Raw genomic sequence first — 144,179 nt, 5'->3', positions numbered from 1 at the left:
TCCAGTTTCCACCTGGTGGTTGATTGGCAACAGGTCAATAACATGTTTGGGTATAAAAAGCATCTCAGAGAGGCGGAGTCTTTCAGAAGTAAAGATGAGGAGGGGTTCACCACCCTGTGAAAGACTGCACGATCAAATAGTGCAACAATTCAAGAAATACTCAAAGAGTACTTTCTGGCCGTGATCTTTGGGCCCTCAGGCGGCACTGCATTAAAAACAGACATGATTCTGTAGTGGAAATCACTGCATGAGCTCAGAAACACTTCTGAAAACCTCTGTCTGTGAAAACAGTTCATCACTACATCCACAAATGCTGATTTAAACTCTAAAACACAAAGAAGAAATCAAATATAAACAGGATCCAGAAATGCTGCCACCTTCTCTGGGCCCGAGCTCATTTAAAATGGATGAGAGGAAGTGAAAAAGCGTCCTGTGGTCCAATGAATCAACATTTGAAATTCTTTTTGGAAATCATGGACGCTGTGTCCTCCAGGCTAAAGACCACTCAGCTTGTTATCAGTGCACAGTTAAAAAGCCAGTATTCATGATGGTATAGGGGGGCATTAGTGCACATGGCATGGGTGACCTGCACATCTGTGAAGGCACCATTAATGCTGAACAATATATACATGTTTTGGCAACATATGCTGCCATCCAGACAACGTCTTTTTCAGGGAAGGCCTTGATTATTTCAGCAAGACAATGTCAAACCACATTCTGCCATATTACAACAGCATTGCTCCATATTAAAAGAGTCTGGTTGCTAAACTGGCCTGACTGCAGTCCAGACCTGTAACCGACTGAAAACATTTGGAGGGTTATAAAATGAAAAATATGACTAAGGAGCCCCAAAACTGTTGAGCAGCTGAAATACTGTAGCAAATAAGAACAGGAAAACATTTCACTTTCAAAACTACAGCAGTCGGTCTCCTCAGTTCCCTGTGATGAAACACAGTGGTAAACATGCCCCCGTCCCAACTTTTTTGGAACGTGTTTTTAGCATCAAATTCAAAATAGGCATATATTTTTCAAAAAAACAATAAAATTTCTCAGTTTCAACATTTGATTTGTTGTTTTTGTAGTATTTTCCTTTACAAATATGGTTTACATGATTTTCATATCATTGCATCCTATTTTTCTATACATTCTGTACAGCATCCCAACTTTTTGGGAAATGGGGTTGTATCTCGTGAACAATAAACAACTTGTACTAATGGCCATTTTGCCTGAAAATGCAATAAATGAATGGTGGTCTCTGACGTTTGCCCAGTACTGTAGCTCTTTTTCCCAACATTCATCCTGAAGAGACCTTTCATTTATACTCATAACAGAACCAAGGCTAGTTAGCAATGAAGGAGCAGTAGGCCCAAATTTAATTGTGCAGAAGCTCATTTAACACTGATTATACTGCATAGCTCCACTCACTGGACTCAGTGACCTGTGCCTAATTCTGAAGTACAAAGCTGAGATTCAAGGCCTCCAAATGAGACATCAGCCAGCGCAAAAAGTACCTGATCTGATGTGAGCTTTACTGTCTCAGTGACCTATAGGGCAGCGACATGCATGACTAAACCTGTCAAAGAGAACATTTAACATGATTTCCCTCATGCTGTAAGACTTTGCATGAAGGAAATCACATTACGACTGGCTCTCCAGCATGGCTGTGCACTCTGAATTGAGGAGACAAGCCTAAGCAGTTTACCATCAAGGGACTCAATATTGGTATTCAGTGCTGTGAATGTATTACGCAGGTACAACACATGAGTTTTCAAATCAGCTGAACATTTAGTTTTAGCACATAACACCACAATGTATGCGCATAAGTAGACCTTTTAACAAGAGCTGGCGTCATTTGACCACCTGACACATGCATCATTGGTTTTTCCATCATGTCCAGTTTGTCAAATAACAACTTGTAGCATATGGGCGAGTAATATGATAACACGTAATTGTTATTGTGATACATTTCATCACAGATCTGAGCATAACGTCATATTTTCTCAGTGTTTGCTAAATAATTCTAAGTTAAATTCTATTTAAATAAGATTAACCCCTAAAATGGCCAGGGCCCACCAGCGGGGAAACAGTTCACAATGAAGTCCCTTTAGTTCCTGAATAACAAGACTTAGTATGTAATAAGCCTGAGAATTTAAGGGGTTAATAATGTTTTTGTACAAACAACTCATACCTACCATTTGTGAACAATTCAGCCGAAAGCAGAGCGCAAACTTACCCCATAGACAGGGGTGATTGTAACAGACTGAAGGGTTAGTTGTAATAGCTGCTAAAAAAAGGCTGGAGTTTTTAAACACCTCGGTGTCACTGCTGGACTGAGAATAGTCCACCAACCAAAAACGTCCAGCCAACAGCGCCCTGTGGGCAGCGTCCTGTGACCACGGATGAAGGACTAGAGGATGACCAACACAAACTGCGCAGCAGCAGATGAGCTATCGTCTCTGACTTTACATCTACAAGGTGGACTGACAAGGTAGGAGTGTCCAATAGAGTGGACAGTGAGTGGACACAGTGTTTAAAAACTCCAGCAGCACTGCTGTGTCTGATTCACTCATACCAGCACAACACACACTAACACACCACCACCACGTCAGTGTTACTGCAGTGCTGAGAATGATCCACCACCCAAATAGTTCCTGCTCTGTGAGGGTCCATGGGGGTCCTGACCACTGAAGAACAGGGTAAAAGGGGGCTAACAAAGTATCAGAGAAACAGATGGACTACAGTCTGTAACTGTAGAACTACAAAGTGCACCTATATAGTAAGTGGAGCTGATAAAATGGACAATGAGCGTAGAAACAAGGAGGTGGTCATAATGTTATGCCTGATCGGCGTGAAAAGTGTCAAACATGCAAATTTATGTTTGACTACAAAGTAAAAGAGGAAACATCAGCAAAATAAAATTGAAATACATTTTATTTATACAACTGTACATCGTATGTTTTTTTATGAATCTTTGCAATTTGTGGTGTTCCGCCACTGGCTGTGCTGCCAAAGGACCGTGGGAGGCGTGGCCATGCAAAGAGGCTCCCGGGAGGTGTTGTGTTCTCAGGGTGAGTGATGTGCTGGCATTTTGCGTGTGCAAACAGAAGTCTGTGTTCGCAGCTTGTCCACATGATGACCTCAAAGAGGCAGAATTAAATCTGAGACAATTAATCTCCAGCAGGGCTTTCAAGGCCTATTGCGTCTCGTGTCTTTGACGCAGTGTTTGAAGCACCTCCAGGACTTAATTCACAAATTTGCTGCTATCCATGTTCATGCAATTAGCCTAGTAGAATTTGTTAAGAGCTCCTCTCTCCCAAAACAACTTCGATTCTCCACATTTTATTTTGGTGGTGTTCACAGAAGCCCCGGCTGCAGAACATCAGTGCGTTTAGTAGTGGTACAAACAAAGTTCTTCGAAGAATCTGTAGGCGCTTAAGGCCATTTTTCATGACAGTGTCTGTCATTAAAAGGCCTCCCAGAAGCTCAACTGAATTACGCTGTTTCAGTGATGGAGCCTTTATTCTGTTACAGGTAATCTAGTTTAATTACCTGACGAATGGGCTTGTGCGTGTAGACGCTTTTGACATTTGATCGTTTTTACGTCAACTTCAATGAATATCATTAACAGTTCCTCAGTGTAACAAGGGAATTCAGGTGTCATGGAACTTCTCCATCATGAGGTGCTACAAGGTGTTTATTTCCAATGTTCACAAATAGTCTTTTAATGAATTTGTAATGGCTGAATGTATTATTATAAAATAATAGCAATATTGGAATATGAAGAAATCTTTATTACAAGTGAGATTCCAAGAATGTTAGGACAGTAGGTAAAAGATAACTAAAAACGTAAAGCAATGATTTGTAAATCTACTTTGACCTGCATTTGAACAAAAAAAACAGTACAAAGACAAGATGGGTAATGTTTTATCAATTTCGTTATAAACATATGTTTATTCTGAAATTGATGCCTGAAACACTTTCCATAAACGTTGGAGCAGTTTAAGACTAGAAACATTGTGAAATGTTAAAAAAACTTAAACAGGTGATGTAATCATGCTTGTATATATAAGAACAGTCAGGTCAGTTTAGCAACCGGACTCTTTTAATACGGAGCAATGCTGTTGTAATACATGCAGAATGTGGTTTGACATTGTCTTGCTGAAATAATCAAGGCCTTCCCTGAAAAAGACGTTGTCTGGATGGCAGCATATGTTGCCAAAACACGTATATATCATTCTGTGTTAATGGTGCCTTCACAGATGTGCACGACACCCATGCCATGTGCACTAATGCACCCTTATACCATCATGAATACTGGCTTTTGAACTGCGCACTGATAACAAGCTGAGTGGTCTTCAGCCTGGAGGACACAGTGTCCATGATTTCCAAAAAAAAAGAATTTCAAATGTTGATTCGTCGGACCACAGGACACTTTTCCACTTCCTTTCAGTCCATTTTAAATGAGCACGGGCCCAGAGAAGGTGGCAGCATTTCTGGATCCTGTTTATATTTGGTTTCTTCTTTCCATTTTAGAGTTTTAACTTGCATTTGTGGATGCAGTGATGAACTGTGTTCACAGACAGTGGTTTTCAGAAGTGTTTCTGAGCTCATGCAGTGATTTCCACTATAGAATCATGTCTGTTTTTAATGCAGTGCTGCCTGAGGGCCCAAAGATCACAGCCAGCAAATACTGGTTTTTGGTCTTGTCCCTTGCATACAGAGATTTCTCCAGATTCTCTGATTCCTTTAATGATATTATGTACTATAGATTTTGAAAAGCAAAAGTTCTTTGCTGTTTTATGTTGAGAAACGTTTTTCTTGAATTGTTGCACTATTTGATCGTGCGGTCTTTCACAGAGTGGTGAACCTCTCCTCATCTTTACTTCTGAAAGACTCTCTGGGGTTCTCTTTTAATACCCAATCATGTTACTGACTTGTTGCCAATTAACCAACAGGTGTTTTTTAGCATTACACAACATTACCATCCTTTTTTGGAACTTCTTTGGAACAATGGGCATATATTTTTCAAAAAACAATATAATTTCTCAGTTTCAACGTTTGATTTGTACTTTTTTCAATAAAATATAGGGTTTAAATGATTTGCACATCATTGCATTTTGTTTTTATTTACATTTTGTGTAGCATCCCAACTTTTTTGGAAATGGGGTTGTACTATCTTTCTATCATACTGACAATTTCGCTCATCTTCTTACTGAAAGAAGTGGGATAATCAGTTCACTGATCTGAAATCACAGAATGCTGAACAGTTAATGAAGCAAAGTGCTTTATGTTTGGAACAGCAAAGAATATACAGTGTCATAGCTGACCATTTGAATGTCTTAAAGCACAGGGTTCAAATGGACAATCAAGAGCTGCTATCCAGTACAAGAAGGCTTGGGTTTTACTTTCTCAGAGAGGGTCAACAGACTTGTCTTTATTTGAATAGTGGTGCATACAACCCACAACTGTCTGCCTCGTTCCTCACAGCTCAGCGTTAATAAGAAAAAATGACTTCGGACCAGTATGGATAAAGCAGACTGGACAACGCCCATAAAACCTGGATAAGAACTTTGCTTCAAAACCAGGAAAGCAGCCTCTAGTTCCTAGAAAGAACTGATAAGATGTTCCCCTGATTCTTAGAACATGTTGTGTGAGCATATCTAGCATTGCTGGCTTTATTCGTTAAAGTTTTGTTTACATTTTGGAGACAGTGGGCAGTTCTTAGGGCATCAGAGATCCCTCAGTTATCTCACGGGGACAACCCCACTGACTTCAAACCACCCTCTGTCAGGTAATTGCAAAATTTGATTTAATTCCAAATTTAATTTCTCTATTTAATGTGTTAGCATTTCACAGAATTTGGAATAAACTTCGAGGTGAAAAGCCTCTATTATGTGAGCCAAGCTGCAAAAAAACTCTTGGGAGTAGTGATTACATCTTTTAAGGGGGACGGAAGAAATAAAGAGATTACAGAATTTAACGGGCAAATATCAAATTTAATCCACTCACCAAAAACTCACAAATAATAAAATGCATATTTTGGTGAAAATGGAAGAGAATCAGCTGTAGGTTTGTCTTCAAAAGATTTAAGAGCTACTCTATATAGCCAAAAGTATGTGGACACCCCTCCACCAAAGATATTTTGCTTCTTTAGTTTCACACTGGAGGTACAAGGTCCGTGAATGCCGTGTAAAACTTTCTTGGACAACAAAGAATTCAATTATATTATTATTGCAGCTACATGTCAAACTAAATAGCAAACTTTGGGCAGTAAACGTCTTGGCTGATCTGAGTAAATAGAAAATTGTGCAGATTTAGTTTTTTAGTCAACCATTTCTTAGCCTACAGACATAGTCTATCCTATAATACAGTGGTTCCCAAACTTTTAGAGCCCCCCATAGATTCCTGCTGCGTACCCCCCTCACTCCTTATATACACACACACGTATACTGCCAAGACGCAATATGTGAGACATTTTGTCTTGTAAAGATCCTCGTATCTCCAACATCGTAACTTTATAGGAGAAAACCTACTTTACTTTTAATGTAAGTCAATGGAACCAGATTTTTTCCAAGTCATTCTAGGCTGTTTCTTTTGGTTCATTCATCATGAAATTTACATACAATGTAAAGGACAACAGGTATTTTCAAATCATGCGAAAATCTGAAAAATGACAAAAATGGAGATGCGAAGTTTTGTTTCCGACAGCAGCGAAATATTTTATTTCTATGTTTATGATACGATGACACAACACAACAGATACACCGATCAGAAAAAAGATACTACAAGGTCACTGGGGTGGTGCCCTCAATGGCACATCATTTTAGATACACATTTGAGCCTTAAGGCCCTGTTCACATTCCAAGCCTCGTCCTGAAATGACCCTCATGAGCACGTCCTACTCAGTAATGTCACGTGAATGAATCACGAGCATCATCAGCACAAACTAACGAGCAGAACGAGCTTCGCTGAGAAGATCATTAACTCTGATCAGCTCTCAGCTTCATTATTAGAGCGAGACGAAGGAGAAAAAGGTGAGATGAGCTGCTTTTCCACCGTTTACAGGCTTTAACTTCTGTTCGGCGCTGCTGCCATGGTAACACTGAATGATGGCGCAGCACAGTGGGAAAAAAGCACATGAATTCCGATCTGAGCGTCACATTAAGGTCACACGGCTACGAATCGGATACGTATCCGATCTAGCACCACATATGAAAGTGGCTGAGGTCAGATATGAAAAGATCAGATTTGTGTCCACACAGCCCTAAAAACATCAGATCTGAGTCACATTAAGGCAAAAAATCAGATTTGTGCCTCTTCAACCTGGTAATGTGAACGTAAGATTGTTATTGTACACTCTTAAAAAAGATGGTTCTACTAGGTTCTTTAGTAAAGAAAATGGTCCTATATAGAACCATAAACACTCAAAGAACCATTTGCATGTTTCAGGGGTTCTCTTCATCATGAAAGCGTTCTTCAGATTGATGGAGAATATGCTGTAGACAGTTCTATATTTTGAAATGGGTTCTACATAGCACTATATAGGTTCAGTTACTGTTTAGATGTTAAGCTTGTAACAACAGAAGAATCCTTTTTGGTACTACGTGGAACCCTTTTCAAAAAGGATAGCAAGTTAATAACCCAACAAACTGGGTTTTTCTGGCCCTACACACAAAAAAGATGGTTCTTCAATGATTCTTCAGCAAAGAAAATGGTTCTATATAGAGGAAACAAAAATAGTTCTTCTATTGTAACAAGCTTGATTTCGTAATAATATAAGAACCCTTTTTGGTGCTGTATAGAACATTTTTCATTGAGGTTCTATATAGAACCATCCACAGCACATTTTCCATTAATCTGAAGAACCCATTTATCAATGCAAATAATCCTGTAATCATGCAAAGGTTCTTTGAGTGTTCATGGTTCTTTATAGAACCATTTTCCTTATTAAAGAACCCTTGAAGAACCATCATTTTTAGGTGTGTACCTTTGGGGTTTTTATTAACATTGTTTGCACCCTGATGAACGAAAGTGCACTTATACAGTACTACTATACAGGCTCTATTCTTAAAATATCATACCGTACGACTTTTTTTCTCGAAATATTACGACTTTTTTTCTCGAAATATTACGACTTTTTTTCTCGATATATTACGACTTTATTCTCGAAGTCCACTCTTTTATTTGTATTAACAGTGGCCCTAAAACGCCGTCGTAGTCTGTGTTCCTGCATTTCTGTGTGGAAATCGGTGGAAACAGCGGCATCTGGTGGCGAAAACTCGTCCATTTTCCTGGGTGGGTGAAAGACAACACTGCGTCAAATCCCCGCGACGGTCAGTCGTAACCCGCACGTGAAATCAGCCGGTAGAAGAGTTTAAAATGTCGGTTTTCCACGACGAGGTTGAAATCGAGGACTTTGAATACGACGAAGAAACGGAAACGTACTACTTTCCGTGTCCGTGCGGAGACAGATTCGCCATCGCGAAGGTAAGAGTTTATAAAAACAAAGCATTCGGCGATTTTGGCCGCTGCTAACCTAACCTAGCTTAGCTAACCGAGAAGCTAATTCACTGTTTATATATTAATATTCACCAAAACGTCTTTCAGTCACTAAAGTGAAAGCTAAATACACTTTTTAAACATATTAGGTGTTTAAAATGACAAAATTTGACATTTAGTGGCGTAACGTTAAGCTTTGCTCTGGTGGTTAGCTAACCTAAGCTAGTTATAACTAAGTTATATACTTTTATCATGTTAATAAAAAGTTAGTAAGTTATTTATATAACTAAGACGCTGTCATTTGACCTTCTGGCAGGAAACTTTTCCCTGTTGTTTTAGTTAACCTGTATGTTTCACGTGTCTGAAGACTCCACTTCTGTCCAGCTGCCCAATGTTTGTTTGTTTGTTTGTTTGTTTGTTTGTTTCAGGAGGATCTGGAGAATGGTGAGGAGGTGGCCACCTGTCCGAGCTGCTCACTTATAGTGAAAGTAATTTATGACAAGGCAAGTCCGTCTAGCATCATTATCAGACTAATGGCATCAAGACTTTGTCCAGGGTGCTTATAAACCTCCTCAGATGCAGTCTGTGAAGAAAGACACTGTCTCATGTTCAAGGCTGCAGCCGAGGTGGGAGAGACCTTACTAATGGGGTGTCAAATCTTATTCACAAAGGGCCGGTGTGGCTGCAGGTTCTCATTCCAGTTGTTTGGCTGTTCACAATATCTTTTAACCTCTTGTTGACCAGGGTATATTTTGGTTTGTCCATCTGAATTTACATGACCAAATCATAAGGCAAATTATTCAGTAACTGCATGAAATAATTGTAAATTTTTATTTTATTTATTTATTTTTTGTAAAAGCTCCACTCAAATTAACAGAACATGTGTTTTATGATCACACATATTGCTATATGCTTACAATTTACTGCTGAAAGCCAAAAATCTTTCGCTCTTTATATTTTTTTTTATAAAAATAATTTTTACAGAGCAGATCACTGAAGAGACGCCATCTGTTTATAGTTTATAGCTCAGATTTGTGAAAAATGGGTCGACTTTCAGTAGAAAAAAAAATTGTGAGTTCAGCTTCTTTTATTATAAGGGTTTAAAATGACATCACCCATCTATTTGACTGGAAAGAAGACAGTTACAGCTCTCATACGACCCCCACCTTTAGAATGTAGCTTATGAAATCTGAAAGTTATGAAGAATATGACAAAGTGCGTTTTGGGTCCACCGGTGGTCTCAAGGAGTTGGAAAGGTTCAATGTGATCTGTACGCAGCATCAGTCTGAACAGATCAGCTCCTACACTGGCCCGAATCTTTGGTTCGTGTCGTCGGATTCTTTAAACTTTGCTTTCAGGCTTTTATCTGTTCTTTGACGCTGCAGCCTCGTTCTCCTGCGGCCGCTTTCGGACATTTCTTTCTAAATCTCTTCAAACACGGAGGGTTTTGGATGAGTCTCTTCTAATTTTTGTACAGAAATATCAGCCCCAAATGTTTATTCGGTCTCAGCAGTGAAATTATGACGAATGTCGAGTTGGATTGATGTAAAAGCTGCGTGAAATCTGGCTGTTGAGACGATTTACATTAAGATATGCAGAGCAGATTTACAGTACAGACCTTTTCAGTGAGCTATGAGGGCAAAAAAACAAACAAAAAAAACCCAAAACAAAAATATGTTTATTAATCGTAATCGAGGTAAAATATTCAATTAATCGCGATATTGATCTGAGGTCATATCACCCAGCACTAGTCTGTATTTTCATCTTGTGAGCCTCTGTGCAACAACAAACTGCGTATTAGATTGTTTGCTGCACCAGACGTGTTCAATACGTTTCCTTCATTTCCGTAATGACGTACTAAGGCTTTGTTCAGACTGACAGCCCAAATCTGATTTTTAACATATCCATTTTGATTTTTGAGTCTGGACAGCAGAAAAACCCATGAAATCTGATTTTTGCAAATCAGATCCAAACCTCATTTGAAGGTGGTTAGAAATGTGGTTCTAATCTGATTGATCGCTTATTCTGAACGTTCTGGACGCACAAATTTCGGATTTCAAGGCATCTTTTTCATCACTTGCAACGAGACAAGCAACAGTGATGTCAAATCCAGAGTGACGGAAGTGCTGGGGTTTAAGAAGAGCAGAAGAGTTTAGATGGTGAGATGATGCACCTCCATCTCTCCTGCATCTCTATTTGAATCCATGTCTCCAGCGTAGCTACTGACGCCTGCGTTGTTACCACAGAACCCTCATGCAGAGCGGTTGGTTATTTCTGGACACACAAATCACTTGCAAATAACAGAGCAGACAGTCGTCTCATTGGATCTGATTTGCCTGCAGTCTGAACACAGCCTTAGACTCCTCGACGCCACTTTATTGTAAACAAGACAGCCATGAGCTGTTGATAAAGTGATAAACCATCACTTAAATTACCCAATTTTTTGCGTAGCTGTGGATTAAAGTGATCTGATGATAATTTACCGTATTTCACCTGATGAGGGGTGAAGGCAAACTCAGTGATGTACTGGGAAAATCAAATTCTGTAGTCCGAATTCCTTGAAAAGGAACCATTTTCAAATTATTTTTTTTATTATTTGAAAAAGGAACCAGCTGAATGCAGGTGGATATTATGTTGTTCCTCTCCACAACTGAAGTCGGCTTCATATCTTCTTATTGGGCTTTTCCGGTCCATCTTAAATGACGCAGTGGTTACCTTACTGATGCACAGGTGCCAGAACAAAACTGCAGCGCCATTTAGGGTGGAATGGAAGTTTGAATAAGAAGCTGGCAGATGAGGTGCAGCTTAGTCCTTGTATCGTTTCTAATCATTATTCATTGTAACCCTATTGACGAAGAAAATGAAGAGCTGTGGTGCAGGACATACTGAAAACATTTTTTATGAGCATAGTTTGTGCTAACAGTGGCTGATAATTAAACAATCCTATGCTACTCAAGACTTTCCTGCATTACACATGCCTTCATCAACACCTCCATCGAGCCAGTTGCAATGATACAAGGACACAAATTGTCAATAGCCACGTTTACATGCAGACTAATAATCCGTTTATAATCCAACTGATAGTTCAATCGGACTAGACTAGTCCGATTGAGGCCGTTTGGAATACAGTTTCTATCTGATTGAACGAGGTGGGTAATCCTGTAAATAATCCGTTAAATAGAAGAATAATATCCGTGTAAACGCCTGTATCTGATTACATTCCCTATCGGAAAGTTTAAGTCCGTTCTGATCATGTTCGTTACGTCATAGTGAAAGTTTATACCGTTCAACATGGCGGAGCAGAAACTGGTCTGCAGAGGAGACGAAGTTTATGCTCTGATCTTTAAAAGACGGCGGTGGGACGGACGTCCAGCTTATGTGTCTCAGAACACGACGTCTTCCTCTCGGCCTTCTTTAATAAGGACATGTGAAGGACGTTTTCCTGAGTCTGACATCATTTTAAAGCAATTAAAAACACAAGCACTGCTCACTGCTGCTCGTCTCACTCTGACTGGACTCACGTGATGCTGGTTGTCATGGTAACGTCTACACTAAGCGGCAGTCTTAAAAATGCTTGCACATTTTTGATCAATTTTGGAAATGTGGCGCATTAGTGTAAACTTATGGAAATTACAGGGTGTCCCAAAAAAATTGACATCATTTGAGATGTGAATATCTGAGTAACTGCATGTTGTAGGCAAACGACATTAAATAGGCTTCATGTTGAACAATACAAGATTTATTTATCAAAATTCAAACAAGAAATTCAGAGGGATGTAGATTTTATAACCAATTTCACAGCTTCATTAATGTAATATCTTCCGATGCTGGTGGTCGTCCAGACCCCTTTGTCCTGCACAGACAGCCTTACTCTTTGAGTTTTTTGTCCAAATCTGCTTTCCAGTTCGTGCATTTTAATGAATTTTCTCGAAAATGCAGGCTGCACACTCTCGTTTGACTGTGTTTGAGCATATTCTAACACACAAAATGCCTTTTCATTTCTAGTGAACGCCGTTCTTCAACCTGAAAAACATGAAAAATTAAACTTGATTAGTTTTTACACATTGTGTTAAAATTTGAGATCATTTGAGGGAGAATTGGCTGTTATTAGACTATGAAATGATGTCAGTTTTTTTGGGACACGCTGTATTATAGTTAACCAAAACTATTGCTAAAATGAAAATGATTAATAAAATAAAAACCAGCAGGGAAAAAACCTTCTTGTTAACTGTAGTAAAAATAAAAATGACACTTTTCAAAAAACACACGGTTTCAAAACTATAATGTCCACTGAAAATCTAATTAAAATGAAATGAAATAGAACTCCTTGGTCGGGGGGGGGGTTACTTGATATTAGCCATCAAATACTACTTTCGTGACATTCACATACGTCACAGCCTTGGTTGTTTCTGTAATGTTACTGTTCTCTATATTTACAGGAGCAGTTCATGTGTGGGGAAGTCATTGAAGCACCGGCTGCGTCTGAAGCTAAACTGGAGGTGGCCTAAAGATGACGGCTATCATCATCAGCTACATTTTGGCCCAAAGACTGTACGAGGAACATTTGGACATGATGTCTTCAGCTCCACTACTACTAAATAACTCCACTAACTGGATTTGTAGAACTACCGAGTGGGGGAAACTCCTCTGTTCTCATGCACTCAAGACATTTGCAACAGCAGTATTTTGCACTTGGACAGTCAATGTAGTTAATATTATAAAGTTATTTATATTTAATAGCATGTGTAGATAGACTCTGAATATATTTTATATTTGTTGTATTTTAAAATAAATTCTAGGGAATTTGAAGCATTTTAGTTGTAATTATGGCACTTGAACAGCAGGGGGTGCTGCTGAATCATCAAAAAAATCAGCTCGTATACTGGTAGGTCTCTCCATTAGCATACAGATATCAAACGGGTTTGGGGAGTAACGAACTACATGCTGTTACAGGGAATTCTCTGCCATATTAGAAGGTTAGAACTGACAAAACTAACATACTGACAGCATCGCTTCCAGTAGGACGATTTCACAGCTGATAACACAGATAACGGCCTTATTATGTGGCTTGTAAGTACAATGTAGGTAAGGGGTGTCAAACTCAACCACTAAAGGGGCCGTATTAAAAAATCTCAGCAATCTGTGGGTCAGAGAAAAAAATGTTTATTTTATTTTTAATTAATGTTGTGCTCTAACCCGAACACTGTAAAATACAGGCATGTGTAGTAAACCTTAAAATACAGGGTGTCCCAAAAAAATTGACATCATTTGAGATGTGAATATCTGAGTAACTGCATGTTGTAGGCAAACGACATTAAATAGGCTTCATGTTGAACAATACAAGATTTATTTATCAAAATTCAAACAAGAAATTCAGAGGGATGTAGATTTTATCACCGATTTCACAGCTTCACAAATGTACTATCCTCCGATACTGGTGGTCGTCCAGATCCCTTTGTCCTGCACAGACAGCCTTCCTCTTTGAGTTTTTTTGTGCCGTGTCCAAATCTGCTTTCCAGTTGGTGCATTTTTATTGAATTTTCTGGAAAATGCCGCTGCACTCTCTTGTCTGACTGTGTTCGAGCATATTCTAACACACAAAATGCCTTTTCATTTCTAGTGAACGCCGTTCTTCAACCTGAAAAAAAAACATTAAAACATTCTTAAATTATTAAAATTAAACTTGATTAGTTTTTACACATTTTGTTAAAATTTCATTTCATTTTTTTTTTATAAAAAATCATTTGAGGGAGAATTGGCTGTTATTAGACTACGAAATGATGTCAGTTTTTTTGGGAAACCCTGTATTACATGAATACTTGAAATATTAAATTTAAACATCCCCAGGAGCTCAGTCTTCAAAACCTACCTATTTGCTTGAACTAAACACCTGGCAAGTTCATTAAGACTTGGGCTCAGTTTCTGAGCTGCTGAGCTGACATTTGGTGTTTATACTGGCTGAACTGCAGCTGAAATGCAGTTAGTGTGTATAACTGGTGTGGAACTGTAACCACTGTCCCATAGACTGTTGTTGGGGCAGGAAAGTCAGAGCACACATTACGTTGCAGTGCATGCTGGGGACTGTAGTGCAACACACTGCTAAACAGGTTGATATTAATAGAAATTTTAAATACTTCCGCGGGCCGGATAGGATTGTGTTGTGGGCCTGATCTGACTCGCGGGCCTTGTGTTCGACAGATGGGGTGTAGATTAAAAGTAATGAAGACTCATTGCATTGTTGCTATTTCTGTGTAACCTTTAGGTAGTGGTTAGTGTGGTTAGTCAGACTGGTTTTGTCTGTGGACGGTGCCTGCGGGGAAGTACAGCTACGACTGAATCAATCTGACTGTCGTGGGAATCAAGTTATGTGTGGGGAAGTCATTGAAGCACCGGCTGCGTCTGAAGCTAAACTGGAGGTGGCCTAAAGATGACGGCTATCATCATCAGCTACATTTTGGCCCAAAGACTGTACGAGGAACATTTGGACATGATGTCTTCAGCTCCACTACTACTAAATAACTCCACTAACTGGATTTGTAGAACTACCGAGTGGGGGAAACTCCTCTGTTCTCATGCACTCAAGACATTTGCAACAGCAGTATTTTGCACTTGGACAGTCAATGTAGTTAATATTATAAAGTTATTTATATTTAATAGCATGTGTAGATAGACTCTGAATATATTTTATATTTGTTGTATTTTAAAATAAATTCTAGGGAATTTGAAGCATTTTAGTTGTAATTATGGCACTTGAACAGCAGGGGGTGCTGCTGAATCATCAAAAAAATCAGCTCGTATACTGGTAGGTCTCTCCATTAGCATACAGATATCAAACGGGTTTGGGGAGTAACGAACTACATGCTGTTACAGGGAATTCTCTGCCATATTAGAAGGTTAGAACTGACAAAACTAACATACTGACAGCATCGCTTCCAGTAGGACGATTTCACAGCTGATAACACAGATAACGGCCTTATTATGTGGCTTGTAAGTACAATGTAGGTAAGGGGTGTCAAACTCAACCACTAAAGGGGCCGTATTAAAAAATCTCAGCAATCTGTGGGTCAGAGAAAAAAATGTTTATTTTATTTTTAATTAATGTTGTGCTCTAACCCGAACACTGTAAAATACAGGCATGTGTAGTAAACCTTAAAATACAGGGTGTCCCAAAAAAATTGACATCATTTGAGATGTGAATATCTGAGTAACTACATGTCCGAGGCAAACAAAATTAAATAGGCTTCGTGTTGAACAATACAAGATTTATTTATCAAAATTCAAACAAGAAATTCAGAGGGATGTAGATTTTATCACCGATTTCACAGCTTCACAAATGTACTATCCTCCGATACTGGTGGTCGTCCAGATCCCTTTGTCCTGCACAGACAGCCTTCCTCTTTGAGTTTTTTTGTGCCGTGTCCAAATCTGCTTTCCAGTTGGTGCATTTTTATTGAATTTTCTGGAAAATGCCGCTGCACTCTCTTGTCTGACTGTGTTCGAGCATATTCTAACACACAAAATGCCTTTTCATTTCTAGTGAACGCCGTTCTTCAACCTGAAAAAAAAAAAACATTAAAACATTCTTAAATTATTAAAATTAAACTTGATTAGTTTTTACACGTTTTGTTAAAATTTAATTTCATTTTTTTTCATAAAAAAATCATTTGAGGGAGAATTGGCTGTTATTAGACTATGAAATGATGTCAGTTTTTTTGGGAAACCCTGTATTACATGAATACTTGAAATATTAAATTTAAACGTCCCCAGGAGCTCAGTCTTCAAAACCTACCTATTTGCTTGAACTAAACACCTGGCAAGTTCATTAAGACTTGGGCTCAGTTTCTGAGCTGCTGAGCTGACATTTGGTGTTTATACAGGCTGAACTGCAGCTGAAATGCAGTTAGTGTGTATAACTGGTGTGGAACTGTAACCACTGTCCCATAGACTGTTGTTGGGGCAGGAAAGTCAGAGCGCACATTACATTGCAGTGCATGCTGGGGACTGTAGTGCAACACACTGCTAAACAGGTTGATATTAATAGAAATTTTAAATACTTCCGCGGGCCGGATAGGATTGTGTTGTTGGCCTGATCTGACTCGCGGGCCTTGTGTTCGACAGATGGGGTGTAGATTAAAAGTAATGAAGACTCATTGCATTGTTGCTATTTCTGTGTAACCTTTAGGTAGTGGTTAGTGTGGTTAGTCAGACTGGTTTTGTCTGTGGACGGTGCCTGCAGGGGAAGTACAGCTACGACTGAATCAATCTGACTGTCGTGGGAATCAAGTTACTCATGAATCTGAGTCAAGAATTACCTGAAAGAAAGCATATGAATATTAAAACAATAGGTGTTTATATATAATTTATATTTTAGCATCAGAATTATTTATTAGTATGTTTTCACAACAAAGTAATTAAGTGATCACACAAAGACAGCAAACCGAAATGTAATAAAAGCTGAATATAAAATGTGCAGTAATGTACAGACTCAGGTGGATTAGACAGCAGGAGACGGTTTAAGTATCAACTCTGCAAAGTATAAAATATTTGCATAACAATGAATAGGAAAAGTGAGCGATTAGTAATGTCTGCACAGCACACAGCATTGTGTGCATTTATCTAGTGCGAGCGTGAGAGGATTACGAACGCTGGAGCTCGGCCTTCTGTTGATGTGCTGTTGGTACTTTACACATTCTGGTTCTGTCAGATTTTTGTCTGAGGCAGACTTGCCAAGTCTGAATTGTTCACAGTGGTGGTGATAGGAACCAGACGTCTGAGAGATTTAATGCCTCTAAAAGCTCCCTCACTGTAAATTATTAAACGAAATGGTTGTGAATACACTGCCTGATACCCGAGACACTGGGCGCCATCCGGCAACTGTTTTTAAGGAGAAACAACTGCTTAAAACTCGTCAGTTTTCACAAAGACTCTGATTCACCTGTGTTTTTTTATGTGGGATTTGTTCTTAGGTAAGAACAGAATCTACACACACTCGAGCACAAAGGTGAGAACAGTTCTGTGGTTTAAGAACGTGTCATGAATCTGACGTAGACTTTTTCTAAGGACCTTTCTCACAAACACTTTTAAGAAAAAACTTAGGAAGATGTTGGTGAATGAGGCCCAAAGTTTTATGGATTGTTTTCAGATTTTAAAATAATGGTGGAAATGTATGTTGGGTGCAAAAGAGATTTTTTTTTTTTTTCAGATTTCGGGAACAAAGTGGTACAATAATCCATTGCAATTATATTTTTTTAAGTTGTACTGACTCCACACACTCCGTCTCGACTGCAGTGCAAGTGGACTGGTTAGAAAAAGGTGTAAATATATACCTTTTCCCCATGGACAAACATCATTAAGGTGTGCAGCTGGACCTTGAAATCATTGAGTGTGTTTACATGCACTTAATAATCCTATAACTGCAGAAAATCAGATTTTGTCAGTAATCCGATCAACACGTTTATATGCATTTGAGTAGTCAGATAATGGGGAAACTCCAGGTCTACATGAGTCAGACAGTAATCAGATTTCTGCTTTGCAACCAGCCAATAAACTCGCTGAAGAAGACGTGTCGTAAAAGTAACGTTAAACTCAAACTTCGTGCCGCGGCTTTTTTAAAATATTGCGCCACTTTACCTGAAAATATGAACAAATATCATCTAGAACATGAAGAATATTTAAATCCTCTCACGACATCCACCGTCTGATCTCTCGCATGCGCAGGCTGAGAAATCTGAAAGAAATCAGAGTAAGAGTTCACATGCACTGAGAAATCTGATTACTGAGTTAAAATTCAGCCTCTTTATCGGATTTCTTAATCTAGTTGGGAGTGTGGTGTTTACATGAGCATTTGAATAATCGGATAACTGCAGAAATCTGATTATGATCGGATTATTGAGCGCATGTATACGCACTCGCTGTTGTACCTTGATGAACTGCTTCTGTTTTTTTCTGACAGTGTGGAATTCCCCTTTAAACTTCAGTGAGCAATGTGGACACCTTAAATTAAAGACACCACATGCAGTGGCAGTAAACATAAATTCAGCTTTGACGTTGCGAGGCATTCTGCTGTTGTCTGGCTCTGAAAATATGCAATCAATTTCATCTATTTGACAGTGTTTATATCAGAACCTGGTTATTCAACAGCCAGGGATGGCTGTGGAGCGACAAAGGCAGTAGACCTGATGTTAAAATGCATGACTGTGTTCAGCAGTGTTTCCCGACTAGGGCTGGGGTCCTGCTCATTTTAGTGCTTTTACACCTATTTCAGCTCAGTAAGGGGTTGTTAATATACTGATTATTTGGATCAAGAGTGTTGGCTGCAGGGAAGACGTAACATTGTGCAGGCCTCCAGGACCAGAGTTGGGCTGAAAGGGGAATTTCAACGCTTTTCCAAAATTCTGCATAATTTTTATGATGTAAACAAAGTGATTCAGAGTGGTTTGATGTGAAACGCTCCGTTCTTGAGAAACTGAAGTCAGAATTGTTCACAGCAGTGGTGATTGGAACTAGATGTCCAAAGCGTAGGAAAAATTGGTAGGAAAAATGGTAACTTTACAGGAGAAGGAAAAAACCTACTTTACTTTTCATGTAAGTCAATGGAACCAGACTTTTTTCCAATCATTTAGGGTCGTTTCTTTTGGTCCATTCATCATGAAATTTACACACAATGTAAAGGGCTATAAAAACTTTTCTATCACCACCACTGTAAAGAAATCTGAGACTGTAAGAGTCTCTACAGTGCACCATTTCTCATGAAACCACTTAATCATTTTGCTTGTCTTTCAGGGGCATTATAGTTCTGAAATTTTCATTTTTAATTTTTATTTAGTTGTTCATTTTGATTTTTCATTGTAGTTTAGTTTCAGTTCATCTTATTTTCTGAAATGTAGTTGTTTAGATTTCATTTAGTTTCAGCCTCACCTTTTGTTTTTAGTGTTATGATGAACAATGATATTCGGTATTTGATTTATTATGATATTAGGTCAAATTAACGCAGACTGGGCTCATCTTAGGTCCAGATTTCCTTAAAGACGGCCAAACACAGAAGGGATCCACCTTTAAACTCTCATTCACATGCCTAAAAATGAAAAGTCAAGGTGTTTTATCAGTAATTCCATTGCATTTTTGTTAGTTTTGCTGTGAACATTATAGTTTTGATGTAGTTTTTATGTTTTTAAAAACATTTTTATTTTTATTAATGACAATAACGATAATATTCAGCGAGAGAATTATGCAGAAATTTTGAAAATTATCTGGAATTCTCCTTTAACCATACTGAGGCTTGCTTCAGACCAGTGGTTCCCAGTGTCATCCCCTGGGACCCCCATGCCCTCCACATTTTCATGTTCCTCTACTCTAACACAGCTCACCCAGCACAGGAGGAGCTTGTTAATGAGCTAATTAGCTAAAGACTTGCTATTGAACCAGGTGTGCTAGATGAGGGGAAGCATAAAAAGGTGCATAGTGTGGGGTCCTCAGGGCTGAGACTGGGGCCCCCCGCATTAAACCTACTTCAGACAGTCAACACACTCAAACATACATATACACAAAGTCATTCTACGAGATTGGTGCCAAATAGATATACTAATATGAAATGTTTTCACGTCCTCTGTAGTTTCAGTTACATAAACTATATTGCCCAATGTTTTCACTCACCCATCCAAATCATTGAATTCAGGTGTTCCAATCACTTCCATGGCCACAGGTATATAAAACCAAGCACCTAGGCCTGCAGACTGCTTCTACAGACATTAGTGAAAGAATGGGTCGCTCTCAGGAGCTCAGTGGACTCCAGCGTGGTACCGTGAAGTCCAGTCGTGAAATTTCCTCGCGACTAAATATTCCACAGTCAACAGTCAGTGATATTATAACAAAGTGGAAGCGATTGGGAACAACAGCAACTCAGCCACGAAGTGGTCAGCCACGTAAAATGACAGAGCGGGGTCAGCGAATGCTGAGGCGCATAGTGCGCAGAGGTCGCCAACTTTCTGTAGAGCCAATCACTACAGACCTCCAAACTTCATGTGGCTTTCAGATCAGCTCAAGAACAGCATAGAGAGCTTCATGGAATGCAAAGCGTGGAATGCAGTGGTGTAAAGCGCCGCCACTGGACTCTAGAGCAGTGGAGACGCGTTCTCTGGAGTGACCAATCACGCTTCTCCGTCTGGCAATCCGATGGACGAGTCTGGGTTTGGCGGTTGCCAGGAGACGGTACTTGTCTGACTGCATTGTGCTGAGTGTAAAGTTTGGTGGAGGGGGGATTATGGTGTGGGGTTGTTTTTCAGAAGTTGGGCTCGGCCCCTTAGTTCCAGTGAAAGGAGCTCTTAATGCTTCAGCAGAAAAAGAGATTTTGGACAATTTCATGCTCCCAACTTTGTGGGAACAGTTTGGGGAGTTTGGCCCCTTCCTGTTCCAACATGACTGCGCACCAGTGCACAAAGCAAGGTCCATAAAGACACGGATGAACGAGTTTGGTGTGGAAGAACTTGACTGGCCTACACAGAGTCCTGACCTCAACTTGATAGAACACCTTTGGGATGAATTAGAGCGGAGACTGCGAGCCAGGCCTTCTCGTCCAACATCAGTGTCTGACCTCACAAATGTGTTTCTGGAAGAATGGTCATAAATTCCCATAAACACTCCTAACCCTTGTGGAAAGCCTTCCCAGAAGAGTTGAAGCTGTTATAGCTGCAAAGGGTGGGCCGACAGCATATTAAACCCTATGGATTAAGAATGGGATGTCACTCAAGTTCATGTGCTTGTGAAGGCAGACGAGTGAATACTTTTGGCAGTATAGTGTATTGCACTAAAAAAGATTTTCCCACTTCAGTAACTATTTCATTCTTTGTGTTAAACAGAAGGAATGGAATCTGACAGGGTGGAATATTTCATGCAAAGCAGGCTGCCACACTGTCTGTGATGAAGATTTCACCTTCTAATGTCAGTTTGTCAACATTAAGTGACAATCTTTCTGTGAATACTGTAAAAAAGTCATAAAAGTCATAAAAACTGTTTTCTCTGTTCTCAGTCTGACTCCACTAAAAGCTTGAATGATGTCGCTTAATGTGACAGCCCATTATTTTCATGACAAAATAAGTTGATAAGAGAGGAAGGACAGCAAAACTCAATGGGTTTGCGTATGTTGGGTTAATGTACCAAAAACAATAATTAATATTTACATTGTAGCTTAGAATTAAACAGGCTGTTTTGTTACTCTGCCTTTAAGACTGATATAATATGTAAATGACCTCTAATCTGATTGGCTGCCCTGTAATGTGGCTCTTTCAGAAAGCAATCCGGGCTGATACGCTTCTTATAACGTCAGCATGAATGGACAGGCTAAACTGCTGTAGAGCTAAAGAGCTGAATATATGTAAATGAATTGGTTTTTCATGACATCAAAACACTTTAAGCAGTTTCAAAGTTTCAAAACTAAAAAACACACACAAGTTTTCCATGATACGGGCCATTTAATGTAGAACCAGATACAGCATATCAAATGTTTGATGGTTAAATAACTTTTATTTAGTAATATTTAAGATGACTATCTATACTGACAGGTAAAAATGCCCATATTTACTTATATTAAAGTGTTGTGTGTGTACTGATGAACTTAAAGGGCTCTAGTAAGCATGTATGCAAACATTACATCTATGTAAACATAGTGTAACATAAGCTGTACATATATATATATATGTATATATTTAGCCCCACCCATTCAAACTGAAGTTATAAGGAGTGTTTCAGCCCGGACTGCTTTCTGAACAAGGCATAATACACTGTAATCTATCAGCATAATACAAGGCGATTTAAAAAGATTCGTCTGATTTCAAAATGATTTATTTCACTTGTAAATCATTACAGAACAATGTAGTAAACTGTAAATGGTTTAAATGAGCATAAAGTGTATTATGTAATTGTAGAAGGTCTCAATATGAACCTCCTCCAGCTGTACAGACAACATCAACACCATAGTCAAATTCATCCCATACTGGATTGAGCATGTCGGGTGTCGCTGCACTCACGGCTCTTTCAGTGCGATTTCGGAGATCATCCAGTGTTGTGGAACCAACGACGAACACTCTGAGCTGTTGGAGCTTCACTGACCACAAAAATGACATCGCACAGTTTTGACGGATTCACTCTTATTGAAGTGGAGAACGCAGAACGCTTTCTGCTCAGGGGTCGCATCTCCTCTCAGACTGAAGGGAGCTATCTTCCACTGACAGTCAGAAACTCTATGACCCCCTCTTTCAATTGGATTGTGATTGGTTCCTAGGCGCCTCACGGTTGTAAAAATATGGTGCTTTGAAATCAGATGAATCTTTTTGAATCACCATGTATATCAGTCTTAAATGCACAGTAACAAAAACAGCCTGTTTCATTATAAGGGATAAAGAGGGGTCGGAAGATGGTCATGTAAAAAAAACTAATTATGACCTTTTGCATCATAAACCCAGACAAACTGTAGGATGTATGATATGGGCCCTTTAAAATATTTAAGATTTTGTCCCTTATACATTGCATTGAATGTGGAGTCAAATGGCTCTGTTTTTATGGAGTGACTCACTCCTCAGTACTGAAAGGATTCATGACGAGTATACCCACACATACTGTAGCCAAAGTGTAGAGCTATTCATAGGGTTGGGATGTAATGGAATACATACTCAGAATACAGAAATTCAGTATCTGTATTCAGTCCAAGTTACATTTTGAAAAGGTAGTATTCAGAATATTCAAAAGAAACACCATCAATGCATGTTTAGCTGTTAACTATGGCAAGTAGCAAACATGCTTGTTAGATGAATTCTAAAGAGGACCTCAATTAATGGCTTCTTTACAAACACTGAGGTTTCTGCTAAGGCCTGAGTAGACTGATAAATCAATGTGATGATCAGTTATTAATCTCAGTGTTACTGAGCTCTGCTAAAGCCTGAGTGGACTGATAAATCAATGTGATGATCAGTTATTAATCTCAGTGTTTCTGAGCTCTGTTAAAGCCTGAGTAGACTGATAAATCAATGTGATCAGCTATTAATCTCAGTGTTACTGAGCTCTGTTAAAGCCTGAGTAGACTGATAAATCAATGTGATGATCAGTTATTAATCTCAGTGTTACTGAGCTCTGCTAAAGCCTGAGTAGACTGATAAATCAATGTGATCAGCTATTAATCTCAGTGTTACTGAGCTCTGCTAAAGCCTGAGTAGACTGATAAATCAATGTGATCAGCTATTAATCTCAGTGTTACTGAGCTCTGCTAAAGCCTGAGTAGACTGATAAATCAATGTGATGATCAGTTATTAATCTCAGTGTTACTGAGCTCTGCTAAAGCCTGAGTAGACTGATAAATCAATGTGATGATCAGTTATTAATCTCAGTGTTTCTGAGCTCTGTTAAAGCCTGAGTAGACTGATAAATCAATGTGATCAGCTATTAATCTCAGTGTTACTGAGCTCTGCTAAAGCCTGAGTAGACTGATAAATCAATGTGATCAGCTATTAATCTCAGTGTTACTGAGCTCTGCTAAAGCCTGAGTAGACTGATAAATCAATGTGATGATCAGTTATTAATCTCAGTGTTACTGAGCTCTGCTAAAGCCTGAGTAGACTGATAAATCAATGTGATGATCAGTTATTAATCTCAGTGTTACTGAGCTCTGCTAAAGCCTGAGTAGACTGATAAATCAATGTGATCAGTTATTAATCTCAGTGTTACTGAGCTCTGCTAAAGCCTGAGTAGACTGATAAATCAATGTGATCAGTTATCTCCTCAGTAGTGGATTAGAGAGAGACAAATTTAGTTTTACTGAACTGCTTGAGGGAGTATTGGAACAACACTGAACTAAAGCAAGTGGTGAGAGAAATAAAATGTTTGAATTGCTAAAAAAGGGATCTACGTAAAGGCCAATACTGTTTCATAGAGTATATATTAAGAGAAAATCACCTTATAGCACTGATAACATATAGAGACGGTAATAAAGGCACTAAACCCACACAAACTACCCCACAGCCCATCACTGAATAACATATGCAACACTTATACACATTGTTAAGCTATCAACAACAACTCATTTACAAGAAATATCACTCCTACGCCAACGCAGCGCTTCCCAAGAACCTCCACGCAGGGCCGCTTTGCATGGCCACGCCCTCCGTGCTCCCATGGCAGCGCGGGCCAGGAGCGGGACCATACAGAATTTTTGGAAGTGAATCTTCAACTTCATTTAAAGGATAAGTGAATTTTATCATGAAACATATTAACATAATAATTACATGAAGAAAGAACAGGTAACAGTGGGGAACAATGTGGATTAACCCTTGTGTGGTGTTACCCATGTGTTTGTTACTCAGTGGTCTGGTTGTTTTTTTAATCAATACAGCCATAACACACATCTTCTAAGCTGCTCATCCTTCTGGGTCGCAGGGGGGAGCTGGAGCCTATCAATTCATAACAATTTATGTAAAAATACCAGATGTTTAAAACATCACAAGCGTCCAGCGTAGGGTTCTCCTTTAGCAGCTGTAGCCAGTCAGCAGCCTGTCCATGTTGTCCACCCTCACACAAACACACACTACCAGCAGGCCATGTAGGAGGAGAACGGTGAAGGACACAGCACCTCCACACTTTTACTCCCCGCAGGTTCACCCAACACCACGTGTAATATAAATGTGTGGGGGTGAACAGAGTGAAGACACTGAAAATGGGTTATTTTATATGTTCTTCACAGAAGTAATCTGAGGTTGAAATAATAATAAATCATCATTTTTTTCTTTTGGTAAACGTTGGAAATGGGTCCCACAGACCTGAACACCACACAAGGGTTAAAAAAATAGTTTTTCCCATCTGCCTTGCCTCGATAAATTCCAAATATACTCCAAATACGTTCTGAATATGTCACTTTTTAACACATGGAATACTTTACTAAATACATTCAGGCCAGTGTATTCACTGTCAAAGTGTTTTGACCAGCTCTGGCTATTCATCACCTTTAAAAACAAAAGATATTATTTCGTCTTGTAAAACTTGTGATGCTGGGCATTCGTGGGGAGCAGTCGTGCCTCGCTGACGTCACCCCGCAGCCGTTCGGCGAGTGAGGGCTGAGCAGCAGCAGCAGCAGCAGAAGGTAAAGCGGAGGCAGCGGGCGCTGTGCTGAGTGGACTTCCAGGGCCTGGGAGAGAGGAGCTCAGGCGGATTTTCGAGCGTAAAACTTTCGCGCTGAGGCTCCGAAGCCGACCAGGACGATCTCGACCGTCACGCCGTTGTCCTGTCAGCTCGAAGGGACCCGCAAGGTGAGCGCCGCCGCTCCGAAATGGACGTTAGCTAGCTTTGTAAAGTTCGCGGCGCTTAGCTCCGGGTGGCAGCTTGATGGGAGGGAGGTGCAGTTGGGGCTTTTTTTCCCTTTACGCGGCTCGCTCAAAAACACGGTTTCGGGGAAGGGAAGGGTTTTCTTTTCCGGAAAACTCCTTCGAAATACGAATGACGGCTCTAGAAGTAAACTTAGAGGGGAGAGAGCGGGAGAACCGGTGTTTTGTAGCCCATGCGGTTCGCCGATATTGGGCATGTAACGTTAGCGAGGCTTTTGTGTGCCCACGCCACGGTAGCTAACGTTAGTACAATAGCTAGACGTGGGGGTCAGCGTCATGGTGGCGCTTCGTTGTGTGGTAAAAAACGACCGGTTCGAGTCCAGAACACCTTCTAACCTTCTTTTACACCCTCGGAATAAGTACTGAAGTGATATTTCTCTTCTCGGGATCTTTTTTTGTTATCAGTGTTTGTTGCTAGCGGTGTGTTCTCCTCACAACATCAGCCGTTAAGCGCGAGACCGCGGTTTAACACCCTGGTCTCTCAGGCTGGGTGTTTATAGCCAAATGTGAAAGTTTTGCTGTGATTTCTCACGTAGAAATGAAGCGGAGAAGGAGCTTTTTGCTCGCTTGTAGTCGTTGGAGGGGCAGCCGGTGACTTTTAGAGGATGGTTTTGTGCTGTATGGCCTCAACGCGGAGCCTCGTTTTGTTTCCCTGCGAAGATTTAGCTGATGCTGTCCGTCTGTGTGGCTTCACTGGTGATGCTTCCACGGAGAACAACGACATTTTGCTGGTTAAGTCGTATAGTTTTCAGTGGGGAATGACAGTTCTACGTCTGAGAAGTCTGACAGGACAGAAACTGACATCTCCCTCCAGTCTTTTTCGTTTAAAACAGGTGTTTTGTGGCTCCTGGTCGTTGACACCTCTATGGCAGACTGACATGCCTGACAGGCATTTAGCATAATAAGGAGAGACCCATTCAGACATACAGTGGCAGGTATACAGATATACAGTGGCAGGTATACAGATATACAGTGGCAGGTTAAAGTTTGTGGGAACTGACTTCTCTTTTATTTTCCCCAGAACCACTATTCATCCCCAAAGGAGATTATTTATGAGGATTAGCCCACAAAAAGTGGAAGTAATATGGGTCCAGATGTCATCCAGACAAGCATACATGCTGCTTTACACAGAACAGAACTGATTCTTGCTATTCTGTAAGGGGAACGCCACCGATTTTCCAAAATTGCTGTGTAATTAAATGGTTAGGATGTAAACAGAGTCATTCAGAGTGGTTTGGTGTGAAATGCTTCACTCTAGAGAAACATACAGGATCAGCATTGTTCACAGTGTTGGCGATAGGAACCAGATGTCTAGGAGTTTTAATGTCTCTAAAAGTGCCCTCACAGTAAGATTATACATTAAATAGTTATGAAAACGTTGCTTGATGACTGAGACATTGTTTTACAGTAGTTTTGTGATGAGAGTTTTGGTCTAAAACGTATTTTAATCAGTTTAGTTTAATCCATGAATGGTGGAAGGACACAAGAAGGGTGTTATAAGGCAAAATAGTTCCCAAAGAAAGTGTATTTTTGTTCATATCTATTACTATTTTACTATAATCAATCATCATTGCATATAAGAAAAATTCGGAAAGCATGCGTAGGATCACTGGTGGTTTTGCATAGTGAATAAAATGGTTGTATTTATGTTGTAAACATGGTGACCTCTGGTTCCCATCACCACCGCTGTAAAGAAATCTGGGGTGGTACGTTTCTTTACAGTTTCGCATCAAACCACTCAAAATGACTTTGTTTGCATCTCAGCCACTGAATTATGCAGAAACATTAAAAAAACAGTGGTATTCTCCTATAATTTGCCCACCTCAGGTCAAGCATGGTCCTCTCATAGATGGTTATTATCCTTGGGCTGCTGCCCACAGAATTGCAATGCTGTTATTTACATTACAACACTTTATTATACAGGTGCTGATACAGATATCCTCTTTTTTTGGAGAGCAACTTAAAGAATCAGTTGTCAAAGCAGTAGTTTACCAAAATATATATAATTTACACATTTTTCCCTACCCCAGCGTCAGTGTTTTATACAATGTTTATGCGTCGGCATTGACAGATATGTACATGGAAGATGCTGGATTTCGGCACAGTCCTAGAATTCCTATACTGGTGCATCCCTAGTAGAACCCTTTGTCATCCATAGACATCCATAACTTGTAAGCTGTGTCCCAATTCAGGGGCTGTGTCCTTCGGAGGCTGCGTTTGAAGGCTGATTGCGTCAAAGCGGCGCGACTAGGCTGTCCCATTCCAAAGGCTCCTTCATACACGGCCAAGAAATGTGTCGTCCTTTTCCATGGCAACGAAGGATCCAATAGGTTGATCGTGTGCCGGCGTGGCGAGAACATGGTGGTGTCAGCAGAGGAGCGAACAGCAGCTGAGGAGACACTTTAAATGTTAGGGTGCCTACACACTAGAGGCTGACACTGTCACAAACGCAGCCCTCCAGTGTATTGCAGTGAGGACGCTGCGTCAGCTCTGTCGGACTAGAAACACACCTGTATGCAGTGAAAAGACATCATCGTGCGTCAAAAAAGTTCAAGCCATTTCAACTTTTGCTGCAATGGACTCTGACATCGAGGCACGTCAACCAATAGAAACGTGCAGGCAGAAGACAGATGGAAATCCAAGATGTCGGACAGTAGCGGCGCTGTGCGCTCTTTTCCTGTTCTATATGAATTCTTTTGCCTTTGTGGCTGTTGTCTGCTTGGCTCTGTATCTGGCCGTCACCCAAATTTTCTTTTGATTGGCCCATATTTCTTTCTTTCTGGTCCAAATGTTTTGTTTCCTGCTGGATTTCGAACTGTACAAACTCCGCCCAGCTCCAGCTGTGTACACACCTTCTAGACGGACAAGATCTGCATGCGTATGCGTCTATCGCTCCGTCCTTGCGTTGTCCACTGTGTAGGCACCCTTAGTATTGGGTTTAAACTGGGTCGAATAGCTAACGATACAAATGTTTAAAAAAAGCCTGAAGCAAAACTTGCGCTAACGTTTTGTTTTGTTTTAGGGAGCAAAGAGCAGACAGAGAGAAGCATCTCCAGCTCTATTGAATGATAAAATGAAAAAATAAAATAACGGTGAGCAGTGGGCGGGAACAGCGGTGCTGTGACGCAAACAGGAAATCCGCCATAGAGACCTTGCTGCCTTCGCAGTCCGCATTCTTCGAAGGATGCAGCCCCTGAATTGCGACACATTAGCCTCATAGCTCCAGTGCAGAACTAAAGAAGCCAACTTTGATACCAGACCTGATGGATTAACCACATTTGGGCAACAAGGAAAATGTGTAAATTAGATTTTTGCGTGAAAAAATCTTTTAATAAAGTAAATGTTAAATCACAGTTTTACTTGGAGGAAATGCCTCGCTCATTTCCAGTATTGGTAAAAGATGTTATATATATATATTTCGTTTTAATAATATATTTGACGTGTCTTTTGTCAGACGTCAAGCTGGGGCTGTGCGTAAGTGCTGAGGCTCACGGTTCAGTGAGTGATGCCTGCTTTATGCGTGGTCGGTGTGAAAGGCATTAGGCTCAGCTTAAGCTCTGACCCCAACCTCTGCTGATGTGTTGGCTGCTGCTTTTGCCTCAGCTTGGGGGTCAGCTGAGCCAAAAATAACATCCTCTCTCCATGTTTGAGCTCCAGAATCCGTGGCGTTTTTAATTGTGTGCTATTTTTCCCCCCTTAATGATCAGCGAATGGTGCAGCTTTATTTGGCATCAGTTCACACTTTATTATGCGGTTCTCGTGCATATCTAAGCTTTATTATTGTAGGCAGTAGTTTGTGAGCGTGAGGTTCGTTTTACTGCTTCAGGGTGATTTTATTCTTGGTTTATTAGGAGTGTTTTTTTCCTCCTCTGAGTTTGATTAATTTGTGCTGGTGTGAGCACTTAGTGTAGAACAGATATTAGCAGGTTCTGCTAAAGAAAAGAGCAGTGGAGTCGGACTGTTATGTACAAACTACAGAGTAACCCAGACACACATTCTATGCCTTAGTACAGGGTGATTCAGAAAGATGTATCTGAATTCAAAATTATTTATTTCACTTGTAAATTATTACAGAACAGTGCAGTGAACTGTAAATGGTTTAAATGAGCATATAGTGTATTATGTAATTTTACAAGGTCTCAGTCTGAACCTCCTCCAGCTGTACGGACAACATCAACACCATAGTCAAATTCATCCCATACTGGATTGAGCATGTCGGGTGTCGCTGCACTCACGGCTCTTTCAGTGCAATTTCGGAGATCATCCAGTGTTGTGGAACCCACGACGAACACTCTGAGCTGTTGGAGAACGCAGAACGCTTTCTGCTCAGGGGTCTCATCTCCTCTCAGACTGAAGGGAGCCATCTTCCACTGACAGTCAGAAACTCTATGACCCCCTTTTTCAGTTGGATTGTGATTGGTTTCTAGGCGTCTCACGGTTGTAAAAATATGGCGCTTTGAAATCAGATGAATCTTTTTGAATCAGCCTGTATTTTACTGCTGGGACAAACAGCCAGACTGTAATGAAACTGGTCATTTTTGTAAGGGAGTCATATCCGTATTGGCCAGTAATTGTTTAAAAATTGATCAGCGTCAGACAGATGGTTAGATTGGACTGATATTTCAAAACAATTTTTGATGTATTTATTGTGCTCCGGAACAGCAGAGCGTTTAGGTGACGCTGCTCTACTCTGCATAAATATCTGTCTGCATGTTTTAAATTCTGCTGCTTCAGTGTCTCCATAGAAATGTGTATGTTTCTGTAATGATAATCCAAGTAGGTTTGGTCCCAATTTCTACATTCTATTCTGCAGTTGATGTATTGGCATCAGCAGACATGTCCATGAAAAGTATTGGACATCTACATCAGCCCACAGTGAAACAAATAACTAGATATGCATTGGGAGAACTTATTGATTTCTTCCTTTCGGCGCTCATGTGTGCAAGAGTTCTGGATTGTTTTTCAATTCCGGAAGTCAGCTGGTCTAAATCTAGACATTTGCCCTTCCACAAGTGGATGAACTGATCCTGCTGCAGTAGCTGTGTTTGTCCAGGCTCAGGTTGGAGATCTGTTACTTTAGCCGAGCCGGACGGGACCGACAGAACATCAGGTTTTGTATCAGGCTCAGGCTGGATTTTGACATTGAGCTCAAGTTTATTTTCTAATAAGTCATTTTTTTGTAAGTGTGGTTGGATTGTTTTTATTGTGCCTTCATACATTTTACACACTTATGCATCAGCAGTTTATCAGTCAGAGCTTATTGATGATAAGAGGGATGTGTTGGGTTGGTGAAGCGTCACAGATCTTTCCTCTCGTTTCGATAAGTCTGCCTAAAGTGTGTTGAGCATTTCTGCAGTAGCGAGAGGAACTTCGGAGCAGCGAAGCTGACAGTTTATCGGAGGAAGATGGGTGCTGTTCTTTGCCAGGTACCATCAGCAATTCCACTAAAATGTAATGATAGGAAATGCAGTTAGTGTATGAAAGATGGGTTTATCCCAGCAGCTCATTTCAGTCGATCAACCTAAGCACTTAGTAACACAAAGCTGTGTAAAACTGTGTGCGATAATCCCTCGCTGATGATGCGCATGTGGTGGTTTGAGTCGTGTTCGGGTTTCAGATTTGACTAATCGAAACTGACATTCAGAACCTCTAACCGATGTAATCTTGCCCATGTCGGATATTTCGGTTTTTAAAAATTCTGCTAATCCTTTCCCACTCTGTGTGTTCATTGACTGTGCCCTTGAAAACGTACTACCGCGTGTGTGGTCACGTGACTCCGCCACGTCCACTCTGCGACGTGGAAGCTAAGGCTAAGTTCACACAGCAGGTAAAAGTGGCCCAAATCTGATTTTCTCCTTTGGCTGTTCACAATATCTTTTAAATGTGATCTGTATGTGACATCACTCTGAACAGATCAGCTCCTAAACCGACCACATGCACAAAAGAACAGAGCGTCACGCTGCTTCATGGCTCATCCAGAGGTAAACAGTCACGACTGCCAACGAACGCCAGTCGCTCCTGGAGGATCAGCTTCATGTTCACCAGCATCACAGCAGCCATCATGAAGCTTCACTGACTGACAGCTGGGCTCATCGCCCAATATGTGTCCGAGCTGTAAAAAGGGGCGCGGTCATTTCTTTGGTTCGCGTCGTCGGATTCTTTAAACTTTGCTTTCAGACTTTTAACTGTTCTTTGATGCTGCAGCCTCGTTCTCCTGCGGCCGCGTTCAGACCTTTCTTTAGAAATCTCTTCAAACATGAAGGGTTTTGGATGAGTCTCTTCTAATTTAGTACATAAATATCACCACGGATGTTTATGAGTCTCAGCAGCGCAAAATGATGACAAATGTCGAGTTGGATTGATGGAAAAGCCGCATGAATTCCGATCTGGCTGTTGAGACGATGTACATTTAAGATATGCAGAACATATTTACAGTACAAACCTTGTCAGTGAACTATGAGGGCAAAAATAACAAACAACCAAAATAATATCACGCAGCACAAGTTGTCACTGTCATGTGGTTTAATGTTTTTGTACAAGCTGTGTGTCGACTAGATGTCAGTCTTTTGAGTCTTGCTGCTAATTTCACCCGTAGGAATCTGTGCAGCCGCCTGCTCTGCACCTTCCATTCATTTGCCTAACTTCAAATACAACCATCAGCCATAACATTATGACCACCTCCTTGTTTCTACGCTCACTGTCCGTTTTATCAGCTCCACTTACTATATAGGTGCACTTTGTAGTTCTACAGTTACAGACTGTAGTCCATCTGTTTCTCTGCATACTTTGTTAGCCCCCTTTTACCCTGTTCTTCAGTGGTCAGGACCCCCATGGACCCTCACAGAGCAGGGACTATTTGGGTGGTGGATCATTCTCAGCACTGCAGTGACACTGACGTGGTGGTGGTGTGTTAGTGAGTGTTGCGCTGGTACGAGTGGATCAGACACAGCAGTGCTGCTGGAGTTTTTAAACACTGTGTCCACTCACTGTCCACTCTATTAGACACTCCTACCTTGTCAGTCCACCTTGTAGATGTAAAGTCAGAGACGATAGCTCATCTGCTGCTGCACAGTTTGTGTTGGTCATCCTCTAGTCCTTCATCCGTGGTCACAGGACGCTGCCCACAGGACGCTGTTGGCTGGCTATTTTTGGTTGGTGGACTATTCTCAGTCCAGCAGCGACACTGAGGTGTTTAAAAACTCCAGCAGCACTGCTGTGTCTGATCCACTCAGACCAGCACAACACACACTAACACACCACCACCACGTCAGTGTTACTGCAGTGCTGAGAATGATCCACCACCCAAATAGTACCTGCTCTGTGAGGGTCCATGGGGGTCCTGACCACTGAAGAACAGGGTAAAAGGGGGCTAACAAAGTATGCAGAGAAACAGATGGACTACAGTCTGTAACTGTAGAACTACAAAGTGCACCTATACAGTAAGTGGAGCTGATAAAATGGACAATGAGCGTAGAAACAAGGAGGTGGTCATAATGTTATGCCTGATCGATGTGTGTCTGTGTGTTTAAACCTAAATGCGTACATTTGTGTTTGTAAAGTAAAATGTCAGACTTTATTCTCCGAGCTCTGTTGTCAGGGCTGTGGATCCATCATCGTGTTTAGATTTGTGAACGAGTCACATTATGCAGGAAGGCTGTAACTGTGTCCCAATACATTTACAGTCCCTTTAATACTCTGTAAAAAAATCTCTAGGCCATGTGAATCCATTAGCATCTCTCTGCTCGGAGAGCAGGGGGCAGAGTGGTTAGCGGCTCGGCGTGTGTGGATGATACATATTTTATTAACTGTCTGGGAAAATGTAGCGCCTCAATATTTCATTGGGTTTATGTGCCTCATCAGTGCCAGGAAAAAAGAATGGAACTCCCTAAAAATAGTCGCTGCTGAAAGTTTCTGTGAAAGGGGACAAATTGTTTTAGTCACTGAATCCCACATGAGGCTCCACAGCCGTTTTAAAAGAGAGATCTGTTGATCCGAATGGTCTCCTCTCAGGGTGGTTTGAGGGCTCGCTGGGTAATTTTTCAAATGGGCCATGACTTCCTCGCAAGTCTTGGATGCCCCGAACTTCAGAAGCCTGTTCCCTGTTGAGTTCCTTCCTTTATTTCTTTTCATTTTTTTCATTGGCAAGATTTGTTGAATGAAGGACTTTTTTGATGTTATTGCTGGTGTCAGCAAAGATGGCATCTCATCTGCGGGGCTGTGGGGCTGCGGGACGTATTCAGCTCTCTAAGCTAACGCTGACAATGTCATCTAGGATATCAGGAAGATGCCAGGAAGATCTGGCGTTGCTCTGAAGGTACTCAGTGTGTGTAAAGCTTGACAACAGTGCTGGTGCGCTAATAAAAGACCTAGAGGTTCCAGACTATGAGCTCATAGTAACACTTCCGCTGATTGCACTGCTCTTCAAGCTGAGCGTATTTAGGAGTTTTTCTTTCTTTTGTGTCATTTTTGTGAATTAGTTACTCATCATTTGTAGCAGATCAACATACTGAATGAATCATATCTCCTCAAAACTGGTATTTTACTGGTAGTTTAGCAGGATTTTTAAACAGCGAGGGGTATAATAAAGCAATAAGCCACGAGAGGCTGTGGGTTACTGCGATTTAAGGGTCTTCTTCTCTAAAACTCCCTTCTATGTGAAAAAATCACAATTGTTCAGAAAATAATTTGAGTTATTATCAATAATAATCGACCTAAACAAGTGTTCCTCCAAGAAATGTAGTTCCTTCAGCGTACGGTATCAATGCCAAGCAACCATGTCCCACTGAATGAAGAGAAGTCAGATGCCCATCACTGTATATTGCAGTATTTCACTGTTTAATGCAAAACCCTTCGCTTTTTAAGTACTTTTTTGGTCAGCAAGCAGTGCCCTCTTCTCATGCTAGGGCTGAATCTCAAACGCCTCCCTGCTCCCTACATAGTGCACTACATAGGAGTTTAAATACTGGATCCTGCAGCCCAACAGAGCAAAATACAGCTAAGAAGCAGTCATTTGGGAGTCAGACACATCCACACTCGATCAATGATGCACTGTTTGTCTGTAGAGGCTAGAATCTCTAAACTTTCATAGTTAGAACACTGTTTAGGGAGTACAGAGCCGTTTGGGATTCAGTCTGGGTTTGACGCGACTTCTGACTGAAACATGGACATTTAAAGCGTGTAAAACACTCAAGTGACATTTTTAGACTTTTATTCTGCCGTTTTGCAGTGAATCATATCGTGAGTGCTTTAATTCAAGCCTGTAATATTAATGTTGGAGTTGTTTAGGCTGTTTGCTATCTTTTAGCCTGTTAGCCAGCTGACCAGCCCAGTTCTAGTTAAGAATATAAGTTGCCAGCCCCTCAGTTTAAACAGAAAACGGGTTCTTACTTCATCAGTTCACTCGGTGGTCCATGCGAGCGGCGTTAGAGTCAAAGACTATTCCATTAACAGCACAAGGGTGTTTTTTGTGATGTGGTGCAGAAATAGAGAGTTTAGTTGCTGTAAGGGGGTCATAGGTGTGGTATATCGTGGATTTTACAACGGCTTCGAACGCGGCTCAGCCAATCAGATTTTAGGACTGGAACTTTGTTTTATAATAATGCAGTGTGACGGTGTGTAGAATGGACTCTATTAATTATAGCATCTAATTCAGTTTAAATGGTTCGAACACCAGCATTAGCAAACAAAATAGCACCTAATAACGTTTCTTAGGGCAAGATTTCAACCACTACCCCTTGTAACTCAGTTCCATGGGTTTAGGGTGACACTCGAACACAAGGGGTGGGGTAAAAAGAAGAAATGGGATTGGGCCCAAATTGTTTGAACACCAGCGTTTGCGAACAGTCATCACCAATTAACAGTGAACATGTTCAGAATATTGTGCAAACACTGAATCGTTAACTGATTGTCATGAATCGATTCGTGGGCTGAGTGCATCGTTATATACTTAGCATTTATAGGAACACTTATGTAGTTGTATTAGTATTGGTTTTCATTTCTGATGCTCATTTATGTTTATGAATTGATTAATGATGAATTCATGATAACTTCACTCGAAACCTCTTTTAATGACATAGAGGTACTAAAGAAAGGTTAAGTGATATTTTTGGCTTTTGTTTGTTCCTCTCTTGATTCTGTCACATGGAGTCAGCAAAGATGGCATCTCCTCTGCGGGGCTGCAGGAAGTATTCCTACTGTCAGTGTCAGGGTGTCGGGAAACATCAAGCATTTCTGACTACTTGGAACACTTTGACACTGGCAGGCTAATAAGCCATAAATCTGTACTGATTTTAGCACTAGTTGCGCTAGTTGTAGGATTAGTCTTGACTTCATTAAGCTTATAAACAACGTAAAAACACACATTTGTTTTTTTATGAAAAATGCTCGCTTTAGGAGCCCCCGTTTGAGAACAGATTTAGACTCAAATAGCCTCCCAGTTCATTATGCATGAATGCAAAAAAGCAGTTTTTTCAGTAATGCGTGCCACTGGCCTGTAATGCCATTATATATATGTTATATAGTATATATTCAATTCGATTCAATTCAGAATAGCTTTATTAGCATGACTGTGAAGTACAGTATTGCTAAAGCATCACAACAATAGCAGTGAACAATGAAAACAATAATGGAGACAGAATAACAAAAAGAACTAACATAAATAATAAGCAGATTAATTATAATCACAGTATTACAGTATTATTATTATTATTATTGTTATTATTGTAATTATAATCGTACTACTTAATAAACTAATGACATTTGCATTTTTAACAGAAATAAGTTGTGTGATGTTGGGGGAAGTCGAGTGGGGGTATGGGGGGGTTGTTAGTCACTTTCTCAGATGGTGACATGTTGTTATGTATTTAGCAGCGAGGGGGGCTGTGTGTGTGTATATATATTTATATATATATATTTGTGTGTGTATATATATATATATATATATATGTGTGTGTGTGTGTGTGTATAGCAACCAAAGAAACCCACAAATGTAAGTATTTTCTCCAAAAAAAAATAACGATAATCATTGTATTATCTTAGTCTAATGACGTTTTTAATGTATTATGGTTCTTCACAACAAGCATAACATGGCATTTACTTACACTGTTGTTAATGGTAGAAAAAAAGACCTGTATAAATATTATCTTACAATGAGTTTTACTAGGTTAATACAAAACAGTAACTGGCTTGAATGTACTGAAAAATGTAAAATAGCTTCTTTAAAATAAAAAGAGAGTCTAACTTGGAGATACGATGTGTTTAATACTGTGTAGCGTATCTTGTTTTGACGCTTATTTGGCTTTATGTCGCTAGTAGGGTTTGGAAGGAGAGCGATGTTTACAACCACAGGCTTCTATTTGGGCTCCTAGTGAGAAATGATGTAAAGGTTTAGGGTGAGAACGTTTAGCAGAGTGTGTGTGGGTGTCTGATTTGGCTTGCATAATTTTGAAAAGGCTTTACAGACAACATAATGTGGTTGTCAGTTCTAGTTTAATGGAAAATGCAGTCGGGAAAACTGTGCACGTCTGTGTTCCCTCCAAGCCGATTAGGGAATAGAGAAGGAGGGGAGATCCAGATCTGGCTGAGGAGTCTCATGGTTGGTGGAGAGATTTCTTTTTTTAGAAATAAAAGAATTTAAATGTGCGTTTCTGGTCAGAATGGCACAGACATGGTCTGTGGATACAGGAAACAGTGTTATTTATTTTTTTTCTCATATATTGAGTAGTGATGGGTAGGGCTGTCTAACGAAATTCGATAGCAAAAAGACAAGGGGTTAGTCGAGTAACCTTACATCTAATGCAAAATAAAAAAGAAGAGAAAAGGAAAAAAACCCGAGACTGACTCCCTGATGCACAGAAACGCAGAGAGCACACAGCTAAATATGCTGAAGAGGTCGAAAGTCCGGCTCTACTTCGAAAAGCTCACTAAGAACAGCTCCAGGTGCGACAAGCGCCTTAAGATAGTGGCTTCCAAAATAGGTAATACGTCAAATCTGTTGAAATGTTTGATTACACACAGAATTAATCTCCGTCAAGAAAACTGCACAATTTTCGACTGCATTAAGAACAGCACTGTGTCGCTGCCAGAGATGCAAGAAACTGGGCTAAATAGGTTGTAGTACAACCACACACAGACACCAGTGTTTCCAGTGATAAAGTATCAAGTAAGTTAACGGTTTACGGTGCCCCTTCCTCGCTTTGACAGAGAAAACTAGCGCTCGTTACTATGCCATCTGTCAGCACTGAAAGCCAGTTAGGATTCATAAATAATCCCTATTAACTTGCATGTCGTTTTCATATTGGAGGTGAGGGCTTTGACAGTGCTGGGGTCAGTTCTACTCGCTCTAATGCAGCTGCCCACGGAGAAACAACCCCTTTCACCGTAGCAGAAAAGCTAAGGATGTCAGTCGGGAGGAGGGAAGATGCCACAGAGCAGAAACCAGTTTTGTTGTTAAAGGATTGCAGTCCTTTCCGACTGTTGAGTCTCCCAGGTTTAGGCGGGATACACGGGATAGATCATTTGTTTTATCCCTCTATGGCGAACCTGTAACAGTGGTTACAGTAATGTTTGTAAATATGTTTTTCTCTGTGTTCTGATTTATTCAGAGAGATGACAAAAGCATTAAGTATCAGCCCCCATCCAGAGATATGCGCTCAAACGCACTCATATCTGCCTGGTATGCAGTAGAAAAAGACATCGACAATTAGAAAAAACATCGAAAAAGGAAAAGTTTTGGTATCGATATCGAATCGAAAGTATCGTATTGGTATCGGAATCGAATGTTTTCAAACGATACCCAGACCTAGTGATGGGCCGATCCACGTTTTTTCAGTTCTGCTCCGATTCCGATACACAGCTGCCGATACCAATACAGATTCCGATACAGAAGCTCGTTTTACTTTAATATTATCATTATTATTGTTGGTATTGTGTAAACAGTAAGCATGTCTGTAATGGAGGCTGCAGCTGAACTGCTGGTGTGTGACCCCCTTCACCTTTTCACCTGACTCTCCGCACTCTGTAGTGGATGTTTCTGAGTTCACCCAGTGTACAGTGAGTTCACCCAGTGTACAGTGAGTTCACCCAGTGTACTATGAGAGACACTGGACTCACATCTGAAGTCCAAATATCGGTTGTGAAGGTCATGGCTTTAACATCTGACTGCGCTGCTAACGGTGACACTCGGTTGTACAGTTTGGGTATCGCAGTCTCTGAATCTCTGAAGTGTATTTTCTGGATGGAGATTATTCCTGGGCTCCAAGTTCTCCAACAGGCGGCGAGATCTTCCACTACAGATAGCGGTTGGTCATCGAGTATAACGATGTTAAGCAGCTTCTCTGTGATCCGTTTAGCCTTTGGGTCGTCTGCTGAAAGTTTATCGCGTTTCTGGAGAGCATCAATGAGAGTCGCTGCCTGGTACCATTTTCCTGTCTGTTGGCATGAACTCCTGGTTCCCTTTCCTGTGAAACCTCTGCAGGTGATTAAACTGGTTGTATGTATGACGCAGCCGCACTTCCACCCCTCGTTACAAGTAACGGTTCTGCTTTTCGGCATTTCCAGACTAAAATATTTCCAAACAAATGACATTGTAGTCAAACCAACAGCTGATGTTATTCGCTCACTCAGGGTTCCCGGTCCAGCGCAAGCTGCGGACTGAAATATGGATCGGTAAGTGGATCAGCCCTGTCCTTCCGATATCCGATGAGTTAATTACGTCAATAACGGTCCCAATACCGAGATAAGATCGGATTCGTCCCATCTCTAATATTGAGCTGTGGTTTTGTAAATACTTTGTCTGATCGATACTTTTTAAGAAATCATAAAAAGCCTGTAGCTTTTGTAAACAAAGGCTGTATTAAGTCCGATCCAGTTCCGATGCATTGTTAATTCTTTGAACTGTTTGTCTTTGTCATAGTGGAGCCATTAACAGGCATGTTTCATAACCTCAGGCTTTCAGGAGTTAGAAGAATGTCTGTAGTATTTTTAGAGAGGAAATAAAGGGCAGTTGAAATTGAGGCATATTCACAACACAATAAAATGACTAACATGATTAGTCCACAAAGAAAGATCTCAGGTCAGAGCGGGTCTGTGCCCGGCGACAGTTGATCGATTTACTGTAGTAACAGCCCTCAGTGATGAACTCATTTACTCACTTAACTCTTTTAAAATGCTCAGACAGCATCATTGCTACATGTGAACATAAACCTTTAAACATTGCTTGATGTGACGTCGTACATGAAGACCAGATTTGTTGTACCTAACATGCATGAGATTCTTCTAGAAATGCACCTGTGCTGGTTAAACAGGCTCTGTGCTGCAGGCAAAATCACACCTGTAGAAAAAGCTGCCTCTGTAGTACAGAGTACCCTTTTAGGATTCACACACCACAGCGTCAGGTTTCAGGCTGAAAAACGGTCTTAGGGAAATGCAAGTAAAAACATCTCAGCTCTTGTTCATCACGCAAAACAGGATGTTTCAAACGGTTTACTCGGGCTGATGGTGAAGTTTGTGCCATTCAAAATTCTGTTCTTTCTTGCTAGATTAATTACAGTTTTGTGGCCAAATTAAAGATGACAGTTTAATGCAACTACAGCTTATTATGAATAGCACTTTGTTCTATTATTTGACAAATATTAAGACTAAGCGCACATGGTAGCAGTGTGTTTTCTTCTGCGTCCACATCATCGTAAGGAACTGTTGGTAAACAACGGCTATAGATATGTGTGTGTGTGTGTGTGTGTGTGTGTGTGTGTATGTGTATATATATATATATGTATATATATATATATAATTACCTCATACATCCAGGTTGTGTACATTGTGGTCACACTGCCACGAATCTGACACGTATCTGATCTAGGACCACATAATATGGCTCAGGTCGGATTTGAAAAGATCAGATTTACGTGTCCTAACAGCCCTGAAAACATCAGATCTGAGTTACATTAGGACAAAAAATAGGATTTGTGCCAATTCAACCTGGTAATGTGAACGTAGCCTAAAAGACCGACTGCCTTTCCCTGTATAAATGTCAAGCCATGTGTGTTGGCTTGTGGTGGCCTTGATATGGCTTTAATTTAATGTAGCAATGGCAAAATGCTATGTGGCGCACTTTGACACTCTGAGGAATTGAACAGTACTCAGCGCTGCTCTGCTTACCTCCATAAAAACAGTGGTTTAGAATTTTTGGATGCTGCGCAACGCAGCGCGTCCGGTGGCCTTTGCAGAAGGCGGTTTGCATGGCCAAGACGTAAAGATATGTACAGTCCTGCTCATCATTATTGGCACCCATGAAGTTTAAGTACATATTGTGGAATATCCCTTGAAAAAATTAATCAACTGAAACAGTTTTTTTGTATAGAGCACTCATATTTAAAACAAAAGAGCAAACTATAGACAACAATTTAAAACAAAAAACAATGTGTGGGAAAAACAGAAAAAACCTAAAGCTTGCTGTGACACTGGTATTGGCACCCTTTACATTAAATTAGTATGGAAACACATTTTCACTCACCTGTGGTAAATCGCAAATGATAATCACCTGTGACAAATTCAGTGCCCATGTGACATGAATTAGCCAATGAATGATGACTTCAGGGTTTTAAAAAGCCATTCATTGGGCCATGTTCATTTGTTACAATGGTGAAGACAAAGGAGCTGTCTGAGGACATCAGCAGTGCTATTATTAGCAAACACAAGACTTCCAAAGGGTATAAGGCCATCTCCAAAGACCTTGGTATCCCCGTTTCAACAGTGCGCAATGTTATTAAGAAGTTTGCCAAGCATGGAACTGTCAAGAACCTCCCTGGACGTGGGGGAAAGAGGAAAATTGGCAAGAGAAGTCTTCGAAGGTTGGTGCGAATGGTGGAAAAAACACCAAGGCAAACATCCAAAGAACTGAAGGCCAACCTGGAACAGTCTGGGGTCATGGTTTCAACAAGTACCATACGCCGCACTCTAAACCATGCAGAGCTTTATGGGCGAAGGCCAAGGAAGAAACCATTGCTAAAGAAAAGACATAAAAAGGAACGACTGATCTTTGCCAAAGAGTACCTTGACAAACCACAATCATTCTGGGACAATGTTTTGTGGACAGATGAAACAAAAATAGAGCTTTTTGGCAATGCAAAGCAACAGTTTGTTTACAGACGCCGCAATGAAGCTTATAAGGAAAAGAACCCCCTACCAACAGTTAAGCATGGTGGAGGATCCATAATGCTGTGGGGTTGCTTTGCTGCGTCTGGTACTGGAGGCCTTGACCGTATCACAGGAATCATGAAATCAGAGAATTATCAAGAGATTTTAGAGCGAAATGTCCTACCCAGTGTAAGAAAACTTGGTTTGGGCCAAAGATCATGGGTATTCCAGCAAGACAATGACCCAAAGCACACATCCAAAAGTACACGGGAATGGTTTAAAAGGAAAAAATGGACAGCAATGAGTCCTGACCTCAATCCCATTGAAAATCTTTGGGGTGAGTTGAAATCTGCCATTGGGAAAAAGAATCCTGCAAACATTCAAGAGCTTGAACAAACTGCAAAGGAAGAGTGGGAAAAAATACCAGCTGAGAAGTGCAAGAAGCTTATAGATGGCTACAAGAAACGTTTGGAGGCTGTCATCACAGCCAAAGGGTGTGCAACCAAATATTAACAAGGGGTGCCTTTATTGCTGCACATGCTGTTTATTCTGTTTCTTCTTCAAAATTGCAACATGCAAGTTGAAAAACAATGTTTTTTTTGTTGTATTACTTTGGACCTCCAATTAAAAAATCCTGAAGATATAACTTTGGTACATTTACATTTATTTCTGAAGATATTGTACAGGTTATGCAAAAAAGGAAAGGAAGGGGTGCCAATAATGGTGAGCAGGACTGTAGTTGTGAAATTTCGGATATTGGCATCAGCCCAGAATTCTCATATAAGTGCATCCCTAATATGAAATGTTTAGATTGAGAGCTTCAGCGAAATGCACGAGGACCTTCTGTGCTACCTTCTGTTGATTTAGGAACTGTTTCTGTTAAAAATAGCTAAATGACTCAGAGCTTTGTGTTTATGTGGGCAGTCTGTCCTTTAGATGAGCTCTAGCTACTCAATCAGTGGCACTCAGTCTAGATCTGGAAATATTTGAGATACTTGGAGTGAAATTTGATTGGATTCTAGCATTTACAGTCTGCACTGCAGTGAGTTATTCCTACTTCTAAGGGTGACAGGCTAATGCCTCCTAAAGCTTAAGTGTATAGCGTAATACCATAATAGCATTAATAAGTATAGTCACTGCTACATGCAGACAAAAGTTAAGTACACTTTCCTTTATTGTATGTCTGTCATAGGTTATATATGGCTTAGGAACCTTTCTTCCCCCATGTGTTTAGTCACTTGCCTTGAAAGGGATTTAGCCACCAGTTCAGCTTTATCTCCTTATAACAGCATCTGTGTAGAGCGCTGGGGGCATGTGGGACTACCAGCATGTGAAAATGTGGGTGTGTGTGTTGGGGATGGAGGGAGGGATGTGTTTGGTAGTGATGCACACTGTCAGGAGAAATTACTGCTTGTCCGGCTGGTGGCCTGCGCTTGGCTCTTTGTCTCACATCGGGAGCAAAGTGTTGCCAGACCTTTCGCTTTCCAAATGGCTTAATTAAGCACGATGACCTTCGCTACTCCAGATGCGCTCTTGGAGGCGGTCACTGGTCCTGTACTCTTCTTCTGATGAGTCCTACACTGTGACTGGTTTCGGAGTGTTGGTGCTTGACCACCTAATCCTGACCTTTGCATGTTGTTTGGCTTGTGAAGAAATAGTTTGGCAAAAAATCTCTTATCAATCGGAATAAGTCACAACTATTTGAAAACTTGGAAAGTATTAAAAATATAAAATTTTTCATAAATGCAAATTAGCCTCTCTCTATAGTTATGGTTATAAAAATAATGAGATGTCTGATTATGCTCCACTGAAGGGCAGTGGAGAGTCTGAAAGCAGGAAGCATAGAAAGACTACTGCAGACGGCTAAAGGCTACTGCAAACCATAGTAATTCATATTCAATTTACGGTCTACTTTCATCCCAGAGTTTCAGTCACGTAATGTTTCTGTTGTGGCTGCCATATTTGGGACTGAGTTTCTGGCTTTGCTGCTCTGCACAAGTGTAATTAGAGGTGAAAGATGGCTAAAATTACTCTCCTTACTTTGGAAGAGAAAAACGTGACCTCGACGAAGTTGATAAAATAGGCTGTGATCCTTATACAGCTTCCCCTGATCTTCTGGTCCCACTTAGGCTCACTCCCATTTCTTCTTTTTACTCCTACCCCTTGTTTTCGAGTGTCACCCTAACCCCTTGGAACTGAGTTACAAGGGGTAGTGGTTGAAATCATGCCCTACAAAATGAGACCCTCAAATAAAAAAAACAAAACAAAACTTGGCTTCATTAACAGCTGCTAGCACTGCTCTGTAGGCAGCCCAGCCCACCTTCAGTGATAGCAGAGAAGGGTAAAGTAATTTTTTTAACGGAGAAAATTCTCACATTTGTGGGTTTCTTTGGTCTCTTGTTCAGCCATTTTGCCGGTTTTTCTTATTTTCTCACATCACTCTGTTTGGAGTCTCTGAAAAACCTCTGTTTGGAGGGTCATGTAGCTCTAACACTTCGCCCTCCCCCTCTATCTCAACAAAAATTCGGGCACCCTACCCCTAAACGTGAACGCACAAAACAGAGGACTAAGGCTAAGGGGTGAGGGGTGAAATGGGATTGGGCCTTAGTCAGTAGTTACAGTGCCCACCACGAATAGACATCCCAGGTAAACATAAACAAAACATACTGTACTTTCTTTATTGAGATTAGTAAAAATAGGCAAGGTAAAGTTATTTATATAGCACCTTTCGAACACTACTGTCATTCAAAGTGCTTTACAAATGAGAAAATTCACAAAACAATACATTTAAAAGAGAAAATCATGAAATCAAAAATCAAATTAGAAATTAAATTAGGATAGTTAAATATAAAAAAATCACATTAAAAACTAAAAGTTAGATTAGGATTTAAAAAATATGATTAATCGTGGAACTCTTACCGTCACCTTTAAAAATAGGCAAAAATATGTTCAACACTCGAAAGATCAGAAACTATATAAATAAGTCCATTTGACATTCCTTAACAGCTCTAAAGCAGCTGTGATGGTTTATTTATGTGGTTTGCATAAAACTAATTGGTGATTTTTTCCATTTCTTACTAGGTAAATTAGGCTTGTAGCTTCAATGCAAAAAACTAAAGAAGCAAAATTCAGATGTCTTGCATGTCTTCACTGACAGTGTTTGGGGTTAAGGGGGGGAGAATTGTGTAACTTAAATATTTTTGCCTGTTAAGTTCTCAGTGGGCTGTTTCATAATCGAGCAGCTGTTTGTTACTCTGTTTATTGTGCTGAGCTCCAGGCGTGAGGGTTATGGTGCCTTTACTGTGTTGTGGAACAGTGTGCAGTAGTGATGGTAGCTTAAGCCCAGAGAACACTTACATCAGCTTCTCAGTGGAACATAATTCACTGATAATGAGGTGAGTGCGATATGCACCTCTGCCATTGTGACAAATAGCCGATTTCCAGCCTGTGATGCCGCAGATGTTCAGGTCCCTCCAGGGTTCAAATCTGCCACTAATATTTCATGAGCTTCACTTACCTGCTTTGTCCCACTTTCTCTGTGGAAGTAGTTTCTCTCTCTCTCTCTCTCTCTCTCTCTCTCTCTCTCTCTCATTTATTTGTATCTCTTGCACATCATTGCCATCTGAGGGTGTCTAATTGTGCGTCTTTTGAGGAGAAGGTCAGCAATTAGACTGTCTCGACTTGAAACGAGCTGTCATTCAAGGCATTGCTTTTCTCGCCATGCAGTGCAGCTTCTAATTTTGAGTGAGGCAATTTGCTCGAACGCTTGGTTCCCATGAGCCTCCATCACTCGCTTCTGTCTTCCTTCTAACTCATCTTCAGCGAGTCACAGCCGTCCGTCTACTTCGGGAGACTCTAGCCTACCATGTTTGTTTGTTCCACATTGTTGCTGTTAGCAACATATTACTCTCACACAAACACGTTTTTCCACTCATTTCGAGAATCTGTGTGATTGTGAGTATTGATTGCAATTAAAAGCCATGAATACACCGATCAGGCATAACATGATGACCACTTCCTTGTTTCTACGCTCATTGTCCATTTTATCAGCTCCACTTACTATATAGGTGCACTTTGTAGTTCTACAGTTACAGACTGTAGTCCATCTGTTTCTCTGCATACTTTGTTAGCCCCCTTTTACCCTGTTCTTCAGTGGTCAGGACCCCCATGGGCCCTCACAGAGCAGGGACTATTTGGGTGGTGGATCATTCTCAGCACTGCAGTAACACTGACGTGGTGGTGGTGTGTTAGTGTGTGCTGCGCTGGTCTGAGTGGATCAGCCACAGCAGTGCTGCTGGAGTTTTTAAACACCTCAGTGTCACTGCTGGACTTCAGAATGAGTGTGAACCATCTTGTCAGAGAGATCGGATTTGAGCAACGAAGCTTGTAATGTGAACATAGCCATAATACCACTTTTTCTTTTCTGATGCTGATACTTATATTGAAACTTTGAGTGCTGGGATGTTCCAACCCAGCCGTTGTTCTTAAGGCTACGTACGCATTATGAGCCTCGGCGCTCAAATCCGTTTTTTTGCTCAAATCCGATCTGTCTGACACGATGGTTCACACTCGTTTAGGTAAGTGATTCTAATCTGTCATTAATGTGACGAACCGGCGTCCTGAAATGACCCGCATGAGCTCATCCTACTCACTAACGTCACGTGAATGAATCACGTTCATCATCAGCACAAACTAACGAGCAGAACGAGCTTCGCTGAGAAGATAATTAACTCTGATCAGCTCTCAGCTTCATTATTAGAGCGAGACGAAGGAGAAAAAGGTGAGATGAGCTGCTTTTCCACCGTTTACAGGCTTTAACTTGCAGTGCACGTGCAGTGGCCCACAATGGTCACATGACCACGAATCGGACACGTATCCGATCTACGACCACATATGAAAGTGGCTCAGGCCGGATATGAAAAGATCAGATTTGTGTGTTCACACAGCCCTAAAAACATCAGATCTGAGTCAGATTAGGGCAAAAAAATCAGATTTGTGCCACTTCAGCCTGGTAATGTGAACATAGCCTTTAAAAGCTACGGTGCACTTTTTAGACGTGATAATTGAAGCACTTCATTTAAGTTGATCAGAAAATGGGCTCTAACTACTCTTCTACCCCTCAGGAAGGAATGCACAGCTAACATCACATCGCAGCATGCGGGAGTGCTATACCAGTACGCTGTCTCTAGTGTCTAGTAACATGATTCTCATGCAGAGGACGTGCCACCAAGAGAACTGCGTTAGTCACTGCCTTTGGCAAAATGGAACCTTTGCTTAAAATCTGATTTACTGTAAGGTAGCCTGAACCTCAGAGCGGAGTGCTCATCAGATCCGAGTGCTGAACAGCATCGCTGTTCCCTTTTCAGTTCCTTTAATGAGGCAGCTGATGTCTTCATTAGCATCCATTATGAATCACAATGACTAATGTCTAGTAAAAGAACTTGCTAATTCCAGAGCTCCCATTTCCTCTGTGTTATTTTTGATTTGCTGTCGTGCTGGAGTGTGTGCAGCCAGTGTGTGAATTGCACTGCACCAGTAAGTCTCTGAATGCTAAAGGAACAGGCAGGAACTTTCAGCTCTGCTGCATCTATAGCATATGGTGGATTACAGTGGACAACAAGTTCAACACATCCTGAAGCTCCAGCCTGTTGTTTTCTGTTGGAAGTGTTTTGAAGTAAAGGGTTCTCTATCTTTTGCTATCCTAGGGTTTCAGTCACGTAATGTTTCTGTTGTGGCCGCCGTATTTGGGACAGAATTTCTGGCTTTGCTGCTCCGCACGAACATAACTAGAGGTGAAATATTACTCACCTTACTTTGGAAGAGAAAAACGTTGCCTCGACAAAGTCGATAAAATAGGCTGAGATCCTTATACAGTTTCCCCCTGAACTCCTGGTCCCACTTAAACTGGCAGAAAAGCTACCAATTTTGTGTTTTCCTGATATATTTATCTCATACTCAGCCCCTCTCCCTATTCTGGAGTCTCTCACAGCATTTAAAAGCACAGAAGCCCACCGGCTCTTCACATCAGGGTGGGAAAAGGATCCCATGGTGTTGCATAAAGAGGAGAAAACACTCTGTCATCATAGGAGGTTAACGACATCAGCTAATTAACACAGATGAGATCAATGCTGGCCTTTAGAGAACTTTAGCTAACTTTAACTTTAGCCGAGAGATAAACAGTCGCCCCCTAGCGGAGCTGCAGACAGCCGGTATAACTTTACTCTCTGTTTCTGATTTAAATGATGTTTGAATGGAGAAACATAAATGTTAAATATCAGACTGAATGTCGTGGGTCGGAAAACGACGTCGTGTTTCGTCAGACGTGATTCTGTAAGTTTGCTAGTGCAGTTAGTTCAGAGTTCAGCTCCAGTCCTGAAACCCCTGCGCTGCATAACTGTGGTTTCCTGGTTAAAATACCTGATATTATTAGCTAATTAATCCCTTCTTGAGCTGAACGAGGTGAGAGCAGCAGAGAGAAACACTAAACTATACAGTGCAGGGGCTCCAAGCCTGGAGTGAAAACACTGAATTAAAGGTCTCGTCATTCTCGGCTTCTGTCTCGTCTTGCAGGTGAATCATTCACAAAGCACACCACGTTAGTGAAGTCAGTCCCTGATTCCGTCCTCAAAAAGGCGGTGACTGCAATTGTCTGTGGTAATCGGCCAAGTATTGCCGATGCGGCAGATGGAGATTATGTTGAGAAATGCCGGAGTATGCGTTTAAGACAAGAACATGCTTTTTCTGAGGTGTAAAACCGGCCAGTGGATCTTTTTGATCTGCTGTTCATGCAGCTTCCTTGAGTAGCTGAACACTCCGTTGCTGACTGGCCAATTTTACACAGGCTGGACGACGTTAGTGATTTGCCAGCACTGCAGTAGATCATCAGGAGTAGAAGTCCTGCCCAACAGAGAGAACGAGGACTCCTGAGCACAGATCGTTATGGCTTTGGGTGGACTCTAACTTTTCCTCACCCAGGGTCCTTAAAAACTAAAACTACTAAGGCTACGTTCACATTACCAGGCTGAAGTGGCACAAATCTGATTTTTTGCCCTAATGTGACTCAGATCTGATGTTTTCATGGCTGTGTGGACACGCAAATCTGATCTTTCTAAATCTGACCTCAGCCACTTTCATATGTGGTGCTAGATCGGATACGTGTCCGATTCGTGGCCATGATCGGAATTCATGTGCTTTTTTTCCACTGCGCGTGCGCCATCATTCAGCGTTACCATGGCAGCAGTGCCAAACAGAAGTTAAAGCCTGTAAACGGTGGAAAAGCAGCTCATCTCACCTTTTTCTCCTTCGTCTCGCTCTAATAATGAAGCTGAGAGCTGATCAGAGTTAATTATCTTCTCAGCGAAGCTCGTTCTGCTCGTTAGTTTGTGCTGATGATGAACGTGATTCATTCACGTGACGTTACTGAGTAGGATGTGCTCATGCGGGTCATTTCAGGACGCCGGTTCGTCACATTAATGACAGATTAGAATCACTTAGAAAGAGATTGGATTTGGGACACTTGTAGCCTTTTATTTATTTATTTATTTTTTTCCCGGACTGTTTTCCAATTTTACCCCTAATTTAGTCATATTCAGTTCCACCCACTGGTTAAGACTCCCCTAATCTCACAATACCACCAGCGTTAGGACGGCGAAGGCAAACACAGGCTTCCCCCGAGTCCTGAAACCAGCCACCTCACTGCTGTTAACGCAGTGTCATTGGACACCTGAACGTGCTTGGGAACGCTTGGAACTGAGTTACAGGGTAGTGGTTGAAATCCCTCTGAAATGGGACCCTCAAATAAAAAGGGCATCACTTTATTAACAGCTACCAGCGCTGCTCTGTAGGCGACCCTGCCAGTCTGCAGTGACAGCAGAGGAGGGTAAAGTTCAGCTCCTCACTGCTGGGCTTTAGTTACATTTAGGGAATCATATGACTTCAAAGAGGGGGACAATTATTTATTATCACCCACCCCAAATTCTTCAGTGAGACAAAGCTGAAGTCAGATATTCTCCAGCTTCGTTTTTGAATTTCTCCGTTTCACTGTAAATGGAGCAACATTTCTAAGGCCTGAGGTGCCAGAGTGTAACTGCTGCATCATTTAAGGTGGAACTAGCTAGCGAGACATCAGCAAACTACTAGCGATATTTTATGCTTGGTATGAAGAAAAGGACCATAGTACAGGGTGATTCAAAAAGATTCATCTGATTTCAAAATGATTTATTTCACTTGTAAATCATTACAGAACAATGCAGTAAACTGTAAATGGTTTAAATGAGCATAAAGTTTATTATGCAATTATACAAGTGTTCAGTATGAACCTCCTCCAGCTGTACGGACAACATCAACACCGTAGTCAAACTCATCCCATACTCGATTGAGCATGTCGGGTGTCGCTGCACTCACGGCTCTTTCAGTGCGATTTCGGAGATCATCCAGTGTTGTGGAACCAACGCCGAACGCTCTGAGCTGTTGGAGGTTCACAGCCCACGAAAATCACACTGCACAGTTATGACGGATTCACTCTTATTGAAGTGGAGAACGCAGAACGCTTTCTGCTCAGGGGTCTCATCTCCTCTCAGACTGAAGGAGCCATCTTCCACTGACAGTCAGAAACTCTATCACCCCCTCTTTCAATTGGATTGTGATTGGTTCCTAGGCGCCTCACAGTTCTAAAATATGGCACTTTGAAATCAGATGAATATTTTTGAATCATCCTGTATATGTAAACGACATTAAACTGTCACTGAAAAACCTCCATTTGGAAGATCTTGTAGCCCAAACACTTCTCCCTGCCCTTCTGTCTCAACAAAAATTGGGACACCAATTTTTGGCTACATGAACATGCAAAACAGAGGGGTAAAGGCTAAGTGGTAGGGGCGAGGGGTGAAATGGGATTGGGCCATACTGTGTGTTATGAGTTTTCAAGTATATCAGGTATTAACAGTTCAAATATACATATATATATTCACACATACGCCGCCTACCCATCTCCTGTTATCTAGCCTTATGGTGGAACTTGATAGTCAGTATAACGTGTGTGATTATTATGCAGTACTGGGTTGTTGCTCAGTGTGGGAGAGAAGCACCGGACCCCTGGAAAGCTCTGTCCAGCTGTTAGTATAACCTTTCCCCTGCTTCATTTCCTCTTCCTGTGCGAGGTCCTGCCTCAGGGGGCCCCATGTACCCTGCTGTGGGTGATCTCTTCACTCTTTCACTGAGTCACTCTGGCTTGGTGAACACTGTGTGTGGCCTGTACCGAGAGAGCGCCGGACTGCTGATGGATCACTCTGTGCTCGAGTGTGAAAGCTCGCCATCGGACAGCCTGTCAGGCCTTAAGTTAAATCATTTGTAAAATCCTGGTGTATTTAATGCTGGGAGACGAATGCAGAACATAAGCATGGCAAGTGTTTAAGCAAGTGAGGGAGTGGGGTTTGGTCTTACTGTGGCAGCACTAAGAGGGGCTCAGTTACTGACTTTCACGCTGATGAGACTGTTAGGCTGCATTCATACAGCAGGTAAAACTGATTTTCTTACCAAATCTGATTTTTTTTTTTTTTTTTATTTGGCTGTTCACAATATCTTTAAATCTGATCTGTATGCGATATCAGTCTGAACAGATCAGCTCCTAAACCGACCCGTATGCGCAAAAGAACAGAGCTTCACGTTGCTTCACGCGGCTCATCCGGAGGTAAACACTCACGACGCTAACAAACGCCAGTCGCTCCCGGAAGATCAGCTTCACCTTCACCAGCGTCACAGGAGCCATCATGAAGCTTCACTGACTGACAGCTGGGCTCATCACACAGGATGTGTTGGAGCTCACCGTAAAAAGATCACAGTCACTTCTTTGGTTCGCGTCCTCAGATTCTTTAAACTTTGCTTTCAGACTTTTTAAACTGTTCTTTGATGCTGCAGCTTTGTTCTCCTATGGCCGCTTTTGGTCATTTCTTTGAAAATCTCTTCGAACACAGCGGTTTGGATGAATCTCTTCTAATTTTATGGTACAGAAACATCATTCCAGATGTTTACGAGGTTTCAGCAGCACGAAATGATGACTAATGTCAAGCTGGTTTGACGTAAAAGCCGCATGAAATCCGATCTGGCTCTTCAGACTTGCATACGTGTCTGATTTTCAGTACCACATATGAAAGCGTCTCAAATCGGAACTGAAAATGTCAGATTCAGTGTGTTTATCTGTTCACACTGACACACAGCCACACTTCTGTGTCACATGTGAAGAAGAAGATCGGATTTGGGCCACTTTTACCTGCTGTGTGAACAAAGCCTTAGTTTACTCTCTTATGTAGCTTTGTTATGACAGCATATTTCAGGCTTTTTTCAAATTTAAAAATGAACGTTAAATTTACAATTGCATTTAGAATTGCACGCCCCATGCGACTGTGCATTATTTAAATCAGATTTAAGTGCAAAACATGTTTTTGCTTTTGCATTTCTGTGTATAATTACTAGAAAATATTAATATGGAAAAGTACAGTGCTTTATTTCATTTTCCTTGTCTTAATGGTTTGTCTGACAACAACAGAATAACAGTTGACCATTTACATTTGCATTTCCTCATTGTTGCACTTCAGTTCTGTCAATATTGTATTTGCTATGTATATATGTAATAGTTAGTTCCGGCCACACAGGCGGATTAGTTGAGAAGCGTGGTCAGACTCTGAAGATGAGACGACATCTAAATTCCCAAACTGTCATCACCACTGAGCAGCTTTTCAGTCGGCAGCTGAGACAGAAGAACAGCTAAACAACCTGGAATCAGCCAGAAATGAAGCCAATAGCATTTACCAAACAAAATGGGCTGTAAGATGCTTTACAGACTGGCTGGAACAAAACAACATTAATATTGATCTGGCAAAAATGGACAAAACTGAGCTGAACTTGATATTGCGGCAGTCCGATTTGGTCAGACTCTGAAGATGAGACTACATGTTTGGCGAATGGTTCCTTGTTCATGATCCCATCAATGAACACAAGCTCACTGACATGATTGTGAGAAAAGCAGCCCAAAAGTTTGACATTACTGTTTTTTTCTAATGGCCTTACTCCATAAAAGGCTTCCCCACCATTTCGTTAATCGTTTTATGAAGTAATCTAAAGAACATAAAGTGTACCAATAGTTAAAGTGCCCAAATACTTTTTGGGGTCACTGTATAGCTGCCATTGTCCTACATTCATAGCAGGACTGCTCGGTTTCTGTGTACATAGTTGGGGAATGAGAAGTTCTCCAGTGCGCAAATGGTGCCATTCCTTTGATGTTTCGTCAGACTTTCCTTGGCATCAGCGTTCACCAGAGATCTGTGTCCACACGTGGCAATGCTCTGACAATAGTAACGACACTCTTGGGTCACTGTTGTATGCAAGACTAGGAAGCCAACTTTAGCTTTGTCCTTCTTTCTGTGTTTTGGGGGCTTTATTTTATTTTTATGTGTATTAAGATTAGAAGCGATTCACACATTGATGGATTTGCTGGTGTGTCTGATTGTGTTTCTCACGCTAAACTCGGTTTTTAATGTCAGGTACAGACTGAATACTTTCCTGCTGGTCCAGACGGCTAATTATCACGATCAGTTATTAAAGTAATAAAAGCTACCGAGAGCAGATCCGTGCAGCCTGGATTAATCTGTGTCTGAGGATTATAACAAAACTAATGTGGTGAAAATCGGTTGAGTAATAAGGAAGTTGTGGCTGATTTAATCCTGAGACTCATCGTCTCTCAATACAAGTGAATTTGTTCACAAGCGGATCTTGACCTCTCCAACATGGCGGACGCGCAGACGTATCGCCTCAGATAGAGAACAACAGACAACGTGGCATCTAGGTATGGATATCTATGATCACACAGACTGTTCCGCATGCTTCATCAGATGGTCAGCACATACTAGGCCTGAACGATTTGGGGAAAATATCTAATTGCGATTTTTCCTGCTAACATTGCGACTACAATTTAAACTGCGATATTTTATAAATTGAGATTCAGGCCCGATTTAATTGGGCCAAAAAGACCACAATATCCACCTTTTCTGGCTTGAGGTCTTGACCCTGAATGCAGTGTCACAACACGTGGTGGTTTGGTTGCCTCTGATCGGTCTAACTCACCTACAGGCAGTTCACAAACTCTTCAATTTACAATCTTAAAACTTAACACATTTCTGCTAATGTACACATTTTACAAAAGATGGTACTTCAAGGGTTCTCTAGTAAAGATAATAGTTCTATATAGAACCATAAACACTCACTGACTCATTTCTATGCTTAAAAAGTTCTTTGCATGATGAAATAGTTCTTTAAATTCATGGACATTGAGTTGTATATTGTTCTATAGAGCACATTTGTGAAAAGGGTTCTATGTAGCACCAAATTGGTCTTCTGTTGTTACAAACTTGGCAGAACCTTTTTTGGGGCTGTGTAGAACCATATACAGCACATTTTCCTTCAATCTGAAGAACGATTTCACCATGCGAGGAACCCTTTAAGCATGCAAATGCATTCTATATAAAATTGTTGTCTTTTGAAGAACCATCTCTTTTAAGAACCTTGAAGAACCATTTTTTTAAGAGTGTAGGCTATAACTAAAAAAATTGCAGCCCTTACGATTTGAAAATAGCACTGTCTTATATCGCGATTTCAATATAAAAACGATTAATCTTTCAACCTCAGGATCTTATGGTTGTGAATGCTCTGACGCAGCCAGCAGCGTCTCTGACCCTCTAATGTGGATGTCCAAACCAGAGGCATCAAACTCTCCCCTGAGGCCGCGGCTCAGCCCACTTCTGCCACCGCTGCCCTCGTTTGGCCCATGCCCTCTGCCACCTGCCAGAGCTAACCCAGAGAGACTACACTGCAGAGAAGAGTACACACTCGACTCCCCCGTGCACGCACACATAAACGCTCCAGGGCCCCGTAGTCATTCTGATATGTCAGCTGTCATATTCCATCTGGAAAGATACAGGCTTTCTCACGAAAGAGCCTCATAACTAAAGTTTGACAGATTTATTTTTCGCCATTTAAACCCGACGTTCCTCTTTGTGTGTTTGGAGCGTTTATAGTGTCGGGTCGTTCAGGATGGTTAAGTTGAAACGGTGCCAAATCCCAGAGGGTTTCTCTGCTTTGAAAAATGTCTTTTAGGATAAAGACTCACTAAAATATGATGTTTTGTCTTCATAGGGAACCCCAAGCTACCAGTTCCTACTTTGACAGGGTGTTCTGGGTATCTTTTTCTATACTGATATCACTATTGATGCCTTGACTTTTGTACCAATTCTTAAACAAAACCTTTTTAACAATCCTTGCTTTTTAATTACAGGCTGAAAGTACCACCCCATTTCCAAAAAGTTGGGATGCTGTGCAGAATGTAAATAAAAACAGAATGCAATGATGTGCAAATCCTCTCTCTCTCTCTCTCTCTCTCTCTCTATATATATATATATATATATATATATATATATATATATATTTAAATATAGGATTTGCGCATTGCTCATTGTTGCATTTTATATATACTTAAAATGTATAAATTGAAAAAAAAAAATATATATAAAAAGCCTCTCAGAGAGGCTGAGTCTTTCAGAAGTAAAGATGAGGAGGTGTTCGCCACTCTGTGAAAGACTGCATGATCAAATAGTGCAACAATTCATGAATAACGTTTCTCAACATAAAATAACAAAGAACTTTAGCTTTTCATCATCTACGGTACAGAATAACATTAAAAGACACAGAGAATCTGGAGAAATCTCTGTATGTAGGGGACAAGGCTGAAAATCGGTATTGGCATTTACACCAAACTACTCTGGATGATTTTATTTACATCTAAACCATTAAACGATTGATTCATTTTGCAAAATCGATGGAGTTCCCCTTTAACCTCTTCATCTCCTTCAGACCACCGGTGGTTCCAAACCGCAATTCGTCATATTCTTCATAACTTTCATGTTTTATAAGCTACATTCAGAAGGTGGGAGTCATATAAGAGCTGTAACTGTCTTCTTTCCAGTCAAATAGATGGGTGAAGTAATTTTAAACCCTTATAATAAAAAGCTGAGCTCACATTTTTTTTTTTTCTACTGCAAGTCGACCTATTTTTCCACAAATCTGGGCTATAAACAGATGGCGTCTCTTCAGTGATCTGCTCTGTAAAAATTATTTTTATAAAATAATTCTAAGATTTTTGGCTTTCAGCAGTAAATTGTAAGCATATAGCAATATGTGTGATCATAAAACACATGTTCTGTTCATTTGCGGGGAACTTTTACAAAAATAAATAAATAAAATAAAAATTTACATTTATTTCATGCAGTTACTGAATAATTTGTCGTACGTTTTGGTCACGTAAATTCAGATGTAAAAAACAGAATATACCCTGGAGAATAAGAGGTTAAAGTTTCTCTGTAAAGTTAATCCAGGTTTGCGTCAGTATCGGCAATGACTGAGATGTACTTCAGCCCAGAATTCTCCTATTGGTGCATCTCTAATAGGCAGAAATGCATAACTGATGTGATTGAGTGATGTGATTTGGCAGGGAAGTTAATATTATACGTAAGCAAGCTAATAATCATGTTACACCTATACAATAGGTAAGAAAGGTGGTAGCACCTCGATTAGCTTAGCACTGCTACACACTACAGCCACCTGTACTAGTTGGAGACGTTCTCCTCTACAGTTCAGGGTGTAGCATTCCTCCACTTCCGCAGCCACTCCCTTCTGTCGTTTATAAAGACAAAATATTTGAGTGGGTGTTTTTAAGGTTACAGTATTTTTAAAAATAGAAGACTATGTACTCATACCAGCTGACAGCCCTAGTGTTCAAAAACCCTCCAGTGCTGGAACTTCTTGAGAATTTCTTTGCATATTTCAACAATGTTTAAAGCTTCATAAATGTAATTATATTAAATTTGATAAAAACTGAATATTTGCCCAAGCTTAGCAGCCATTATGAGAACACTGTGTGACATGTTTTGCAGCACGCTGGGCTGAAAGGCTCCAATTTATCTGTGGTAAAAGCATCAGTTCATAAGTCGCTTCAGCCCGGAGGCTAAGCAAATTTGTGCCACGGCCTGTGATTCAAGTAGATAATGCGTTTGTTTTTTTGCCAGCTTGTTTTTAAATGTCACTTCAGAATACAGTTTCCTTGTAATTGTTATGTAATGTCCCAGGAATAGTATATAATTTCATGCTAACGAGATTCATTTGCACTAAAGTTGCTCATTTTTGACAGCTTGTTTCTCACACATCTTGATGTTCCGTTTAAAGTGCATAGGCATTGTTTGTTCTGCACAGAACATGCTGTGAAGAATATGCTAACAATGCCCAGTTTCTGTTTAACAAGACGGCTGCTAGGATCCTTGTGTTCCTGCATAACACACAGCTCTTATGCAAATTGCTGCTGCTGGGTTTATTGTGCTGGGACACCAACGGCCCTGTCGCTGTGCCAACTCTCCTAACAGACATCAGACCTTTTGTTACTTGGGCTGTGTTCACACAGCAGGTAAAAGTAGCCCAAATCTGATGTACTCAGCAAATCTGATTTTTTATGGTTTGGCTGTTCACAATATCTTTTAAAGGTGATCTATATGTGACATCAGTCTGAACAGATCAGCTCCTAAACCGATGCGCAAAAGAACAGAGCTTTACGTGGCTCGTCCAGAGGTAAACAGTCATGACGGCCAGCGAACGCCTGTCGCTCCCGGAGCTTTCAGTTTCGTCTTCGCCAGCATTACGAGCGATTATGAAGTTCCAGTGATTGACAGCTGGGCTTGTCACCCAGAATGTGTTGGAGTTCGCCGTTAAAAGGCACGTTATTCAGCCACGGCTACTTCTTTGGTTCGTGTCCTTGGATTCTTTAAACCTTTTTTGGCGCTGCAGCCTCGGTCTCCTCCGGCTGCGTTTGGCCATTTCATTCGAAATCTCTTTAAACACGGAGCGGTTTGATGAGTCTCTTCTACATTTTTGGTACAGAAACATCAGGCTAAATGTTTGAGTCTCAGCAGCGCGGAATTATGACGAATGTCGAGTTAGACTGACGTAAAAGTCGCATGAATTCTGATCTGGCTGTTCAGACAGAGTCACATTGCCGCAGATCGGATACGTATCGGATTTCAGTACCACATATGAAAGCGGCTCAAATCGGAATTGAAAATGTCAGGTTCAGTGTGTGTTTTGCTGATGACACTGACACACAGACACACTGTGTCCCATATGAAGGAAAAGATGGGATTTGGGCCACTTTTACCTGCTGTGTAAACGTAGCCTTTTATTCTGGGCTCAGTTACTACTGTAACTGCGTGGACTGTTATTTTTATCTCTCTTTATCTAAGTCGATATATTAAATGATAGAAAGTCTCTCTGCAATACTGAGATACTTTGGGTTTGTCTTTGCTGGTTTTGAATGTGTTCCTCATCGCTAAGTGTAAGAGCCTCAGGGAACCCATGAGTGGTTCCTTTGATGTCTTTTTACAGCAGAATTAGCAGCCTGGACTATGATTTTCTGGGAGCCGATGGTTGGTCCGTGTGAAATTACCTAAGAGTATGTTGGGTCAATCTACGGTTGATGGGCTCTAACGGAGCATGGGTGACTGAAAGGTCAGTGTGAAGTGAGTGTATTTGTGCCGGGAGGGTGCTGGCCGGTGTGAGGTGTTTAATATTAAAGGTAGTGACCGTCTTGATGACTGAAACTCTGACACTTCTGAGGAGCTTCAGATCAAAGGTATGGAAATGAGCAGATAGGGCAAGCAGGGGACAGTGGCTTAACGGTTAATGGCTCCGTGCAGCTAACCGGAGGACGAATGTTCTGGATAAAGTACTGAAGCATTTTAAGGCCGTCACGATAACTCGATTAAACTTGATTTCTCAATTAAAAACAAAACCTGATTAGATTAATTGGAAAGCTGCAGTATAATTTGGTTAAATTTAATGTATTTTACAAAATTTACCTCCAGTTTTTTTTTTAAAAAGTAGTTAATTTATTAATTCATGTATTTCAAATCATAGCAAGATACTAAGATTCTCACACGTGAACATAACTGAACTTTTAAACATAACGGGCAATTTTATATCCTGCATTAATATCACATTTATTGTGCTGATCAGATTGATGTAGAAACCTGGCTGTTGAGCTGCACTGGTTGAACGTGATTTGGAGAGGAGGGGACACTGTATCGATGTAGGAGGCAGATTTCAGGCTCTTTTAAAGAACTTTTTTGGACATCTTACAGTCAGGCTACGCTAAGCGGCTACAGACATCAAAGCATTGAACGTTACACTATAGCTGTGTCCCAGTTCAGGTGCTGCGTCCTTCGGAGGCTGCATTTGGAGGCTGATTGCGTCAAAGCGGCGCGACTAGTCTGTCCCATTTCAAAGGCTCCTCCTTATGCGGCTGAGAAATGTGTCCTTCTTTTCCATGACAACGAAGGATCCAACGGGCGGATTGTGTTTAAACTCGAGTCAAAAAGCTAACAATACAATTGTTAAAAAAACATACAGTGTGGTCTGAAACAAAACTTACGCCAAAATTTCCGTTTTGGGAGCAAAGAGCAGACAGAGAGATCATCTCCAGCTCTAATAAATGAAATAATAAAAACTAAAATCAAAGTTTCTGGCTTCGTGTTTTAAGAACTTTAAAAATAACTTGACAGGAGCGGCGTGTCGTGATGCAGCGGTGCTGTGACAAACAGGAAATCCGCCATAGAGCAGACTGTCTCATTTCGGGTCTACACAGCCTTCGTAGGCCGCATCCTTTGAAGGATGCAGCCCCTGCATTGGGACACAGCTACTGTAGGTCATTCGGTCTTCCCTTCTTTATTACTAGATTAATTTGGCTTTTGTGGCCAAGATAAAGATGACGATATACTACAATCACAACTTTTACTGAACTGTTTTATTATGTTAAGCTTAATCTCACACCATTATAGTGTTTGCATCGGCGTCAAGGGAAAAGCGCTATTATTATTATTATTATTATTGTTATTGTTATTAATATTATTATATAGTAGTGTTAGTAGCGGCCATAGAAGCGGGAGTATTAGTGGCGCTGAAGTATCAGGGACGTTCCAGGAAGCCTTTAAACGATCTGTGGCTCAAACTTAACAACGGTAAAATGTACGGTGCGGCGCTTTTTACCAGCCGATGTTACAAAACGTCGACTTTCAGATGCCACTCGGGTGGCGACTCTCCTACCGCAGTCTTGAAAAGAAATCCTGAGGCAGATTCGGCAAAGAATATGATGGCTAATGCTATTGAAGTTGCACAGTTGCGGTGTGAGGAGGAAACGAAGGGGCTTCTCAAAACCGCCTACTTTATAGCAGAAAATGAATTGGCTAATTCTAAACTTGGTCATCGGGTTAAATTCATAAAAGAGGCGGAGTGTCTTTCTTTCAAAAAGAGCAGGACAAGGCAAGACCAATAGTTATCCCCCGTATGTGCAACATTTAAGGGGGGAATCCCCCCCCCCCCGTTTTAAAAAATGAATTTCAGGCTCTGATTTGTGATATACTTTGCAGTATATTAACAGGTTATGAACCTCTAATACGATAAGACTGACCTGTATTGATATATTGACATAGTACTCTGCGGGAGCAGTAGTGGCGCTGAAGTGTCAGGGACGTTCCAGGATGCTTCAGCAGATTTGCTTACAGAGGTAATAATAGCAAAAATAGTAGCAGGCGCTTTTTTGTTAATTTTGAAGCAGTTCTTTACTCTGAAACAAACGTGGAAGCAAACACAGTAATAGTGCGCAAATTGAAGCTTAATTTGTCAAAATAAAAAGTGTTTTTAAAGGCATCCTAGTTTATATTTTTTCAGTTTTGTATTTTAATTCTTTTTAAGACTATGGATGGTTTGTTACTGTCCATTTTTGTTTTTTTTCAGAAACGTTTGGCTGCCCTTTCACTCCACTTGCCCTTTCACACTGCTGTGGCATTGAACTCCTAAGCTGCTGTCGCACTGCAGGCAGCAGTGGATCACTTGTATTTTTGGGAAAGGCTTCGTATAAACACATCTACTAAAATGGCACTAATTTGATGGTACAAGCAGTTACTGCCGTATGTGTCGCCTGTGGCTTTTGTCACTCGTCACTTTTGGCAGTTTTGTCATCTTTTTAATGAAGTCATCATATGAGTCTGATTTGAGGCTTCAGGCCGGCGGGAAGCTCCACTGTGGAGACTCTGATTTGTAAAGAATGTGTTCAGGACATGCTTTTGCGCCAAGTTGTTTTTTGGCTCTGCGACTTTCTTCAAACCCAAACCACTTGCTCTCGTCAAACCACTTGATCTCTACATCGAGTATCCTTACATGACATTTCCTAAATGATCTTGTGGCCTGGTGGGGAGGCTTTGTTCTGTTGCCGTGTGTGTTTTGTGAACAGGGGGAACTCCCTGTAAACATGGCCCTGCCCTGGTGGGAGATTGAGGATTAGGGTTTAGTTGAACATTACTGGGTTGATCTGGGTCTGTTTGAGAATAATCAGGTCACTTCTGTTCTGACAGCAGGATATTATGTTTACATTCATATCAGGGCTAAATGATATTTGGGGCTGGGGGGTCACATTTAAATTTATTTTCAGATAAACTGATCCTAAATCGAGCTTATAATCACTTTTACAGTGCAGCGGGTGCATTATAGGAGGAATTAAGGCAATAGTTGAATATTGTGGATGATTTGTATCCTATTAAGGACAGAAACACTCAGAGTACCTCCACCCCAGTACCTTTTTTTATCATTAACAGCTGAAATGCTCTGCTCTGTAATAATAAAATACACCAGCCTTGCTGAAAATATGAACACATCTTTCTAAACTGTAAAAATATAATTATTGTGGTCAGTTCTGCCTCTGCAGCGCCCCCTCTGGTTCAACTTTGCTATAGGCACGTGTCTTTGTACCAAAGTAGCATGACGCGTCACAGTATGTAAATCTGTCAACCAACGTTACCGCCCCCTGATGACGCTCTACTCGTGCCGCACTCATAAATATGAAAGCGTAGGAGTCTAGACTGACCACCCTCACGCGCTGAGCTAAATACCCCCAGCACCACCTCACAAGGCCACGATGTGCCAACTGTCTGTACCAACTGTAAATAACCCAGTTAATCCGAGCTTAGTTTGTAATAAAGATGTAATGATTAGCACATTTATTGATAATGTTAAACGTATGATTAGGTAACCTGAAGGAGTCTCTATGAAGCTGCTGGTGTTGCATCTGAGTCAATAATAAAAATAGTCCTAAGTAGGGCTGGGCGATAAAACGATAACGATAAGTATCGCGATATAACTTTTCCTCGATAGAGCGATAAGACAGGTTCGATAAATGTTCGATATAATACACCAATCTCACACTTGCACGTTTTAGCGAAAGCCCTGGTGGCGCTTTCTACTGCAAGGAAAGCGACACTACTCTGCTGTCGCCAGGAGAGGGCGCACTTCCGAATTTTTCGACTTGATTAGAGAGGGAGGAGGCCACGAGTAAAAAAAGGGTCGCCAAATATACTTTAGCAACGGCTGAAACGCGGAGTTATACAGTCCCTGTTTGAGTGGAGCAACCGGCGATCTGTTCTCCTGTGACCGAGTCTGAGTGACGAGGTCAGTGGTGTAACTGTACTGTCCTACGGTGAACTCACCTCTTTCTGTACATCCTAACAACTTCAGCGGTGTTAAATCACGTCTGCAGCGCCGTGTTACAGCGCCAAACCGTCATATTTTAGTATTAGTGCATTCTTGAGCAACGAAAGTGAAAGAAAGAAGTGGTTCATGTTCGAAGGTAAACTGAGGAAGCTGTGAGGCATTGGAGAGCGGGAGAGCGCTGTCTCTCCAGGCTAGCTGTTTTTAGCTGCTGGCTAACTTGAAGCAGCGCTCCGGCAAAACACAGTGAATTGATGATACTGTAGATCAAACAAGACACAAAATCACCGCTTTCAGTTTAAACATACCTGAAAGGAGGACTCTGTGACTGGTCTGAGAGATTCACACTGCAGATAATGCTTTTACACAGCGAACGTCAGATATACTGCGGTTCACCCCAAACTACTACGATAGCATAGAGAAACCCAGCCGTCTAGCTGGTGTCTGAATACTGTGATCTGCTCTGACATGGATGTGGTAGGAGTGACAGCAGTGACCTACCGAACCGAGTCGACGTTGTTGAGAAACTAAAGAGTTTGGCTCTGTTGTTGGCCACTTGTTTAGCGTTTGTAGCGGGGTAGCCGAGCGCTCGACACCAGACAGCTAAAAATAATCTGTTTTCTTTCTTAAATCATGACTATTCCAAAAATTGCAGCTGTGCTTTTCAAGCTGATAAAAACAGCTCAGAAACCTTCTCCCACTGTCCCAAGACAGATTAGTGAAATGTTCCACTGTTTGCTGAGTGTTTGTCATGATCCGACCATAAGTGATAGTTTAAAACCACAATTAACCACCCAGGAGCAAAATCAGCCTTCAAACGTGAAAGAAATCATGATTTGACATTTATCGCGATATGTATCGATATCGAACGATATTAATTTTGTTTATCGTGATAACGTTTTTGGCCATATCGCCCAGCTCTAGTCCTAAGTAGTGTTTACATGATATTTTTCTCTACTGCCATTCCCATCTTCGATGAGGGAAGGTGTTTCTGATCCGGCAGTGCGTCTTGAGCCTCAACAGTATGAGCCGCTGACTCAAACCGCCGAAGAGTTCCTTTCATAAATTCATAAATCGACGGCAAGCAACGCTGGAACTACGGAAAGCGAAACGGTTCAGGAAAAATGGACACAGTTGGTGACGTTGGCCATTTAACGTTAACCTTTCCTGAACCGTTTCGTGGGTGGCTCATACTGTTAAGGCTTTCGTGAGGGTGGCTCATACTGTTAAGGCTTTCGTGAGGGTGGCTCATACTGTTAAGGCTTTCGTGAGGGTGGCTCATACTGTTAAGGCTCAAGACGCACTGCCTGATCAGAAGCACCCTCCCTCGTCGAAGATGGGAACGGTAGTAGAGAAAAATCGTCAACCTTGTAAGACTCTCGGCAAAAGTGCTGATTGATTCTGTCACTCTACATATTTTCGGGCATCACTGCAGGGCCCCTCCCAGCATGCACCTCCCATTTTTGAGCATTTTTTAAAGTTTAGCCAGAGGCGGAGTTACTCTTTAAAGGCACAGGAACAAAAACAGCCCGTTTAGGCGATAAAGAGCGTTTAAAAATGTCACGTAAACATTACTTAGGACTGTTTTTGAAACAGGTAAAATACAAGAAAAATGTAGGGAATGGGCCCTTTAAAAACATGCATTGGTTAGAGGGTCATTTGCATATTGCTGCCTTCCTTCATATCAGTGTGTAGATACTGATGAGCTGAGTTGATGTTCACACTGTTGTTCATTTCTTTGCTGTTAGTTTAGATTGTGAAGCCTCAGTCACACTCTTTAATGTCAGCTTGGACAGTGTGGGCTGCAGTAAACGACTCTGTTTGACATTACAGTGCAACCAAATGTGGTTCGACTGTCTGGGTGGGACGGGGGGGCAGAGCGGTGGCTGTAGTTTACTTTGGACACAGCATGCTCTCCGTGAATGCTTTCTCTGTGTGCAGTAATGCTGTGTCCAGCTTGTCTGAATCCTCAATTATACCTAAAATACAGTCCTCCCTCATGCAGTAGACTAATTTTAACATATTAAGACAGGGTTATTAAGGGGGCTGATGATGTTATAAGGTTGTAATGGTGAATAAATTAAGCATCCACAGAGGCTCAATTGACCCGTGTTTGTCAGCAGTGAGAGCTGTGCCCAAATGGAAGCAGTTAAAGAGGTGGGTGTAGATGCAGAAAGACAAAATGACTGACTGACTGACGTATTTATGTCTGTGGTGAACAACAGGAAAAGAGGAGTTTGCTGCTGAAGGCAAACAGAAATTGATTCTCCTGACAGCTGCATGTGACCAGAATACCAAGCGCTGAAGTGTTGTCTTCACTTCTGAGCTCTATGTCAGCTCTCTTCGTCTGCATGCCAGTGCTAGCCTGTGTAGATTAAGGCGCAAGCTGTCATGAAAAAAGCAACTTTTAGTTCAAAAGATCACCTTTTTTAGCGTGACGTGATGCACTATTCTTGAGAAGTTGTATAAAACAACACATTTATAAAGAAGCAAAGTCTGGAATGAAGTCTTTTAGGATTTGATGAGTAGCACAGTGCAGTAACTGGATCAGTTGAGCTTTGTTACTCACTCTCCTGCTTTGCTCCTGTCTCTCTGTGCAACTTCACATTTTCTCATTTTTTTTTAATTAGGGCTGTTAAAACTATTAAAATAATCAATTGTGATCTAGATATATTTAAGCAATAGAACACTCGAGGTTGTGTGTTATCGCGAAATAACATCACGGCTGTGTTTTGGTCGCCGTAGATCATCACAGCCGTGATGTTATTGGCGATAACGCACTCCTCGAGCTCCTTATTGCTTTTGTACAACAGTTAAATAAATAAAGTAATAAATTAATAAACTGGGCCGTGAACGCGGCGTTTAATATGTTTTAATGTTCGCAGTTCCTTCACCAAATTATAGTTCCTTAACAAGCAGCTTGTTGATACGTCAGAGTAACGAGCTCCGCCCACTCGCTGCACAGCCGGCAGTTCGTTCTCCAGCTCCTCACACTAAATTCCCAAACTGTCATCACCACTGAGCAGCTTTTCAGTCGGCAGCTGTGACAGAAGAACAGCTAAACAACCTGGAATCAGCCAGAAATGAACCGAATTGGGTTCATTTCTGGCTAATGGAACCAGAACTTCTTTCCAAGTCATTTTGGGTCATTTCTGTTGGTCTGTTCTTTATGAAATGAATAATGTGAAGGGCAGCAGTCATTTTCAAATAATGTCAAAACCTGAAGAACGACAAAATTGGAGATGCGAGATTTTGTTCCGACTGCAGGGATATGCTAATAAATACTCACATCAGAATTGCAGTGAATTCAATTCCTTAGTGTTATACAGGTTTGTTGTGACAGTAGCCACTGGGTCTGTGTTTTGTAATTGGCCATTTAGATGAATGGCTAAGTTACTGAAGGGCTCGACCCCAGTGCAGAGAAGTGCTTGTGAATTTAATTACCCACCTGTCTCTCTAATTACGTCACCGTGCTGAGAGTGTGTGAGGTAATTTAATCAGTCTTCACAGCCCTTAATGAAACTTCTCATTATAAGAATATCATTATTGGTGCAATATGGTGTGTGTGTGTGTGTGTGTGTGTGTGTGATCCACTCAGACCAGCACAACACACACTAACACACCACCACCACGTCAGTGTTACTGCAGTGCTGAGAATGATCCACCACCCAAATAGTACCTGCTCTGTGAGGGTCCATGGGGGTCCTGACCACTGAAGAACAGGGTAAAAGGGGGCTAACAAAGTATCAGAGAAACAGATGGACTACAGTCTGTAACTAGAACTACAAAGTGCACCTATATAGTAAGTGGAGCTGATAAAATGGACAATGAGCGTAGAAACAATGGTCATAATGTTACGCCTGATAGGTGTGTGTATATATATATATATATATATATATATATATATATATATATATATCACTTGGAGTAAAATCTCTTTACATTAACTTACATTGAAAGGTAAGAGTGTTTTTGCCCAATGCAGAAACTTTTAACTTTGCCGGCCCTGATCAAGTCTTTTATGGACCAGAGATGTTTTTGGGCTTTTAGTGTTGGGAAGGGATGATACTCCAGCTTGGACTTTTGGGATTTGCAGTCCAAACCAGCACTGAGAGAGAGATTAAAATGGCCTGGCCAGTCAAACGGGAAAGAGAATGTTTACTCCGTGGTGTATCGGAAGCAGAGAGAGAGAGAGAGAGAGAGAGAGAGAGAGAGGTCTGTTAAAGCGATGTGAAATCCCTCAAGGTCACCGGGCTCCGTCCCAAGAGCCTCAGTGCAGGAATTTTACTGTTTTCTACCATGCAGACATTCCATTCCACGAATATGCCAGTGTGATGGGCATTTATCACTGCTCTGAGTGGCGGCATTGACCACTCTGTGGTAACCGGACAATGACATTGTCGGCTCAGGGGTCGGGGAATGAACCTTAATCATGCGTTGAGGCCCAAATAAGTTCAGTGGTCTTTTGTAATTTTTAAATACCGGTATCCCCCCTCACAGAGTTTGATCCTGCTGACCTGCTGCACTCTGGGAATTCTGTGTATGCTTGTTGTGGCTGGACAGAAGCGTACAGACACACACACACAGCGAGCAGTCACCAGCGAAGGTGTTGGCCGTTGTTTCCAGGCTACAGATGGCACTTGAGGATTTGAAGCCGAATGAAATGTAGTGTGAAATTCAGTGAGCTGGCAAACTCGAGTCTCAGCAGGGAGAAAAACATTTCCTGCCTCGCTGCCTTGCTATTACTGCACCACCTGGCAGGGAGACCGCTAACATTTTGACTAGCGTCTCATTAAAGGTGCAATCACGAAGGGTTTTCTCATTTCTCATGGCAGATTAGCTAAATAGCCAGCAGAGGTGATGGCAGTTTTCATTTGATTTGCTTCACGCTCGTTTTTATGTGTTCATTTATTTATCTGGTTGATGTTGGGTGTCACTGTTTGTGTCACGGTGGGTTGTTTTATTATCCATTACGCTAAATTTTCTTACCTCTGAGGGTCCCACTGATTGACCTTCTGGGCTGTGGAAATGCTGGACTGGTTTGGCTGGTTTGTCAGCTCTCTGCCGCTGAGGCCTTGATGGGGAAGGGGCTCATACCACACTGGCTGTTTGCATACAGAAGCTAAGCTACGAATGATGAAGCTGAATTTAAAGACGAGTGACAACCTGCCTTACGTTCCGCTAAGGAAGTGGGAGGATGTCTAGAAACATCTTTTTAGGGAACAATTAAGTAGGTCACCCTTTATTAATCCCACAACAGGGAAATTCTCCTCCGCATTTAACCCATCTGTGCAGTGAAACACCCACATACACACAAGTGAATACACACACTAGGGGGCAGTGAGCACACATGCCCAGAGCAGTGGGCAGCCCTATCCACAGCCCAGGGAGCGGTTGGGGGTTGGTTGTCTTGCACAAGGGCACTTCAGTCATGTCCTGTCAGCTCTGGGGATCAAACCGGCGACCTTCCGGCCGCAAGTCTGGTTCCTTAACCTCCAGCCCACGACTGCCCCTAAAGCCAGTGCTCTCCAAATCGTTGGTCTTCCGTGTGACAGGCGGAGATGCTGGAGTTCACTCACGACTCACTGGGAGGTTCCAACATGATCTCAAACGTAATGTATAGTGAAAACAGCTTCAGGTATCTTGATGTGTTTTTGCCTAATTTTACTGTCACAGAAAAAATTTCCAGTGTCTGAATAAAATCATGAGCTGTGTAGCGCTCATGTCATCTTGATCGTTTAGGGTAAGGTGGTCAGGATGGCCGTCTTAAGTCAGTCTTTTTCTCGTCTTGGCGCTGCAACAAAATCAACCATGTTTAATATTATCGCAAGTGTTAAGTCTTGGCTCATGTAAATAGTGACGTGCGGCATGATAGAAAGAGAGAGCGCAAAGGAGAAAATGCATGCGCTTAAAAAAGGAAAATCTGCTTTAATGCAATAATCTTATTAACTTACAATGTAAACTGGCTGTTTTAATACAGGTGTCCCTACATGAGTAACTACATGTCCGAGGCAAACAAAATTAAATAGGCTTCATGCTGAACAATACAAGATTTATTTATCAAAATTCGAGCAAGAAATTCAGAGGGATGTAGATTTTATAACCGATTTCACAGCTTCACAAATGTAATATCCTCCGATACTGGTGGTCGTCCAGACCCCTTTGTCCTGCACAGACAGCCTTCCTCTTTGAGTTTTTGTGCCGTGTCCAAATCTGCTTTCCAGTTGGTGCATTTTTATTGAATTTTCTTGAAAATGCCGCTGCACTCTCTTGTTTGACTGTGTTCGAGCTTATTCTAACACACAAAATGCCTTTTCGTTTCTAGTGAACGCCGTTCTTCAACCTGAAAAACATTAAAAATTAAACTTGATTAGTTTTTTACACATTGTGTTAAAATTTGCGATCATTTGAGGGAGAATTGGCTGTTATTAGACTACAAAATGATGTCAGTTTTTTTGGGACACGCTGTATTTCAGGTTCACTGAGTGTAACAGGAATGAGGTGAATGACATAATTGAAGAAACATCGTTTTTTTTTTTTTCCCTTTCCCTTTTTTTTTGCTTTCTGTCAAATTAAAAAAGTAACTGCACATTTTACAGCTTATTTAAAAAACACTTGGTGATGATCTGCCAGAATACACTGTTCTACAGTGAACTGGGAGGAGCCCTGGATCTTTACATGCTCAGCCAATGTATCTTCCCATCTGTACCACTATAGAGCGAAAGGAAAAGTGTTTATCTGCTTGTAAATTTCCACCAGGTGCATGATGGGAAATTATTTAGTTGCAGTCTTGCAAATAGTGACACTGCAAGATCCCCAGTCTTTGCAAAATCATAGTCTGTGACTAAAAACTCTGTGATTGTCTTTAGATTTGAGAGGGCGTCAGACTTCAGTCTTTCAAAAGTCATTTCAAAGTCTTTTTGAAGTCTTTTAGTGTCTGGTTAGCATAACTGTGATCTCTTGGAATGCATCTTCCACAGTGCATTGGTCTGTAAAGATATAGATCTTGCTGCCATTAATTGCAGGTCTTATCTCTTGTGTTTGGGTGGTTTGGTTGTGCTTTGTGTTTTAAAGTGATGTCAGTGGAGGAGCTGGCTGAAGGGTGGGGAACTGTTAATAGCACCTTTTATCCTTTTCAGTGTTACTTTGTTACGGCTTTCTGTTCGTACTTGATTTGTGCCAATAGGTCGACGCCGACAGAACATGAAAGTGAATTATTTTATTTTATTTTTTGCCTTTTTGATGGTTGGGAGCAGCAGAAATAAAGTATTTATTTACTGAAAAAGGTTAAGATGTTCACAGTGTGAGACACTCTCGTCCCTTCCCTCGTCCTCCTTCTCTGTCCCTCCCTCAGGATCACCCAGGTCACGTCTCTGACTTCCTGTGTGTCGCATCCATCTCTCTTTGCTCCCCAAGACTCTCCGCTGCTCTTTCTCTCTCGCTCTCTTTCTCACTCCCTCGTTCCTGCCCTCTTCTCTTCTTCCCCTCTGGGTCAAGCCTTTCCCAGCAACTGGGTCACAAGAGGCTCCAGTCACATGGCTCAGCCTGGCCAACGGTGCACTGAAAACTGACACCGCTTGTATCCAGAGACCAACACACACACACACACACACACACACACACACACACACACACGGTCTTAACCCAACACCCAAAATAATCAGGACCTCTTCAGCTGTGGCAGAAAAACACAACATATTCTCTCCCTTACTTGAATTTAGACTTGGAGTAGCTTCCAATTAGTGGATGTTATAGATAATTTCTGTGGCCGATTAGCTTAGTGATTAAAATTCAGTCGATGGACATGAAATGTGATGTTCAATGAAGTTGCGATGAATTTATAAAAAGCAACACATTATAATAGTGTGTGTCTGTGTATGTAACCTCTCTTATGCAAAAAAAAACTAGATTATAGTGCTGCTGTGCTCAGTGCAGAATAAATATGAAATATTAACAGCTAACATGACAGTTGATTTTTTTTTGTTTGTTTTGTTTGTTTGGTTGGTTGTTTTTTTTTTTCTTGTTTTTTTTCTACGACCTTGTCACGTTTCGGTAATAAAAATCATAAAACTATAATAATCACTGTAAGAAGAAATTGCTCTAAAATAGGAAAGAACTGCAGTTATTTAAAGTGAAACACATCTTAAGCATTTCTTATTCTTATAGAATATTCAAATGCTCAAAATGATGTTCAAAAGAATATTACAAAATAAAAATATTAGATAGTTGAAGCCCTGTTTTTAACCCTTGTGTGGTGTTCAGGTCTGTGGGATCCATTTTCAATGTTTACCAAAAACAAAATGATGTGATTTTATTAATATTTCAACCCCAGATTTCTTGGCCTTTGCTAATTTGAACTTATTTGTGCACTATAAGGCTGTTAGGAAACGTTCGTTGAATCTATTGAACCTCTGTTTTTCCCTTAAAATTAAATAGGCTGTTTTGTTACTGTGTCTTTAGGATGATCTATGCAAATTAGCTCTGGTCTGATTATCCGTCCTGTATTGCACCTCATTCAGAAAGCAGTTCGGGTTGAATGGGCGGAGCTAAGCTGCTATAGGCTGAATATTTCTGTGATGTCACCACGAAAACTAGTGCATATGTAGTTTTTGAAGCTTGAGCTGTGTTTACATTTGGGCCCGACCAATGTATCAGTTGGACGATAACATCGGACCAATATTAGCAACGTGTGGTTTTGTGTCCGATTATCAGAGTTTGCTTCACTGTGTTTGTTCATTAGCGCAGCAGCTACACTCAGCTTGTGTCACAGCCGGTATCGGGATGTTGGTATCGATGCATTTTTATGAGTATAAGTACAAACAAGTAAATGAGCATGGTAGTGGCCCATACCTGATACTAGTATCAGTATCGATGCATCTCTAGTAATAGTTGACAATTACCAATCATATCTGTCCGTAAAGCATTGTTGAACTAAATCTCTTGAATCATAAAATTAAAATCTAAAACATAAATATAAAATATCTGTCCATATTTTTTGTTATCAGACTATTTTTTAGCTCCCTAAAATCAGTATCAGTATCGGGCATTGCACTGGTCAGGCCCTACTTTACATACTACTGCAAACCTTAAAAAAAAAAAGAGGAAAAATTGAGTTTTCCATGATGTGGCCCTGTAATCTTGCGGTGAAAACAGCAGCCATACTTTACATTGTTTGAGGATTTTTTGACGACTGGAGCAACAGTCCTCCAAACATACTTAAAACCTTTTATATTTACTTGCACTACATTTTTTTTTTGTAAAGTTACAATTTTGAAGATGTTTTTCTTTGGACAGTAACAATGTAAACATTTTTAGACATTATAGAGCTGTTTTGCTTTTAACAAGGGCAGCAATGGATATTTGATAAAATTGTGAAAGATGTAATAATTACATTTTTCATAAATGATAAAGCAAATTAAATAACTAAGAATTCGAACGTTTTCATCAGGCTGACGGGAAACAAAGTTTTGTTTACGACGCTAAATGCCAGCAAGTCACCGGTAGTGAGAAGTAGCAGTGCATCTAAAGAAAACAAGAGAAACCGATGCAGAAAGAAACTGATTCAAATTGAAATTGTAGTGGGCACAGCTGACTCACTGATGTGTTGATCGGAATGATTGTTTTCTGTTTTTAAGACAGTGTGGTTGAAATGAAAAGATGTGGTTTCTTTTGCGCTACTGAACAATGACGTGTTCAAACAGTCTCAACACCTCAGCCAGGGTTGCCAGATTGGGCATGTGATTGTTTTTTGTTTGTTTTGTTTGGTGGGTGGGTTGTTTTTTTTTGTTTTTTCCCCCTACGACCTCAAGTTTTGTTAATAAAAAATCTTAGATATAATAATAACTAAGAAGAAATTGCTCTAAAATAAAAAAAAAACGTGTGATTATTTAAAGTGAAAAATCTTGAGCATTCCTTATTCTTACAGAATATTCAAATGCTCAAGATGATGTTCAACAGAATATTACAAAATAAAAATATTAAATAGTTGAAGCCCTGTTTTTAACCCTTGTGCGGTGTTCAGGTCTGTGGGACCCATTTTCGATGTTTACCAAAAACAAAATGATGTGATTTTATTAATATTTCAACCCCAGATTTCTTGGTCTTTACTCATTTTCTGTGAAGAACATATAAAATAACCCATTTTCAGTGTCTTCACTCTGTTCACCCCCCACACATTTATATTACACATGTGGTGTTGGGTGAACCTGCGGGAGTAAAAGTGTGGAGGTGATGTGTCCTTCACTCTGTTCTCCTCCTACATGGCCTGCCGTTAGTGTGTGTGTGTGTGTGTGTGTGTATATATATGTATGTGTGTGTGTGAGGGTGGACAACATGGACAGGCTGCTGACTGGCTACAGCTGCTAATGGAGAACACTACGCTGGACACTTAAGTGATATCTTAAACATCTGGTATTTTTACTCAAATTGTTATGGCTTTATTGATTTAATAAAGCAATAATGAGAAAACCAGACCACTGAGTAACAAACACATCAACACCACACAAGGGTTTAGCAAAACGCATCAACTTTTTCTCTGTAATCGATTGACTTTGATTCAGTTACTTGTTGCTTTTTTGTGTTTCGTTTGTGGGCATATTTAAATCTTTGATCAGAGCAGGAGCGCGAGAGGTTCGAGCGCACACCTGAGCTGTCTGTTGGGTTTTGTTAAATAGAGCACGACTAATTCTTTTCTCATCCTTCACACACACACACACACACACACACACACAGACACACACACACACACACACACACACACAGACACACACACACAGACACACAGCTGAGACTGAGGAGCCCCAGGAGTTCCCTCAGCGCACACACAGGTAGTTTCTGCTCTTCTTTCCTAAATTACAACCGATTACTCTGAGATTTAGAAGTGCTGCTTTGTTTATTTTAGTTTTGCCGCACTTTGTTTCGAACTGCAAAGCCACTATCACAGCTCTTGTCATGCCATTAGGCAGACGTAGTGAAGGCATTATGGTATTCAGATGGGGACGACGACGATGACGACGAAGACGAGGATTAGTGAGTCTGGGTATTATCATTCTGTATGTGTGCTGCAGATCTAGCAGGCGTACAGACATTTTATCTGGGAGTGTCTGCGTGTAACAGACGCTTGATTATCCCCCTCGTTCTGTCTCGCGAGTGAGATTTGCCTGCTGTTCACACACACAGCAGCACACATGGCATTTCTCAGAATGGAGTAATTAAAACAGTAAAGCTCGCTTTCTCTCATCTATTTTAAACTTTTTTCCATCTCATTTTGTCCATTTTGGCTCTCCTTTTCAGAAGGTGTGGGCTCTTAGAGTGGAGTGGGGTTGGTTAGTTCAGGTGACGCTGAGTTACTGAGCTAAATGCCTTTGTTTTAATTATTTTACTCCTTTTGTAAATCTACACCGATCAGGCATAACATGACCACCATTATGTCCATTTTATCAGCTCCACTTACTGTATAGGTGCACTTTGTAGTTCTACAGTTACAGACTGTAGTCCATCTGTTTCTCTGCATACTTTGTTAGCCTCCTTTTACCCTGTTCTTCAGTGGTCAGGACCCCCATGGACCCTCACAGAGCAGGTACTATTTGGGTGGTGGATCATTCTCAGCACTGCAGTAACACTGACGTGGTGGTGGTCTGTTAGTGTGTGTTGTGCTGGTGCGAGTGGATCAGACACAGCAGTACTGCTGGCGTTTTAAACACTATTAGACACGCCTACCTTGCCAGTCCACCTTGTAGATGTGAAGTCAGAGACCATACCTCATCTGCTGCTGCACAGTTTGTGTTGGCCATCCTCTAGTCCTTCATCAGTGGTCACAGGACGCTGCCCACAGGACGCTGTTGGCTGGATGTTTTTGGTTGGTGGACTATTCTCAGTCCAGCAGTGACACTGAGGTGTTTAAAAACTCCAGCAGCACTGCTGTGTCTGATCCACTCAGACCAGCGCAACACGCACTAACACACCACCACCACGTCAGTGTTCCTGCAGTGCTGAGAATGATCCACCACCCAAATAGTACCTGCTCTGTGAGGGTCCATGGGGGTCCTGACCACTGAAGAACAGGGTAAAAGGGGGCTAACAAAGTATGCAGAGAAACAGATGGACTACAGTCTGTAACTGTAGAACTACAAAGTGCACCTATATAGTAAGTGGAGCTGATAAAATGGACAATGAGCGTAGAAACAAGGAGGTGGTTATATGTTATGTCTGATCGATGTATACAATACATTTTGTTTCAATCAGATGGATAGATAGCATAATACCTCATAAAGTGGCAAAGGTGCACAACATTGTCAGGAATTAACTTTTTTTTTTAACTTTTTAATTATTTAGCACACAGTGTCTGTCTGTTTTAGCACTTATTCTCTGTTAGTTGAGCTACACAGAGGGAAATGTAACAGAGAACCCGACCCCAGTCTGTCCTACATCTGGCTGGTAGAGCCATTTTCACCACAGCTGAAAGCAAATGAGTGTGAGCTGGTATCTGGCGAAAGGGATCCCCGAGGGCTCAGTGTTGTCAGCTCCTGGCACATGCTGATGGGATAGCGTGGGACCCCTGTTTGTGGAAACTAAAGTGCTCTCTTGTGCTCTCGATCGTGTTTTCCAGCTGTCAGGGTGATTCGGGTGACTGCGGTCTGAACCGGGACATGTGCCTGTATTAAGGAACAAGGCAAAAGATGCTTCCCATATGCTTTTTTGTACAATGCAGGCTACAGATACACAATGTATTGTCTGCTAATCATTATCACAGTATCATCCTTTACAATGTGCAAATTAGCCTCAAGCTAGTAATGGTTTGTTTGCTGTGAGCCTGATCAGTCATGGATGGTTTACAGTTCTTGGATGAATTGAAGCATTTATGTGATTAAAAAAAAAAACAATTCTGTTAAAATAATGCCAATATTTACCCATCAAACGTTTAACAGTGTGTCTTTAGTATTATTGCAATACATATCGCATGTTCAATACCCCAATATGGTATCTTGTCCATAGTGTGCAGTTCTACAGTACATTTTGGAGGAGAAAGGAAGGAACCAAGTGGCTCAAGGGTGTAACTTGATGCCCCGTACAAGCAATTTGCAGCCATGCGTATCAGCCAGCCTTCGCTGCATGACTGATCATGTGTACATCTTTGTAGTTTTTTCATATTTGTTTTTCTTTCATTCTATCTTTCTCTTAGTTAAAGCACAGTTAGGTACAGTGTCGCATGAAATGCATTTAGAAACAGTGTTCAAAGTTTTGTGATTATTGCAGCTCGAAGGAAATGCTTTCGGGTGAACGTCAAGTCCAGTCACGTTGCATTACTGAATGGCATTAGAGCACAGCTTGGAGCTGTGATTGCTGTGATGGCCACGTTACCCTCATTATAGGAACTTTGCAAGCTTTAAGGCCAATTTATAGTCCAGGCGACAAATGTCGCTCAGCAAAAAAAACTGTGGTCAACAGATGTCGCAGCGCGACAGAATCAAGGTTTATTGGCCGGGTGTGCTGACACATACAAGGAATTTGGTTTTGGGGACAGAAGCTCACAGTGCACAGTATCAGACAGACATTTATGTGTAGTGAATAAAATAAAATAAAAATAAAATAACAAAATAAAAGAAAACAAGCATTCCTACCACACACACACACACACACGCACACAATCATACCTGTAAACCTTACAGTGTGCAAAGTATGAGTCTTAAGTTAAAGTGCTGAGTGCAGCAACAGTTAAAGGGTCTATAGTGGCAAAGAAATGGATCAGTGAGATAAGATAATAAGGCAGGTGAGTGAGGTGCTGGAAGAAACACTGGTCTGTGATGGTGGTTTCAGAGGATGGACTGTATTGAGTGTGATAATGTATACCGATACATTTAGAAGGGCATTTTAGAAGCTGGAATATTTTTATGTGTACTGTTTTAACTGTTCAAGAGAGTGATGGCTTGTGGGACGAAGCTCCTCTGTAGTTTCTATGAAAACCTGTATGACTGCACAGCTACTGAAACAGCAGTAAAACTGCGCAGAACAGTCTGAAAACAGCTGCTACAGTGAAGCTGCAACCAGAAATACTACTTGTTTTTACACGCATTTCACTCAGGAGTTCTTTCTCTTGCCAAATGTGGTCAGTCTGAAAGTGCAGTGCGGGGGTAAATTACACTGTCGCAGGTGCGTTTTTCCTGCCTGGGTTTGAAAAATGAAGGTTTGAAGAAAAGAAAAAAAAGATTTGAAATGAAATGAAAACAAATCGTCTTATATATGTGTATTGATTCTAATTCTGAAGAGCTGGCAACCCGTTCTGTTTCTGAAAGCAGCAAAGCAGCAAGCGTCGCTTGTCGCCTGAACTATAAATTGCCTTAAGTCAACTGTTTAGAAAGATTTTGAGTTCTTACTGCAACAAGGTGGCCTTTTTCGTTCAGCACTGCTCACTCTCTGAGCTGACTAAATAATTCTGTCCCTATCAATTAATTTTGATACACAAGAGTTGACGGACATCCGGAACAGGAAGGTAGCTCTCCAGGAACAAGATTTGTTACCAGTGTTTAAAATGATAGCACCAGTGTAAGGAGGCTAAAATTAATATTAATTATTCTATATTAATAATTCAATTAATATTGAATATTGAATATTGTTGAGATTATTTGCTGGTTGCAAAGCAGAAATCTGATTACTGTCTGACTCATGTAGACCCAGAGTTTCCCCATTATCTGATTATTCAAGAGCATGTAAACGTGTTACTGACAAAATCTGATTTTCTGCAGTTATCGGATTATTAAGTGCATGTAAACACACTCGTTGTCTGTGGATGTTGTGATTACTGCTGTAATAAATTGTAACAGTCCTGGTGAGCACAGGTGTTATTTCCGGTAGGGGAAGCCGTCCCCTACTGGAAATAACACCCGGACACATTCTCCTGCATCCTCTCCTGTGAGCCTCAGGTGAAGTGTAGGGCAGTTTCACTTTCAGCGATGCTCTGAAGAATTCAGCAGTGGACGGAATCAGTGCTGTCTGAAACTCTGTTCCTCAGACAGCTATTATAAACCTGTCACTCGGGACTTGACAGATCAGACAGGTTTATCTAGAATGCATTCAGGTTGTTTAGTCCAGAAGGGAAGCTGTGGGGAGTTTGAAGCCGAGAGTGTGGCGTCACTCATCACCATCGTTCTCTGGGAGGTTTCTAATAGTATTGGCACCGATACTGATGAAGGGGTACCGATAACTATGACCGATACCAAGAAACAACTTCAGGCGTATACATGCGCATCAGTAGACAGAAATTAAGAACACATCAGCGATGTGGGACGACCAGCAGCAGTAAAATGCTCACGGCAGAATCTGTATTGGCAGTTTTTTGGTGTAAAAAATGGCAGATTCTTCCTGTAATCGCTCGTCAGTGTTATTCAGAGAGCGGAAGGAACCACCGGACTCTCGTCATAATGATAGCCTTAGCCTGGATTTAACCTTTAGCACAGCAGCCTGCTACCCAGGCCTGTGCATCCACGAGCACCTCCGTTAGTGAGCTGTATCACTCGCGGCCCGTCGCTTCCTCCAAGCCAGAAAAACACTGCAAGTCACTGATACTGACAACGTAAACGACGGTGATATTTACTGAACTGACGCTCAGAGATGCAGCGCAAGTGAACAAGATGCACGTATGAGACAAACTACTCAAGAAATGAATGTGAAACAACATTCAGCTCCGTTTTTGAGACAGAGAAGCTGCTGTGTGTTAAAATATAAACACCACAGGTTTATTTGTGTATAGTTTAGTTCTGTTTTTAACTGTTTCGCACAATAAAGACAATTTACATTTACTTAAGTTGTTAAAGGTGGTTCTTATAGTAAATAGCTGGAAGAAAACCTTATATTTCCAAAATGGTAACTTTACAGGAGAAGGAAAAAACATACTTTACTTTTAATGTAAGTCAATGGAACTAGACTTTTTTCCAAGACATTTTGGGTGATTTATTTTAGTCCAGTCATCATGAAATGTACACACAATGTAAAGGGTAACAGGTATTTTCATATTATGTCAAAAACTGAAAAATGTCAAAAATGGAGATACGAGGTTTTGTTCCGACAGCAGCAAAGTACTAATTATATGCAGTAAATAAACAAAAGTTTTCTTAAGCATCTAATTAATATAATCGAACAAGTAAATGCCATCTAGTCAAGCTGAGTGTGTTATTTGTGATGCAGAATGTAGATTTGACCAAAATAATAAAAAAAAAAATAAATAATTGTACAAATGTCAGGAGTTATAGGTGAGTTAGATTAGATTGAGTCAGTATCAGTATCGGTACTCTGTATCGGCCAATGCTAAAGGATCAGGTATCGAGATCGGAAGGGGAAAGGTGGTATCGGTGCATCTCTAGTTTCTAATTGAATGGTTTTAGATATTATATATTGCCTGTAGTCATACTGTGTCAGAAACCACCTAAGCAAGTGTGAGATTTGACACTAGGGCTGCAGCAGCTTTAAGATTAGGATTAATGATAAAGTAATTAATACAAATTGTTGGCAACCGATCTTGTTTTCAATTAGCTGTATTAATGTTTGTGCTCCCCATTTACAAAATTCAGATGGCAGAGGCCACAATACAGGATTATGGTTAAAGAAAAAGCAAAAAATATGAGTATAACTTGATCTAAAAGGATGATTTTCTGTAATGTGTAAAACTGAGCTCAGTTTTGATGGCAGCATAACTGTCATTCACTGCAGAAGCTCAGCTTTGTAAGTAAACTGTGCTGATACTGTAGTCAAGTTAAAAACAGCATGTCATTGTCTGCTCCGGTTTAATTTAGCTAAATTAACACCTTTGGCTGAAGAGATAAGCTGCATTTTTGGCTAAACAGCACAGCTAAACTATATTTATTTCTTGCTAGCGCACTAATGCACACAGACCTGCGTTTTACTCTGCATTTTGGGTTCCCGCACACAAGAAAACAGTGTTTTAGGGCACTGAAAACAGACCTTTTGAAAAATGCTTGCCAGGGTGCAGATTTTAAAAACTTCAAATTTGTGTTTTCGTGTGTATGAAGGCTTTTGAAAACGCTGACGTCCTGTGCGCATGTTTACTGCTGTTTGACGAGTGATGAACATGCTTTATGGTCCTGCATGTCTGACGTGTCTGATAACTGGGCTGCTTCTGTTTGCTCAGTAATATCAGGTTTGATTACTAATTAACCCAAACTAATTAACATATCTTTCATCATTAGAAGAGAAGAAATTTGAACAGCCATGCAAAGTTCTTGTTGGATCAGTCTGCCGCTATAATTGTACTTGGACTACCATGTTGAAGTTGTTTATGCGTTGCTTTGTTTGTTGTTTCTGCAGAAAACATCTTGTGGCCCTGCTGAGCTTTGTAACAGTATGATTTAGAAGACAGGGTAGGTGTTTTATGGCTACCAGGTTGAAGTGGCACAAATCTGATTTTTTGCCCTAACGTGACCCAGATCTGATGTTTTCAGGGCTATGTGGACATGCAAATCTGATCTTTTCAAATCTGACCTGAGCCACTTTCATATGTGGTCCTAGATCGGATACGTATCCAATTCGTGGCCGTGCGACCTTAATGTGACGCTCAGATCGGAATTCATGTGCTTTTTTTCCACTGCGCTGCGCCATCATTCAGCGTTACCATGGCAGCAGCGCCGAACGGAAGTTAAAGCCTGTAAAGGTGGAAAAGCAGCTCATCTCACCTTTTTCTCCTTCGTCTCGCTCTAATAATGAAGCTGAGAGCTGATCAGAGTTAATGATCTTCTCAGCGAAGCTCGTTCTGCTCGTTAGTTTGTGCTGATGATGAACGTGATTCATTCACGTGACGTTACTGAGTAGGATGTGCTCATGCGGGTCATTTCAGGACGCCGGTTCGTCACATTAATGACCGATTTGAATCACTTACCTAAACGATTGTGAGCCATCGTGTCAGAAAGATCGGATTTGAGCAATGAGGCTTGTAGTGTGCATGTAGCCTGTGTTTGAAAGAGCATTACTCAACACCAACCTATGAGAGGCAGTGAGAATAAGACATTTGGTTTATTTGACGCTACCTGTTGGGTATAATCTTCCATTGCAATCTTCCGAAAAACTAAGAATCAAGCTTCAGACACCATCTTAGCAGATCGACTACATTTAGGGTACGGGGAAAACTATCAGCACTTCACAATGACTGCGAAGTCCATAGCTGTGTCCCAGTTCAGGGGCTGCGCCTTTCGGGGGCTGCATTTTAAGGCCGATTGCGTCACAGCGGCGCAACTAGGCTGTCCCATTTCAAAGACTCCTTCATATGCGGGTGGATCCTTCGGCAGCCAGCATATCCCGAGGTTCATTGTGTGCCGGCGAGGATTCGAGAACATGGCGGCGTCAGTAGAGGAGCGAACGGCCGCTGAGGAGACACTTTTATTAGAAGTATTGGGTTTAAACTGTTGGGAGTAGCTAACAATGCAAATGTTTCTGGCTCCATCTTTAAAGAACTTTAAAAGAACTTGACAGGAGCGGCGTTTCGTGATGCAACAGTAGGACGGGAACATCGGTGCTGTGACGCAAACAGAGAATCCGTCGTAGAGCAGACTGTCTCATTTCGGTTCAGCCTTCATGGGTCTACACAGCCTTCAAAAACCTCGTCCTTCAAAGGATGCAGCCCCTGAATTGGGACACACTGCATGTGTAAGCAAAGCTACCATTATTTGACACAGCCAGCAGTGTTTTATGAGGGTGCCAGTTCCTCAAGAATCTTCAAGAATTACGTCATGTTATTACCACCATTACATTTGTCACACGCTGACCTTCTTCCCAGTGATGGACACTTTATCCACTATGCCGACACCGTTGATGTAGCTGGCTGGTGTGAATGGAACGAGAAAGGAGGCGTGCTGCAGGAAAGAGCGAAGGGGCAGTTGGGCTGTGAAGTGGCCAGCATTTGTGTGCAGTATCATGACTGGCGTGATGTTCGTCCCCTGGGAGACCCTGTGGTGGCCACCGTAGTCACTACAGCTCGGTGTCTGGTACGCACGCAGCACAGATGCTGCCTGTCAGTGCAATTGGGCAGTGACTTGGTTGAGAGTCCCTGAGGCAGGAAGTGGGCTGTCACTGCTCCATCACGCATTGATGCCTCTTCTCCAGCAACCAGCCTTTTGCACATTAGCCTATTCTTCTCAAGGGCAAAGCCTTCTTTTTTGGTCTTTCTGCAGTTTTCTCTCTGATCTGTTCATTCTCCTTGTTCTGTTTGTATTCTGCGGCTTTGTCTTTCCCCAGGCCTCTGTGTCTGCTGTTTTCCATATGACCCTCTGTGGTTTGATTCCTTGCTTTAGTTTTAGTCCAGCTTTTTCATACTCATGCTAGTGCTGTTGCTTTCTCTCTCACTCTCACTCTCTTTCACTCTCTCTCGCTCTCTGTGTGCAAACAGCACGACTGTTAAATAATTCACGGTATTTAAGATGAGTGGAAAAGGCAAAAGCCTTACAAGCTGATGGTGGCTGAGGGAATCCGTTGGGTCGCTGTGTGGAGTTGCAGCCACGGCGCAGTGCAACTGGGAGACGTTACTTCTTCGTCACAAAGAGGTCACTTTCAGGACTGGATCATGTATTGCCAGAACCCGTGGCCTTTGCCCACTGACAGGGGATTACCCAGGCTTGCGTCGCTGCCAGATGCTAAGTCAAGTCAAAGTTTATTTATATAGCGCTTTTTACAACAGGTGCTGTCACAAAGCAGCTTTACAGAAAAATCCGGGTCCGAGCCCCGATGAGCGTCGGCAATGGCAAGAGGAAGAAACCTTGAGAGGAACCAAGACTCAAAAGGGGAACCCATCCTCCTCTGGTCGACACCGGATAGCAAACAGCATTAGTATAAAATATTAGAATACAAAACGGGGAAAAACAGGTGGAGCAACGGTTAATTAGATGGTTTGAGTTTATGCAGCAGCATCAGGAGGGTCAGTTCGTGCAGGTGAGGTTTGCACAGCGTTGTACAGCATGAAGTTCAGTGGTGGTCAAAACGGTCTAGGAGGCTGAAACGGTCTAGAAGGCTGGCAAGCAGTGGGCACCCGACCCAACATCTGTGTACCTTTTGAACATCCGCCTGCATGGGATCTAGCTCAAAAGCTCAGGTGGTCAGCAGGTGGTTTGCTGGTGCTCCTCTGTGCTTAATTTAAAGCCTAGAATGGAGGTACATGGTAGCAGAGCATGACTGCTTTGGTCCGCAGTTTTGTACTGTTAACTTTCTAGATAAAACGTTTTTTATTTAGTGAGAATGTTGTCAAATTTGCGAAATTGCTCAGGCCATTTGGGCCACCAAGCCAGTGAATCTTGTGGCCGCAATTAAAAATGTGTGGTCAGACCTCTAGAAACACGTTGTTTATTGCGAATGTACATTGTATTTACAATTAACAAGCATGCTGTGAGCCCCCCATGCCCACTCCATGAGGTCAGATCCATGTTTTTCATGATGGTCAGCCAGGGTGAAGGTTTTTATCATTTGATCCCGCTGACCCACATACGTCTACATCAGGGTTTGATTAAATTGTTATTCCGTTGTTGTTGGGATCGCTGGACATCATTATGCTGTAAACAGTGCTCCTTTGAAAGCTGCAGCCATTTTCAATATTATGTTTTAGTAAAACGGGTTGTTCCTGGTAACGAAACTGACATGCTGGACAGAACATCACATCCTTCTTCTAAAACTAGCCATACAAGTTTCTTTTTCTCCAAACTTTTTTTTTTTAACTTATTGTTAGCATGGGCCATAAAGCCATATTTTGATAACTCGGCAGTTGCGGCAGGCTTCGAAGAAACACTTGGAGACCTAGAAAGAAGTTGTTGGATTTGATGCACTTAGTTCTGTGTCCAAACAGGCTCTGGCTCTTTTGTGGGTGAAAAGTGGTTGTTTTGCTGTTAATAGTGAATATTTCTGTACTTTTGCAAAGAAAAATCCACAGGCTCTGCATTTTTAGTGTCTAAAATGTTTAACCTCTTCAACTCCTTGAGACCACCGGTTCCAAAACGCACTTCGTCATATTCTTCATAACTTTAATATTTCATAAGCTACATTCAGAAGGTGGGAGTCATATGAGAGCTGTAACTGTCTTCTTTCCAGTCAAATAGATGGGTGATGTAATTTTAAACCCTTATAATAGAAGAAGCTGAACCCTCAATGTTTTTTTCTACTGAAAGTCGACCCATTTTTCCACAAATCTGGGCTATAAACTATAAACAGATGGCGTCTCTTCAGTGATCTGCTCTGTAAACATTATTTTTTATAAAAAAAATACAAAGAGCGTCTAAGATTTTTGGCTTTCAGCAGTAAATGGTAAGCATATAGCAATATGTGTGATCATAAAACACATGTTTATTTGAGCGGAGCTTTTAAAAAAAATAATAAATAAATAAAGTAAAAAAAATTTATTTAATGCAGTTACTGAATAATTTGCCTTACGATTTGGTCGTGTAAATTCAGACAAACCAAAATATACCCTGGAGAATAAGAGGTTAATGTTGTGTCCAGAAGCACTGGGCAGTTGGTAGTGTCGTCCCTTGATAAGAGGTCTCACATCCTCGCCCAAGCTAACCACGTTTCTCGCTGCCATTTCAGAGTGACTCCATGAAAGATGTCAGAAGAGGTGATTGTTATCGCCAAGTGGGACTACACTGCGCAGCAGGACCAAGAACTTGACATCAGGAAGAATGAGCGGCTGTGGCTCCTGGATGACTCCAAAACATGGTGGAGGGTCCGGAATGCATCCAACAGGACTGGCTACGTACCTTCCAACTATGTGGAGCGCAAGAACAGCCTGAAGAAAGGCTCTCTGGTGAAAAACCTCAAGGACACTCTCGGTAAGGGCCTCCTTATCTTCCATGAGTCCATGCATTCATGTTCACAGAGGTGAGAAATTTCTTGGAAAGTAATTATTAGTCTTGTTTATTAGAAAGAAATATCTGGTATTGTCGTTAATTAGCTGAGCTATCCATCTCCTCTCATGTGGGGAAGACTACTTGCAAGGTCTTTCAGATAACACTTTTCTCTTGGTTTGAAGAGCAGGGAAACCATTAGCCTTGGATGAACCTTGAAGATCAAGGGTATGTAGGAGAGTGGCCTAATTTAGAGGGTTTTGTTGTAAAGCCAAATTAGTTTCGCAGCTCTTTTAATCATGCAGCTTAGCGGAGGGCAGATCGATCAGCCATGTCATCGGCCATAATGAAGAACATTTCCAGGGAGGAATAATAGCATTCCAGCGCCAGCTGGAAACTAGGGATTAACTACCTACTGTCCTTGAATTCACTCCAGATTCAAAACGGTGGCATCCCACATCCTCTTTGACCTGTATGCTTCAGTAGGTTCAGATATAGGTCATATATGACTCTCTGACTTGGTTGATAGGATTTTAATAACATAGGAGAAGTTTAATCATGAAAAATGCTGTGATTTAGTTAAATAAAAGTAAAAAAAAAATTATAAAAGTGTAACATTATAGAAAATTTAAAAATAATCATAAAATTATAGTGTAAATGTTGTCTAGTAAATCTGGTGCAAAAGGGACAAAAAAGTAAACAATTCACAAAGTTATAGTCGCTAGTTGTTATTAAGCTGATGCCAAATTCAGCAGCAGTTGTTTTGCTACAAAGCATAACAGTAGATTACACTGTGTTCTGATGCACTTGCCTGCTTTACCTATCGATGTCAGTGCAAACAAGGATATCTATACCGTGTGTGTGTGTGTGTATCCACTTACTATATAGGTGCACTTTGTAGTTCTACAGTTACAGACTGTAGTCCATCTGTTTCTCTGATACTTTGTTAGCCCCCTTTTACCCTGTTCTTCAGTGGTCAGGACCCCCATGGACCCTCACAGAGCAGGTACTATTTGGGTGGTGGATTATTCTCAGCACTGCAGTAACACGGACGTGGTGGTGGTGTGTTAGTGTGTGTTGTGCTGGTCTGAGTGAATCAGACACAGCAGTGCTGCTGGAGTTTTTAAATACCTCAGTGTCACAGCTGGACTGAGAATAGTCCACCAACCAAAAATATCCAGCCAACAGCGTCCTGTGGGCAGCGTCCTGTGGGCAGCGTCCTGTGGGCAGCGTCCTGTGACCACTGATGAAGGACTAGAGGATGACAAACACAAACTGTGCAGCAGCAGATGAGCTATCGTCTCTGACTTTACATCTACAAGGTGGACCGACAAGGTAGGAGTGTCTAATAGAGTGGACAGTGAGTGGACACAGTGTTTAAAAACTCCAGCAGCACTGCTGTGTCTGATCCACTCGTGTGTATAAATATATCTATATATCTATATCTATATCTATATATATATATATATATATATGTATGTATGTGTGTGTGTATTTCCATATGTATATGTATATGTAAGTACTGCATCCCTACAGAAATAAACAAAAGTCCTGTCTGCAATTATAATACTTTACAAATTACAAATAACTAACAGACTAACTCTAACTGACTGGTGTCAATCCACCATACTGTGATTTTAAGCAGCAATTTGCATTAAAATTTTATTGAAATAAATAAGGCCCTGCGTATATCTACATATCTCTGGAATTGAGATGATAAAATAAAAATACATATTTTAATAACAATTCAACCCCTGTGCTAAATCTCTCAATGAAGAACATAAATAAATTAGCCTCTGTTCTAACTCAATGAGATCAGTTCATTCACAATTACATCATAGTGACAAATTGATTGAGAGGAATTTCACTTTAGACAGCATTGTCATCAGTTTGTATCATTCTTCTCTCTGCTTACATCTCACACACAATACCTGCAGTGCCAGCTAGACTCAAACAAAGCTCTGACTTGCCTTTCTTGTTATGTTGAGTAAGGCTTTGGCCTCTGAACTGCTCTAAAACATTCATTACTTCCCTCCCGAACGCCCCCTCTGAAGCACGTTTAATTACTGACACTTGAGCTTCTGTTTGCAAGGAGAACATTTTGCTACCAAGAGGAAATAGAGGCGACATCCCTTCCACAGTTTGGGTATGGACGATTATACAGTCAGTTTGCACCACTTCTTCCAGAACATAACTGAAATTAAAAGGCTTTGTTATTCACGTGTATTTTACGACAGTGTTTTAGGGCCACTGTTAATGAAAAAAAAATAGTAGATTTCGAGAATAAAGTCGTAATATTTTGAGAAAAAAGTCATACTAATTCGAGAAAAAGTTGTACTATTTCGAGAAAAAGTCGTAGAATTACGATATTAAAGTGACATTACTACCGGGAAAGGTCGCAATATTGTGGCCAAAGGATTTGTGAAGGGAAGGCAGCACTGAGTTATACTGTCATATCGATTTCACCCATAAAGAAACACTCAGTCTCCCTGTCTCTCCTGCACATCAGCACCAGCCTGTTATTAGTATAAGAAACGGCTGAAACGACTGAGCAGGAAACTGTGTTTATCTAGAATAAAGAGCCAGACGGACTCGGAGGAAACTTTCTCAAAATAATCCACAGAGAGACAGGAGTGAGTGCAACTCCAGTGCCAGTACAGTAACTGAGACCCCAACACGTTATGGCAGCCCCCCACAGTTAGCCCACTTTATCCTCCAAATATTACAACTTTTTTCTTGAAATATTACTACTTTATTCTCAAAGTCTACTGTTTTTATTTTTATTAACAGTGGCCCTAAAACGCCGTCGTGGTATTTCCTTTGTTTGCATTGGAACAACACAAAAGCTTAGAAAAAGGCAGAATCTGATCTTATTCCACACAGAACTCTGAAAATGTTCTGGACAGTATTGCTGGCACTATTTAGAAGTTGTAAGAGATAATTGGATTTCAAGCAGGTAAACTTTCCTTTATTTGTAACCAACATAATTTGGACAAGTTACCGATGTTGGTGATACAGAAATCATTCATTTAAACAGTGTAGAGTTGAGTCAGCCTTTGTTCTGTGTATTTCTACAACACTGGTGAAACAACAAAACAAGAGGAAAGACTTGTCCGAGGATTTGAGAAAACTGTAGAACAGCATGAGCAATTCCGAGTCTACAAGTTCGTCCCCCGAGATCTTAATCTGCTTGCGTCCGCTGTACACAACATCATCATCAGTAAGTTTGCAGCCCGTGGCACTGTAGCTAAGTTTATGAAAGATTGCAGTGGAGGAGTGTTTGAATGGTGCTGAAAGAGTCTTGATCATCTTCCAAAAAAATTCAAGCTGAGCTGCAGAAACAAGGTACAACAGTGTTCACTCGCACCATCCATCGTCAACTGAATGAAAGGGGACTCTGCTGATGCAGAATGAAAATGCAGGCAGGGATTTGCAAAAACGATTTTGCCAAATGGAGGCAGGGATTTTGCCAAAATCCTTCTGGGAGAACGTCCCTACAGTCCCTACGGTCCCTACAATCAAACATGGATGAGGTTCACAGATGTGTTGGGTTACTTCGCTGCTTTTAGCACCGGGTGTCTTAAACCATTTCTGAGCTGACCCATGACCTACAAAGGGCACTGAGCTTACTATGAGTGGGTTTACGTGCACTCAATAATCCGCTCAGAATCAGATTTCTGCAGTTATCCGATTATTCAAATGGTCATGTCAACGCCATACTCCAATCTAGAAATCCGTTTAAGAAATCTGATAAAGAGAGCCAGACTTTAGCTCAATAATGGGATTTCTCAGTACATGTGAACTCTTACTCTGATTTCTTTCGGATTTCTCAGTCTGCGCATGCGCAGGAACAGACAGCGGTACCAGCAGCGTCGCCGCGAGATGCAGCAAAGCACCTTTGGAGCGGAGCTGAACCCAAACACGAAATGAAGGATTTAAATATTCGTCATCTTCCAGATGATGTATGTTCATATTTTCAGGTAAAGTGGCGCGAAGCATGAAGTTGAAGTTTTATTTTACATTTCCGTCACGTCGTCTTCTGTGAGTTTATTGGCTGGTAGTAAAGCAGAAATCTGATTACTGTCTGACTCATGTAGACCTGGAGTTTCCACATTATCTGATCACTCAAGTGCATGTGAATGTGTTGATTGGATCACTGACAAAATCTGATTTTCTGCAGTTATCGGATCATTAAGTGCATGTAAACACACTCAATGTTGCACTCCAGAATTCTTTGGTAGCAATTGGATTTCATGATGCCCTGCACACGTTCATGAATTTTGGAGTACAGTGTAGGGCCGAGTTTTGGACTGTTCTGAAGTGGCCATCAGTGAATCCAGATCTCAGTCCAATCTAATACCTGTGGAGAGATCTCAAAGCAGCAGTAGGGAGAGGGCACCCGTCAAATCTTGGAGACCTCAGACTGCAAAAGAAGTGTGCAAGAAGCTCATTTATAGCTATAGGAAGTGCTTGACTTCAGCTATTCTTTCCAGAGGGTGTTCTAACAATAACAACAAAATCATTTTGTTGTTACTTTTTTTTTGGATATACCATGTTCTGGAAAAAAATACTGTAATATTATTAGTGAAGTGAAGAATTGTGGAAACCTACTTTTGACAATTAAAAAAAAAAAAATTTGAGTGAATCAAATTATTTTAAAGTAATTTGAAAGTAATTTGGAAGAAAAACTGCAAAGGTGCCAGCATTTCTGGTCACGACTGTATGTGTAAGCATACAGGAAGTACTGCAAAACAGTCTTGTGGTGGTGGTGTTATTGTTGTTGTTGTTTTTAAACATTTTGTGACAGTTTTCCATTCTAGCACACAAATACTGCTGAACAATTGCTCTCTCAGTACTGTCTATCTCAGGATAAGGTGTAAAAAAAAAAAAAAAGTATATACATATTATATTTCATAGTTATGCTAGTTATTCTATTAAAAATATATTGATATACAAAGGCCTCATCCAGTCTCCCGATGTTATGGTATGGTTGATAATGCTCCCTTCGCGAATTCCATTCATTCTTCCATTATTCAGTGGAGGCTCCTGTGACGGGGCTGTTATGCTCAATTTAATTCATTATATTATGACGCACAGCATAGCCAGCTTAGTACTAGGTGCACATATTTGACCCAGCTTTTTTAAATTAGTAGATTAAATAAAATGTTTGGCATTGTAATGTGTTCTTACTACTGGGTTGTGTTTGTTGTATTAATTAAAATGTTTTTGGCCTTTGCAGTTTGTTAAAAGGCCTAGTGCATGATAAAGCATCCAGTTATAAATAACTCAACTCATTAAATGTGCACCACTAAAACACAGAAAATGTATTGCTGAGAGTGTTAATGAACCACATTTTCCACCCAGCCTGGCAAATCTGGTGTTTTCTCAGAGCTCCCTGTGACTAGCCTTTGAACTAACCATTAGTGATCACATTCACAGTACAGCTCAAAATTTGTTTTTCATCGGCATCAGCTACTGCTGAGCAATGCCTTAGGTAGCAAAAACTAGGTAGCAATCTTCTTTTAAGACTATCATAATTTAAATAATTTAACCTCTTATTCTCCAGGGTATATTTTTGTTTTTCCATCTGAATTTATATGCCCAAATCATAAGGCAAATTATTCAGTAACTGCATGAAAAATGTACATTTTTATTTTATTTATTTATATATTTTTTGTAACAGCTCCCCGCAAATTAACAGAAAATCTGTTTTATGATCACACATATTGCTGTATGCTTACAATTTACTGCTGAAAGCCAAAAATCTTAGACGCTCTTTGTATTATTTTATTAAAATAATTTTTACAGAGCAGATCACTGAAGAGACGCCATCTGAGATCCAGTTTATAGCTCAGATTTGTGGAAAAATGGGTCGACTTTCAGTAGAAAAAAAATTGTGAGTTCAGCTTCTTTTATTATAAGGGTTTAAAATTACATCACCCATCTATTTGACTGGAAAGAAGACAGTTACAGCTCTCATACGACCCCCACCTTTAGAATGTAGCTTATGAAATATGAAAGTTATGAAGAATATGACGAAGTGCATTTTGAAAAGGTGGTCTCAAGGAGTTGAAAAGGTTAAATAATTAATTGTTAAAAATTGTGCGCTCGTTGGATGTTTGCTAATTAGTTTGCCATTTGAATGTTATCTCCAGCTTATGAAGCCGTGTTTGGCATTATGAAGATTCTCCACAGAGAGGATCTCCAGGTGCACAAATCACTTTTTTGTACATTACTGAAAGAGTGGAAACCCACACCAGCAGAATCTCGCTAATGTGCATATGTTTTTAGTAGAGGTCTGCACTCCCGTGGACTCCCGACACAGTATCTTGCCGCGCGGGACTAATTTTCAGTGTTGCTTGCGGGAGCGGATGGAAATCGGACCCCTTCAGGCGGGAGCGGGGAGGAGCACGCATATAGAGGAATTAATGAACAGCCTAAATAGTAGGTGATTTTTATGTAATTCATGATGAAATGCTAGTTCTGCTGCAGACAGATTTCCTTGGCTCATCTGCCAGGCTTGAAACTTTTGCCTAATCAGAAGTCAGAATGGTGTCCAGGATAAACAAACATACCGTGTACTTTTATAAATGATATTTCTATTGAGCAGAATGACTGCAACCATTTATCTGTCTGGAAAAAGGAATGTCTGTATAAGTTTCTCACTGCTCCACTGCACAAACGCTGTATGTATGAAAGGCCAGCGCGTCCGAGCTGTAGCGCTCGCATGGCTGTATGAATCAGGTATCAGAGAGATTGCGGAGCCTTCAGTCCGACGGCCACAGCTACCCAGCAAACACCAAAAATAACCGCTCTGTGGTTTAAATCCTGCTCTGTGTTTAAATGGTGAATAAATGGCGTTTGGTGAAGTCACTCACAGTGAGTCTGATGACCATGTCTGCTGTGGTTTTTCAGCAGAGAATAATGTATTCGTGAATAGACTGTGTCAGATATTGGATGTGCGCAGGCGGGAGCGGGAGAAATGATACCGATTTTCTGCGGGAGCAGGCGGGAGCGGGACTGAAAACAGTCCCACACAGACCTCTAGTTTGTAGTTGCTGAGTTTGTATGAAATAAAACAGCTCTGCACTTAGTTAACAAACTAGTAATATTCAGCTGAGCTTTGCTGAAGCGTTTACTGTAGAACAATACGCCACTTGGACTGTTTAAATGCTGTAAATGTCAGTGTTTAAGCAGAGCTGGCCTATTTAGTATTGAACCCTGTGTGGTAAGTGAACACTGCTATTGTGGTGCTAAATCGTAATTCCCATGGAAGCACTAGGGGAAATTGACATTATTGTAGAGTGAAGGAAAGTGTAGATTTCTGTAGTAAACACTGCTGTATAATATATCTGGTTTTGAGTTCATGAAATGACTGGCTGAATCAGCTCACTGAACGTGATTTTTATTTTTTGGCCTTAAAAAATGGAAGAAGAAGGAAAAAAAGCATATTAGATTGTCCACACATTAGATTACTCATATAATCGATAGAGAAACTGCCAGTAGAGAATGAAGCACTTGTACCAGCACGCCACCCACTAACATGTCACTGCCATTTTGGTATCCCTGCTGTACGGAGAACGATCCACCACCCAAATAATATCTGGTCAGTGGTGGTCCTGTGGTGGTCCTTTTCCGTTGATGGATGGGTTGAGGAGGTGGCTGGCAAATTATGCAGCAACAGATGGGCTACAGTCAGTAATTATAAAGCTACCAAGTGCATCTGATGGCAAAGTGTATATGATAAAGTGGCAAGTGAGTGTAAGTACACAGGAAATTGGTAACTGTGTACTTCACTATGCTTTAAAAACCCAGAATAAACAGTAAAGGCTATAAGTCATATACTGCTTGCACGAAATGGCTGGTCAGTAATTGGTCCTCGCCTATGACGAGCATCTGTCATATCTCTGGGGTCTAAGACTGACAGTGATTTCGCAGAAGGTTAAATGAGCCCCAGATTGAGCAGATGATGCTTGGCGGATGTGTTAACCACAGAATCTGTTTTGCAGGGTGCAGCCCTGCCATTTCTAAACATAATTGACTGCTACTGGGTTGGTGCCTTTGAGTAAACCTGTGATGCCTAGTTATAAACCATGTAGACCCAAAGATTTTGCTTTAATTTGCTCTAAGAACAAAGGTTTGCACTGGATATGTTATACTTTACTTTCTTACCAGTAGGGTTGGGCAGTATAACAGTAATAAGGTATTCCACGGTGCTTTAAAATTTGCCACACTCGCCAAACAGTGGAACATTTCACTAATCTGTCATGGAAGAGTGGGAGAAGGTTTCTGAGCTGTTTTTATCAGCTTGAAAAGCACAGCTGCAATTTTTGTAATAGTCATGATTTAAGAAAGAAAACAGATTATTTTTAGCTGTCTGGTGACGAGCGCTCGGCTACCCCGCTACAAACGCTAAACAAGTGGCCAACAACAGTGCTAAACTCTTTAGTTTCTCAACAACGTCGACTCGGTTCGGTAGGTCACTGCGGTCACTCCTACCACATCCATGTCAGAGCATATCACAGTATTCAGACACCAGCTAGACGACTGGGTTTCTCTATGCTATCGCAGTAGTTTAAGGGGTGAACCGCAGTATATCTGACGCTCGCTGTGTAAAAGGATTATCTGCAGTGTGAATCTCTCACACCAGTCACAGAGTCCTCCTTTTAGGCATGTTTAAACTGAAAGCGGTGATTTCGTGTCTTGTTTGATCTACCGTATCATCAATTCACTGTGTTTTGCCGGAGCGCTGCTTCAAGTTAGCCAGCAGCTAAAAACAGCTAGCCTGGAGAGACAGCGCTCTCCCGCTCTCCAACGCCTCACAGCTTCCTCAGTTTACTTTCGAACATGAACCACTTCTTTCTTTCACTTTCGTTGCTCGAGAATGCACTAATACTAAAATATGACGGTTTGGCGCTGTAACACGGCGCTGCAGACGTGATTTAACACCGCTGAAGTTGTTAGGATGTACAGAAAGAGGTGAGTTCACCGTAGGACAGTACAGTTACACCACTGACCTCGTCACTCACACTCGGTCACAGGAGAACAGATCGCCGGTCGCTCCACTCAAACAGGGACTGTATAACTCCGCGTTTCAGCCGTTGCTAAAGTATATTTGGTGACCCTTTTTTTACTCGTGGCCCCCTCCCTCTCTAATCAAGTCGAAAAATTCGGAAGTGCGCCCTCTCCTGGTGACAGCAGAGTAGTGTCGCTTTCCTTGCAGTAGAAAGCGCCACCAGGGCTTTCGCTAAAACGTGGAAGTGTGAGATTGGTGTATTATATCGAACATTTATCAAGCCTGTCTTATCGCTCTATCGAGGAAAAGTTATATCGCGATACTTATCGTTAACGTTTTATCGCCCAACCCTACACACAACCTTGAGTGTTCTACTGCTTTAGTACAACAGTTAAATAAATAAAGTAATAAATTAATAAACTGGGCCGTGAACGCGGCGTTTAATATGTTGTAATGTTCGCAGTTCCTTCACCAAATTATAGTTCCTTAATGAGCAGCTTGTTGCTACGTCAGAGTAACAAACTCCGCCCACTCGCTGCACAGCCGGCAGTTCGTTCTCCAGCTCCTCACAGACCAACTGACAGTTTGGGAATTTAGTGTCGTCTCATCTTCAGAGTCTGACCAAATCGACTGTCGGTCAAATGTGATCTTAAAAGTGTCCATTTTCTGTTTGTGGCAAACTAAGAAGTAAAAACGTTCAGATGGCTTGAGCGTCTCCTACAGCTGTCAAAGTCAGTGCGTCTCAGCGGAGTGATACGGTATTTGTGATATTACCTGTGATGTTTTGGCGAAATATCGGCACGGTTAGAGACGCTTCTCAACCAATCAGCTTGCGTAGCCGGAAGTAACTGTTGTATAAATTCCAAATAAACACATTCTGCTCATTTATGTTCTAAGGGGGCTCACTGATTGGTGATGTGGCAGCTCACCGCGAGATGGCACTGTTAGAAAGAGGGGAAAAATGAGAGCCAAGAAAAACCTTCGAAAAACTTAACATGATAGTGGCTCAGCGAAGGCTAAGAGCTATGCGCACCACGGAGCGCGTTCGATTTCAGCTTTTGCTTTAACACCACACGCTAGGCTTTGCATTCCAAGCCTGTGCTGTGGCATCTTTGGCCTGCTGTCAAAGCTATTGTTAGCACTACAGTCCCAAAGAACACAGAACCAGTTTGATTTCAGCTTTCTGTCATTCAAACACCAGTTAGTTCATTGTTGCTCTCAGATGTTAGTTTTTATCATCTACGCTTGTATCAGCAGAGGACAAGTTCCTCAGAATCAAACTTGCGCCGTGTGTGTGTGGCACTGTTTGGGTATGTAGCCTGCTTACTAGTTATCAGGCTACAGATCCAACACTACAACTTTGCAATTATGTCCCTTTAACGGCAGTTGTTTGACTTCACTCCCCCCCGATTGGAATCATTATCATTAAACTTTTGTCGGAGCTTTAATTAGCCAGAATCAAACATGTTCTGTGATGAGCAGAGCTGTCGATATGGTAGCTAAGCTAATGCCACCTGGATCATCTTTAACATTTAGTAGTTGTTTGATAGATGGCTTGACATTCATTGAATGGCAGCTTGAAAATTGTGCACTGCATTTGGTTATTTGGTGACCATGTGAGATTATTTTATTTTGATTATTTTCAATTTTGAAACAACGCAGGACAAGACAAGTCAAAGTTTATTTATATAGCGCTTTTTACAACAGGTGTTGTCACAAAGCAGCTTTACAGAAAAATCCGGGTTCGAGCCCCCGTGAGCGTCACCAGTGGCGACAGTGGCAAGGAAAAACTCCCTAATAGCAAGAGGAAGAAACCTTGAGAGGAACCAAGACTCAAAAGGGGAACCCATCCTCCTCTGGTTGACACCGGATAGCAAACAGCTTTAGTATAAAATATTAGAATACAAAACAGGGAAAAACAGGTGGAGCAACGGTTAATTAGATGGTTTGAGTTTATGCAGCAGCATCAGGAGGGTCAGTTCATGCGGGTGAGGTTTGCACAGCTTTGTACGGCGTGGGACTCCATGGTGGTCAAAACGGTGCAGATCAAGACAAGACAACGTTTTTTTACATCACTCATGACGATCTTTCTAGTATAGAGGCGTCTTCTGTAACTCCAAATTCCAAAACGTAGCAAGAGTGTAACACTGAAACAAAGTACTCCTTTTAATAGAGGCACTCTGCCAGGCCTCTGCAGGATCCCGTAATGCTTAGCCTTGGGTGGCAGCCTATTCCCCATCGATCGCTCAATCGATCCACAGCAGATATGGTAAAATGCAGAGCTGCTGTCGATCCGTGTGAGAGGAGACCAGATTCTTTCAGAGATGCTTCATCGTCTTCCAGAACGTAACTAAAAAACCCTGTAAACTGTCTGGTTTTCAGACAAGAAGGGGCCTTTCTGCATAGTGAACCTTGACATGGCGCCCTTCATCCTACAATTTGAAGCTTGTTATCAGTGCACAGCTCAAAAGCCAGTATTCATGATGGTTTAGGGGGGCATTAGTGCACATGGCATGGGTGACGTGCTCATCTGTGAAGGCACCATTAATGCTGAACGATATATACATGGTTTGGCAACATATGCTGCCATTCAGACGACGTCTTTTTCAGGGAAGGCCTTGATTCTTTCAGTAAGATGATGTCAAACCACATTCTGCATGTATTACAACAGCATTGCTCCATATTGCTAAACTGACCTGCCTGCAGTCCAGATCTGTCACCACTGATAACATTTGGCACATTATGACATGAAAAATAAGACAAATGAGACCCCGAACTGTTGAGCAGCTGAAATGCTATATCAAACAAGAATGTGAAAATATTTCACTTTCAAATCAACAGCAGTGTCTCCTCAGTTCCCAAACGCTTACAGAGCGCTGTTAAAAGAAGAGGTAGTGGTGAACACGCCCCCGTCCCAACTTTTTTTGGAACGTGTTGTTGGTATCAAATTCAAAATGGGCAAATTTTTTTCAAAAAAACAATAAAATTTCTCAGTTTCAACATTTGATATGTTGTCTTTGTAGTATTTTCATTTAAAAATATGGTTTGTGTGATTTGCCCATCATTGCATTTTATTTTTATTTACATTCTGCACAGCGATCCAACTTTTTTGGAAATAGGGGTTGTAAATTTTAATGTTTCTTTTTGCTGAGTAGTTGTGACAGCCCTGATCTCAATGTCTGTGCAGATGCTATACTTTGCACTGCCTCTGGTCGTTTGGATTCACAGAACCAGTTATGATAGTGACTTGTATTTTTGTTCTCTGCCAGCTTCCGCACTCTAAAGCATTTTGTGGTCTCTGCACACTTCTGATAGAGGGAAACCAGCTGAGTGTGTCTGTGGCTTTAACCTGCTTCTGAGGTCATGCATGTTGTTCGAACTACTGTGTAGCCTCAGCTTTCTCCCACGCGCCTTATTGGCTGTCGGCAAGGTTAACTACCCTCTTTGTTCGTCCGCTGTGACAGGTTTATCCTCTCTTTCCCCATCTTCATCTTTTCCAACCATTTCTCCCACACCACACTTCGCCTTCTTTCAGCCCCCCCCAATACAGTGCCCTCCCCTTGCCAGCCAAACCGATGCACATGAATGAGTTTGTTAGTGAAGCTTTTGAACATTGTTCTAAAGCTCAACCTTGAGGAAGCAGCTCTTTGAAGTGTGCCAGCATGCTTTCTGTAGCTGCTTGCATAAATTTGAATCATTTCATATCCATTGAGTTGTAAACAAACCGTAAACAAATGGTGCGACATAGCGCCATGTTTGCAGACTCCATCGGGCTAATTAGAATAAGCTCACACCTCTGTGGCAGCAACAGTGGTACTTACAGCTTAGACTCTACATTGTGTGGGAAAAAAAGACAGAAGAGGGCTTCTGGCTTCACAGTGTACTGCTTAGTTAGTGTGTTAGCATAAGAATTGAATCCTGCCTGGGCTCAGATCAGAGAGATCAGAAGATGACTGGTAGTGTTTGAGAGATGCCTAATGAGATATGGATCAGCATTGCATCCCAGACTATTTTACATGTCTCTTGTCATGTGGGAGAGTGGGGCACAAACTAACGCGGGGGAAAATGTAACATAGACTTTTTACGTAGTTCAACAAGTAGAATGTGCTTTTGATTATCGTCTCGAATTCCCATAGCATCGTCATCTTTGAATTATCAGAATAATTGGGTGGATTTCTCAAGATTCGCCCTGAAGGCTGTGGTAATACAATTGATTATTATTATTATTTAGTAATAATAATGATCTGACTGTTGTCAGAAGAAAACCTTGTATCTCCAAAATGGTAACTTTACAGGAGAAGGAAAAAACATACTTTACTTTTAATGTAAGTCAATGGAACCACAATATTTTCCAATTCATTTTGGGACATTTCTTTTAGTCAGTCCTTCATGAAATGTAAACACAATGTGAAGGACAATATGTATTTTCAAATTGTATCAAAAACTGTAAAACGACAAATATGGAGATACGAGGTTTTCTTCCGACAGCAGCGATATATCTGTCTATATATATGTGTGTGTGTGTGTGTGTGTGTACATGTATAGGTGTATGTGTATATATATGTGTGTATATATATATATATAATATATAATTAGCACATAGGTGTTTCGATAGTAAGCGAATAAAACAAAAGTATTCAGCAACTCATAATTTTTGTCCAATTTTTGTCCTCTTACTTCGAGTTTGGGGTTGAGCAGGATATGCACTGCTGCCCCTACAGGCCGGAGCTTAAATGGCATTATAGGATTAAAATTTCAGTGATTGAAATAATAAAATGTTAAGAGAACTAAATACCAAAGCTTTTTTCCATCAGGAGTATAAAGTAACAGTGTTTAAATCAAATTGGATCATTTGTTTATCGTGGTACGTGTGCAACCTCCACTTCAGTACAAGAACTGCAGTATGCAAAGTTATTAGTATTTTGTTATTAGTTATTATCTATTTATGGTGATATATTAAAATAACTGTTAAAATATTATGCTTAGATTTATGTGCATGAGTTTGATCGTACAGATGCATCAAAGATTAAATTGATGAGTAACAGAACTTTGATTAAATCTGCATGCACTTATTTTACAATCAGATTTGACCTTAGACAGTTTGGTAAATGAGTGAAGAGCCAATAGGCCAGGCTAGTTTAGGGTTAACACTGCTACAGTTAGTCATTCCAAAGTAAACAAAAAGTAAATAAATCCAAAAGTTTTTCTTTGTTTTGTTTTGTTTTTGTTTGTAATTCACAGATTCATCAAAAACACATTACAGATTTATAGATGTGATGTAAATACAGTTCATTTGCATTTTTGTCATGTAATATTTGCTCTTCAGTTTTTTGTTTAGGTTGAAAAGTTAATCTGGTTTAAACTACATTGAACTGTATTGAACAAAGTCTGCTTGCCTTGATTTACCAGACTTCTTAGCAACTGTTACAACTAACAACTCTGTACGTTAATCAAACCCACAGATGGGGTAAGTTGTGACATTTGCTCTCCTGCTGCTTTCAGTGAACTCGTGATGTTCTGGAGTCGCTGTACAACACACATGCTTCATCATGAGTCATCTTCAGCTGCACTTTCATGAGAACCGTTTCTATGGAAAATAGTGACCCACTTCCTGACACAGGGCTGTCTAAGCTCAATCTTCTGTTCTTTGTTGTCCTTTTAAAGCTAGTTGTTGTCTTGATTCTACATGCAGTCATATGTGCACCACTGAGCTGCTTTTGTTCAAATGTTGTTCAGAGACTTCCGGCTTTCAGAGGCAAAAATATTTTTTTTGATAAAAGCATCCTCTTGAGGCATTGTTGGCAAACTATTTTGACTGCGAATTATGGACTAGCTGATTGATCTAATAAAGTTTTGCCTTCTTCAGTTCTCCTTAATCATATTTATTATGTGTGTGTGTGTGTGTGTGTGTGTGTGTATATATATATATATATATATATATATATATATATATATATATATATATATATATATATGTTTTAATAGTAATAAAGCCAATAAAACCAAAGTGTTCGGCAGCTCGCGAGCCAATTTTTGTCCTCTAACGTCGAGTTTGGGTTTCAGCAGCAGGAGGTGCACTGCTGCTCCTACAGGCCAGAGCTTAAATGGCATTATAGGGTTAAAATTTCAACGATAAAAAGAAAAAAAATATGCAGAGAACTAAATGTCAAAGCGTTTTTCCATCAGTAGTGTAAAGTAAAAGTCTTTAAAACGGATTGCATCATTTGTTTATCACTGTGCATATAAAAAAAAAATACATCCACTTTAGTAGAACTGCAGTGTGCAAAGTTATTAGTATTGCCAGTTATTTTCTGTTTTTGCTATTATTTCTGATATTATTGATGTTGATATGTTGACAGTTGATGTTAAGTTTTAATTATTTAATGGCAAATCAGGGTGTTTTGGGGGGGCTGTTAAAATATTGTGCTCAGAATTATATCTTATTGTAGACAAAGCAACATTTCATAAAACACAGTGATGAGAAAATGTAGTATTAGACAGGAATCTTATTAGTATAGCACTTAGTCATCTGTGTGGGGCAGGTGTGTTGTTCTCGGTGCCCTCTTGTGGTCTGCACAAACATTTTGTTACCAATATACATACATTTAAAATGAAAGTTAAATTGTGAAACATTTGCTCCTTTTTTAACGAAACTAGGCCATTACATAAACACGTGGTCTTTCACATGCAGCACATACTCTCTCTCTCGCCTTTTTTTTCTTGACGTGCTGAAAGGCGTTGTCCCTGAGTCAGGGCTTGTCAGCCTTGCCGAAAGAGCAAGATAATGTGCTGGTGTGGTGAGGGTTGTGTTGTTGCGGTTAGCCGGCTGAGAGGTGTGTGCAGGAGGCTGCAGATGTGTGCACATAAAAGGCATGGATCGTCTGCCGCTGTTTCCTCAGGAAGCCTTCGCTATGCATGTGTGCTTTGCCCTGGCAATCTGCTACATGTGTGCAACTGAGGAAAACATGCTACTCGCGTGTCCTACATTTTATGGGACGGTCTGAAGTCACCAAGGCTGTCAAACATCGCTTTTGTTTCTGCAGGAGGCTAAAAATGGCTCTCCACCCATCACATTTTGCGTTCATTTATGCGAGACTGGTGAAGCAAGATACTGGAAATGCTTGCTTTGCGCTGCTGAAACCTGCGCTACATACTTAGGACTCATTTCTTAAACGTCAAGCACAGAAATATTAGCACTGCACACTGGTTGTATGTCCAGGTTTAGCAAGGGAAAGTGCTAATTAATGTTTATTCATTTGTTTAACATACTTAAAAACACAAGACATCCATTGTTTTTGTTTTTTGTTTTTTGTTTTGGAGATTTGGACCAGATATCACAGTAAAATAATGAAAAAATATTGTCATTACCTCTGTTTACATGCAGCCTAATCATCTGTTAATAATCAGACGAATAGCTCAATCAGAACAGAACGTAAAAGTAAATTTGTAAACATCTTAATCGGAACAGTCTAGTCTGATTGAGGCCATTTTTGGAATACAGTTTCTATCCGACTGATCGAGGTGGGTAATCTGGTAGATAATCCGTTAAATAGAAGAATAATATCCGTGTAAATGTCTGTATCTGATTACATTCCCTATCGGAAAGTTTAAGTCCGTTCTGATCTTGTTCGTCGCGTCATAGTGAAAGTTTATACCGTTCAACATGGCGGAGCAGAAACTGGTCTGCAGAGGAGACAAAGTTTATGCTCTGATCTTTAAAAGACGGCGGTGGGACGGACGTCCAGCTTATGTGTCTCAGAACACGACGTCTTCCTCTCGGCCTCCTTTAATAAGGACATGTGAAGGACGTTTTCCTGAGTCTGACATCATTTTAAAGCAGTTAAAAACACAAGCACTGCTCACTGCTGCTCATCTCACTCTGACTGGACTCACGTGATGCTGGTTGTCACGGTAACGTCTACACTAAGCGGTTCTCTATGCATGTGCGTAATTTTGGATCTGATTACTTATAGTGAGCATGTAAACAGAGATTTTCCATCAGATTGTTGAGTAGAGTGAGAATAAACACCTCAGTCTTAATCTATAAGAATGTATTCAATCAGAAATCTTTGCATGTAAACACAGCCATATTGCCCACCTGTCATAGGTACGTCATAATAACAATAGCAGCACTTTCTCTTACAGTAATAATGAGACAGTTAATAACTGTGAGGCGGATGCAAGAGCAAAGAAATTGATGTGGAAGTTGAAGCTTAATCTTTGTCCCCCCAGCACAGGCCTCACTGATCTGTACTGTTGATAAATACAGAAAGCACATGCACATCATATGCTTCTGCGCCACCTTCAGGAGGTTTCAAAGAATTACCATTCTTAATAAGGGTATAACGATCCAGTCACTAAATTGATCTGCCAATTCCTACCACATTGATCTGCTGATGGTAAGCACATGTTGAGCTGCTCTTGTATTCGCCCTGAATTGAATTTGAAATACAGCTAAAGGAATTTCATTTCCCTCATAATGTAACACCCAGCACGAGATCTGCTTCACCGACCTAAATATGCTTGCACTGTTTCAGGCCTGGGCAAGACGAAACGAAAGACGAGCGCGAGGGACACGTCTCCAACGCCGAGCACGGACGCAGAGTACCCCTCGAACGGCAGCGGAGGGGGCGGAGCCGAGCGAATCTACGACCTGAACACGCCGGCTGTGGTGAAGTTCGCCTATGTGGCGGAGCGGGACGACGAGCTGACCCTTGTGAAGGGCGCGCGCTTGCTGGTGATGGAGAAGTGCAGTGATGGCTGGTGGCGCGGTAGCTTCGACGGACAGATGGGCTGGTTCCCCTCTAACTACGTCCAGGAGGAGGAGGCCGGGGAGGACGGCGGCGATCCGCCCACCTCACTGGCCTCCCGGGCGGCCCTCGTAAACGGCCAAGGCCCCCGTGTACTACACACAGTGCAGACCCTCTACCGTTTCAGCTCAGCCGCAGAAGAGGAGCTGAACTTTGAGAAGGGCGAGCTCATGGAGGTGGTGGAGAAACCTGAGAATGACCCCGAATGGTGGAGATGTAAAAACTGCCGCGGGCAGGTGGGCCTAGTGCCAAAGAACTATGTGGTGGTGCTCAGCGATGGGCCAGAAGCAGGTGGCACGGGGCCCCGTGCCCAGCAGTACACCGGGCCGGCCCACACGGGGAGGTTTGCGGGTAAAGACTGGTATTACGGCGACGTGACGCGGCACCAGGCGGAGTGCGCATTAAACGAGAGGGGCATGGAGGGAGATTTCCTGGTGCGAGACAGCGAGTCTTCTGTGAGTATGGGGGGGTTGTACCTCATCACCATCTACCGCTGCACTGGTTGGTTCTCATGTTAGTGTTGGATCTCTAGTTTATCTGAATGGGCAGCTTCTGTTACTCAACACAAACACTTACCTGTTTAACCTGCAGCAACCAAAAGAGCCACTTAACTATTTTTGAATAATAAATAAAACATGTTTTCAGTTGTAGTACTGTTTTTTTGGCCTGCTGGGACCAGCACACCAGTTTATCACCAGTGTATTATTAGTAAACACAACAAAATGGTAACAATACCCTTTTTTCACTACTTTTTACTCACAAATAAAAGTGGAATTCCATCAGTTTCAGTGGAAACAAACTCATTCAGAAACTTGGCCGTTTCTTTGCAATAGTGGTGATGGGAACCAGAGGTTGTGAAGTGTACAATACAAATAAAGCCATTTTGTTCATTATCCAAAATAACCAGTGAGGCTACACTGCTTCAGTTTTAAGTGTAATGTTAACAATGTAGTAATAATGTTAGTAATGTAATCTGTATGTAGTGTTAATAGTGCTAAATCCATAAAAATAAGTTTCTTTGGGAACTGTTTTGTCCTACATGTACCTCTCTGCCATGAATGGATTTAAAAAAATACATTTTAGGCCAAAACACAATCTCCAGATTGTTGTGAAACAGTGTCTCAGGCACCAGGACGTTTATTTGTTACCATTTTGGATAATGTTTTCTGTGACGTAGCTTTGGTCGTCTGTTTCCCATCACCACCACTGTGGACTCTAAGGCCCAATCCTTTTAACCCCTACCCCTTGTTTTCGAGTTTCACTCTAACCCCTTGGAACTCAGTTATAAGGGGTAGTGGTTGAAATCTTGCTCTATGAAATCGGACCCTCAAATAAAAAACAAATAAATAAATAAATAAAATAAAAACATTACTTCATTAACAGCTACTAGCGCTGCTCTGTAGGCGACCCGGCCCGTCTTCAGTGATAACAGAGAAGGGAAAAGTTCAGCTTCTCACTGCTGGGCTTTAGTTACATTTAGGGCATCATATGCTTTTAAAGAGGGGGGACAATTATTATACATCATACCATAATACATTAAAACATTGCTCTGACTTTGTTTACATCTTAACAATTTAATTATGCAGAAAATTTATAAAACATTTGTGGAATTCTGCTTTAACCAAACATCCGTTCATTGACTCTTATGAATTCTTGAATATCAACCTCAGTCGCATCTCTAGGAGACAGAACACCAAATATGCAGGACCAGATTTGGGAATTGGTGTATAGGTTACTGTTATAACCGGCCTTGGTCCAACCTTGTCAGGTTGCTGATGCTCACCTGCAGATCGTGTTCTGCTGGAATGATTAAACACAACAGTTTTGTTGTCTCACACAGTATAATCTCGGACACAGTTTAGTTTTAGCAACTAAAATTTATATTACGTGCTGCGTTTGGCATAATTGGAATTTGATCCCAGATTCAGCGTTTTAAGTGTTTGATATTCAGGAAAAGTGACGCTCAGACTCTGATCATCGTTTCTCTGTCTCTCTCGGCAGCCGAGTGATTTCTCCATCTCTCTGAAGGCGGCGGGGAAGAACAAGCACTTCAAGGTGCAGTGCTGCGAGGGCATCTACTGCATCGGCCAGCGGCGTTTCAACACCATGGACGAGCTGGTAGAGCACTACAAGAAAGCGCCCATCTTCACCAGCGAGCACGGAGAGAAGCTCTACCTGGTCAAACCCCTCCAGTGACCTTCCAGCCACAAATGAGCCTTAGGACCCAAGCAGACCTCACGCTGAGCCAAGCCGTTCCTGCGCCTCCTTCCTCCTTTTCTCCTTGGTGGTTGTTTCTCACCAGCAGGTGGGCCGAAGCAAAGAGTGCCAATACAAGCAGCCGGACATTTAAAGACTATAAGTGACCCATGCTGACTGAGAATGGCGGTGCAGTTTTGTCCTTCATTTTTATCTGTTGTCCTCTTATTATTCACTTGTTCATGTCTTTTTTTTATGTTTTGTCTTCTCAGAGATGGTAGAAGGATGTTTATAATAAATCTTGCCTTCATCTAAGTGTTACAGAATCACATGCTCGTTGCCTTGGCTAGCTCGTTCTCTACTCAGAGGCACAGGAAACCCCTCGTTCAAGTTCACACGAATAGTGTTTCAACCATGCGTCTATTTTCAAAGGTACTTTGTTCTGGTACAGTTCGATGGTACAGTTCAGTGGTAGTGAAGCCCCCAAGCCTTCGCTTAGCATGCAGAGCTACTGGTGGGAGCGCAAGCCAGAGGGATAACACGGATGCTGTATCTACACGTGTTGCCAAAGAGAGACTATCGGTGACCAACAGGTACTGGCTGCCCCCTGCTGGAGACGCACGGACATGCCGACAGGAGGCCTGAGATGAATGTCAGTAGATGCTCAACCAAATGTGCCACATACACTCGTTATGTGTAAGTATATTTCTCCACGTTATTCAGACCCACTATCTACGTCAACCTGAGTTGTGCTATACCCATATTATTGTGGACACTGTCAAAAAGGGTACGATTATAAGAGAGCTTATTCTGTTGGATACGTCATTGTGCATTTACTTTCTCTGCTTTTTAAGAAGTATATGTCTGAATGTTATAGAGCATTGTTATTTAAATTCATGTTACAGCATTATGTCTATTTAAACAAGAGAATAAGGTGCATATACAGAAATTATAGCACTGTACCGACAGCAGTTGTGTTGAGAGTTGAAATACCTTTTGTTTAATTAAAGGTTTTGCAAAATAATGACAAAATGTCTCAGGCTTTTATCATTCAATGGCTTTGTATCCCAGTTGAAGCAGAAACAAAAATGTGTATCTCTTTCAAACAGGCCTGTTCACTGCTATGTCGAGGCGCCTGCACTTTCAGACAACCTACACTAGAGGGTAGCCATCTTGCTGTAAGACCCCCAGAAAGAGTCATTTCTGAAGTAGGACCAATAATGGATCCATATATACTGGAGGATCTCCTCTCCATCATTGTAGTTCACTTAAGCCACACTTAAGACTATATCACTGCTGTTGTGGAAGAAAACCTTGTATCTCCATTTTTGTTGTATCTCTGTTTTAGTTTTTGACATAATTTGAAAATAACTGTTGCTTTTTACATTGTGTGTACGTTTCGTGATGAATGGACCAAAAGAAACGTCCCAAAATGACTTGTAAAAAAGTCTGGTTCCATTGATTTACATTAAAAGTAGAGTATGTTTTTTCCTTCTCCTGTAAAGTTACCTTTTTGGAGATTTGAGGTTTTCTTCTGACAACAGCGATATGCAATAGTGACCTGTAGTCAAAGCCAAGAACACTTTTAGGCTTGAGGTAGTTAGATTTAAGCAAAACGTTCTTGCATGCAAACTGCAGTTGGCTTGTAAGTGCAGAATTAAGAAAAATATTGAAACATACAAATTTTTCAAATAAAAAATGGAAGATCTGTTGACCACTGAAAATGTTTTTCTGAAGAGCTTTTTTTGCCCACTGTGTCCAAAATTAACCATGAGGAGCACTTTTCACGGCTGGAATGGAAGATTAAAGTTTACAAAGCCAAAAAAAAAATCTTCTTTGGCTTCGATACTAGACTTTTTTATTCATTTTTTTAATTCATTTTATTCATTTTCTAATTCATTTCACCATGTGTGTAAAAATGCTTCTATTTTGCATGTCTTTTCTAATTTAATGTAAACGACAAATAAAAGGTAGTATCTTTGGAAGTTCACATGAATTTTAAAATTTCGTAGTATTTGATGTTTTTTTTGTAAGAAACCTTTTTGTAGAAAAGGCATTAACATGGTCAGTTTCACAAATTTGCTTCAATTTGAATAATATTCTAGAAACCTTTTTTTCAAGGTGCTAAATTTTTTTCTGTTTATTTCCAGGTTTGAATGAAAAAATATCAGATTTTCAATGTGGTCTCAGACTTTTAGACTTTTTATATGCACTCTTAGAAAAGATGGTTCTTCAAGGGTTCTTTAGTAAAGAAATGGTTCTGATTAAATGATTCTTTGCATTGTGAAAGGTTTCTTTAGATTGATGGGGACTGTGCTGGATAACTGCCAGTTTCCACTGTACTCCATGTAGTTATTGAATAACCTTAATATGTAATAAGCCTTGGATTTTAAGAGAATGAGTTTTGTCAAAGATCTCGTTAGAGCTCTAAATCGATCCTCCCCCAAAAAAAAGATTAGACTCAAATGAGAGTCGAAGCTTTCCACACAGAAACGTGGACGTTTCCCTGAATCCACATCCACAGGGAGTGGGAACTGTTCTGCTGTCACTGTATAGACAGCCTGTCTGAAAAAATACATCCTAACACATCTATAGCCCAGCAGTGCTTTTAGACTGAGTGGAAAAAGTAAAATGTTTTTGTAATGGAAAAAAATGGCAAAACATTTGTCCACCTGAAGGAGCTGAAAGAGGAGTAAGTAAGTAATGTTTATTTATATGCCGCTTTTTACAACAGGTATTGTCACAAAGCAGCTTTACAAGGAAATCAGCATTACAGAAAGAAATCTGGGTCCAAGCCCCCATGAGCGTCGCCAGTGGCGACAGTGGCAAGGAAAAACTCCCTAAGAGAAACAGGAAGAAACCTTGAGAGGAACCAAGACTCAGAAGGGGAACCCATCCTCCTCTGGTCGACACCGGATAGTAAACATTGTTAGTACAAAAACAGGGAAAACAGGTGGAGCAATGATTCATTTGATTAGTTTAGTTCATGTAGCAGCATCAGCATCAGTGGGGTCAGGTTGTGAGGGTGAGGTTTGCACGGTGTTGTACAGCAAGAAGCTCAATGGTGGTCAAGCCGCTCCAGAGGGCTGGCGAGCAGTGGCACCCGATCAAGGCAGAGAGGCAGCAGCATCAGAATGAACAGGATGGGCAGCTGTTCAACTCGGCAAAGGAAAGAAAGAAAGGAAAAGAAAAACACACAGAGAGTCAGTTCTGTAATGAGTGACTGACAGAACTGCGAGTCAGTTCTGTAATGGGTGTCAGTTCCGTAATGAGTGACTGACAGAACTGTGAGTCAGTTCTGTAATGGGTGTCAGTTCTGTAATGAGTGACTGACAGAACTGCGAGTCAGTTCTGTAATGGGTGTCAGTTCTGTAATGGGTGACTGATCACAGATTACAGTGTTAGCAGAGACTCTGGCAGGTATAGAACTAACAGGGAAAGCCAATCACCAAAGGCTGGAATATACCAGTAAGTTTTTAGCCTAGACTTAAAGACTGAGGCTGTGTCTGAGTCCCGAACACTGACTGGAAGATTATTCCAAAGCTGGGGGGCTTTGTATGAGAAAGCTCTCCCCCCGATGTAGCTTTATTACTTCTAGGTACTAATAGTAATCCCTCACCTTGTGATCTAAGTAAGCGTGATGGTTCATAGTGAGAGAGAAGTTCACTCAGGTACTGAGGGGCGAGTCCGTTTACAGCTTTATAGGTCAGTAAGAGAATTTTATAATCAATGCGAAATTTAACTGGTAACCAGTGTAAAGTTGATAAAACTGGGCTGATATGGTCAAACTTTCTGGTTCTTGTCAGACTCTGGCTGCAGCGTTCTGGACTGACTGAAGCTTGTTAAGGCTTTTGCTGGGACATCCAGCCAGCAGGGCATTACAGTAATCTAGCCTTGAGGTAATAAATGCATGAACTAACTTTTCTGCATCCCGTAGAGATAATGCATTTCTCAATTTAGCAATATTGTGGAGATGCAGGAAGGCTGTTCTAGTAATATTAGTTATATGTGCGTCGAAGGAAAGATCAGGGTCTATAATGACACCAAGGCTTTTTACAGATGAGCTTGATGCAACTGAGAAATTGTTAAGTTTAAGTGTTAAATTAGACAGTTTGTTTCTAGCCTCTTTTGGACCAAAAAGTAGAACCTCTGTTTTATCGGAGTTAAGAAGGAGAAAGTTGCTCAACATCCAGTCTTTTATGTCTTTTATACAGTCTTCAATCTTGCTAAGTTTAATTTTATCATCCGGTTTGCTTGCTAAGTATAACTGAGTGTCATCAGCATAGCAGTGGAAATTTATGCAGTGTTTACTGATAATGGTGCCTAGTGGTAGCATATATATTGTGAATAATATAGGTCCTAAAACAGAGCCTTGTGGAACACCATACTTTACTTTTGCAAGGGCAGATGATTCACCGTTTACATTAATGAACTGATAGAGATCATTGTGGTAGGACCTGAACCAGGAAAGAGCTGTTCCTGTTACCCCTACAAGGTTTTCTAGCCTTTCTAGTAAGATAGACAGTGTGGTCTATTGTGTCAAATGCCGCACTAAGATCGAGGAGGACTAACAAGGACACATTTTCTTGGTCGGAGAATAGTAATAGATTGTTTACAATTTTTACTAGTGCTCTGTACTATGATGTGGCCTGAAACCAGATTGGAATTTTTCGTGTATTTGATTCCTATGCAAATAGGAACTTAATTGTTTTACAACAACCTTTTCCAAGATCTTAGATATAAAAGTGAAAATGAGTGCTGTCACTGTATTATAGCCAGTAAAATCATTACGTTCTCTGGCAAACTCTGCCTAATTTCCTCAGCCTGGCAGTCACTGCACAGCAACCGTTGCTATCCGTCATTGCCTCAAACCTTCAGTTTGTAATCAGCTTGTCAGTGTTTGAATTTGAAGCTCCAGTTGGGGATAGAAGATGCAAGTGGGGACGTTTAAAAGTGATATTCCAATATAAATTCATATAATTTAGACAGCTTGTGGTGGTCATTGTTATTAGTCAGCATCGAATTTCATAATATTACAGTACATCTGTTAGAAACATGGTGGGGCTCATTCTCTGTCTGCTAAACACAACAGCTCACTGGTACAAATACTGAATTTTGATTATTCTCTGATGCTGCGTATTGAATGTACTTCTCTAAGACTGTGATATTTCCAACCCACTTGAAAAATAAATGCCACCATGTCCAGATTTACATGATCAGTCATTTTGTACAGTTATGATACTCTGACTATACAATAAAACAGCTTTCTCTGGTATTTTGTTATTGGTACAAGCCCTCTTACATGCTCGGTCAACAGCTGGTGTAATAAAGCTGGCATTATGTCTTTAGGAAAAGCCTTTAGTGGATAAACTCAGGAGAACTCTGGAAGATGGGCTTTTTCTTCGGTGTGTGTTTTGTAGCCCGAGAGTAGGATAAACAGTGGGAGGCTGATGCTGCACTGTAGTCAAAGCCATCACCATCCCCATACAGAACTGTGGAGAGATAAAAAAAAAAACAGAAATGTTACTTATTTTGCTTTTATTTTTTCTTTAAGCAAACATTATGGGACAGACAGTAATGAAATCACCTAATAAATTAGTTATTAAGTAATTACATGATAAAACTAATGGCACATATGATAAAAATATATAATTTATAAATTGGTAAATGTAGCAAGAGAACACACGACTGTCATGTCAGTGCCTGGCAGTTCCCCTCAAGGCCTCTAGAGGTCTCTGTTGCTTCAATATTCGTTGTTTTCTATGTTCCAGTTCTACCTTTACTTTGATTACTAGACTATTTAAATCCTGACCTCATGGCGCTCTGCTGGTGTAAACCTCCTCGCTGATGGATTATAGTGGAAGTGTTTGTTTTGTTGTTCTTGCTTGGGTCACTTGCTGTTCGGACGTAGTGTTGGTTCATTTTTACTGCTGTGCCACTAATAATGTTCCGACTGTGAGTTTAGATTTTCTCATAATTGCTCTCAGAGCCCCCCACCTGCCAGTGGCTCGGGCCCCTGGGCATGCACCCTTAAAACCTATTGGGTGGTCCGGGCCTGACAAAGGGTCTGTGTGAGGTTAGGAAGACAGTGTATTAAAAATGGAGAAAAGAACAGCAGATGTTTTTTCAATCTTTTAAAAATAAGAGGCGAACTTAATATGATTAGCAAACTCAGGATTAATGGTAATTTTATGAGTTTTTCATGTTCCTAACCGAAAAGAAAAAGGTTGCAAATGACTTTAATAACATGTGCTCCCGAGAATTACACATAGATGAAACTAAAGAAGCGATTAAAAACCTGATAAATCATAAATCACCAGGATGTGATAGTCCGACTTCGGAATTTATAAGGAATTTATAGACCCCATATCTCATTTCATGCTTGCAATATATGGATATGAGGCTCTTGAAAAAAATCAGCTGCCCACTTCATTAAAACAATGTGCCATTACTGTGATTCCTAAGCCAAACTAGGACCTTCTGCTTCTTCATTACGGACGTCCAATAATGCTGTCAAACAGTGACTACAAACTTCTGGCTATTGTTTTGGCAAAAAGGCTAAAGCACAGAATTAATGAGCTCATTGATTAATCCACTGAGGTTTTCTGAAAGATCGTCATGTTTCCAGTTACATCAGACTCGTGTTGGACCATGTTAGATATAAAGACCTTCTTAACGGCATCGTATTGATTCTTTTTTTAGATTTTAAAATGTATTTGACTGCATTAGGCATTCATTCATACAGGAAATTTTCAATTTGACTCCTTTTTATTAGAGCTGTAAAAACGCCACGCAGATAAGGTAACAGCTCAGTTAAACTCCTTCACCAAGATTTGATGTAAAGCGAGGTATTCGTCGAGGTTGCCCGCTAGCACCTCTATTATTCCCGTTAACATCTCAGATTCTAAGCGATCTGATAAACCAAAGTCAGTTCAGAGGAATAAAAACAATAAACACAGAACAGATCACAGGCTTTACACGGTACTGAGAGTATGTGGAGCTGTGCAAAGGAGGATGGAACAGACTATGACATATTAGCAGATAGCCTAGCATATATGAGCATAGCAGTCACTGAGGTAGCAACCAGAGCAGCGATATACAGTATCCAGTATTTGGTTCATACAGTAATTCTAGCAGCTAACAGTGTTACAGTGAAGTAAAATGTGCAAAAATGCAAGTATTCAGATCTACAGTCATATCAAATGAAGTACTTCAGTGAAGTGCAGTGATTATATTTAAATACAGTTTTCCAGACATAATGTGGAACTGCAGGAAGTGGGGAGTGAGTTGGTCCTGTATTGTTATGTATGTGTGTGTGTGTGTGTGTGTGTGGGTGTTATGTGTGTGTGGCAGTGATGCAGCTGCTCAGGATGCTCTCTATAAGATTAAGATTAAGACCCTTATTAGTCCCACAAACGGGGAAATTTCACCTCTGCTTTTGACCCATCCGTGCAGTGAAACACCACATACACACTAGGGGGCAGTGAGCACACTTGTCCGGAGCGGTGGGCAGCCCCATCCACGGCACCCGGGGAGCAGTTGGGGGTTCGGTGCCTTGCTCAAGGGCACCTCAGTCACGTACTGTCAGCTCTACGGGATCAAACCAGCGACCTTCCCCTATTATGCGTCTGTAGAAGCTGGTGATTATGGTGGGTGGGAGATGAGCTTTATAATTAAGGGAAATGTTGGCTTTAAAGTTCTGTGATCAAATCAAAATTATGAAACTCCTGTAAAAGGTACAAATATAGTGGCATTAAGATTCCTGAGTAACATAATCTTAAAACTGAGGCTGATTCCATCAGGGAGAAATTTAACTCAAGGTTGGCAAAACTTCTCAGTCTCCAAGGGAGATGTTTATTAACTAAAGCGGAGGGTCTTTCTCGTGCCTCTTACCTACATTGCTCCTCTGTAGATGTCCCACATGCCTTCTGTGGTCCTCTTGATAGAAAATTGTAATATAATAATAATAATAATAATAATAATTATTATTATTATTATTGATAGAATTTAATTTAGAAGAAAAAGCCTCGCAAAATCAAAGGATGTTATCAAAAATAGAGGATGGTGGACAACATATTTATTTATATATATAAAATACCATAGCAACAGCCTAACAACACCTAGGCAACCATCTGGGATAACAACTACGTCTGTTCTGACATTCTGTTTTGTGCTTTTTTAAGCTGCGTGTCTTGGTTGTCAGACATGTCAGTCAGTCAGTCATGACATTTTTAAATATTATGTTTAACCACAGACGCCTGCTTTTACACTCAGAGTGGCAGAAACTGTATCAGCACTCGTGAATTGCTTTCATGCTGAAAAGACAATTATATATATATATATATAAATCATTCCCTTTACCAAAGAACCATCTCTTTCAAGTCTGTAGTTAAAAGCAAAAAAAAAAAACTTGCAGCATGAACATCATACACTAAGCAGGTATGGCTGTGACTTAGATATAACTAACTTAGCTTTTCTTCCAATCTAGACCAAGGTGCGAAATACAGGGAGGCCTGGGGGGTCCGGGACCTCCTAATTAATCTCTTGGACCCCTTAAATGCCTCAAAATCAAAATGAGGTTTATGAACAATAGACACTCAAATACAAATTCAGGGAATTTCTTTATTTATCCTACTTCACAATCAGTGAGCCTCTGTCTTTGATATTCTTAACTAACTAGAGATTCAGCACTGCTCTGCCTCAGGGTGGCGCTAAAGCAGATGAGTTCACCCAGTTGGTCTTTCATGCCAAGCAACTGTCGCAATGCTCAGAATAGCACTTAAATACTTTACAGTATGCCACAGCATATTTGTAAATCTGAAAACTGGCCCAATTTTGCAAGAGATTAGTGAAAAGAGAGAATTATTGCTCATTTATATTATATGTATAAGCGGAGAACTTGTATAGAGGAGAGTTGCCACTATCTAATGTCTTCTGGGTTTCTCAAACGCTAGAGGGCGCTCCCGAGCGAGTCCAAAGTGAATGGGTTGATATGGAGCATTTGAGCAAAATCATAGTTTATAAACGCTTAAACATGTTTAATATAAAAGAATACATTTATTTCCTGAGCACAGAGCAGCATAAAACATTTTAACACTGCTGTTATATTTGAAGAGCTTTTAAACTCGAGTTGTAGGAGTTTAAAACAGCGTTGTTTTTATCCGTTTAGCTTCATTTACTCCCATTCATTTAGGACTCACTCGTGGGCGCCCTCTGCTGTTTAGCAGTCCTGTTTTTGATATAATAGGGGAAATAGGAAGTGGCCAGGCTCCTCATAAACCGGCTCTGGTATAAGACCTCAGTTCATGTGAGGAAGACAGCCATACCAAACTGGAAAAGAGCATTTCCAGAAGAAGGGCTGTTAAACTAAACAGTTTGTTGCCACTGCAGCTAGCATTAGCACCACTATGGTGAGTAAGTTAGCAGTTAGCCAGCGCTGGAGTAGTCAGCCAAAATAGGACCCCCTGAATACCAAGACGTATTTCACACACTGATATAGACCATAGCTAAATTTGCCATTATAGATTCTTTCATGGTTCAGTGATAGATACAGCATGTCAGAATTTGAAAATAAATTAAATTGTTGCAAGAACCCCAGTGCTATCACAATAAAAGTCCCAGATAAATCTATAGGAACTGTAAATTTACTTCATTTAATTGAACACTATAATAGTTATGAAACACTATGTTTTTGTCCTATTATTACTAGTAGTAGTTGATGTTTGTGGTGACAGAAGAATTGCTAATAAACTAACTAAAATGTGCTTAAATGAGTGTATATGTTATGTAATTCAAATTAAAATTAATAAAAATACAATTCAAAATAAAAGTCAGACTTGAAAAAAGTATAAAACACTTTTTTAACTGCATTTTTTCAACCCCCCATTGAGGAAGACCTCCTGGATAATGACCCTTAGGCAATTTGAGTTTGAGACTCCTGCTTTCGATGCGGATTAGATTTGAGTGTCTTCAGTCTCTGACAGAATACAGATAAGGACCAAGACGATACTCTGCGTATGTCCAGGCCCTCCTGCTTTGGATTTCGGAGTGGAGAGCCTTGGGCATCACAAAGACAGCTTTCAGCTGGACGACACAGTGGAGAGAGAGCAAACAGTAAGAAGGCAGTATAGCCCACAGCTATGGAGGTACGACATATAGAGGGGTCATGTGAAATGCCTACAGAGCATTCCAGCCTTTAGCCTGTTCTCCTTCAGGTTCTTGTGTGGACTAGAAGACCCTCAGAGCGAAGCAGACGCAACACGACCAGGACAAGGTGCTGCAGGTAATCTCAGCCACGGAATCAGGTATAACCACAGTAAAGGGCTAAGTGGCTTATTGATTATTATCAGTTTTTGTTGTGTATTAATTTATTAATTCTTTTTGTTTACCAAAGATACATACAAATATAAAAACCAGTCACCAGCAACCTTTTCTCATCAGCTTCAGCCAGAGTGACCATGCCTCGGCTGTGTGTCCCGCTGCTTCTCTGTGTCTTTGTGCTCGGACTCCTCTGCTTCGCAGGTATGAGACCTTGTGTATGAAAAAATGATGACATATTGGTTGTACCTCAAAAGCAGTTAGCTTTAATGTAGCCTAATTTAAACCTTTAATTTAAAGGGGAATTCCACCAATTTCTCAAAATTGGTCTTTTTTTATTTGTCTGTATAGTTAAGTTGTGGAGATGTAAACAAAATCATACAGAGTGGATTGATATGAAATGGTGCATTGTAGAGAAAATTTCTTTACAGTGGTGGGGGTCACAATGTTTATTACACAAATATGGCCATTTTATTTACTTCCCAAATTGACCACATCTACACATTTTAATATGTTACACACTGTTATATGTGGGGACTTTGGGGACCGAAAACACCCTGCATTCATATTTTTAGGCTAAAAGCTTATCTCAAAATTATCATAAAACACAGTCTCAGGCATCAGGCAGCATATTTGTGTAATTTCATGTAAGGGTTTTCTGTGAGGTAGACAAGCTTATTAAGACTTCAGCTAATTTGGACGTCTGGTTCCCATCACCACTGTTCACCACAATTCTGACGCAGTAAGTTTCTCTAGAAGCGTATCACATCAAACCATTCAGAATAAATTTGTTTGGATATTAACCAATTAATTACACATTTAATGAATTTTGAAAAAGTGCTGGAGTTCCACTTTAAGGTAATATAGTTTTGGACCGTTTCTAGTGGTTCATTTGTCAAGCAATATTCACATGTTGTAAGTGTGCAAGTTTGGTATCACCATGGCGATGTGATGTTTACATATGCGGAAATTACTCCCATCTAAACTTATAGAACTTGAAATTTTAAATGTTTTTAGAACTGTTTAGATTACATGTTTTTTTGCCCCATAAGGCTTGTAAATATATATATATATATATATATATATATATATATATATATATATATATATATATAGCCTATCCCAGCAGTCATTGGGTGGAAGGCAGGATACACCCTGGACAGGTCACAAGTCCATCGCAGGGCTATATATCATGGATAAATGACTTTGGCACAGGCCACAAATTATATTATATTTTTTCCAATATGTTAAATTTAGCAAATAAGCAGTATTTGTGAATTAAAGTGTGCAGAAGGGTGATCTCTGTAGAGACAATCAACAATGTGTCATTACAATGGGGCATCCAAACTTTTGCACACAGCTGTATACTCAGGCATGTATTTAGAAAATGTTAATGTCATTAAGGTTACAGCATTTACCCTTATTTACATCATGAATGTTTATGTTCATGATCATTTAGGCATATAAGTAAGTCATTCCATATATATATATAGCTTTATAGCTTTATCAGATTTTCATATGGGTCAGGCGTTTTACTAAATAAGGTCCACAGTGTATGTGTTTTAATCCAGGACATTCAAGGTTGTTATTTAATTTGCAGACAGGGCCTGATTTAAACACAGCTCTGTCTGTTGTGCAGCTCCAGCTCACCTCATGCGTATGTGCTGCTTTTTAGAGCGTGTAACCCATCCTGATTTGACAAGGGATCAAAACCATCGGTTCAGTTTCTCCTGCTGGATTAATTACCTGGAGGACCTCACTGACCATCAGAAACCTAAAAGGACAAACACAAATTAACAAAAAACTTTGACCTTCGAGTCATTTCATCACAAAAATCCATTTTGATCAGACTTGATGGGAATCGATACCGTGATCATGACTTTACCTGGAAGTCTGTGGTATTTAATTACAGCGGAAACCTTCAGGAAGGAATAGCCTGAGTGCTGCGTGAGAAGGTGCTGCAGAGTGGAAACACTTCACACTGTGTACCGAGTTAAAGATTCCTTTACATTTCTTCAGTAGAACTGAGGTTCCAGCCTTTTGCAAATCTCAGCCCTCAAAGCCAAACACAAAAGCTTCTGCAGCCCAAAAGAAGATTTAACTGACCTACATGTTTCAAATGCAAGCAAGTATAACACAGTAAATAACGCAGCCTAGTGAATTTCACTGGACTGTATAATGACACAATTAAAAAATATCTTTATCCACACTGATTGAATTCCATATGATCCAAAACAGGAAGTATTTACATTGACTTGCACTGAAAATAAACATAACATAAACATAACTAGCTGTGTCAGTCAGATCAGCAACACATTTTGCCAGACCAATCAATGAGCTCAACCTATATATGACATTTTATTTTTGCAAATAATTATCACAATAATAATATTAGTCATAAAATAAAATTGTTTAGTTAAAGGTCAAAGTGTTATGATTAAAAAAAATAAAATAAATATTTGGTAGTTTAGTAGTTTCCCTACTCAAACACGTCTGCTACACCCAGCAATTAATGAGCTGACTCAGGTGTGTTTGAGCAGGTAAATCAATAAACTGTGCTGGACACCAGTCCTCCAGGACCAGTGTGCGCACCCCTGTTCTAGAGACTGATTATTAAAGGTGTTGCCTACACATCTTCAAATCTCTGCCTGTTTCTTTCATTTGGACTCACCCTTTGCCCTCTTTCAGCCGAGCCGGGTTCATCTGTCCTAATCTTGTCTAGCACACAAACCTCAGACTGTAACTGCAGCTTTAGTCATGTTAAATCCCACTCTGTTTGTCTTCTTTTCAGAGGCAGAAGGAAACCAAGGTGAGCAGTAACTCCTAACTGCACATATCAATACAGTCATTTTCTAAATACTGATTGTGTTTGTGTGACTCACTGAATGCATGTTTTTTATAATCTTAAAGACTTTTTGATTCCTTTTATGTAGTTTGCAGCAGCCAATAAGTGTTTACCATTTGGCCAGGCCTCAAGAACACTATAATTATATTATATAAATAAGAGCAAATCCACCAGTCTTTCAAAATTGTTGCATAATTCAGTCATTGAGATGTAAACAGAGTCATTCAGAGTGGTTTGATGTGAAACAGTTCATCGTAGAGAAACTTACTGACTCTGATTCCTTTACAGTGGTGGTGATGGGAACCAGGGGTCACAATGTCTACATCACAAATATAGACACCTCACTTACCATTCTACAGAGCCCTGCTGGTGACATCCTGTATAAATAAAAATAATGCGTGGCCACGCCTTATTAACACATGGGAACGAGATCCTAATGTGTGGCCATGACTTAGTAAGGCATGGGAATGAGATGATTAAGTTGTAGCCACAACTTAATAAAGCATGGGAACGAGATCCTAATGGGTGGCCACAACTTAGTAAGCCGTGATCTTGTTCCCATGCCTTACTAAGTCATGGCCACGACTTAACCATCTCCTTCCTAAGCCTTACTAAGTCATGGCCACGCATTAGGATCTCATTCCCACGTGTTAATAAGGCATGGCCACGCATTATTTTTATTTATACAGGATGTCACCAGTGGGGCTCCGAACTATCCAACAAGTGAACCTACACAAGTTTTTGTCAGGATAGATTTTTAAGTTCTGCTAGTAGTTTTTAAGGCTTTAAATGACCTTAGAGATCCACTCCCCTCACAGAGTGTCTGTCTGTTTATGTTCCAATACTGGCCTTCTGCAAACACCTTCCCTAAAACACAGAAAATGTGGGGAGGCCTCTTTCAGTTATTGTGGTTTTAAACTGGAGCTCTTCTATTGGACAGTCAAGGTTAGCATACACTTTTAAGAAACATTTGAAAAAAGTATCTCTTTAATGCTTTCAATTAAATTCTACACCTCTTTGGTATTTATCTTCGATTTGATATGTTTCATGAATGAAGGACAAAATGTTTCAGGCCAAAATCTCAAATCTCTTAAAACTATTCGAAAACGAAGCCTCAGTCGTCAGGCAATGCATTTGTCACCATTTCATAGAAAAACTTTCTTTAGAGACATTAAACTTTTCAGATGTCTGGTTACCATCAACCACCACTAAGCACAACTCTACACTGCAGAAAATGGAATCTAGAGTGAAATTATCTTAAATCTGGGCGACATATCGAACATTTCTCACATTGAGATTGTTCTAAATTTATCAGATTATTGAAATTATTTCTAGGTTTTTTTTACGTAAGTGATTTTATCTCAATATATTGGTAGTTGATTGTGCTTGTTTTAAGAGCATTGAGTCTCATTCACCAATTTATTTTATTCTTATTCAGAAATTTCTTCTTAAAAACCCACTCATGCAGTTTTTATGAAGATTCTGGTTCACCAGTGTTTTCTTAGGTGGGATTTGTTCTTAGGTAAGAACAGAATCTACACACTCAAGAGCACAAAGGTGAGAACAGTTCTGCGATTTAAGAACACGTCATGAATCTGACATAGACTTTTTCTTAGGATCTTTCTCAAGAACACATTTAAGAAAAAAAACGTAGGAAGATGTTGGAGAATGAGGCCAAATATCAAAAAACACAAGATTATCTGGCAATATAGTGAGATAAAGTGCTTTACTAAAATCACTTAAAACTCTAGAAGTAAATTCAATATTCAGTCCCACTTTATATTGTATCTCTAATAACTGTGTAGTTACATGTGAACAACATATGCAACAACAATGTAACTACTAATGATTTAGTCACTATTACAGGTGGATTACAGAAGATGTTATTATACATGTGTATCAACTTCAGTTTTGCCTCATGTAATTACACAAGTGTATCTTAATAGTTGTAACGGCCTATTCTCTGTCATGTAATTACACAAGGGTAATAACATAAATGTGATTACATTTGTAATCAGACTGGAACAGCAGTTTTTCAGAAAGTTTTTTTTTTTTTCCTGCAGTAAAAGGAAGTTTGTAGCCAGTTTCAGCTTTAAACCATTCTTTATTTATTTCGCTGCTGTCGGAGGAAAACCTTGTATCTCCATTTTTTTACATTTTTCATTTGAAAATACCTGTTGCTCTTTACATTGTGTGTAAATTTCATGATGAATGAACTAAACGAAACGACCCAAAATGACTTGGAAAAACATCTGGTTCCATTGACTTACATTAAAAGTACACTAGGTTTTTTCCTTCTCCTGTAAAGTTACCATTTTGGAGATACAAGGTTTTTTCCAACAACAGTGACTTGTGACAGTACAGCAGACATCCACTTCTCTTAAAATGTACCTCTTATGATAGGTACCTACATAACAACTACACAGGAACTGTCCACTTATTTTAAAGTGTAACTTTAATACTACACTTAAGGAGAGTTCCTGTGTAGAAGATACACATGTATAATTACATAGGCTGTACTGCTGTAATCCATCTGTAACAGTGACTAAATCACCAGTAGTTACAGTGTTGTTGCATATGGTATTCATGTGTAACTACACAGTTATTAGAGACGTAATATAAAGTGGGATCCAATATTCTTACAATAAGCTTACAACAATCTCAGCGTGAGAAATATAGAATATATGGACTAGATTTAAGATAATTTCACTTGCCAAGATACCATTTTTTGTGGTGTAAGCATTTCTACAGCGGTAAATTCCACTTCAGAGCACTCTGAATGACTTTGTTTACATCTTAATTATTCAATTATGCAGAAATTTTGAAAAATCAGTGAAGTTCCCCTTCAAGGCTGCCTTGGATGGAAAAAAATGAATAAAATTGTAAAAATAATGAAAACCTTTTGACTGGGCCACTGGACATTATTGAAATCTCTTTCTTGTTTATTGGCTGAACTTCTTCTTTCTCTCTGATTGGCTGTTAGCTGAGCCTCGTGAGAAAAGGGGTGTGCCTAACTGGGCGCTGACGTCCTCTGACTTCTTCGGCTGGGTTGAGGAGCTGCGCTCTCATGCTGGTTATGACAAGATTGAGGAGCTGGCCAAAACCTTCTGGGCGCACTTCCCCTCGGCCAGCCGTCTGGGCTACGACCCCCCTGCTCCCGAAGAATGAAGCCATAAAAGGTTTTTTCCCTGCATGTCTCGACTGGCTCTTCCCCAAATTCTATCAACTGTCAGAAATCCATCGATTAGAAGCAAATTGTGAAACCCCAAAAGTGAGGTTCTGCCTGGATTTTGGGAAAACTTCATTGTTCATAAAACAATAAACATTTCCGTTTAAAAAAATGTGCTGTATGTGTTTCTCAGTCAAAACAATCCTTACACTGTAATTATGGCATTTCATGGGTGTTTCCAGCTGAACTGTTGAAGTTAATTTCCCTAAATTATTCACAGCTGCTTGACTAGAGACTGTTGATTGTATGTGACCCAAGAAGAAAAGGTGAGCTTCATTTGCACTGGCGTAAAGGGTGAATGGAGGTGTTCAAACACTAAAGAACGTAACCTGAGGAGCTCTGTAGAGATTCCTCCTTTTCAGAATATGTCATAGCTTTTACATACAAGGCTGTGCACATGCAAGAAAGCTTTGCCCATGTGCTTCCATTAGTCAGTGTTGAAAGCTGCTCTGCAAGATGGTTTAGTGATCGGCAACATAAGCCACTTGCAGTACATTTTAACCCCTTAAAATCTCAGGCTTATACTAAGTAAGACTTATTATTCAGTAACTACAGGGACTTCAATGTAAACTGCCTGAGCTATTCTTAGGTTATACAGGTGAGTGATGAAACCTTGGGCCTGCCAGTGCAGCCTGGCCAATTAAATCTAACATTTCAGAGAATTTTTGGAATTTGAATGTCTCAAATGCAGCTGCACGGCTCCTGACTGGTACCAAGAAAAGGGAAAGTATAACCCCTGTACTGGCTTCACTGCATTGGCTTCCAGTAAAATACTGAGTTTTATTGTTTGTTTTTAAAGCTCTTCATAACCTGGCTCCAAGTTACATTTCTGACCTCCTTCACCTTCGCTCGACCCCTCGTGTTTTACGCTCCTCTAACCAGTTGTGTTTAGATGTTCCTCGCTCTCGGCTGAAATTCAAAGGTGATCGGGCCTTTTCTGTAGCTGCTCCAAGACTTTGGAATAATCTTCCACTTTTTGTAAGGGAATCAGCCACAGTGGACACTTTTAAGTCCAACTTAAAAATCTTTTCTCTCAGGCATTTGAGTCCTGAGCGGATTATACTATTAGTTGTCTGTTTTGTCTTGGTCGACTCTGTCTTGTCATCAGGTTCTTTTACATGATTGTATTATTTTAAAATAGGTTTGTGTTATATGATCTTATTGTACAGCACTTTGGCCGGCACTCGTTGTCTTTTAAATCATCATCATCATCATCATCATCGTTCCCAGGTGACACTGTCCCCCGCAACTTCCTCCAGCTCATTCCCGGGGACCCCAAGCCGCTCCCAGGCCAACTTGGAGATATAATCCCTCCAGCGGGTCCTAGGACGACCCCGGGGTCTTATTCCGGTAGGCCGTGCCTGGTACCCCCCCACCAGGAGGCGTCCCGGGGGCATCCGGATCAGATGCCCGAACCACCTCAGCTGGCTCCTCTCAATGCGGAGGAGTAGCGGCTCTACTCTGAGCTCCTCCCGGATGGCCGAGCTCCTCACCCTATCAAATAGAGTGTAGCCCGCCACCCTGCGAAGAAAGCTCATTTCTGCCGCTTGTATTCGCGATCTCATTCTTTCGGTCATTACCCACAGCTCATGACCATAGATGTCGTTGTCTTTTAAATGTGCTATATAAATAAAGATGACTTGACTTGACTTGACTCTGTGTTAAACACGTTCTGACCTAAAAACATAAAAACTGGTGGAATCCAGTAAATGAAGGGGTTCATGATTTAATAATAATAAAGTAATAATAATAAAATAAATAATAAAGGTTCTGTTCAGGTACATTTTTCGTTCATCAAGGTACAAACAGTGTAAATGTTCCCTCAAAGGTACAACAGTGGTTTTAAGGTCTGATTGTGAACCTTAAATATGTTTTTCCGGGTGAAAAGTTCGTATTTGTACCTTTTCATAACCGAATGTTTTAAAACAGAACAGTAAAATAAAGTCCTGGAGACGAGACGGGGTGTGTGGAGTCAGTACAGCTTAGAACATATCATTTCAGTGGATTATGGTTCAGTTATGATCCCTGACTAAAGGTACTGAGAGCCACCTCAGTAACAAGAGGGGCACTGACCGAGTGACACTTTACTACCTTTATTTCTGAGAGTGTACAGAAATAAAATGCCTTTTCCAATATACTTCAGCTACTGTTTTCAAAAATCTGTTATGTCCAAAATTGTTACTAACAGAAAACACCATCACCACTGGGGCTTTGTTACAAATACATTTAGTGATTAAGCAGTTTAATACGAAAGGCAGTGCTCTATTGTTTTCAACTACAGTTTGCAAAATAAAGAAAGGAAAGCCTGAACATTGTTTCAGACCTATGTTTTTTGATGTTGGCAGTTTCTTCTGTCAAACAAAGTAGCGACTTCCTGCCATACATTGAAGTAATGTTGCATTGTAATAGTACAATGCTTGTAGTATATAAGCGTACACTAATTTGTATTAGTGTACAGATTAAGGTCCCGGAGATCTGCTTTCCTGCATGTTTCACCTCCAACACCAAACCAACACAACTCATTCAGCTCATTAAGGACTTCTGAAGACAATAGTTAGATCAGGTCAGGTGGGGTCAATTAGGGTTGGAGCTAAAATCTTCAGGAAGGTAGGGCTCCAGGAGCAGAGTTGGCAAATGCTGGTTTAGGGGAAGATCAAAGCGTATTATATTTCTATTTTTTTGTATTTGTTACAAAATACAAGTAAGCTAGAGTCCATCGTTGTTACTCAGCAACTAGTGTTGGGTGGAATGACACATTTATGAAGAAAGTGAATGTCACTCGGCCAGAACTATCCAAAAATGTGCCTCTGTAACATTTTAGCTAATGTTAAAATATTGAAATATGATTTTTAAAAAGTTCTGCATAATTTAATCACTAAGTAATTCAGGCTGGTTTGATGTGAAATGCTTTGCTCTAGAGAAACTTGCAGAGTCAGAATTGTTCACAGTGAAATCTGTCAACCAGACATCTGAAGCTCTTAATGCCTTTAAAAAGTTCCCTCACAGAAAATGATCAAATGAAATTATTACAAACATGTTGCCAGATGGATTGTTTTACAATAGTTTTGAGTCCTGCTTTTGGCTTAAAATTCATTTTTCATCCGTTTCTGAACATATTTTTCCGGATTAATCACTATTTTACATCATCAACATACATATAAAAACTCAGAAGACAAATGCAAGTTCACTTGTCACTTTCTTTGTGTTATAGACATTGTGACCCCTGGTTCCTATCACCACCACTGTAAAGAGTCTGTAAGTTTCTCCACAAATGAACTATGTAACATCAAACCACTCCGAATGACTTTGTTTACATCTTAACAAATAAATTATGCAATCATTTTGTGATGGAATTTTCCCTTTAAGAAGAGCTAACAGCCTTGTTGAGGAAGGTAAGTATGTTATTGACTTACATAATCTTCAAAAAATAAATAAATAAATAAAACAAACAACAGTACACAATGGCACATATGTGATAGGAGCTGTGGCGAACAGAGGGGTGTGTAGCAGAGCCCCTGAGTGCTGAGCTCATATTACAGGGCATGCTGTCACTTCAAAGCCAACACAGGAAATTGAGTTAAATGGGAAAAACATTAACATATACTGAAACACATGACTCCCCTCAAGATGTTTTGCTCCTTCTGCATGGATTTATGCCTTCAGAACTAAAAGTGACTAAAACGGAATAAAACAGCCACTTATCACTTTCTGTATTTAAAGCAACAGACATCTCTTTAGATTAGATCACATCCGATACCTGTTTGATTTGATTGCATCTGTTCATTTAACTTCTATTTGTAGAATCTATAATCTATAAGTTTGTGTAGTTTTATGTACCAAAAGCAATCATAAGTAGTTTTTCCATGACCATTTACGTGGCCAATTACGTGGCTCGATGCTCCTTTTATACCCAAGCATGACTGCATTACCTATTTAAGATGTTTTTCACAATGGACCTCATTCACCAATATCCTCTAAGTTTTTTCTCAAATTTCTTCTTGAAAAAGGTTTTAAGAAAAAGTCTATGTCAGATTCATGACGTGTTCGTAAACCGCAGAATTGTTCAGACTTTTGCACTCTTGCATCTTAATGAAAACTGCTTAAGTGGGTTTTAAGAAGAAATTTCTTCCGAAGAACGGTTGGTGAATGAGACCTAACTGTCTGACATGGTGTCCAGTAGCACAGGAGCCCTGCAGGGAACAGTCCTGGCACTGTTCCTTTTCACTCTGTACACTGCAGACTTCATGTGCAGCTCACCAAACTGTCTTCTAGAGAAGTTCTCTGATGACTCAGCGATCGTCGGACTCATTACAGGTGAAGACAACAGAGAGTACAGAGAACTGACCCAGGACTATATGAACTGGTGTCTGAGGAACCACCTCCTGATCACTTTCTGCCGCAGCGGATGTGGAAATGTTTCTTTTCTTATTCATTTATATCTTACCTCTGATGACAGTTCACATTTCACTACTGACAACTTTTTTCTTTAATTCGGGTGGCGTTTTATGTTTGGCTTTGGAAATGGTCGTCCTCCACTCCACCAAAGTTTCAGGTCTCACTTTCTCAAATCCCCCAGGCACAAATTTTGAATATCTGGAACTTCATGTTCAAAGTACCTTCACAGGTACACTAGCTCAGCTAGCTCAGTGCTAACCCTGACATGGAGAGTGAAAAGACATAGAAGGCATCAGGATTTCAAGCAGGGGTGGGGGGGGGGTGGTAGATGATTAAAGTCATATTTTATAGGCCTTCTGCATCACTTTGCCTACTGCTCTTGTGAATCTATTCACCACTCATTTTGTCTCTGAGATACATGGTCAGATGAAGGTCAGTGTGAGACAGTGGGTAATATTTCTGCTCTGACCACCCGCATGGACATTTGACTGAGCTCTTTCAGCTTTATTGATCTGTTAAACAGCTTGATATTTCCAGTTCCTTCTTTCTCCTTAAGGAACAGTGGCTCTGTGAGATTAGCATGCACTGTACAGTGCACTGTCCATTTGTGAGGAACTCTCCAGCTGCCAGAATAAAAACCTACTTCTGCTGCAAAGAGCCATCCATCGATCAATGGAGATTAAACGAATATTCTTGTCTGTACCTGTGCGTAGGAATGTTCTACAACCAAGTCTCTCAAATATCTGCCACATCTGTATTCTATAATTATGCAAAATCATCCCAGCCATGTAGAGGGATTTTTAAAATCTTTTTCTGTATTTCTTTCTGGCAGTAGTTTCTCAAAATGTTCACTTATCCAAAATTTTGACTTACTGTGTTGAATTAATTACTTATTTTCTTAAAATATTCCCCCACTATGTCAAAAATGACTTTTTGTCTCAAAATATTGTTGAAATAATGATTTATTTGCCAGAAATATTCAAATTCTTTTAAAAAACAATGTTATTTTGTCGCCCTGCGATGGTCTGGCGACTTGTCCAGGGTGTATCCGGCCTTCCACCCAGTGACCGCTGGGATAGGCTCCAGCACTACCCGCAACCCAGAAGGATAAGTGGTTTAGAAAATGTGTGTGTGTGTGTTATTTTTTGTCAACATGCTGTTTTTTTTTTTTTTACTTTGACTTACTAGGCTAAAATAATACGTTTCCTCAACATTTTGACTTGCAATGCTGGCATTTTAACTTATTATCTGAAAATAGTAACTTTTTTGAAACTTAATGTCATTATTTCAATATAATGCTGTGTTATAGACTCCAAATCTGAAGATATTAAGTCTAAATTTTGAGAAAATGATTAATTATGAGATACTAAATCAATATATACAGGATAGAAATCTATATTTTGAGATATTAGGTCAACATTTTGGGAAAATGAGTTATCATTGTGAGATATATTGTGAGATACCATGTCAGAAATTTGATAAAATATGTCATTAGTTTGAGATACTAAGTCAAAATTTTGTCATACTGCTGCCCTACACAGTCATTTTTTTTCTCTACCTGGTGAGAATGGTCAGGTGGTCGACTGCCACAGACAATAATTTTATCCATGCTTTTCCTGAGCTCAGTAAAAGAACAGAAACCCTGTTGGCTGGAAACACAGTCATAATAGAAGTCAGTGTGCAGGTGCTGAAGCAACCCATTGATTCAAAACACATTCATAATAGAAGCCAACAGGCAGCACCTGCACACAGGCCTCTATCATAACCGTGTTTACAGTCAACAGGTTTTCTGTTCTTTGGCAAAGTTCAGGAAATCACACCTAAAGTTTTGTCTGGTAAAGGACTGAACGCTACAGACGCAGCAGGTAGGGATTAGACCTGTACTCCTCCACACAGCTTTCTGCAGAGCTTCCTACTGACCTGCTCTGCTTTTAGGGACATTCCTCCACAGGCACCGGCAGGTTTCCAGCTGGAATGTTCTGGCTTCGTCCTGAGGGCTTCTGACTGTCTCTGACTACCATAGCCTAACTCACCTCACACAGCACAGTCAGCGGCTACAGGCATACAGACCACAGCCATGAAGCTCCACAGCCTCTGCATCAATGTTCTGCTTATCCTCGTCTTCTTGACCATCTACAACCCCTCAGGTATGTTACTCCATGGTTTTGCTTCTCCTGGATGTTTTCTTGCCCTAGATATCCTTTCGTCCAGAGTGGCTTCACTGCTAAATGATTTTGGAGACAAAGAGACCAGCAACGCTGCACTTTCTCTAAACTTAAGAACACTTTTGCATTTGTTCAGTGTCAATCAAGGTTATGCAGACATAGAGAGGCATGTAGGGTTCAAAGGGTCTATATGTGTGAATCATCACTGAAAAAATAGGCTTTTCTTTGTAAAACACTGCCTCTTCAAATGAAAACAGCACTTCACAAAAGACGATCATGAACGAGAGCTGGTAAAGGTTGTACTTGCTGCTTTTTGCAATCTTAACCATGCTGACAATGTAACTGCAGTTTTAAATGGGACAAAATTTCACTCTCTTCAATTGTTTTCTTTTCAGGGGCAGAAGAGAGGCAAGGTGAGCAATAACTGCACTCATACACCTCGATCATGCCAACAGAGGGCCGTTTCTGGCTATGAGCAGCTGCAAAGGAAAAATACTACTACTACTACTAATAATAATAATAATAATAGAGGAAATAATAATTACAAAGATATTTATCTGGACAGTAAGTGTTTAAATTCTCAAAATACAAATAGTCTTAATAGAAAAAGTAAAATTTTACATATTTCAATGTTTGTTTAACCATTTCCAAACCTTTTCTTGTGGCAGCCCAGTATTACTTATAGTTATCATCACCTTTCATACTCATACCTTACTTTGGTTTATCAACCCTTCATTATGTCAAGTGGGCTGGTGATGAAACTGAACAAATATGATGGCTGGAATGTTAAGCTCACAAGATATCAACCACTTTTTTACTGTATTTGTGTTTAGTTGCATTTATTGTAATGCTACATGGTGTTTTTCAGAGGTGTGGACTTGGCTCATATGACTTGGACTCGAGTCCGACTGGAGTTACAAATTTGATGAGTTTAGACTCGACTCGAGAAAATTGAGAAAGACTTGGGACTCGACTTTGACTTCAAGACCAATTCCTGTAAACTTTGTTCAGCTCGGTCATTTTAGTTTCTGTTGCTGTCTGAATTTAATTCAAATTAGCAGTTGTTTTTAATTTGCTGAGCTGGTTTTTATTTGAATCCTGTGCGCCCAACGTTCCCAAAAATCAGAAAAAAATTATCCTCACATATAAAGTTTTTTTAATTAACTTGAGTAATGCTTTTAAAATGTCTTGTGTGTGGATGCATTACCCTGTGTGTACCAGTATGCCTCTTCTGGTTATCTGTGTACCATGGATTTTGTATTTTAGTTGGAAGGGTAAAAAAATAATAATAATAAAAAATGTATATACTGCCATACACTGCTAACATACAGACATATAATATGTAATATACAGACATGCTGTCATTAAAAGGCTATAGTGCTGTTACCATTAATGAGTGTTATGGCCTTAAATTAGCTGAAGAATGCAGACTGACTCGTTTAGCACTCAAAGATTAGGACTATTGACTTGGGACTCGACTTAAGACTCGCCTGTATTGACTTGGGACTTGAATCGAGAGTCGACTATCTTGACTTGGGACTTATATGTTACTTGCAACTTAGTTACTTGTTCCCATCTCTGGTCTTTTTTTACAAGCATAAATACACTTATTGCCAAGATAAATGGTTTTAAACTGTGCTTAAGTGCCTGAGACGTTTGCGCAATACTACATAATATGTATTTATTTCTGGAAAAGAGTATATTGAGTCCAGAGATTCTTCTTTTCATAATTAAAATCAATTCAAGACTAATATATTAACTAATATACTCTATACCTCTTATAAAAGAGCAAATGGGGTGGCTGGAATGGTCCTCTGCAAACATTATGAAGATAATGAAGAATGTAAAATGTGCTTGCCTGCTTTATAAATATTGCCTTTCACATGCATTTCACATTCAGGACTTTGGGTGAACCTTTTACCTGAACCCTGCTTCATAACACTGATATAACCATGCCATAAATCAGTCAGAGCTGATGTCATATGATGTCATGAGTTGACTTTGTTTAGTAATGTATCAGTGGTTATGCTGACCTTATACAGTAAGTCGTATTAACAGATTTTGATTAGGCACATAGTTCCTTCTTCTTGGAAACCTCCTTCTTTAGGAGGCCTTTAAAAAACAGCATAAAACCATCCAGACAATTTTAATGCATGTTTGTCTTTTCTAGGTGCCTCTAATGGAAATGCACTGCGCAAGCTATTTAAGAAAAGAGAAGGTAATGCATCATCTCTGTCAACGTTACCTGCAATTATATTTAGAGCCGGAGCACAAAGTCTGTCAGCACCATACAAACTGTTTTGCCATTCGCAGTGAACCTGTAAATACGGTGTAGTGTCACTTCCATCGCTGTGATGATCAGCTGTCCAGAACTTCTCATCAAGCCTGGACCTCTGGAGCAGAATAAGGCCACTGACTGACAACAGCAGGGCTGATTATTCATGGAATTCACCATTTGTATTTATGACAGAGTAATCGAGTGGCTGTGAGTCATGGTCTGGATGTCAGAATCACTCTCCCTCAGAGTCAGAAAGAGATCATTTGGCATGGAAACTGTCCCCTCTGGCTATTTTGCTGGGTTTCGGCTTGAGCTGCTCTTATAAGGAATCCAGATGACAAAACCTGTCTATAAATCTCTGACTGATCTTAAATCAGTGCTGGTTAGAATGCAAGGCTTTAATCACTCTCTCCCTCCTTCTCCTCCTCATTGTCAGTCCAGAGCAGGCCTGCAGGCGAGCTAGTCGTCTCTCAGGTAAAGGCTAAAGAATTTCTCTCAGCCCCCCGGAGGCCCAGGAGGAACCTGTGGGACCGCAGCCGTCCAGATGTGCAGCAGTGGATCCAGCAGTTCATGTACATGGGCTACGACGAGGCTGTGAGTTAAATTCTCTTATGAAAATACACTCAATGGCCACTTTATTAGGTGCCTTGTATCTACACTCATTAGCCATTTTACCAGGTACACCCAAAAGGGACCACCATATGACAGATATTATGTGGGTGGTGGACCAGCAAAGCAGTAACACAAGCATGGTCGTGGCATGATAGTGTGTGTGGTGTCACTGGAGATTGTAAACATGGTGTACACTTACTGGCCACTTTATTAGAAACAGCGACCTTGTTGGTATACTTGTAGGTGTGCAGTTAGAGACTACAGGGCGTCTGCATTAAAAATTGGCTGGAGAGATTTACTAAATGGCCACAGTGGAACTTTTTAGTGCCTGTAATAATCAAACAGATGCTCTCTTGCACTTATGTCTTATGAGTTTTCCCTGTCTATGTGCAAAATACTAGGGGGAGATTATTATAATGAAGCACCTTTTCCCATTCACCAATAAATACCTAAGCTTTGATCATACTGTATATATCATATCTAAAATGATCATTGAAAATAATAATAATAATTGAAAAGAAAAACTGTCCATATAATTATGTCCACCGTGTGAAATTATTATATAGTTAGGACCAGTGGTGGACAGTAACTAAGTAAATGAAATTCTTTACTGTACTTAAGTAGTTTTTTCGTGTATCTGTACTTTACTGAAGTTTTTCCATTTTTGGTGACTTTTTACTTTCACTCCACTACATTTCAAAGTCTAATATCTCACTTTTTACTCCACTACATTATGAGAAATCTGTCGTTCCTTTTGTTTTATGTGTGTAAAAAAACATAACGTCAAAACAAAAGAAGTTTGAAGCAAGAACACCAATCAGGGCACAGCGCCCACTTGAGCTTGTTTTGACCTGTTGGTCATACCGACCCAGTGCAGCACACGGTTCAACATCAGTGCAGCAGCGTAAAATTTTGGGAGAGTCTGTTCAACATAAATGATGAACTAACCTAACTTTGTGTAAATAGACCACAATATAGAAATATGTACTCATATGCAGTTGTGACTGACGTGTATTTTTTCTGAATTTGTACAAACACATTTCATTTTATAGTAAATTAGTTTTGTCAGTTTATGTTTATGAACAGAGACCTACAGATGCAGTTTAGTAAAGGAAACTCATTTGTGAACCTGAGTTTAAAGCAAGTTTTTATTAAACTTAAACTTGTAACTAAGTTGTAAATAAATCTTAAACTGAAACTTTGCTTGTTTGTAAAAAGTGATTTCAGAGCCACTCAGTTCTACCTGATGGAAACTGTTTGCCTTCAGTGTTTTTTGCTTATGATAATTTTAATAAACATCAGCGTCACTAATTAATGACTCTATTAAAAGACTGGTTTACCAAGAGCGACACTGGAGTATTTTCACCTAAAATGAGTTAATGAAGCGAGTCTTGTTACAAAAATGATAATAGGACATCAGAGTCATAATTAATCTTTCAGTACTTTCACTTTCAATACTTAAGTACATTTGAAGGCAAATACTTTTGTACTTTTACTCAAGTGGAGGTCTAAAGGGAGGAACTTCTACTTTTACTGCAGTAATATTTTACCTTGGTTATCTCTACTTTAACTCAAGTACATGATTTGTGTACTTCGTCCACGACTGGTTAAGACTGGAGTTGACAACTCTGCCATTGAAGACCTTTTACTAAGAGCTGTGAATCTTCTTTGACAATGAAATACAGCACGGGAGATGCTACTAGTACAAACATACAAATACCATATACTGCGCTGTATCATTTGATCATTGTGTGCATGCCATGCCAGTCGTTGTATAACAGTGCTCTATGTGGAAAAGTTTTCTGGTTTCTCTTACTAAGTCAACATCTTGAAAAAATCCTTATTAAGACCTAATAAGTTTGAAACCTCTCTGGTGTAAACAGATTTTGATATAAAAAGCATGTGAGCCAAACATATGGTTATATTACACTCGTAATATTTTAACTATAAGGTTACATAACACGCTTAACTGGCCACCCACACCAGTGCAAACTGTCAGTACACTGTCGATTGTTTGTGCCTCTTTTAGTAAATCTGCCCCCATAGCTCAGGGTAAGGAATCAATCTCATTTGGGCTCATGGCACTGGGCGGCCCACGGCCACCAGGCCCCATAAAATCTTTCTTGGGCCCGTCATCTATCCAAGGATACAACCCATAGACACTTCTCAACAACATACCTCACCAGTTAGCTTCCATCAACACACTGAGAAAAAAGTTGCTTTGAAATGACGTGATTAAAATCAAGCGGTTTCACATAAACAAAATGTACAGACAGATGTCTATCCCCCTATCTATAGCCTATCTCCCTCTTATTTATAGTGCATCTATGGTAACTGTTGTCAAACAGATCCTTCTCAGTCCTTCACATGATAAATTCATTATTTATAACCTTAAGTTGAAAAAAATTAAATGATTTCATTCTAATAATATACATGATACATGTTCATTGCTTTGTTATGCCGCTACACCACATATGTGTACAGTTTCACACGTTCGCTTTCACCACGTTACGTTCACATTTGTGAACTGACACTGACATTGTGGTTGAGCTTTGGCTTAAATTTCTTCCTTAAAAACTTCTCAAACAACCACAAGTAGTGCTATGTTTACAGTTAATGATAGAACCATTCACAAATAGAATTCATGAACAAGTTATTTGTGTTATGCATTTGCTTAAGGGCACCTCGTTAAGTAATGCATAAGTAAATGAACCTTCAAGTGCCACAATTCACAATTACGCATGCTTGTGCATCACGCACTGAATTTGAAATCAATGTCCTAAAGGCACTGAACACAAAGCGGGAGGGTACAAATGAATGAGAAGGAGAGTTGGAGTCTCTCTAAATGTAACGGAGGTCGAGATGTGTATAAATTAGCCTGTACTCTGTCAGTCTCAGGGGCAGAGATGGTCAGCTGCCTGCTTAAATCCAGGCCTAACCACAGGGTGTGTAATTACTGTTCCTGTGATTGTTGGGCCTTGACAGCTTACTGATGGAAGTGTGACCGGTCACACTGCCATCTGTGTCCTCCCAGACGTGAACAGTCTGTGGGTGTGTGTATGTTTGGGTGGAAGCGCACAGGGTGGAAATAAAGTGCAGTGACTCAGTTACCGGATGTATCCCTCTAAGGTATAATGTTGCCTCTAGTTAACAGACCCATATTTGGCGTATTACAGGCACACCGGTCATCCTAAAAATGACAGTATACTGTAAATAGGGGCCAGGGTGCTGAGGAAACCAGTAAATGGATTTAAACTGATTATATATATATATATATATATATCATTTGAAATTAGTTTGAGTCTGGCTTTGTCACATGATCTCTGTTGTCTGTCTTGTCTTTTCTCATTTTACAGTAATTAGGGTGGCCATACTTCCTCTTTTTCCACCTTTTTTGGGACATAAACATTTTTTCCAGCCAGAATTCCTAAGTAGGATTTGGCTTTGCTTTCATGTGGATATTTGCTTTCAATAGTCTTTGATTCTCTTTCTCAAGAATAGCTTAGTAAAAATGTATTTTAAGTAATCAGGTAATAGGCTTGTGATATCACATGCAATAGATCATTGTCTGCTTGGTCCTCTAGCCATTGCAAATTGACGATACTATCACTGGGTGCAGAAGAGCAGGTTTTCTGTGCGCACAGAATGAGGAGATATAAATATGGACTGCAGTCTGATTCTTACAGTGACAGACTCAGGATCCCCTTCAGCGAAATCTCTGGCACCTTCCTCCAGTCACCCCTATCAGCACAGTGGGTCGTGTGTTAACACTGCATTACCTGCTGCGTCTGAGTAAAACTGGAGAAAATGAATATACTCTGCTCAGAAACTGTAAGCCAACAATGGTTTTGGTATGGTTCAGTGGTTTTTGGTTATAATTTGGTAGTTTTTGCTGAGGTTTGGCGTGATTTGGTAGTTTTTGCTATGGTTTTGGTAGTTTTTGCTATGATTTGGTAGTTTTTGCTATGGTTTGGTGTGATTTGGTAGTTTTTGCTGTGGTTTGGTAGTGTTTGGTATGATTTGGTAGCTTTTGCTGTGGTTTGGTAGTTTTTGATATGATTTGGTAGTTTTCATTATGGTTTGGTAGTGTTTGGTATGATTTGGTAGTTTTTGCTGTGGTTTGGTAGTGTTTGGTATGATTTGGTAGTTTTTGCTGTGGTTTGGTAGCGTTTGGTATGATTTGGTAGTTTTTGATATGGTTTGGTAGTGTTTGGTATGATTTGGTAGTTTTTGCTGTGGTTTGGTAGTGTTTGGTATGATTTGGTAGTTTTTGCTGTGGTTTGGTAGCGTTTGGTATGATTTGGTAGTTTTTGCTGTGGTTTGGTAGCGTCTGGTATGATTTGGTAGTGTTTGCTGTGGTTTGGTAGCGTCTGGTATGATTTGGTAGTGTTTGCTGTGGTTTGGTAGTGTTTGGTATGATTTGGTAGTTTTTGCTGTGGTTTGGTAGCGTTTGGTATGATTTGGTAGTTTTTGCTGTGGTTTGGTAGCGTCTGGTATGATTTGGTAGTTTTTGCTGTGGTTTGGTAGTGTTTGGTATGATTTGGTAGTTTTTGCTGTGGTTTGGTAGCGTTTGGTATGATTTGGTAGTTTTTGCTGTGGTTTGGTAGCGTCTGGTATGATTTGGTAGTTTTTGCTGTGGTTTGGTAGTGTTTGGTATGATTTGGTAGTTTTTGCTGTGGTTTGGTAGTGTTTGGTATGATTTGGTAGTGTTTGCTGTGGTTTGGTAGCGTCTGGTATGATTTGGTAGCTTTTGCTGTGGTTTGGTAGCATCTGGTATGATTTGGTAGTTTTTGCTGTGGTTTGGTAGCGTCTGGTATGATTTGGTAGTTTTTGCTGTGGTTTGGTAGCGTCTGGTATGATTTGGTAGTTTTTGCTGTGGTTTGGTTGTGTTTGGTATGATTTGGTAGTGTTTGCTGTGGTTTGGTTGTGTTTGGTATGATTTGGTAGTGTTTGCTGTGGTTTGGTAGTGTTTGGTATGATTTGGTAGTTTTTGCTGTGGTTTGGTAGCGTTTGGTATGATTTGGTAGTTTTTGCTGTGGTTTGGTAGTGTTTGGTATGATTTGGTAGTGTTTGCTGTGGTTTGGTTGTGTTTGTCGGTGTTATTCAGTATGTGATTCTGAATGTAATCAGTTATTTCTAAGAAAGAATATTATCTAAAGGTATCAAATGCCAGTAACATGCAGTGGTGGGAGCCTCAGCTTCCAAATGCAGAGACATCTTTGTGCTGGCTTTATTTTTAGCAGGCAAATGGTAAAATCTTAAATCGGTGCTGGGTTCACATGTGACATTACAGCCTCAAGCCACAACTTTTGTGTCTTTGTGCTTCACCAGGTCGTTCGTTTATGAACGTTCTCTCATACATTCTTTATTGTGCTTCCAGAGGCTTGAGACGGACCTCTCTCACTGGATGGACTACGCCAGAGCAAATGACCAAGGGAGGCAGCATCATTATGATGAGAACGCTGCAATGGGACCACAACATCCCAGCTCCTACAGACATGGTGCCAATGTCAATTATGATTATTATTAGACTTGTTTCTTGATGGCTAAAGTAGCAGATTTTTACAAGCTCCTTATATCTTTGCCACTGTAGCCGGCACAGAAACATATGCCCTCTTATGAAAGTCAAGTAACATTATTTGAGAACACTGTTTATAAGGATACCAGACACCTACATAAGGCCTTCATGACATCTGACATAAACCTACGCAAACAGTTACAGGAGCTGACTCCAGCTGATGTCAGCTGGTGTTTGTGTTATGTTTTCCCCTCAAAGTGACAGCCACTTGTTGACATAATGTCATATTATGACACTTTCCGGGTTGAAATGATACGTTGTCATGTTACGAAACCTGCCTTTGTAGCTCAGTGTATTTCAGAATATCAGTGACATAATGCTGATAATGTTTTGATTTTCTAACAGAAAATAAGTTAACACATCCTCTACTGAGATCAAATTTATATATGATATTTTTTCTGCAAATGTTAGTGCACAATTTGTATTTATTTGCATATTTTAACATATTAGGAAAAAAAAAAACATATGCCATATGCCATCACGTTTGCACAGGGCACTTTTTATATTGAATTTTTTATCCAATATGTTCAATTCAGCAAATAAACAGTAATTGTGCATTAAAATGTGCAGAAGAGTGTTCTCAACAGAGGATTCGTTCACTTATTTTAACTTAATCAATAAAAACACGTCATTTGACCCAGGGTGCCCAAACTTTTGCATATGGTTGTAGCTTGCCTACTGCACCTAGTTAGAAAAATGAACATAGGTTAGCACTTCAAAAAATGCTTTCCAGTTTCTCCTGTTTTCATCACATAGTAATAATACTGACATAGAATCAGCCTTTATAATGTTAAAGTACATTTATATCAGTTTTCATGAAAGTAAGCGTCCTGTAGCTTTATGAACATAACCTTTAAAAGGAAAAATCCACCGATTTTTCAAAATTTCACAATAATTCAGACCCTGAGATGTAAACAGAGTCATTCAGAGTAGTTTGATGTGAAAAGGTTCATTATAAAGAAACTTACAGACTCTGATATCTTTGGTGGTGATGGGAACCAGGGGTCACAATGCTTACAACACAAATATAGCCATTTTATTTACTTCCCAAAACCACCAGTGAACCTACATGCATTTTCTGGCTTTTTGTAAGTAATGATGATGATGGTAAAATAGTCAAAAGTTTTCTTTGGGGACTGTTTTGCCTCACAATGCCCCGCCAGGAATGGATTGACATAAATGGATTAAAATACATTTTAGGCCAAATCTTTATCACAAAACTATCATAAAACAATGTCTCAGACATCAGGCAGCATATATCTCACCATTTTATGTAATAAAGTTCTGCGAGGGAGCTTTTAGAAGCATTAAACTCTGCAGACGTCTGGTTCCTTTCACCACCACTGTGAACAATTCTGACGTAGCAACTTTCTCCAGAACGGAGTGTTTCACACCAAACCACTCTGAATGACTTTGTTAGATCTCAACCATTTAATTTTGCAGAAGTTTTGTAAAATCAGTTCCCACTTAAAGACCAGTGATGATGTCCATTTTGTAGCATGTTATTCATTTCGTTCACTTTTAATAAAGGAATATTTGCTAAATGTTGTAAACTCAGTCCATCTTTGTAAAACAGTGCATGCATATGGTGAGTCGTTAATGCTCCAATGTTCATCAGTTCACTGATCCACAGGCAGCCAACGCGATACATGTGACACACACACACACACACACACACACACACACAATGCCGGAGTGGGTAATTAGGAGAGCTCCTGGAGGGCTGGGAGCCACTTATGGTTAGCTAATGTATAAACTCATGCACATCAGCACAAGAATGCTGCTTCAAACTATAAATGATACATCCAAGTGTGTATCCATAGTAATTTAGGGGTCAGGGTTAGGTTAGGGTCACTCATGTACAGTGGAGTTTAGCTAAATCTGAAGCCTCTTGTTTCACTTCCCGTTCCAACTTAAATGATGTAGTAATTCCATTCAGACGTCTGTTTGAGCACTAGCCTGTAACTGCTTCACTATTTAGAGTGCAATGGAAATTCAAATAAGGTAACATCAGCCTTGAGAGATTAGCATTTCATTGTATTAGCATTGCTACATGCTATGGCAATTTTCATATATGAATCATGTGAGGACGGACACCAGAAGCAAGAACTGCAAAAAACCAAGGTGGCACTGAGAACACAAGAATAAAAAAGCTACTGAAGGAGGATGAGGACATATCCAAGCAGGTGGGCAGTGAGAAATGCTGACCTTAACTCTCATAGCTGGCTTTAGTTTGTAGCATATTGACCATCAGGATGGTCTTACATGTAAGAGAAAGGCTTTCTGTGGTTTTCATTTTGTCACTAGCTAACCACCTTGGTGTGAAGACAGCATATAAATCAATTAGTCAGAAGTTATTTTGCACCAAGGCAATGCTGTATATATGCATGTGTGTGCAGCAGGAGAACTACAGTTAGAGTTTAAGGGTGGGCTGGTGTGCATCGTGTAATTCCTGGTCTGACAACAAATCCCACAAGACCTTAAACGTGACATTTCTTTGCAAATTTTAGAGCACAATTTCTGTTTATTTGCTCAGTTAACATAAAGGGAAAAAAACATAATCAATAAACAAGCAACACACAACATGTTGAACCTTGAGGTGGATGGGCTACAACACCAGACCATGGTGGGTTCCACTTCTGTCAGCCAAGAACAGAAAGCTGAGGCTGCAGTGGGCACAGGCTCACCAAAACTGGACAACTGAATACTGAAAAAAATGTAGCCTGGTCTGATGAGTCTAGATTTCCGCCGAGGCTCACAGATGAGAGAGTCAGAATTTGGTGCAAACAGCATGAATCTATGGACCCAACCTGCCTTGTGTCAACAGTCTAGGCTGGTGGAGGTGGTGTAATGGTGCAGGGAATCTTTTAATGGCACACATTGGGCCTGTTAATACCCATTACAGCCTATTTGAGCATTGTTGCTGACTACGTATATCCCTTTATGGCCCTAATTTACCCAGTTTAACCATTCTTTACTGGCTACTTCCAGCATGAAAATCATCAACTATGCATATAACATGCATCTGATTCCACCGATCGAGCATTCCTGAAGAAGCAGGTGTGGCGAGTTGTGGTCATGCAGGAAGGTAGATCTCCAGCACAAGGGTTGGTGACCACAGCTGGACAGGATGTGCTAATTTATTTTCACTTGGAAAATCAGCAAAACATGTAACTTGACCACGGGTGCTAAAACATTTGCATATGACTGTATATGGCAAAGCAAATTGTCACAACTATAGCGCTGTTTACTGGATTACTTCATATCTGTACTGTCTCTCGTGGGACTGGAGTGCATACTGGCATCAGACTGTGTCATATATCAACGTCTGTTTGCACTTACCACAACTGTGTGTGTGTGTGTGTGTGTGCGTGTGTGTGTGTGTGCGTGTGTGTGTTTGCGTGTGTGTGTGTGTGTGTGTTTGTGTGTCTGTGTGTGTGTTTGCGTGTGTGTGTGTGTGTTTGTGTGTCTGTGTGTGTGTGCACGCCAGATAGATGATCCAGAATCTGAGCAGCACATCTGTGTGTAAATGCACGTCCCATTCTGTGTGTGTGCATGGACTATTTTCCAGGAGGAGTAACACCACAGTAGATCAGGCCAATGGATTAAGGTTGATCCTCACATTATTGCCCTGAAATCCCTCCATTAGAGTAGCAGTATCTCCATCTAGCTGTTTGCTTCTTAGCTGTTACTATGGAGTTAGATTTAAGCCAAAATGTCTGATATTCATAAATTGTGATTTGAAGATATAGATCAGCTTTTGAATATAAATGCATTAAAGTGCAAATATGAGAAGTATTTCGGGGGTCTTAGTGCACTCAGTTCAGTTTCAAGATGTGCACATTTGCCTACATTTTGTACTTTCTATTCCTTCAGATCATCTTGGACTGACTTGCTTTTCAGTTTGCTGTGTGTAAACTTTGCAATATTGTTGCACTGCGACCAGAATCACAATCGCACAGTGTGCCAGTCTGAATCTTACTTGTAAAGTCATAGATTGTATATAATTGTAGATGTATTACAGTTTGTGAAGTAAAAAGACACATATGAACTTTACCCAAATAAAGTAAATCTTTGTGATCCCTTCTTTCTGGTTAACTAGCGCAAGTTTGCATTTTATTTTTTTATATGCAAACCTTTGACAGTGTTTTTGCACATCTCTCAGAATCGTAGTCACACGGTCCAGATGAGTGTGTAGTGCTGGCAACTGTGGACACTTCCAGGTCATGATTGCTTACATTTTTTTCTTGTTTATAGGTATTCAGATAAAAAGTTGGACATCACGCATAGCACTTTTAGCTAGGTTAGTCTTTAGCTAGTCCACAAAAGGAAAAATACAGAGGTTCTGTTTGTTGATAGCATTACCTTACAACTTTAACAACCAACCATCCACTGCAATGGACAATAATACTGCAAAAAACAATGATAAAAAAATTACATTTGAAATTCTTAAATTTTTTTTTAATCACTGGAACATAATTCAGGTCTGAAAGGGTTAATACCATCATCACTCCAGTGAGTGAGGGGCAGTGAGAGAATGAAAGGTGCCAAAAAGGGGTTTTTGGAGAAAAAGAACGGAGGTATTTCATTAAAACTAAAGGTCCAGTTAAACTATAGTTGTTGCTCACAATGGAGAAACTAATGTAAACTAACATGATTCAGATATGTGGTAGAAATATAACAGGGCTAAATGGTTTAGTAGAACTTATATAGTACTTTTAACTAACTAAATATTTTTTTCATTGAACTAATGCAAATGTGTGGTGCTCTGTTAATGCGAACATTCATGTGCACGTCTCCACAATTAGTTTTTTTTTTTCAGTGCATAACCATTAATGATTACTCCAGGCAACCAATAAAACAAAATAAGACACATCAGTTATATTTGATAAGCCGTTATTGAACATTTTGAAATTTTATAGCCATTGTTTGTTAAAAAAAAAGAAAAAATGTAAAATATCTTTAAAATGTTGGTCTATTAAAGAAAAAATCCTATTTATTTGTAAAGTAAACTAAATTAAAAAAAAAAAAATAAAACTTGGTTTTTAATATACAATAATAAAGGCAATTCTAATTAGCATTTTACACTCTTGGCTGGTCAGGAATGGAGAAGGGAATGAGTAAATCTTTCATGTTGAGCTTTGGGTTTAGTTGATTTGTCCTCAGAACTGAGTGGTTTGTTTCACAGTGGCGTTTGAACTTGAAACAGGGAGAAAAACACACAGTGTTTGAACAGCATCATCGTTTGATGCTCCGTTCATTTATTTTTAAACAATTTTTTTTGTTGTTGACTCTTTTTTTTTTATCAATCCCTGTTGTTGTTTCACCACTCAGACCAGAAAAAGTAAACAATCAAAAAACATGAACTATTTCATTTCCTGAACTAATTTCTAACCTTCTATCTCTCTGTGTCTGTGTGTAAATGTAACCGCATAAACAGCACTATGGGACTGGTTCCCTAAAGAACCTTTGAATGGATGGGCCTTTAACTCTGGGCCTTCTTGAGAGGAAGAACCTTCATGTCATGTAATGGTTCTATTGTGATTAAACTACAACTGTAAGTCTAAACCAAGAACCATTAAGGAACCTTTATTTTGTAGCCGTGACGTCTCTTAAACATCGTTGGTTGGTGGTCCGTGGTAATCTGAGTGCTATTAAAGTTTAAACAACCAAAACAACTTTCTTGCCTTCGAGCCATTTGAGTCATCAGCCTTAAACGTACTGCTATTAAAAACCTTTCTGATATTGAGCAGCAGGATTTTATTGATTCCAGTTCATGAGGTCAAGACTCCAGGCTTCAGAACGGTGTGTGCATGGAATATAATAGGCTCAGGAAGTGGGAAACATATTGAACCAATATTCAGAGCTTGAGGAGGTAACTTATCTGCTCTATCTCTGACGCAGAAGTGAAGAGACTGAAAGCTGTGGGGAGCTGTGAGTAAATGGCTCTGTGGCTGCTTTCATTGTGTCTCCTGTTCCTGTGTTGCACTGTAATCTACTGTAGTCATGGTGGGAATGAGCTGCTTGGCTTAGCGTGACAAACTCAAGGCTTATATGCAAAATAAGAGTGAAATGAAGATATAGAGCAGACTATAATTACTATTTATCAAGGGTGGAAAATTCCTGTTTAAGTAAGAGGACGAACTGTAGTGATAATATACAGAATACAGGTAAAAGAATTAATGATGGCAGTTAAATAAGAGTGTTTATTAAAAAAAGTAGATACACTGAAACAAAATTACTGATAAATATAAATTAAAAAGAAATCCAAACCATGAATATTTTTGCAGTTACATATATTTTGTATATCTGTCTACCTAAAGCTGCCCACCACCTTGAAAGTTAGCTTACACTAGCTAAATTAGCTAGCTAGATCGTTTATTCAGCACTTGCAATAGAACATATTGTGGTGTCCGCCACAGGTCGTGTGAAGCCATGTGGAGCTTATGGGGTGTGGCCACACCTCGTTGTGACCGAGGAAGGTGGGTTAAAGTGTGCTGGGAGCGTCTACCCTGTTGCTATGCGATCATGCGCCACTGTCAAACTTTTCTACACCGCAGTATGTTTTACGACACTGTCCGATCTGTAACCAGAGCCGGTTTATGAGGAGCCTGGCCTCTTCCTATTTCCCTCGTTATATCAAAAACAGGACTGCAAAACGTCAGAGGGTGCCAGAGTCAAGTATTAAGTAGTTAAAAGTTAAAATAGTAATTAAAATAGTAAATAGTAATAGTTAAAATAGTAATTTTAGAAAGTAGAAGAATGTATTTCACTAAAAAAGCAAAGAAAACTTACCTGTATGTTTCCTTTATTCTACAGCAAACGGGTTTTGGGCAGCAGAAAGCTGGTATTGCTGCTACTGAGTGCTGATTGGTTGGCGAGCGGAGCAGCTCATTTGCTGTTCGCGCTCACTGACATTATAACCTACATGAGGCGGCGTTTTAAACTCCTATAACTTGAGTTAACTTAAAAATATAACAGTGGTGTTAAATGTTTTATGCTGTTCTGCATTTCGAAAATGAATGTATTATTTTATTTCTTCCCTCCTTTGTACCCCTCATCATTAAGTTTCTTTCTGAGAGTGAAAACATCAGGTTAGAGCGCAGCAAGACGAGAGGCGCATGGACAAAAACCCGCTTAATAACCAAAATGTTTGTTTAGCATGAGCGCATGTCTGTGGCTCAATCTCAATTGGCTCCTTACTCCCTATATAGTGCGCTGCACAGGTCATGAAATCAGGGATTCTACACCAAACAGTGCACTAAATGTTAGATAAGATGTTGTGCAGCTTTGACTGAATATAAAAGTCTTTTATTTTGACATATAAAACACTGTTTGTGTGTTAAAACTGTTATAAAACGATCTATGTAGTGCACACTACATAGGGAATAGGCAGCCATTTGTGATTGAGCCTATATTTTGCCCAGCTCTGTTTATGATTATAGCGCAAATACAAGCTCAGAATGATATCGTACACAAAGCAAAATGACCCAAAGCCCAGCGTTTCCACTGATAAACACGTAGGACAGCTTTCCAATTCAGCAGAGAAGAGCGCAATTAGAGAAGAGAGAATTACATGTAATGTCTTCCAGGTTTCTTCACTAGAGGGCGCTCCAAAATGAATGGGTTAAGATGAAGCATTTGAGCAAAATCATTGTTTATAAATGCTTAAACATTTTTAATATAAAAGGATACATTCATTTCCTGAACGCAGAACAGCACAAAACATTTTAACATTGCTGTTATAATTTTAAGAGCTTTTAAACTCGAGTTATAGGAGTTTAAAACAGCGCCTCATGTACATTCATGACGTCTGTGAGTGCGAACAGCCAATGAGCTGCTCCGCTCGTTTGCTGTAGAAAAGAGAAAACATACAGGTGAGTTTTCTTTATTTTTTTAGTTAAATACATCATTCTACTTTTTCAAATTAAAGGAACGTTCTGGGCGAGTGATTAGAAACCTTTTACTCCCAATCATTGAGGACTCACTCGCTTTTGTTGTTTTTGATATAACGGGGGAAATAGGAAGTGGCCAGGCTCCTCATAAACCGGCTCTGATACACTCCTCAGATGTCATGTCCCTGTGGTCGGTGTTGGGGGAGCGCTGGGCTGGGCATTTCTTGCTGCCTGATGAAGTGCCTGTTCACAATTAAAGATAATTGTCTGTAATAGTGTCTGCATCTTCTTTTATAACGACGCCATTAAATAATGACCCATTTATTTTTGATAGCGAATGGTCATGATGTTCTAAAATGACAAAATAGGAAGACTCACTTGTTCACTTGTTCAGTTGAGTC

At 40.4% G+C, this 144,179-nt stretch overlaps 4 protein-coding genes across 7 annotated transcripts; all 4 read left to right on the top strand.

The window, feature by feature from the left end:
- Positions 1-8,323: 8,323 nt before the first annotated feature.
- On the top strand, positions 8,324-13,777 carry dph3 (diphthamide biosynthesis 3). Its single transcript, XM_036569484.1, has 3 exons — positions 8,324-8,487; positions 8,928-9,002; positions 12,939-13,777. The coding sequence occupies exons 1-3, from the start codon at positions 8,380-8,382 to the stop codon at positions 13,005-13,007; spliced, it is 252 nt and encodes an 83-aa protein (XP_036425377.1). The 5' UTR covers positions 8,324-8,379; the 3' UTR covers positions 13,008-13,777.
- Positions 13,778-25,623: 11,846 nt separating this feature from the next.
- Positions 25,624-105,490, top strand: nck2b (NCK adaptor protein 2b). 2 transcript variants are annotated; one of them, XM_036569812.1, is made up of 4 exons: positions 25,624-25,784; positions 84,186-84,427; positions 101,996-102,723; positions 104,270-105,490. In XM_036569812.1, exons 2-4 carry the CDS (start codon positions 84,202-84,204, stop codon positions 104,462-104,464), a joined length of 1,149 nt encoding a protein of 382 aa, XP_036425705.1. In that variant the 5' UTR covers positions 25,624-25,784; positions 84,186-84,201; the 3' UTR covers positions 104,465-105,490. The 2 variants fall into 2 exon arrangements, with proteins under 2 accessions (XP_036425705.1, XP_036425706.1); XM_036569813.1 differs by lacking the exon at positions 25,624-25,784 and adding an exon at positions 79,947-79,987.
- A 9,123-nt stretch (positions 105,491-114,613) lies between these two features.
- otos2 (otospiralin 2) lies at positions 114,614-120,854 on the top strand. Of its 2 annotated transcripts, none has more exons than XM_036569482.1 (4): positions 114,614-114,768; positions 114,905-114,985; positions 117,573-117,590; positions 120,610-120,854. In XM_036569482.1, the coding sequence occupies exons 2-4, from the start codon at positions 114,922-114,924 to the stop codon at positions 120,792-120,794; spliced, it is 267 nt and encodes an 88-aa protein (XP_036425375.1). In that variant the 5' UTR covers positions 114,614-114,768; positions 114,905-114,921; the 3' UTR covers positions 120,795-120,854. The 2 variants fall into 2 exon arrangements, with proteins under 2 accessions (XP_036425375.1, XP_036425376.1); XM_036569483.1 differs by having other exon boundaries at positions 114,858-114,985.
- Positions 120,855-127,053: 6,199 nt separating this feature from the next.
- On the top strand, positions 127,054-135,835 carry ecrg4b (ECRG4 augurin precursor b). 2 transcript variants are annotated; one of them, XM_036569810.1, is made up of 6 exons: positions 127,054-127,115; positions 127,186-127,397; positions 127,811-127,828; positions 129,586-129,633; positions 130,130-130,287; positions 135,686-135,835. In XM_036569810.1, exons 2-6 carry the CDS (start codon positions 127,328-127,330, stop codon positions 135,833-135,835), a joined length of 444 nt encoding a protein of 147 aa, XP_036425703.1. In that variant the 5' UTR covers positions 127,054-127,115; positions 127,186-127,327. The 2 variants fall into 2 exon arrangements, with proteins under 2 accessions (XP_036425703.1, XP_036425702.1); XM_036569809.1 differs by having other exon boundaries at positions 127,058-127,397.
- The last annotated feature ends 8,344 nt before the right edge of the window (positions 135,836-144,179 follow it).

Source organism: Colossoma macropomum, unplaced genomic scaffold, assembly GCF_904425465.1.
Source record: "Colossoma macropomum unplaced genomic scaffold, Colossoma_macropomum, whole genome shotgun sequence".
Lineage (NCBI taxonomy): Eukaryota > Metazoa > Chordata > Actinopteri > Characiformes > Serrasalmidae > Colossoma > Colossoma macropomum.
This window is presented reverse-complemented; position numbering and strand designations above follow the sequence as displayed.

Excerpts from the sequence above, each read along its gene's own strand:
- ecrg4b (XM_036569810.1), top strand. The coding sequence starts at position 127,328 with ATGAAGCTCCACAGCCTCTGCATCAATGTTCTGCTTATCCTCGTCTTC. Across the intron at positions 129,634-130,129 it reads GCTATTTAAGAAAAGAGAAG|TCCAGAGCAGGCCTGCAGGC; the intron begins GTAATGCATCAT and ends CCTCATTGTCAG. Across the intron at positions 130,288-135,685 it reads ACATGGGCTACGACGAGGCT|AGGCTTGAGACGGACCTCTC; the intron begins GTGAGTTAAATT and ends TTGTGCTTCCAG.
- nck2b (XM_036569812.1), top strand. The coding sequence starts at position 84,202 with ATGTCAGAAGAGGTGATTGTTATCGCCAAGTGGGACTACACTGCGCAG. Across the intron at positions 84,428-101,995 it reads AAACCTCAAGGACACTCTCG|GCCTGGGCAAGACGAAACGA; the intron begins GTAAGGGCCTCC and ends GCACTGTTTCAG. Across the intron at positions 102,724-104,269 it reads TGCGAGACAGCGAGTCTTCT|CCGAGTGATTTCTCCATCTC; the intron begins GTGAGTATGGGG and ends CTCTCTCGGCAG.
- dph3 (XM_036569484.1), top strand. The coding sequence starts at position 8,380 with ATGTCGGTTTTCCACGACGAGGTTGAAATCGAGGACTTTGAATACGAC. Across the intron at positions 8,488-8,927 it reads ACAGATTCGCCATCGCGAAG|GAGGATCTGGAGAATGGTGA; the intron begins GTAAGAGTTTAT and ends TGTTTGTTTCAG. Across the intron at positions 9,003-12,938 it reads TGAAAGTAATTTATGACAAG|GAGCAGTTCATGTGTGGGGA; the intron begins GCAAGTCCGTCT and ends CTATATTTACAG.
- otos2 (XM_036569482.1), top strand. The coding sequence starts at position 114,922 with ATGCCTCGGCTGTGTGTCCCGCTGCTTCTCTGTGTCTTTGTGCTCGGA.